General features: G+C 40.3%; 1 protein-coding gene across 3 annotated transcripts; it reads left to right on the top strand.

The window, feature by feature from the left end:
• Positions 1-52786: 52786 nt before the first annotated feature.
• IGF1 (insulin like growth factor 1) lies at positions 52787-123142 on the top strand. 3 transcript variants are annotated; one of them, XM_081956854.1, is made up of 5 exons: positions 52787-53007; positions 59273-59435; positions 104830-105011; positions 111729-111784; positions 121472-123142. In XM_081956854.1, exons 1-5 carry the CDS (start codon positions 52945-52947, stop codon positions 121509-121511), a joined length of 504 nt encoding a protein of 167 aa, XP_081812980.1. In that variant the 5' UTR covers positions 52787-52944; the 3' UTR covers positions 121512-123142. The 3 variants fall into 3 exon arrangements, with proteins under 3 accessions (XP_081812980.1, XP_081812979.1, XP_081812981.1); XM_081956853.1 differs by lacking the exon at positions 52787-53007 and adding an exon at positions 55415-55534; XM_081956855.1 differs by lacking the exon at positions 52787-53007 and adding an exon at positions 55961-56044.
• The last annotated feature ends 21037 nt before the right edge of the window (positions 123143-144179 follow it).

Below are 144179 nucleotides of genomic sequence, written 5' to 3'. Positions count from 1 at the left end.
CAGAAGGTTGCAAAAGGCGATCACATGACCCTGGGGCACCGCAACAGTCTTAAATGTGAGCCAGTTGCCAAGCACCTGAATTTTGATCACATGATCCTGGGGATGCTACAAAGGTCGCAACTGTGAAAAATGATCACTTTTTTTAGTGTCTTTGTAACTCTGAATGGTTACTAGATGTCCAAGACTACCTGTACTTCATTCATTCAGATTTAAGTAGAATAAAATGCAGTTAATGTGAATACTCTCTAGTCATATCATTAGCGGTTTTATCTTTGTTATATTTGTTTATTTATTTTTATTTAATTAGTTAGTTTGTCACTCATGTATAAAAAACAGGAATAGGAATAAACATAAGAACACAGGAAATGGGGACAAATAAATGGGGACAGTTGGACAGGGACGTTAGGCACGCTGGTGCACTTATGCACGCCCCTACTATATTAAAGTGCATCTCCGTATAGTTGACCTCTCAGCCCAGCCCTCACTTCTTGGGTTTCCTGGTAGCTTCTCCTTCAAAATAGCCAAAATTAAGCTTGTTTAGCTCCCACAAGAAACCTAAGACCAACCACCCTTGACTTCTGTTGACACTTATCTAGCACCAATTTGCCTTTGACAATTAGTGGATCAGACTTTTGTGTAGGGATAGCATGTAATAAACTTGAAGTGCTTTGAACTAAACTCCTGTTTCTGGCTATTTGTGCCTGATAGGAACAAATCTTCCTCCTTTTCAATAAAAATATAGTAGATTTTGTAAAGAAGGAGTGCTTCAGAAAATCCCAAATCAATGTTTTATAGAGATGTGGTTTAAACAGGTAACTCAAAAGATTAGTTGTATGGACAGGGATGGGATTGAAAAATGTTAGCGACTGGTTCTCTGCCTGGTTGCTGGGTGGGGGTGGCCATAGTGGGTGTGGTCTACTCAGCCTCCTACACTACAGTGGGAGGGGGGTGTTTTCACGATCCGGAGGCTTTCCTTGAGCCTCCAGGAGGGCGAAAATGGCCTCCTCCAGGTTCTGGAGGACCCGTTTGTGGACTTCCAGAACTTCTGGGAGTCTCATTTTTTTCCCTCCCAGAGCCTCTGCGTGGGCCCTGCACTTACCGGGCATGATGAACGGACTGTATAGACACTCCTGGGAGGGGAGAGGTGGGGTGGGAGGGGCCAGACAGTCCTTGCAACTACCGGTTCAGTGAACCAGATGTAAAATTAACATGCAATTCACCTGAACCAGTATGAACCAGCGGAATCCCACTCCAGGGTATGGATCCTGATTTATTCATTCTTCAGAGGTATCTCATCAGCATTTCATTTTATCAAACAAAGATTATGGGAAAATTCAGTACAGGCATTAATGGCTAAAACCAGAGTATTGTGTTGATCGGTAACTTTTAGAATTAACTACAGTTCTATTGATTTGGTCAAATGACTATATCAATAAAATTTCCATTCTATTCTAACTACAGATATATTTTTCAGCTCTCCAAATATTTGGATACCCTGTATTTGGGTAAATACAGAATAGTCTTCCGAAAAGCCAGATGAAATGTGTTGCCACCAAATATGCTATTTGGTAGAATTCAATAAATTGCCATCTCTCAAAGATTTTATCCCTGCAATGGCACGATCCCGAAACAGTGGATAATATTATATTGTATAGTGAATTTTACAAAAGTCTTTGGCAGGAAGTTACCCAGTATATTTTAAAATCTGAAGCATATGAAGAGATACTGACTATGTTACAGTTTTATTTACAAATGAAAATCCTACGATTATAGCGGCACAGCCAGATTTTGAACAATGGCTATGAAAACAAGGCTTCTATTAACAAATCAATGAGTAGACGTTTGAACTGTAGTATATTTATTATTTTAGAAATAGCAACAGCATTTAAGCTTATATACCACCCCATAGTGCTTTACAATACTCTCTGGGCAGTTTATAATGTAAGCATTATTTGCATATTGCCCCCAACAATTTGGATTCTCAGTTTACTGTCCTCAGAAGGATGGAAGGCTGAGTCAACCTTGGGCTCATCAGGATCGAATTCCAAGCTGTGGGCAGAGTTTGCCTTCAGTGCTGCATTTTAACCATTGTGCCACCAGGGCTCTTATTATTTATTATTCTGTTTGTTAATGCCAAGTTTAGATTATAATAAAAAATAATAATAAAATTTATTTCTTAGCCGCACCCTCTCCCGAAGGACTCGGGGCGGCCTACAATAAAACACATAAAAACAGTATGGACAATACACACACAAAATAAACGAATACGTGTACATGGAGGAGGTAGGAAGATGAATAAAGACAGTTAAAACACAATTTAAAATCCCCTAATAAAATTCCAAAAGTCACAAAATTAAAAAACCCGTCAGGAGCAGTGTGAACGAACTATAGGTGAGCCAGGCCAGCTACTTGAAATAGGTGGGTCTTGAGCTTTATCCGGAAGGCGCGGAGGTCAGAGGTAGTCCTAATATCCGGGGGAAGGTCATTCCACAGGGCTGGGCCCGCAACAGAGAAGGCTCTACTCCTAGACGCCGCCCCCCGACATTGTCTGGTGGACGGCACCTGGAGGAGTCCCTCTCTGTGCGAGCGAATTGGTCGCAGGGATGTATGGGGCAGGATACGATCCCGCAAGTAGCTAGGTCCTGAGCCATGGAGCGCTTTAAAGATCGTTATCAAGACCTTGAAACGCACCCGGTAGACCACAGGGAGCCAGTGCAGCTTGCGCAGGAAAGGTGTCACATGGGAGTACCTTGTACTCCCCATAATTACCCGCGCAGCCGCGTTCTGGACCAACTGTAGTCTACGAGTGCATTTCAAGGGAAGCCCCATGTAGATTATATTTGTAATTTTCTGTTGGGACTTTTGACTATAAATAAAATTGTTTGATTAACATCTTTCTATATTCAGTTAAGTATTGGGAAACTACCGTTTCCTTACAATAAATATATTTATAATGAAGGGGATGCCTTTTCAAGTTTTCCTTCAGGATCAGCTTAAGGGAAATACAATCTTACTTTAAAATCTTTATATGTTTAGAATTTATCTTAAGCATGGTATTTTAGTCTTTCCAGTTATCTACTCTGAATTGCTCTTAAAACTATTTTGTGATAAGACACCCAGAAGGAAGTTTCCATTACTTCAAAACCCCAATTGAAATATCCCTGTATTATGAAGTTGTCACAGAAACATATATAATTAATAATGTTGCCAAATTGGGCATTCTCCTCAGTCAGCTACTCTATGCTGTTTGCAGAGAATGCTGGAAAATGTAGTTTAACAGCAACATCTTGTGAATAAAAATTCCTTGCTAGTTATTTGTTCTAACTACAGTGGCTTCTACCAAGGTCCTCTGTTCCGGCGGGAACAGAGGTTTAATCCTATTGGTCGAAGGGTCTGACAGCTCCCTATAAAAGGGCTGCTGTCAGACACAACCTTCGCTGGATTGTTCTCACTTGTTGTACTTAATAAAGAGCTGTTGTTACCGTTAAGCCTGTGTGTGCCTATCCATTACCCAATCTAACATTCCTGACTAGGACTTAGACAATGAGTGAGGGTTAGGGCAACTGCAAAGCAACATAGTGTGGTGCGGGTGGTGAAGGACATAGAAGTACCATTGCTTTAGAGACACCAGCTGTGTTCTGAGCAAAATGTTCTTCGTCAAAGAACTATCTATTGGAATTCCTTAGATAAATAGCTCCAGAAGGAGCCACTAACTTAATGATTTTTATATTGGTTGGATTGCCAACTTTTTTGTTCAGGAATGCTGTTCCTTTGGACGCAGGCCAGGAAACAAAGGCTGGGTAGAAGCTTATAAATTAGGGCCAAAATCTGATGCTTTCAGGATGAAGAAGACAAGAAAGTTAGGAACAGAACCTGGAAATACCTTGAGTTTACTGATTTTTCTGATCCAAATGTATACCCCAGTAATAAATTGGTAATTTGCATTAAGTATATTAGGAAGTGAAAAAAAATGTGGATATTATGACTCACAAAATAGAGACTGCATAGTGCTTTTTGAACAATGGTTAAAAAATGTGTTACTTTCCAGGAAATAATGTCTTGTGAAATTGTTTGGACGATAGTCTCGGAATTTGTTTGTCCTATATGTCATTTATCTCTGCTCTTCCCAGAAAATTTCGCCAAATTTCCCAAACTAAATGGTGTTCTGCCACATTCAAAGTTAACTGATGTGGATAATTAAAAATCTATTATTGTTTGTCTGATACAGGCATGGATGTCATTATGCTAAAAAAAAAAAGCACTTTTCTTATTTAAACTTCAAATAGACATAGATAAGGATGACTGAATTATGCTCGTAGATCCGATTACTTTGGATATTTTTTTATAGCAAAGCCCTAGAGATGCCTACTCAAAAAAAAAAAAAAAAAGCCCAATTAAGACATAATTTGCCACCTCATTTTTTCAGCATTCCTTTTTAAACATTTGCCACAATGGGACAGTAAGATATGATCAACTGTTAGAGAATAATTAGATCAATTAAATTAAAAATATCATTCTCCATTCCAGTTCAATCAACAAATTCTATATCATCATCATCATCATCATCTGTATTTTTCAGGAACTGATGCTTCTTTTTTGCTTCTTTCTTTTTTATGTTGTCCTACTTAAAAGCAGGGGGTGCACATTCCAGTAGTTAATGAGGCTCTTTAGTTGTCAGCTGCAAAGCTGATAGCCCCGGGTTCGAAACTTGAGCACCACGTAATGGGGTGAGCTCCTGTCCTTGCTCGCATTCTTTCCCACCTGAAAGCATGGAAATGCTAGTAGATGAATAGGTACCACTCCGATGGAAAGGTAACAGCATTCTGTGTGCCTTTGGAATATAGCAATGCTGGCTACATGATTACAGAAAATGTCTTCAGACAACACTTGCTCCCTTGGCCTAGAAATGGAGATGAGCATACGCCTTTGACTCAGACATGATAGGACAAGGAAACCTTTTCCCTTTACCTACTTAACAGCACCTGCCAATGTTGCCAGCAAAACTCCTGGTGAATTTGACCAAGGAATGCTTGCAGAAAAATGTATGATAAATGTGGGATCTTGGTGTTCTCTGTGCTTGTTTCTCTTTTTCTCTGACATTTCAATTACAGGCTAAATCAGTGATGGCGAACCTTTTTGGCACCGGGTATCAAAAAGGAAGCCCATGTGTGCATGCCCATCGGGGCCGCAACCCCAGAAGAGGAGCTGCCCAGGTGTCACACAGATGCCGGAAAATGAACTTACTTTTTCCAGCACACGCATGGATACCAGCCAGCTAGTCTTCTAGTTACTGGTGCTGATGATCAGTTGACTGGCACTCATGCTCACACCTGAAAACAGAAGACCAGCTCTTCCAGGTTCCGGTGTAAGCATGCGCGCTGGCCAGCTGATCATCACATGTGCATGCACACCAAAAACCCAGAAGAGGAACAGGTGACACCGCACATGCCAGGCAACATGGCTCTCCGTGCCACTTTGGGCACATGTGGGCTCACCATCACAGAGCTAGGTAATTTACCAGTGCATTGGACAATGGAGTCTCTGCTGGTCTACATGTGATAAGTTGTCTTACTGGCCGGGATTGAGGCATTGTTTCTTCCTTGGTTTTTTTGGGTGGAGTATTATTTATTTCTTAATTATTATTATTTATCTGGTGCTGGTTTTTGCTTACCAGGGTATTAGAGGAATCCATAGCTGCTTTGGCCAGCCCTGTGAGAGAAAATAGACAACTGTGGCACTGAAAGTTTCCCATAAAATCAATTATATTCCAAACAGAAAACTTCCAGAATTGTTGCAAAATTTCCTTAGCAATCATGAAGAGAGCTTGTTAGGTGACTTTAGACTGGCCATCTGTCCAAAATCACCTAACTGGATGCAGAAACATTTTCAGGGTCAGTTCTAATGGCTGTTACACAACGAAGAAGTATAATTTAAAATAAGATGTCCAAATCAAACGAGGCCTTGTCTTGGTTCTCTTCCAACATCAGTCAATCATCTATAACCCAAAGAACAAGACAAAAAAAATTAAAGCATTAAGTCGGAAGAGATTCAGCAGCTGATTAACAGGGATGCTTATTTGCTCTTCTTCTGTAGCAGAATAATGCAAGCAAGGATGGGGCAATCATCTTTTAATGTTCCATGCCTTAAAAGGGCTTTTTTCCCCGTTTCTTGTTCTAAGACAAAAAAACTTGTTCTGCAATCCAGAAGGCTTCCAGTAGGCATTAGAAAACAATACGAAGTGGAAAGTGTTTGCACGCACGCTGATAGCTTAAAAATACATGGAAAAAAAATGGAATTAGAAGGTGAGGGAGAAAAAGTGAGAGCTACAATTCCAAGATATTTAGATGTATAACCCCAGAACTCCTCCAAATGATGTAATGAGATAGAAAGGGGGGGGGGGGGATGGGATTAATTATACTACTAGAATTTATTTAATAAAATAAAATAAAAAATAGTTATGCTTTGGTCCTGATGCAATGTTAGAAAATATTGTGCTAAGTGTATTTAGATTAATTTCTGGGAAGGGTAACTCCTTAACATTTTTCAACTCGACCCCAGTTCAGGCCTGCAGAATGTTAACTTTATAGGTTTCAAAACTGCAGGGGACACCTTCATGTAAAGAGAAATGTCCTTCCCTGTCAGGTGCTAAGATATGACCTCCAAATGACCAGCTGTGGTTATACTACTGCAGGCATCAGGTCATTTATTTATTAATATTGCTTATATTTCTTGGAATATTTTTTTTTAATTCTTATGTATATATAACTGCCTCTGTAATCAGTAGGCTCAAAACACAGAGAGAGGGGGGGAGACAGGGAGGGTGAGAAGATAGAGAGAGAGAGAGACAAACAGAGAGAGAGAGGGAGAGAGGGAGAGAGAAGAGAGAGAGAGAGAGAGAGAGAGGGAGGGAGGGAGGGAGGGAAGGAGGGAGGGAGGGAGGGAGAGGGAGAGAGGGGGAACAAATTCTGGCATTAAACTACACACTTGATGTTGCAGTGGCGCAGTGGTTAGAATACAGTATTGCAGGCTAACTCTGCTTACAGCCACGAGTTCAATCCTGATTGGCTCAAGATTGACTCAGCCTTCCATTCTTCTGAGGTTCGTAAAATAGTGACCCAGATTGTTGGGGTAATATGTTGACATTTGTAAACTGCTCAGAGAGTACTGTAAAACACTGTGGAGTAGTATATAAGTCTAAGTGCTATTCAAAATGGCTGCCAATGCCAACCAAGAGTCTGGTTTGTCAGTTGTCGTCGCTTGGCCATGGTCAAGATAGTTCAGGTCACATTTAGTTTTGGAGGCACATGTGTAACAAATAGTTTGTAATTCCTGTGGCATTCCTGCAAGATAATATGCTAAGTACAGGAACATAGGGGGGAAAATCATGATGTTCCTTAGACTGTTAGCTAATCCTGAGATACCTATTTTACTTAAGGTTCAGTGAAGGTGAACTGTTTTTACTGTTCAACTCTATAGATTCAATCTCTGATGATCTTCTGCTGTCAAAAGGAATCTCTTCAGCCATCATAGGCATGGCAATTCACTTTACAAATATACTGCAGGTATGTTGGCTTTGTAAATAAAACTGATAATCAGTAGGTAGAAGAAACACAATGAAATCTTGATTTAGTGGACATCCATGTCCACTAAATGACTGGATACGGTGATCCATATTTCATCAAAATAATTTGGACAAGGCAGTTAAATTTACATTAATTTTACATCATTCATAGACATTTACTTCATTTGCATAATTATATCATTCATGACCATGTATATCATTTGCAAAATGATATTATTATACATTTATATTATACATCACTGTGAATGATGTAATTTGGACACTTGGAAGCAACCCTTCCCTGCAAAATTAATGTTCCATAATATACTTAAATTTGCTCCTATTTTCCTATGAGATACTTTATATTTGCAGGAGGTCACAGATTTGACAAAGGTGAGTGCTTCAAATGTCATGGTACCGAGCCCTACACCAAAACCAGCATGACACTCAAATTAGCTTGCAATGCTGGTTGAACATAAGTGTTCTTATTGTCTGTGTGTTGCCATGGTGACCTGTCGATAAAAGAGTGATAGTGGTTTATTAGCGCTCTAAGAAAAAGATTCTCTTTTTCCAAGATGTCTCTTCTACCTCATAATATTGGTGTGTGTATATTGTACTGAAGTCGTACCCTTTATTGAGTCCCTCTTTGGATTGTCATTCTCAACATGAGCTATAAGAAAGGCCCCTCAGACCTCCAACCAATCTCTCTTCAAAGGCAAACAGCAAAAGAACAAGCTTTCTGTCTGAATGGGGACAGCAATCACATGAAACAATTTTCAGGAAATGATTTAAATAAAACATGACTCCGCCAGAAAAATATATTCACCTGAAAAAGCCTGCTTAGCTAGATGGTCTTACTGCATAATTCAATAATCATTAAATGTAAATGACTTAATTTTTAAGTTGTGGGTATTTCTTTACACAAATGGGACTTACTTACTTACTTACTTTATTGGATTTATTAACCGCTCCCTCTCCCCTAGGGGACTCGGGGCGGTGTACAGACAGAATAAAAACATTATAAAAAACAATATATACAGCAAATTACAAAACCCCATAAAAACAAATTAAACATAAGTCTGTACAATAATGCCTAGATTAATTAATGATTAAAACCAAATTAAAATACCCCAATTTAAAATAACCAGTCAGGAAGATCAAGGGATTAGATCATGATTGCGATTGGGTCAGGCCAGCTAATTGGAACAGGTGGGTCTTGAGTTCCTTACGGAAGGAGCAGAGGTCAGTAATGATTCTAATGTCAGGGGGGAGATCATTCCAGAGGGTCGGGCCCGTCACAGAGAAGGCCCTACTCCTGGGCGTCACCCGCTGGCATTGTTTGGCGGACGGCACCCGGAGGAGTCCCTCCCTGTGAGAGCGAATTGGTCGCAGGGATGTATGGGGTAGGATGCGATCCCGCAAATAACTAGGTCCTGAGCCATGGAGCGCTTTAAACGTGAGAATCAACACTGCAATATTTTGCACTCTAGAGCACCACTGTTTAGAGTTGCAGTCATCATATTTTTCAAACACGCCATTCCCCACCCCCAACCCAACTTTCTACTGGCAAGCAAAAAAAACTCCATGCATACATTGTAAATCTGATTCCCCCTGATTTAAAGAAAGTCTCCTCAAAAGTCATGAGATACTTCAAGAAGAGTCACTCTTCTTGAGAATATGATTATCAGGGAAGAGTAAAATTTCATTTGGGCTGTTCAAAAATACTCCAAATTGGGTTTTTAAATGGACACCTGCAAAAAGCTAGCAAAAGCTTTTGCTAGAACAAAAAAAAAGAGAGAGAGAGATAGAATAGTTTGTTTTATTGATTGATTAGTATTGCAATCAATAGTTCCAATATTTGAAGGGCTGCCACAAAGAACAGGGGGTGGTGTCAACTTATTTTCTAAAGCACCAGAAGGCAAGACAAGAAAACTAATCAAGGAGAAAAGCAACCTAGGACTCAGGAGAAATTTCCTGACAGTGAGAACAATTAACAATGGCTTAACTATAGTATTACCTTCTAATCCTCCTGGCAGTTATTTTAAACTATAGGGTAGTTTTTAATGTTTTATTATATTTTACCATTACTGGACTAATTTACTATTATTGGATTGATTTTAATGAATTGGTTTTATGAGTCCTAATGCCTCCTCTATATAAATGTAATTGTATATACTTTATGCAATGTCTATGTAATTATATATGCTTTTAACTTCCAATTGTACACCGCCCCAAGTCCCTTTGGGGAGAGGGAGCGGTTTAGAAATGCAATAAATCTAATCTAATCTAATCTAATCTAACCAATAAAATGACTTGCCTTCAGACATTGTGGGTGCTTCTGGAGGCTTTTAAGAAGAGACTGGACAACCACTTGTCTGGAATGATATAGGACACGGGTGTCAAACTCATGTTGTCACATTGTTGTCACGTGACGTACCGTGACTTTTTTCCTCTTCACTAAGATGGGGGTGGATGGGGCCAGTGCGTGACACCTGCCCTGCAGGCCGCTTATTTGACACCCCTGATATAGGTTCTCCTGCTTGACCAGGATGCTGGACTAGAAGACTTCCAAGGTCCCTTCCAATTCTATTATTCTATGGGTTTTTTTAATGAGATGCATATTGCATTTAGTCATTAAAAATGTTTGGATCAAGGAAAATAATCAGCTTCATGAAGAAAATTTCAAAATGTTAATTTATGTGAAAGATGTGTTGCTCAAATCGTTCCAGTTTCAGCATTTTGTTCCTTTGATGGTAGATTAAATCTCTGCGGAAGGTCCAGGAATATGGCTCATTACAATGATACTAATTCCCTATCTTGGAGGAAATATTATACAGCATGGGCAAAGGCTACAACTTGCAACTGCAGATCTGCCATTCCATTGAGCCATGGTGGCGCAGTGGTTAGAATGCAGTACTGCAGGATACGTCTGCTGACTGCTGGCTGCCTACAATTTCATCAAATCTCATCAGGCTCAAGGTTGACTCAGCCTTCCATCCTTCCGAGGTGGGTAAAAGGAGGATCCAGATTGTTGGGGGCAATAGGCTGACTCTGTCAACTGTTTAGAGAGGGCTGTAAAAGCACTGTAAAGTGATATATAAGTCTAAGTGCTATTGTTATTCCTGACCCCACACCCTGTGCATGTGCCCCCCTGCATGCGCTCTGCTCATGTGCGGCAGAAATGACTAGCTAGCCAGTGGGAGGTGCATGCGCATGCACGGCAGAACTGAACTGGGGCAATGGCTCACGTGCCCACAGAGAGGGCTCTGCCTGCCACCCGTGGCACCCGTGGCATAGATTCGCCATCATCGCCCTTTAGCCAGATAGCTCATATGCCTCAATTGTTAAAATTCCTTGAATGATGATTGTATCAAGCCAATGACTGGCAAATGCTGTATATTTTACTGCAATCAAGTCATTGCTGCAAGCTTTGCCTCATCTAGCATTTATCTTGGGTGTAGTACCTGAAGTAACTGCTTCATTTTGCCTACAAGTATAGCCAGATTGAAGCAGCCTCTGCTTTTGAATTTGTCAACTCCCTTATTTGGCAAGCATGGATCATCTAGAAACCCAATGCAATTCTGACTAGTGCCTTGATAATGGTGGTCAGCAGACTTCCGGTTCCAGCGGCTACGGCGACAGGCAAGCCTTTGCCTGCTCCCGCTCTCCCGGTGGGCTTCCCCCGCTTCTGGGGGGGCACAGGACGCCCCGGAGAGGTGTCCTGCCGAGGGAACGGCTCGCGGAGGGTCCTGGCGTCGGCGGCGGCTGGCGGGGGCTTCTCCGCTTCGTTCTAGGCACCGGGGAGCAGTCTCGGAGGGCGCCCGTGTGCGCGCGCCTCGCCCCATGCCGATCGGAGAACGCGCTATTGAATGAAGCAGCGGCAATGTGGTGAGAGGCTTCCCTTCTCCATTCCCTCTATCTTGAATTTATGGACCTTTCAGCATTTTTTTTTAAAAAAAAGTTAAACTTTCGGACTTCTGCTAGAGGTGCGGCTAGAGGGAGGGGGATTTCCCCCCCTCCCTTGGACAAGCGGCTTGAGAAGATTTTGCTTTCGCCCTCAGGGGAAGGAGGAGGGGGGAGAGCCAACTAATGATGCCTCACCCTCATAAAAGTGACTTTCATTGGACTTAGCTCCAGAACCTATGGGTGAACTGAGAACTTTCTGAACTTTTAAAACTTTATTATGCCTCTGAGCCCAAAGCTGGCAGGGCAAGATGGCACACTTCCGTTGTCTTCATGAACTGTGAAACCTGACTCCACCTTTAAAATTCAGGCTTCCGGTCTTTGTCTCCGAGTCACCCAGAGGAATCTCTTGTGGATTGTTCTTTTTTGAACTCTTTGGGGAAAAAATTTTCATCTATTGCTAGACTGACTAAAGAAATCCCCATCTGTTTGGATCCTCTGCCTTCTGGATTCGCCTGCCTGCTCTACTTCTCCAGCTGCCCAGTCTCTATTTTGACAGATTTCCTTGCTTTAAAAACCATGTCTCCAAAAAGACCACCTCCTGGAAAGCCTGGATTTGCTACTTCTGCCCCAACGTCTGCAACGTCTAGCCCAGCTACACAGTCAAAGATAACAGAACTGATGCAACCCAAGACTACAGAGATAGACTTTCAACAAATGCTTCAACAAATTCTACAGGGCCAGGAGGAAATTAAGAAACAGTTAAGGGAAATGAAAGATGAAATTAAACAGAACCAAGCCCAAATCTTTAAGAACTCACAGAGACTGGACCTTGTGGAGGGTGGGGTGGCGGAGGCGAGGGGGGGGTAGAGGCTTTACAGAAGGGGAACAAAGAACTTGACATCCAACAAATGAAAATAGAGTTTGAGAGAATGTCCTTTTATCTTAGATTTCAAAATGTAATAGAAGCAGATGGGGAAAACATAAGGGACATTATGACTAATATTTTAGCTGAATACATACACAAAGATAAACAGCAGATGGAATGGGAGATAGACCTAGCTTATAGAGTGAATTCAGCATATGCCAGAACACATAATGTACCCAGGGAGGTTCACATTAAATTCCTTAGGAAAACCACAAGAGATGAAATTCTGGGTGTGCAAAGGGGGCAAACATTGACATACTGTGACAGGGAGATAACCATTCTAAAGCAGATTCCCAAAAAAATTAGGGAAAAAAGGAAAAATTATTCGCAATTGGCGAATAAATTATACCAGAAGGGGGTGTGGTTTAGATGGTTGATGCCTGAAGGTATGCTGATATTCTGGGAGGAGACAAGAATCAGAATTAATACACCCATAGAGGCACAGGCCTTTATGGAAAAAAATAAAGCCAACCTAGAAAAAACAGAAGACACCACAACGGTCATACAGGACACGGGAGGGGCCGGAGCTCTGCCAGCGGGGGGTGAAGGGGCAACACCAAGAAAGCTCAGATCACAAAAATAAATAAGAAAATCACAATGTTATAAACAGACCGAAAGTAAAAATGAATTTATAACTAGACTATATATTATAATTATATAAATTGATTGAAAATTATTCTTTCTAGAATTAAGATGCTGACTTTTTATGATTATGTATTAAGATTTGATATTTTGATGTAATCTAGGAGTTTGGAGGGAGGGGGCGTCTGCCACATTTGCAACTGCCAAAATTTGTAATTCCACCTACCCTTTTCCACATAAATGTTTTTAAAAAAACCAATAAAACTTTTTGAAAAAAAAAAAAAGATAATGGTGGTCAGCTTTCTTACTCCTATATATTGTCTCCATCATGATGGACTTTCTCAAATTCACTCCCGTCTGGAATGTATTGGTGGGAAGTAGAATCCAAGTTTAGTCAAAATCCTTTTTATTACATAGTTTGGAAGGCAATCTTCCTTAGGGATTTTTCAAAGTCACACATGTTGGCTAATACCTGCCAATATACACAGCTCAGCAGGCGAGAAGTCTCTCTCCCTTTGGTGTAGGATTCAAAATTAAAGACACCAAATAAGCAATTCCTCTCTTAAGGTCATGCCACCCCACAGGGCATCTTGCTCTCCTCTGCTATCTTCCTCCCACCATCCCCAATTCTGACTTTCTCCTGTCCCTCCTCTTTCCTATCCCGTCTTCCACCCTTGTGTTGCTGGTGGTCCTTTGCACGCTGACCAGATGTTTTCCCCATGCGATCGTGCAATTATTTTTTTTAAAGTGGCTCCTTAGAACAGATGCTCCAGGATCTTTGCCTTGGCAAACTGCTTTGCTGTTGCTGTCTTTTTGATCTGAAGCAGGAGAAGGAAGTATTAGGGAGGATAAGGGGGAGAATGGGATAAGAAGGATTGGGGGGGGGGGGGTAATTCTGGCTTTCAGTACAGACTGTTTGGCAAGGCCGGGCGGGTGGGTTTTCTCCTGCTTCTCTTCACTGGTGCTGCTTGCAGATGTTACATTCTCAGCCTTTCTTCTGAAGTCTGCTGAACTCCCCTTCAGTGACCCAGTCTGATGCTCCCACTGCTTTTGTTTAAGATCATATTCAACGGCATGTCAGCATTGCAAGTTCCAAAGTATTTTCTGTCTGTTGCCAGGAGTTACCGCTTCATCACCTGTTTATTCTTAGCAGCCAGATTGAATTTGCTGGCTGGCTGTTTGTCACACATAAATATTCGGCTTTAAAACAAAACAATTAATTTAAATTAAATTAAATTAAACCTTTTGCCTTCCCCTAGCATCTATGTTTCAGGCAAATATATATGCATTTAGGATTCAGAACAGTAGACACCAGAACTAGCTTTCATGAACACTTTGGTTTGAGATATAAGATGCTTAAGTGCCTCTTACATCTCAAACAAGTGATATTAGGAAATGATGAGAAATTCCATTGTTCTAGCTGTGTTTATCACATTTGCACTTTTTAAATCTACAGGGAAATGAAAGTCTGCACTTTTCGTGTTTTTGTAGCGTGATTCACAACTTTAAAGTATACAGTATTCAGAAGTATACCTTTTTTCCTTAAATGATGCATTCTAGTTCCTTTACACATCAATAAAGCAATACCTCTCACAATTATCTTTGTTGAATCCATTTATTATTTATCTCATTCAGACTTTACTGCCAGATGTAACCAAAGTTTAACAATATCATGTTTGCTTGAACATATTCCTTTCAACAACATATATGTTGATGCTATTTATTATTACAATCTCTAAAAGAAATGCTATGCATGACAAAATATCAATTAAACATACGAAGAAGGAAGGAAGGAAGGAAGGAAGGAAGGAAGGAAGGAAGGAAGGAAGGAAGGAAGGAGGGAAGGGGCTTTAGACAGAGATATCTACATTTGATTATCCATTCCAATCCCAATCTCTCATTTATATAACATTGGAGAAGGAAAAGAGATTCTCAGAGTAAAACATTTTAATTTGGAGAGACACAGCTTAAGTTTCCAGGACAACAAAACATACAGACTTTAACAGACTTGCAAAAGTTGTCACCAAATTATTTAGACTGGAGAAAAAATACAGTTGTTATCTTAACTAGATTTGTTTTTTGTTTTTTGTTAAAAGCACATGTATGGAGATGAAAGCAAATGTAATTTTTGTCCTGGACATCTACAGATTTTTGGAATGCAACCCTCAGCATATGATACAAAAGGGTCCAGGGGTGGGTTCCTGAACCAGTGGCTACTCGCTTAGCTCATGCGCGTGCCTACATGCGCAGTTGACTAGAAATTATTCTGCACATTCACAGAAATGCTAAATCCTCGACTTGCGACCGGTCCTAAAGTCCTCGACTTACAACCAGCCGCAAGTCCTCGACTTGCGATTGATAGCCAGCAACAGCTCAGCTGTGCCTGATTGGCTAAGGCGCGGCTGGCTAAGCGCGGGCTGTCTACAGCACTCCTATTGGTCGCCCTTCTTGACAGCTCTAGTATAAATAGCTGTCAAGCAGGGGGAGGTGCTGAATTATGTACATAGTTGCTGTTTGCTAGTTCTGTTTAATAAATAGCTGTTCTACTTACCTCAGCTGCCTCACGCTCTTCATTCAGCTCGGAATCTAATACTGGTGGCGAGGATGGGATGCTGAAGGTTCCCAGCCTGAACAGCTACAAGAAAAGGAAATCCAATTAATTTCCTTTCGTCTACGGAAAAAGGATTTTTTTTAACCTCCATTTTGCTACCGCTATGGCCGCCTGGATGACCTGGAGGAAGACCAGGTTGACCGCCTCAGGGCTCAGCCCAGAAGGCTTCTGCCACCGGTGGCAAACCGGGCCGCGCCAGCCACCTGTTTGGGCTGTGGCGGCAACCACGCTTGCGCCATTTGCCCATTCAGGGCAGCCACTTGCCGTCGCTGCTCGAAAAAGGCCACCTGTCTCACGTTTGCCAGGCTACCCTGCCGCCAGCGCCATAAGCGGACTACTGTCTGCCACCGCAAGCTGCCTCCTGCCTGACTCCACCATGCCAACAATGCCGACAGCTGCCCCTGAGGGATGACTGCTACGCCATCACCAAAAGCCTTCCAGATGTCCCCACTGTCTCAGTCAGCAAGGCCTTGGCTGACTCAAAAAAAATTACTGTGTCCCTGCTCATTGAAGGTGCTCCGTGCGTTATGGAGGTGGACTTGGGATCCTCCCACTCCCTCCTTTCCTGGAGCGCCCTGTCCAAAATGTGCCCTGCCATCTCCCACGACCAGCTGACACCTCCTGACACGACTTTTAAAGGACTACCAGGGGATTCACATGCCCACCCTGGGCAGCTATGCCATTTGGGTTGACTACGGGAATTTCCATGGGAAACTCCCCGTCCTGGTGGTTGGGAAGCCCCTGCCTACCCTATTGGGGCTTGACTTGTTCACCTTGCTGGGCCTGTCACTCTTGGGGGTCCACTAGACGTCGGCCATTCTGCCTACCATGGAGGACGTCATCTCTGAGTTCGCTGACGTCTTCGTCGGGTCGGATTGCCAGATGGAAGCGAGTGGCGGCGCCATGTGGATCAACTGAGGCGCCGCCTTCCACCTGAGGCCTTCCCCCAGTCAGGCCTGTCCTACCCGGCTGCGGCCATCCAGCAGCCTGCACAAGTTCCACCTCCCTCTGACGCAACTGTTCTTCATATGTTTTAGCCTCCAGTTACCTGATCATCTTTGTTGCTCTTCTCTGCACTCTTTCTAATAAACTTCCTTTCAAAATCAAGATGAATTCCTGTGAAAGGAGTAAAAGCTGGTGTTCTCGGAAGAAAAGTGGAAATAGCCAGAGATATGCAATTGTGGTCTATAATGTTTGTTGCATGTTTGTCTTCCTTTCTTAAAAAATACCCAGCTTATGTTTGCAGCAAATGCAATACCATAGGAGTATTTGAAGAAAACACGGAAGAATCAGAGCAGCAAGTGGCGTATTTCTGTTGATGAGAACAGATGAGGCTTTTGAAACAGAAATAGAGAGTGGGAGAATTATTTTCTACAACAAAGACAGGCAAGCAAAGGAGCAAATCAGTGGTGAAATGTAAAAAAAATTGCTACCGGTTGTCTGGCTGTGGCTTGGTGGGCGTGGCTTGGTGGGTCATGGGACTGGGTGGGTGTGGCCAACTTTTTTTTAATTTTTAAAGCATTTTTACTACCTATTTGCCCGAACCAGTAGTACAAAATGCTTTAAGAAGTAGAAAAAAAGGTTCAGCTGTGCTGTGCGATTATGGGAACTTACACACACACACACACACACACACACACACACACACACACTTTTTAAAGCATCTTTTTCCTGCCAGTTCAGGCAAATAGGCAGGAGAAAAATGCTTTACAAAGTGTGTGTGTGTGGGGGAAAGCTTCAGACAATTGTGCAGCTCACAGCTGATCTATGCGATTGTTGGAACCTCCCCCCCTCCCCGCTTTTTAAAGCATTTTTTTCCTGCCTATTTGTCCGAACAGACAGGGGGAAAAATGCTTTAAAAAGTGGGGTGGGGAAGCTTCCGATGATTGCGCAGATCAGCTGTGAGCCACGTGATCGTGGAAAGCTTCCCCCCCACACACACACTTTTTAAAGCATTTTTTTTCCTGCCAGCATTTTTTTCCTGCCAGGCCAAGAGTATTCAGGGAGAGAAAAATAACATTGTAGAATGGTAAATAGGATGGTTAAAATGGCAGAGAGTGATTAGAACGGCAGTGATTAGAATGCACTATTGCAGACTGCCAGCAGTTCGATCTTGACCGGCTCAAGGTTGACTCAGCCTTCCATCTTTCCAAAGTCAGTAAAATGAGGACTCAGATTGTTGAGGACAATATGCTGACTCTGTAAACATCTTAGAAAGGGCTGTAAAGCACTGTGAAGTGCTGTTGCCATTGCTATATCCTCTAAGAAGACAAAGTGAATTTTTTAGCATTAGCAAACCTGAAACATGGATATATTAATCAAAGCCATCAAGCTGTGAAATATGTTGCCTCCAGGGTCAAGAACCAAGTATGAGACAAAACAGCTTATCCTGTCCAGCAACAATTATCCCTTTTTTGCTAATTCAACAGGGCGAATAATATTGCAGAGAACCAATATAACAGTAATATCAAAACATCAGAAGGCAGCACAGGGCTCTGACTGCACAAGTGATATTCTTATCCGTTCTTTTAGATGGCAGAAGAGAATCAGAAAGAGAAACAAGAATACTTTAAATCAATGCTGGTTTTAGAAATGGTTTCAATAAGACAAATTTAATTTTCTAAGCTCCTGGTCTGAGTCACTGAGATGGGCTGTGACATGATTTAATTGGCCTCCATAAGGGCTAATAAAAACGGATGTAGCTGAAGCATTGAGAAATTGATTAGTTGGGCTTTAAAATGAATCCTGCAACTGGACTTCAGATGAGGACTTTCTTATTGCTGAAATTTGGAATGTTTTGAAACACTGAAAGAAAAAAATACAGAAAGAACACTGAGTCATAAAATTCATGATCTTCTTAACATTGTCATCTTTAAGATGTTTCCTCAGCCAGCATATTCTGGGAGTTGAAGTGCACGCATCTTAAAGCTAACAAGGTTAGAAAACACTTATTTGCAATATAAGGAAATTAAGATAAAATTAAAGTTTTAGTAATGTATTATATATTTGCCCTTTTGAATCTATGCCAGACATTCTGGATGAATTTCACAGTTTGAAAAGAAATTATAGGAATTGGGTGATAGGATCAGAAACTAAACCTTATGAAAAAATATTGAAAGCACTGGATATGTTTAGCCTCTTTTATTGTTTTACAATAACGTATTCTATTTTTATGTTGTCTCTCTTACTGTAAAGCCACCCAGAGTTGGTTGAAATCAGGAATTGTCTAAACTGAACAATTTAAATTAAATTCAGAAAACGACTGAGAGGGGTTATTGATATTAGGATCTTGAACTATCTGACAGGATGTCACATAGAAGGTCAAGATTTGTTTTCATGCAATCCAGAAAACAGGACAGAGAACAATGATTTTTATTTATGGAAAGGCAGATTGCAATGCAATGCTTTTTTAAAAAATGACTTCTGAATAGAAAGGACAGTTTGAAGGAGACAAATTACCTGAAAAGATGATAGCTCCCTTTTATTGGGAGTTATATGTATTACTACAGGATGGAAAAAAGGAAGGTTTTTTTTAAAAATATGCATTAGGCGGAAGTAAGTAATAATTTGGCTGCAATATTTTAATTTGGATTTCTACATGAAACATAGATTGGCCTCAATGCCCACTTGCACTGCTGTGATTCTAGAAAATTAAATCATTGGGTGATTATTTAAGATAACTTTTTAATGCTGCTCCAGATTTAAACTGATTTAATCGTTGGGAATACCAATTTTTCAAACAATGACAAAAGCTTACTTTTATTACTCTTATATCTGAGTTAAGGGTTCTTGTCAGATTGGACTTGCACGTAGCTCTTCTGAATCCAAGAGACCACATGAATAATTGTCTTGCTCCTTGTAAGAACTCACCTTGGTATCCTATTACTTTCTTGAAGTATAACAGCAATAAACCTAAGTTGTTCTGGATCACCAAGGTTTATAGTAAGCAAGAATGGGATGAACAGCACTAGTTTTAATGTATGCTAAGGAAATCTAGTGATTGATTTGGTGGTTTAGGAGGAGAGATGCCACCAATTTCAGTTTTTGGATTACAGAGTAGTTCTGTGTTATATCAGCACTAGGCAAAAAAATAGCATGTGCTATAACAATACTCTAAATATTTTTTTTCTTTTTAAGCTTCTTGTCATAAATGGATGGGATTTTCCAACCCATATACACACACGAGCCAGGCAGCTTCCCATTTATATGGAAAGTCACATTCTCCCCACCTCAACTGAAACACAAGCCATAGTTTTTCCACTCTTCTAATGCAACTCTGGTTTATTTTTCCTTTAACTCTGAATCAACTACTTAATTAGAACAAAAAGGATGCCTCAGTCTTTGCCAACCTCAAGAGATTGTTGAATTTTTCTTACCCCAATTCCATCTGCTATCATGTCTTCTAGCTAAGGATGATAGCATTGGGGGCCCAAGGTTGTGAAAGCTTGAATAAACATACAAAATAGAACTTCCATTCTTAGATAATCCACATAGATATTCAATGATATTTTCCTCATCTCTGCTTACATGCTTAACAGTACAAGTCCAAGAGATGTTTGTCTCAAAGATGGAGTCTTTTGTTTCAAGAGTCATCTCCATTATAGTTGCACCTGTATGATAGTTATGAATTCTATATATTCCTTATCAAATGACATCCTTTGTTTTTAGCTTCCTTCAAATTACTTTCATTGCATGACCCTAAGTTTGGAATGAAATAAAGAATGATTTTAGTCTGTTATAAAACTCTATTTGTTTTTGGTTGTATTTCCTCCCTCTTTTACTTTCAACACTACTGATAGTGTTAGCTATCTTGTAGAATCATCCAACCACTGACTGTCCCAAAGGTGCTTTTTCAAAAGGCAACTGGACTTCCTTTGTTTTTCCTTGAAGATGTTTCACTTCTCATCCAATAAGCTTCTTCAGTTCCTGGATGAGAAGCGAAACATCTTCAAGGGAAAAAAGTCCAATTGCCTTTTGGAAAAGGACCTCTGGGACAACCATGACCTGGATGACTGAGAATCTCTCCATAGACATCCAACCACTATTGTGTCAGTGTAACAGTAATGTCTTTGGATCACTTGAATGATGCTATAAGTACACTTTAAGTTGCCAATGACAAAGTGACGTATGTTTTGAGTTGATTTCAATTCATTCTTCATGTTACCACTCTCTCCATTTGCTCTGGTAAGTGAAATAAACTGTATACTTCCAGAAAGGGGACGCAGTGACTCAGTGGCTAAGATGCTGAGCTTGCCGATCAGAAAGGTTGGCAGGTTGGCGGTTCGAATCTCTAGTGCCACGTAACGGAGTGATCTCCTGTCACTTGTCCCAGCTTCTGTCAACCTAGCAGTTCAAAAGCATGTAAAAATGCAAGTAGAAAAATAGAGACCACCTTGGTAGAAAGGTAATAGTGTTAAGTGCATCTTCGGCATTTAATTATGCCAGCCACATGACCATGGAGACATCTTAGGACAGTGCTGACTCTTTAGCTTTGAAACAGAAATGAGCACCGCAACCTAGAGTCGGGAACGACTAGCACATATGTACGAGGAGAACCTTTACCTTTTTATAATTCCAGAACATTTTGTTTAAAACCATGCTTTTCAGGAGATCCTAGCAAAGATAAATAATTGATAATATGAACACGTTGACATTTCAGTTTAAAGCTTAAGATCTTGTTCAGGCACACAAATATACAAATTCAAAAAACTGTTTATTTTTCCCCAACACAGAAGTAGGAGTGAGATGGACTATCCTTCATGTCAAGGTTTTGTGGCTTCAGCATTGTAGAAGAATGAGAGCAAGCTTATATGTACAGACATGATAAAAAAAATGGGCAAGGCTGGGCTTTTATATTTTATGGTATGTATGTGTATTCTGGAAGTCATGCCTTTGTCCAGCCACATGATAGCATAAATTTCCAAGGGCTAAAAAGAAAAACTTGATGACATCCAGCCCAGAGTTTCATACATTGTAATTGTAATGAAGGTTTATATACATACTGAATTACTGCAAATATGATGGAGCTACTGTGTTCTCTCTACAATTTTTCACTACTTACATTTTTCTGTAACTTCATGTCAAGGGGAAATCTTGAGTTTCTTTTTACTTCCTTCTCCTTCCTGTGGCTAAACTGATGGTTACTAATGGCTGTTGAATTCCTTCTTCAAGGCCATGTCTATATTCCTCTACACCTACGCTAAGTAATAACTCGTTCTGCTGTTGGCTTACTCTGAAGCAGACCATATGTGGACCACATAAATACTATATCTACTATCAAGGATCTGATACCTTCTGGTATAATTGACACTTATGTCAACTTATTGTTCCAACAATATTTAATCCTTACTCACCTGGCTTTAATTTTCTTTACCTTCCGTTTTCCAGATTTATTTAAAAATAGTTACATCTTCTAACCCTGTCCTTTCTTTTTTTATCACCTGCCTTTATTAATTTTCTTCAGAACATGATTTATTAGTATGGCATGAGCCGTTCTTTAGTTCCTGTCACATATCTAAGAAATATTTGATAGCTGGAGCAAATTTGAGAGATGACTCACATAGGAAATTTTCAAATTAGTCGAGCAGTGCCAAACATGGGAGTAGAGATGGTGATATGAGAATGTCCCCATGGTTGGCACAGATTATGTGGTTCAGTTGTGCAAAAGTCCAAGAGGCATATTTCCATCCACATGGAAGCAGTTGTAAATATCTGTATGAATTTTTCAATACATTTGTGGGAGAGAAAGAAAGAAAGCATGCAACGCAAGTAGGGTGTCATTATAATTTGTGCATGTGCTTAAGCTACTCTGACAAACCAGGGTATTTTTGTGGTATATCCTTTGTTGTTAAACTTTCCTGGTTGTATTCCACAAAAGAATCACAATTTAGAATTACAATCACAGTTGTAAGAGTGTCCTATAAAGAGTATTACTGGAATGTTGGAACATCCTTGGGGTGAAAATATGAAGAAATAAGTGCATTGGGCAAAGTTTATAAATCATTTGATTTTTACATTGTTGATATGCTGCTTTCATTTTTATCCCAAACATAATACAATATTTGTATTATTTCAATGTGATCAGTACAGATCCTGTTCTACCTATATATGGCTGGACCTGGAATTACATTTTTAATATATAATCTTTATTAAAGATTTTAAAGAAGGAGGATAAAAGCTAATATAGGTAAAGGTAAAGGTTCCCCTTGTACATGTGTGCTAGTCATTCCCAACTCTAGGAGGAGGTGCTCATCTCCATTTCAAAGCCAAAGAGCCAGCGCTGTCTGAAGACGTCTCTGTGGTCATGTGCCCAGCATGACTAAATGCCAAAGGTGCATGGGATGCTGTTACCTTCCCACCAAAGGTGGCTCCTATTTTTTCTACTTGCATTTTTACATTCTTTTGAACTGCTAGTTTGGCAGAAGCTAGGACAAGTAACAGGAGCTCACTCCGTTATGCAGCGCTAGGGATTCGAACTGCTAAACTGCCAACCTTTCTAATCAACAAGCTCAGTGTCTTAGCCACTGCGTCCCTATAAAGCTAATATAAACTTGTATAAAGTAAGAAAAAAAGAAAAAGAAAGAAATCAAAGAGAAAGTGAGAAGTACAGCAAAAGAAAAATAGAAAGGATGAAAAAAATACAAAGACATAGTTTTACAGCAGTTATAGGCACAATTATATATTTATGTTTTAGTCTATGGTTGTAACTTAGAGTTGACTTATATGATTAAAGTTGAAACAGATTTGTAGTTATTTCTGGTAATCCTTAATGGACTTTTACTGATAAGGACTGAATGACTAAGCTTTTGGATTTTGCTTATAATAAAGAGATGAGATATGGGATGAAGAGAACATTTGTTGTATTTTAAGAGCTGGGGATAAACACACACAGAGAAACATATTTTTTTATATTTCTTATGAGGAGGAAGTTGCTTCTTTATATGGTTTCTTCTTTTCTTTTCTTTTCTTCACTTTTACTTTTTATTCTTACTTTTTTAGTTTGAATTAGTTTAGTTTGTATTAGTTTTATGTTTTCTAATTGTAATCTTTAATTTCCCAATAGAAGAGTGAACATTAGAATGGCTTGGCTTCAGAAGTTCTTGGTACCCCATCGCTGGAGGCTTTTAAGAAGAGACTGAATAGCCACTTGTCTGAAAAAGTATAGGGTCCCCTGCTTGAGCAAGGGGTTGGACTAGAAGACCTCAAAAGGTCCCTTCCAACTCTGATGTTCAATGTTCTAAAAAGAATCTAAATGTTTCTAGAATCTAGGTTAGGGAAGGAAGATGCAGAGTATTCTAGATTAGTCCAATTCAGTAGAAAAGGAGTTCATTTAACATCAAAATATATTAATTTAAAGATGCATGTCTCAGAATCACTTACAGCTTTTTTTTTTTCATGTCAAAGCCTCCAGAATTCAACCCCTCTCCTTACCTCTATTTGAGTCGACTGGGGAATTTGTGCACATGCACGCAGGGTACACTGCTGAGCAGTGACGTGCGATGAGGTTTATGACTGGTGAGGCACTGACACAGTGCTGGGTTTCAAATATTTTTAGACTTGTTGACTTCAACTCCCAGAATTCCACAGCCAGGCATGCTCAGTTCCAATTTAAAGCGACAGCATTTGTTTTTCTCCTTTGCTCCTTCTTTCTTTTTCTTTTTCTTCTCCTTCCCCTCCTTCCTCCCTCTCTCCCTTCCACCCCCTCTGTCAAACACACACACACACACACACACACACACACACACACACACAGAAGTTGGATTGGACTATCTCTCCTACCCCTTCCCTCTCTCACTCACTCTCAAATAACCCTCCCACACACACACACAAAAGTTGGATTGGATATCTTTTCCAGTGGCTTGAAAGCAGCTCCTCTGCCATCCGCCCCCCTCCCCCCCATTCCCCTGCTGCCTTTCCCAAACACCTCCACCATTGCAAATGCAGCCTGCTGTCTGGGTGGGAAATGCCTGGAACACAATAAAGCCCACCCACCACCTCCTGCTGGCAGGCTGGGGTGAGAGGAGAGGCAGAGAAGCCGGAGGGGAGCCGAGCCGAGCCTTCCAAAAGAAAGAGGCTGGGGGGAAGTGTGTGTACTACAGCATGGCTCTTTGCCTGGCTTCCTGCCTCCTCCTGTGGTCTCCTCAGTGCTGGCTTGTGCTCTCCCTCCCCAAGTGTAGTTTGATTGCAGGTGGAGCCACGTTGCCTTTTCAAACTTGTAATCAGTGAAGCTGGGCTAGATTTTTATATAGTTTTATCCAGCTGTGTGTGTGAGAGAGAGAAATGAATGGGGGCCTGGGGAGGAAGTCACTACACTTGGGGAGGGAGAGCACCAGTGAGGTTAAGCAGAGTCATCCACGGTGAGGCAGCAACTAGCTCAGCTTTTTCCTTTTCCTTTTTTTTTCATGATGAGAGTGGTGAGGCTGTGCCTCACTTGCCTCACCTGACTGCACGTCACTGCTGCTGAGCAGCCAAAGCGTCACAGGGCAGTGGTGAGCATGCGTTTGCAGCATGCATGCAAGTGCTGGACTCCTTGCCCCGTCGCAGCATACCAGTTGTGACGGTGTCTGGAACCCACCAGTGGTATCAGGCTAGAGATGTCTGGCTTATAACAACTAGATTTATGCATCATACTAAGCTTTTGTTTATTATTTCAGCCATAGACAGCTAACTACACCACAATGGCTAGTTTTGCCCATAATGCTAAGCCATAAATAATGGGTTAGATCCACAATAGCTAGGTCACACATCATTCTAAGCCATTTAAAAGAAAACCCTGCATTTTTGCTCAGTGTGACATATGTCCAGCCAATGTTATAAAATCTGTTGATTAAAAAGTCTCATAGTCATATCTTTATGAAAAAAAATAGCATTCCATAACTTTGGTAACAGTTCATTACACCATAGAGGTGCAGTTTTTTGTATTGTACAATAAAGTTAACGAGAAGAAGAGAATACTTTGGAATTACTTATTTTTTTAAAAAATTAATATTTCCAGTATGCAAACTATGCATCTCTGTGTATACTGTAGATGTATGTACAAATCATAATCTGGTCATATTATAAAACACACATAGAGATAGCTGGGGTTTTGTAGTCAAAACAAAGTAGTTTCCCCTGAGATCCAAGGACATTCCCACAGGTGGCTGAAGAGAGGAGGGGTAAAGTTTCCAGGCAACCGGACAGCATCTTGATTGGACCATATGACTGATTGATTGGGAATGGGGGGGGGGGGGGCTTTTACTTTTAATTAAGTGAAAACCATGGGAACTTTTAGAGTCGGTTATCACCAGCCTGTGCCAATATGATATATCCAATAAATTTGTTCTTCAAGGAAATTGCTTGCCTCGGAGTTCTGTTTGCTATGGGTGTATTACTTGGAACCCTGACAATAATATTTCTTCAGCCATTGTGTAATGGGTGCTTTGTGCAAGCCACAAAATGAGCATCTTTCAAATGAATGCAAACATTTTACTTATGAATTTTGTCACCGCAACTCCAAACTTGCTCAGAAATGGTTGCTGCACATTTAATATCTTTACTCACACAACTCCTGAGACTGCTCCCAGATTTGAGTGGTATTGCGAAAGAAACCAGGATAAATCCTTTTGTTATAAAAGAACAAATTCTAGTATACATTCAACCACTCTGAAAAAGATTCAGACAACATTAAGAGGATAGCTTAAAGCCTGCAAAAGCTAGAAATTTATAGCTGAGGTTAGAAAAGATGTCCTTAACTCACCCTCACTGTCTGAAATAACTCTTTTTTTTTTTACATGAGCTACTATTCTTAAACCTGCTCTCGATGGAGTTCCCTTGCTGTTAGGTGTTGAGCAGATAATGAATGGGCAGTCTTCCATAGAGATCTTTGCTTGGATGCAGTTTGAGATGAACAATCACAACAAACTTCATTGAGGATTTCACTCCATTGAGCTTCGGAGAATGTTGCAGTTTTGTTTAATAGTATTGCTTTCAGAACTTTCTGCTTAATGGGGAATAACTACATGGTTGAGATTGGCAGATTTCAACATTTCCGGTTTCAGAAACGTTTTTATATTTCTAGATTTGCTGCTAAAGCTCCTACAATTGTGCAAAAGTTAATGGAATATATTCTAGCTGGATGAACATCCATGTCATACTACTCTCAGCGGAGAAATTCCCCTGAATTGCCTACCAATTTCCATTCATCTTGATGAAGAATAATTTGTTTTAGAATATTTTTTTCCAAAGGAAAAGAAAGTTTAGCAGGGTAGTGTTCTTCCTCTTGTTTAGATGTGGGGTAACCAAGGATGTGGTTATGGATATCCTTTTTTTTTTCATTCTACATTTGTATTTCTTGGTATTCATAACCTCACATTTCCATTAAATTTCCAAGAAAAACATTACGAGGGGTGGAATTTTTTCAGTAGTACTGCTGTGGGCAACAGAGGTGGGTTCCTACCAGTTCAGCCCAGTTTGGGCAAACTGGTAGTGGTATGGTGGCCTGGGTTTCTGGAACCGGCAACGACACATGCCTGCCACACCCCCAAACCAGTTCCCTGGTTGCCGCCGTTACCACCGCCATCTTGTTTTTGAGTTCTGCACCTGTACAGAACAATTTTAATTTAATTGTGCATGTGCGTGCAGTGCACATCCAGTGCACGCAAAGCACGGCGCATGAGCAAACCGGCTGTAAAGCTGGCCAGAACCCACCCCTGGTGGTTAACCATGTAACTGTGAATGGTCACTAAATGGACTGTGTAAGTCGAGGACTTTCTGTATTTAGACTTTCCTCCAATGAATTCAGAATAGTCTTTAGAGAACTAACTTATATTCTGTGGACTCGATAGGTGGACGAAAATGCCAAATCCAGTCTGAACATCTGTATGATTATGCGACAAATCACAACACACGTAGTCCTCAATTTACAACAGTTCATTTAATGACCATTTGAAGTTACAACGGCACTGAAAAATTTGATTTATGACCATTTTGACACTTACAACCATTGCTGCATCTCCATGGTCATGGGATTATGAATTCAGACGCTTGGCAACCGACTCATATTTATGACCGTTGCAGTGTCCCAGGGTCATGTGATCACCTTTTGCGACCTTCTGACAAGCAAAGACAATGGGGAAGCCAGATTCACTTAACAACGGTGTTACTAGCTTAACAACTGCAGTGATTCACTTAACACATGGGTGTCCAAACTTGGGAACTTTAAGACTTGTGGACTTCAACTCCCAGAATTCCCCAGCCAGCCATGCTGGCTGGGGAATTCTGGGAGTTGAAGTCCACAAGTCTTAAAGTTCTCAAGTTTGGACACCCCTGACTTAACATCTGTGGCAAGAAAGGTTATTAATCAATTATGGTTGTAATTATCTGCAATAATTTCAAGGAGACTCACTATCATTGTTAGTATTTATTGATTCCTCAGTCAACAATACTGAACACGTCAGGCCGTGGCTATCAAACATCATAAACATCTGCCAAGCTATTCCACCCCCTTTATATGAATACTCTGAAGCTGTATGGGAAAAATACATAGAATATGTGAAATAAAACCACTGTTCAACTCTATCTTTATATACAGCCAAGCTATTGCAATGGAGTTTGGATTGGACAAACAAGCCATCCTTATCATCAACAGGGGAAAAGAATGAAAACGGAAGGAATTAAAAGATTTCCTACAGAAATCACGTCAAGAATTTGGATGAAGAAGAATTGCATCCTTCAAGCTGACAAGACCAAGCATACTGAAGTCAAGAAGAAGGCTAGAGGTGAATCCATGATGTGAATGAAAACGTTCTGAAAATCCAAATTCAGTGGAGGAAATACCATCAAGCAACTAACAGTCATTAACACACTGCTGGAATAGTGGATTGGACTCAGGCAGAACTAAAAAACGTAGTTCTAAAAACTTAGTTCTTAATTCTGACCTAAGCGTAGTGCACAAAATTTTCTGCTACGATGTCCTACCTATCAATGACTATTTCAACTTCAATTGCAATAATACACAGGCAAACAATAGATGCAAACTCAAGGTAAACCGCTCCAAACTTGATTGCAGAAAATATGACTTCAGCAACAGAGTGGTCAATGCCTGGAATGCACTACCTGACTCTATTGTTACTTCCTCAAACCCCCCATAACTTTAACCTTAAACTGTGTAGCGTGGACCTCACCCCTTTCTTAAGAGGTCTGTAAGGGGTGTGCATAAGCGTACCAGTGTGTCTACCGTCCCTGTCCTATTGTCCCCATTTATTCGTACCAATTTCCTGTGTTCATGTCCGTGTTTATGCTTATATCTGTTATCTCGTACATGTTTGACTGACTGACTGACTGACTGACTGACTGACTGACTGAATGAATGAATGAATGAATGAATGGATGAATGAATGAATGAATGAATGAATGCCCTGGATAGGAAGACCATCAGTCAGTGGTAAAAAGAAGCTGTAACTGGAACAGCTTACATCCCACAACAATACCTTTAACACCATCAAACAGTAACATCTGCCTATCCCAGCTTCTGGGAAAGATTCAGTAGGTGGACAAAATGCCAAATTCAGTCTAACATCTAGCTGACTTTGCAACCAACCATAACAATCAAAGCATATATGAATATTCCTTGGTTCTGATGCAGCACATTGACATAGATAAAGAAACCCAAATATGTTTCCTCCCATTTGAACAGATTATGCCTTATTTGCTTGTCTTTCATCCATTGATAAATAATAGTTCCAAATGGAAATGGGCCTCATCTCCAGTTGGGATGAGTCTGCCTATAGGTGAGGTGGACTGGTTGTTTTCATGGTGGAGACAATAACTTGATCCTTAATACCAATAAAACCAAGGAGCTTATAGTGGACTATAGAAGGAATAGACACCCAGCCCTTGCTTATCAATGGAGACTGAGTAGAGCAAGTGGCCAGTTTTATGTTTCTCGGTGTTATCATAAAAGAAGACCTGACCTGAGGCACTCGCATTGCAGCACTGGTCAAAAGGGCCCAGTAGAGATTATCCTACATGAGACTTCTCAGGAAACAACAACTGAATGGAAAACTGCTGGTGACCTTCTATTGCTGCATCATAGAGCACATTTTAACTTACTGCACATGTGTATGGTTTGCCAATTGCACAGTGGCAGATAGGACAGCACTCCGGAGGGTCAACGTCATTGCCCAGAGGATCATTGGTTGCCCTCTGCCCTCTTTGGAAGACCTTTATAGCTACTGCTATAAACATTCAGAACATTCTTAAAGATCCATCTCATCCTGGGCATCTTTTTTTTTTGAACTATTACCATCTGGCAGATGGTACAGGATTATAAAAACTAGGACAAATAGTCTGAAAAACTGTTTCGATCCCAGGGCAGAAACTATATTAAATGCTATGGTATAGTGCAGTGGTGGGCAACCTTTTTTTTCAACTGAGCCAAATCTCGCCAAAACCACGATTGGAATTTATTTGGAGAGCCGCATTTTTAAAACCGAAAATACATAGGATGGTACACTGTTTTTAGTTTCAATAAGTTTTTATTGAGAATATTCCGCATGCAAGTATCCACATAGGTCGGGAGGATACAAATAACACAACTAATAAAACAAAAACTTTAGAACGATATTATTTATCGATAACGTTAAATTCTGTAAAATTTGCCTTACAATGTAGAGAAAATTACATCCTGACAATGACTGACAAAGTCACAACCACTAATGTGAACATTGGCCTTGCATTTCCTTGGATAGTTTGAGTAAGTCAGGTTTGTATGTTGTTGCTTTTAATTTCATCTCCCTCTCCCACTTTCTTTCTTTTTTTCTTTTTCTTTCTCTCTCTCTCTCTGGCTCTTTGTCTCTCTCTCCCTCCCTCCCTCTCTGTCTCCCTCTGTCATTTTCTCTGGGTGTCTATCTGTCTGTCTCTCTCTCTCTGTATCTCTGTCTCTCTCTCCTCCTTCCCCCATCTCTGTCACTCTGTGTGTGTGTGTGTGTGTCTCACTCACTCTGTGTGTGTGTGTGTCTGTCTCTGTCTCTCCCTCTGTCTCTCTCCCCTCCCTCTCTCTCTGTCACTCTGTGTATGTGGGTGTGTCTGTCTCTCACTCATTCACTTAATCACTCACTCTGTGTGTGTCTCTCTCTCTGTCTGTCTATCTTTCTCTCCATCCCTCCCCCTCTGTGTGTGTGTGTGTGTGTGTCAGTCTCTCTCTGATTCCCTCCCTCACTCCCTCTCTCTGTTCCTCTCTCTGTCTGTCTGTCTCATTCACACACACACACACACACACACACACACACAGTGGTCACCTTGTTGAGTGTTCCAATCACATTTGAAATGTGATTGGAACACTCAACAAGGTGACCACAGTGTGTGTGTGAGTGAGACAGACAGACAGAGAGAGGAACAGAGAGAGGGAGTGAGAGAGGGAATCAGAGAGAGACTGACAGAGACGAATCAGAGAGGTACTTTTAACTACCTGGCAGCGGCGTTTTGGCTTGGGGGGCTCCTCAGAACTTCCCAAGACTTCGGAGGGAAGTTTACAGCCCTCCCTCGGAACGCTTCGGAGGGAAGCTTCTTCAAAAGCCCTGGCGAGTGACAAGAAGTCTCCCAGGCTTTAATTTGCCGAGCTGTGCGCACGCGCCTGTTTTCCACGCCGTGGAGCAGCGGCAAGATTCTGCGCAGCAAGCGATGATTCCGGGGGCCATCCGGGAAGATGAGGAACGCGAGGGGGGACCCTGCCCCCCCACTGATGGCCCCCGGAATCATCGCTTGCCGCCCAGAATCTCGCCGCTGCTCCACGCCGTGGAAAACAGGCGCGCGCGTACAGCTCGGCAAATTACAGCCTGGGAGACTTGTCTCGCCGGGGTTTAGCAGAAGCTTCCCTCCGAAGCCCGAGAGGAGGGAGGGAAGCGGGCGCCCGGCACACAGAAGAGCCAGATTAAAATGTTTAAAGAGCCGCATTTGGCTCGCGAGCCGCGGCTTGCCGACCACTGGTATAGTGCAATATTAATGCAATATCGGGTTTTCAACTTCAATTATATAGCATGTGAAGGATATATGTTTGCGTTTTTATTTTTATAGTTATCAGGTACACTGAAGATGGCATTTAATGTACGATGTGCAATGACAATAAACTAAACTAAACTAAACTAAACTAAACAATAAGCCTATACAGTGCATTGTTTCTGTCTTGCACACACGAAAACTGCCAACCTTTCTTCCTCAAATTCGTAAGTCACCATTGGCATTTTAACAGCTAAAAGGGATGCTTGCCATTACAAGAGTCAATAGTTTTACAATTACTAGATGAAATAAGGTATGACTGTGTCATGGTTTTATAAGCTCTGCCCTTTAAAGCAATCAAAATAAAGAACTGCTGATGGAAACTAAACCAGAGGTAGATGAGAAGATCTGTTCCCATGAGCTCTTGCAGATCCATGAGGCTGGTCCAAACCACCAAAGGTATCTTAGCAACAAATAATGATTTACTCAGGTCATTTCAAATGGTTCTTATTAATGTTTGGAAAATGTTGTTTTACTGCAGCATGTTCTCTTTGTCTAAATAGAACAGAAGGAGCCAGCAACTCCTGAGTTCTAATCCTGGCTCTCACTTCAGATCTTTTGTGGCTTTGGACAAGAAAGAATTGTTCAGCAGTAAAATGCCTGCCTTAGTAGGAGAAATAATCTAGCACTGTTTTTTTCCATTTCTCATTTATTTGATTCCAGTTATAGAGATGCTCAACCCATACAGTCATTGCCTTTTCATACAGTCATTGCCTTTTCATTCTCCAAGGCACCTGAGGGTAGAACAAGAAGCAATGGGTGGAAACTAATCAAGGAGAGAAGCAACTTAGAACTGAGGAGAAACTTCCTGACCGTTAGAACAATTAATCAGTGGAACAGCTTGCCTCCAGAAGCTGTGAATACCCCAACACTGGAAGTCTTTAAGAAGATGTTGGATAGCCATCTGTCTGAAATGGTATAGGGTTTCCTGCCTAGGCAGGGGGTTGGACTAGAAGACCTCCAAGGTCCCTTCTAACTCTACTATTGTATTATTGTATTGTGTACATGGAAAGGGATGGAATTTGGTCTAGAAGAAAATATGGTCAGAGCTAGAAAGCAGCCCATTTTTTAAAAGCAATCTTATCAGAAGTATTAAAATTAAAATCTCTCATCCCAAAATTGCCATGGCGACTGCCTTCCTTCAGTAAGATTTAATTGGGTAACTGTACTCTCAAATTGAGTGTGACTGCTAACGACTGTATCGATACAATCATACTGTATCATTGTTTTGGCAAGAGTATGGAAGTTCTTTTGCTATTCTGTCTCCCAGAATACTCCCTCCACCACCACCACCCCATTTTTCCAGGCTAATCGATAGCCTTGAATTCCCTTGGTTCCAACTTGCTTTGCTTCAAAGCCCAGACAAGAACAACCAGCCATCTGAACCAGTAAAGATCATGTTGTCATTTGGATCTGAGAAAATTAAGAATGGTTCATATTTTGCCCCAGAATGATTCTTGAGTAGTTATGTTTAATGTGACTTTTAGACATATGATTTGAATATGCTTCCATACAGCCAATCGCCAGGTGAAACTGTCAATGTATTGAGAGTTCATGACTGGAAGAGACATGGCAACTGGGTCAGCCAATGAGGGCTATTTGGAAACTGAAGCAGTATTTGCTGTGTGCGCAACAAGGGGCCAGCAAGGAGCCTGGGCGTGGCTTATCTCAACTGGCTCCATAGCTCTGAGTCTGTGCTGAGCTCTAAACTAATCTGCTGCTCTAAACTGTTCTCTCCTCTGCCTGTGTTTGCTTGTGTTTTCTACTGCGTTGGAAAACCTGCTTTTGGTATTATATACTTATTTCATGTGTTATATTATACAGTATATAAAGAAAAGTTAATGAATCCTGCTGAATCAGTTACCTGGGAGTGCTTTCTGTATATGATTGCTGCAACAAACTCTGACAGAGACTTGTTACTTATTAAATTCAGCCTATCATTATCTGATGACATTCACCATGTTGGCTGAAGACGATAGGGGTTGTAGTCCGGCACATGCGCATGGCACTAAATTGGGAAACTGGAACAAATCCAAAAGATGCCACTTTGATATCAACTGCAGTCAACTAAGAAATTATAATACAAATATAATGAATTATTTTAAGAGAACGCTGCTTTCCCCACTTTCCTTCATAGCAGGCTTCAGTTTTTCATTTTACTATTCTCAAATTCATGCCAATGTATTTTGTGACCTGGATTGATGACCGCCAGTGCTTGGGGATGAATCTGTCTTTTGGGGTTATTTGGGAGAGTCTCAAGCAGAAGGCAAATGATAGGATCAGGGCCTCCTTTGGTGAGGCATTTGAGTACCATTTGATTTACTGCTGAGCATCAGCTGTAACAACTGCTTCGGGGAAAGAAGTTAAGAAAATCCAGTACATCTTGTCTAATTTTCCAGATCACAGAAACACATTTCTACACACAAGCACATATCCCCAAAGGTTAGGTTCTAAATGAAAAGGTTGCTGCTTTTTTTTAAAAAAAAAACCTTCTTTTCATTTGGTTTCAGTTCTGTCAAAGATAAACAGAAGTTTTCCAACAAAGTGTTGAAACTGAGTTGAACTATTTTTCTGCAGCCAAAGCTTCCCTCCTAAAGTACAGTATTGGCTTCAAGCCCCAGGCACCCTCGCCCTTTCCTAGCTCCTCTTTCTTAAGTTATAACAAGCAATTATTAAACCATACACTGGATTCAATCTGCTTCCAGTGGTGGGATTTAACTGGTGTAACAACTGGTTCACTTTGCGCGGGCGCGCGTGTTTCGCGCTCACGTTGCATTTGAAATCAGAACTAAATCTTACCTTTTCCTGCAGCCCCAGTGAGTAAAACAGCTGAGACATGGCAATCTCCTCTGCCACGCCAATCAGCTGGTATTCAAACAAAAGAAATATAGGACGGAATAAAGCAGGAGCGGGTGGGCGGGGCCACCTGATAGCCAGTCAGAACCGCCTGAATCCCACTCCTACCTGCTTCCCTGGACAATTATTCTGATTGCTCAATTGTATCCTTTTTTTCTGGTTTCAAATGGGGAAGAGGAGAGAAACACACAGCATCCAACACTTTTCTAAAGGCGCAATCATCCTAGACTGAGAAAACTGAGAACTGAGAAAAACAACGTATTTTTCTTGTTGTTCCTTCTTTACATTTGTTATGATGACTGAAAAAACCACAGGTTAAAAATATAGGCTAAATTCAACCACAGGAAGCTAGATTGGGGAAGGCTGTAAAAAAAATCCAAAGAAATATCTTAGATAATAGCTAATTTTAAATGCAATATGAAGGGAAAATATGCTTTGCTTGGTTTGGGTTTGCTTTACATCATATATGTAAGATAGGTGAGTATAGAATGAATGAATGAATGAATGAATGAATGAATGAGTATTCTTTAAGCCCAGCTATTATCATTTGATGTTTTAGTGTTATGTGTGGATTCTTCTCTTCTGACTTATTCAACAAACCATGATTAAGATAAACACAATTAGTCTTATGGCAATTTGCAAACCTAATCATTATAGGTAATAAGCCTACGGTATTTTTCAGAGTATAAGACACACGTTTTCCCCCCCAAAAGAGGGTGAAAATTGGGTGTGTCTTATACACTGAATGTAGCCCCACCCACTCCTTTGGCCTCTGCCTCCCAGCAATTTATCTCCTTGCAGCAAATGGAGAAAATGGAGGCTGGTGCTGAAATTGAAAGTGAAACTTGCTGTTTGTTGCAAGGGGCAAATTGTTGGGAGGCAGAGGCAGATTTTTTTTCTTCTAATCTGGCTAAACTGAAACAGGCTGTTTGCTGGTTGTTGCAAGGAGGTACCGTAAGTCAATAACTATAAATGCCTATAGAATGTTCAAATTATTAGACTTATTTTTAAAGACTGCTTTATTATTGTTCTAGACAACTTAACAAAATGAAGAAGCTTTTTAAATCAAATGCTTGATCAGAAGAGGCCCAGTGCTATTGTATCTTCTATTAAATAGCAGAGAATAGCAATACTTCCAGAAAGCCACAAGTATAGTCTGAAATGTAACACCACAAACAATGTATATCATCTGTACTGTTTGCTGTTTGGTGCAAGAAGGCAAATTGCTGGGAGGCAGAGGCAGATTTCCCCCCCCCCTATTTTTCTCCCCCAAAACTAGGTGCATTTTATACTTCAGAGTGTCAGGTACTCTGAAAAATATGGTAAGGGAGGATCTTATTTTTTAAAATAATCTCTCAAATATATTTTAGCGCTTATGGTACTGTGGCAAAATTTCATGGCAGTGAGTTTTAGCAGTTAAAACTAGAAGGGCCTGAGGTCGTCACAAGAGAGAGAGAGAGGAAGATCCCACCCCTGGGTAAAACCATTGTACAATTCTCTGCATTATTATTAGTATTTTAAAAAATTTGGCTGCTCAACTCCAATGGACTCTGGAGCATATATTGCTGTCTGAAAAATATATTGGACAATAATGGGGATTCTAAAGAGAGCCCAGAATTTCACAAATGGGAAAGTCCATGGAGAAGGACAGAATCTTTATTTCTGATTTCTAACTTGATCCCTATTTGTACACATTCTAAATAAAGGCTCCCATCCCAGCTTTCCCAGAAATAAATCAATGGGTATCTCCCATATGACATCAGGAATTTGACCATTGAATTGTGCTTGCAAAATTCTAATCATTCTCTCTATTCCTGCAGTGAAGATATAAATGCTATCATTGATTATGTAGTCAAAACAACACCAGAGGTGGGAGGTAGACCAGAGTTGGAGAAACTCCAAGTTATCCAATAGCCAAAAACTCTTCAGCAGAAAAATCCTAAGGGAATGGAAATTTCAACATGCCATATAATTCAAACGGAACAGGCTCAGTAGTCACTAAAAGCAGAAGAGTGGGTGGGAGGAGTAATAGAGTGAAGTTTTGTGGAGGAGAACATGAGTCATCAAGATTAATATGACCAGGCTAGAAAGTGGTCATATATTTCTAAACAAAATATGCCTAGTGCTCTGTTGGCTCTCAGAAGTTGAACATGAGGAGGTCTAATGTAGATAACTGAGTAGTATATTAACAACCCTTTCATTTTATATAGCTCAGAAAGAGTTGTGGTTGGAAAGCATCGCCATGCATGCAGACATCTGCGATACTCATTATAGGAAAATTGGACATCGATCAGACTTGCCATATGGCATCAATAAGGCATAAAACTTCCATACGCTCTAAATATCTACGTGTCAGTTGCTTCTGATCAAAATAACACTGTTATTCTTTGGCATAGTTTCTTTCCAATTAGCTACCTTTAAAAAACTGGCCAGATCTTCCTTGTTTGGCAGGCAAAAGTTACCTCCAAACTCTACAGGCTACAAAGGGAATTAGAAAGCTTTTGCGAAAATATTAATTTTCCTAGAATCTCTAATCTCCACTTCTTGCATGTTCATATGCCCTTTACTCATTCTGTTTATTAACTAGGCTTTTTGACAGCCAATAAAACCACCCTGGCACATAGGAAACAATAAAATAGGCCAGGGGTATCAAACTTGATTTCATTGAGGGCTGCATCAGGGTTGTGTTTGACCTCGGAAGGGGGCGTGGCCAGCTTGACATCTCTTGTGTTGGTGCACCTGTGGTGGCCCGAGTGCTCTGCCAGTGAAAATGAAGCTCGGGAGGGTCGAACGCAGCTCTCCTGAGCTCCGTTTTTTGCTGGCAGAGGTCACAGCAGGCCAGTCCTTTGCTGGTCTCAGGGCAGCCCAGTGGGCCAGATCTAAGCACCCTGTGGGCCAGATCCGGCCCGTGGGCCTTGAGTTTGACACCCCTGGAATGCAAGGAAACAAATAGCAATGATACACAATAGTTTATCTAGTATGGATGACTTTTTGGAAATAAGTCATGTTAACCCAATGTTTCTCAACCTTGGCAACTTTAAGTCCTGTTGACTTCAACTCCCAGAATCCCCTAGCCAGCACAGCTGGCTGGGGAATTCTGGGAGTTGAAGTCCACAGGACTTAAAGTCGCCAAAGTTGAGAAACACTGTACAGTTAACCATTCACAAATGCACCTTAAGTCTTGCATTGTAATGAGGCAAAGTGATTATTTAAAAAAAATCAAATAGTATAAAGTCAGAGTAAAACTAAGACAGAAAACGCTGCTTAATCAACAAGCGATCTTCATATAGGTTTTTTTTTACCTGTATACTTCTATAAAATGTTACAGTTGAGGAGCCTATATTTCTCGTGGATAGTTATTCTGAATGCCATTTGTGATGGAAAGACATATGATTTAATAAATCAATATAGGTAACACCATCTTTTTACTCATGAGCTTTGGTAGTCATAGCAACAGTCCAATTATCAATGAGTGACTGAAAGCAGGCCTTTTTTTTCCTTTCCCCCCAATGCCACACACACACACCCCTCCGCCCCAATTGTGATTTTGAGACATTAAACATTTCAGAACACAGAGTCAAAACAAGTATTGATTATAGGGCCATAGACAGGTACAAACAGTCAATTGTGCAGGCATTTGGAAGTTCAGCATCAAGTAGTTAGGTTGGCCATAAAATAAGAGATTAAATATGGAGCCAATTATTGCATCTTTTTTCTCTCTTAGGCAAGATATCACTACACAGGGGAAACATTTGTCAGTCTAACAGAGTTAAGACTACAAAAACAGACTCTTAAGAATCTCATAAGGCTCTGACATTCACTGATTTAAAACATGCCTGCTTTATGAATGGAGGAATCCGTATCTCAGCCTTTCTCTATGTAGTGGCTGTCTCAGATGAATTTGACCAGACATTTTGTAATTAGTGATTAGCTGTTTTGAGCAGAGGCTTCACAAATGGCTCAGAAATACTTAAGACACCTCATTGTTCACTACAGTGTCTTAATCAACCAAACTAAATTCCTCAGTGAGGAAGAAACTAAAGGGAAAAAAAGTATTCCTGTCTAAATTCCTGCACATAGCAGACATATTAATTGTGAGGAGTGGGAGTATTGCTGCGTCAAACAGACTCTCAAAGCAGATTCTTAGCCAAATATGAAGAGTTGTCTTAGGGCATCTAGTACCTTGCCAGAAGGAAAAACAACAACAATTAGCAATTTTTTTAAAAAAAAATCTTACCATGACCAAGTGGGTCATGACCACTCAGAAAATTTTCTTCAAGGATGAAAATTTTGCTGTCAACACATTATCTGGAACATCTGGTCCACTCAGTGCTATATCACACTGTTATTTTATAAACATCCAGCCACTATGGTATTTGGGGGTTTCTATAAAGCTGAGACATGAGAAATTGTGAAGGGGCACTGAGAGGGAAAAACGTGCCACAGACACTTACTGGGTGGGAGTTGGGATCAAAATGAGCTTCCTTGAGATGCTACAATTTAATTTGCCATCTTGTTGTGTGGGAAATGTTTAGCCTTCTAGATACTCTTGGTATGTGATTCTTAAGTTTCCTCATTATTTGTCCGGCCAGCTAGCCAACCCCTAGTAACTGGAGTTAATAGTTCATCCCTGGTGTAGAGTAGACATGCACAATTTGAGCAGATGTAAGAAGAGAGAGAAACACTGAACTGTTTAGTGATATGTCAGTGGCTACATCCCTTAAAACAGTTGAGTGCAGGACAAAGACTAAATCAGATTTAATATCATAGCATATTAATATCATGAAGATTAAATTAAGATCATTAAAAGTATATTTACTCTCCAGTTATTAACCATATCCTCTTCCGTAAATATCACTCTTTTTAAGAAACCACCTAAATGTTTACTATTCCTCTTGCCCTCCCCAAAATTGCTCTTATTCTATGTCTTCTTCGCATACATAAACTTCATTTGACTATAGTTTTTCAGTAGACTTTCTCATCCAAACGGAAAAGAGAAGTACAAAGTGCAATTAAACATTAAACAGTGAGAACAATTAATCAATGGAACAACTCCCTCCCCAGATGTTGTAGATGCTCCAAAACTGGAAGTTTTTAAGAAGAGATTGGACAACCATTTGTCTGAATGGTATAGGGTTTCTTGCCTGAGTAGGGGGGTAGATTAGAAGACCTCCAAGATCCCTTTCAACTTTCTTATTCTGTTATTCTGTTAAAGATATCAGGAGAACATAAACATTATATATAACTACAGAGAAACTTCCTTTTTGCTCATGAGAAATACTCTGTGAGCAACATCTGGAATACATGTAGCCCTCATTAAATTGTCTTATTTTAAACAAGATGTTGTGCATTTGCACAGAACTCAAGAAAGCATTAACATGGTTACATCATAAATGTCAGCTGGTTCATGTAATTCACAAATATATACTTCAGTTGATACGATTGCTAGTATCTTTCTTCTGGCTATTGAAGGGGTTTTCACTTATGTAGTACTACCTATCTAAATGTTGGATAAATCTGAAGGCTTCAGAAAGCCGCAAGATATAGTACACAAATCTTATGGAAAGATGAAAAACATAAACTGAGGGTCATAATATGTCCAATGAGTAGGGAATGTCTTTAATGGCCTGAGAACACTGGGCACCTTGTGAGAATGTTGTTATGGCTGTTAGTTGCAAAGCCATGTCCGACACATCGCAACCCCATGGACAATGTTCCTCCAGGCCTTCAAGTCCTCTATCATCCTCTGGAGCCCATTTAAGCTCATGCCTACTGCTTTGGTGACTCCATCCAGCCACCTCATTCTCTGTCGTCCTCTTCTTCTTTTGCTCTCAATCTTTCCCAGCATTAGGCTCTTCTCCAGTGAGTCCTTCCTTCTCATTAGGTGGCCAAAGTATTTGAGTTTCATCTTCAGGATCTGGCCTTCCAAAGGACTTGCAGGAGTCTTCTCCAGCACCATAGTTCAAAGGCCTCAATTCTTTGGCGCTCAGCCTTTCTTATGATCCAACTTTCACAGCCATACATTGCAACTGGAAAAACCATAGCCTTGACTATGCATACTTTTGTTGGCAGGTTGATGTCTCTGCTTTTTAGTATGTTGTCTAGATTTATATGAAAAACAGTTGGAAGGAATTTATGATGAAACTGGGAAAAATATTTTAATTACAATATTTTGTTGATGTCACTAAGTTAAGAAAATTATATATTAATTGGGGGGAAGCACAGCATCTCAGTGGTCTTAAATTTCATTTTTGGAACTACAGAAAGGGCAAGCTACCATACTCATAAAAATTAGGTGATATGAGAATAGTAAAAGCTGACTCATATACCATTGCTGTGTAACATTATATTCTAGAATGTATATTGCAAATTGCACTTCTAAGAACTATGCAATACACTACTATATGCAAGGGGGGGAATGATAAATGGGGGTGGGGTAGGGATAAGTTCCAGGTTCTAGCCAAGAATTTCACAAAAAGAAAAGGTTGTCAGTTGAAGCCAGTTATTTGTGGCAGAAAAAAGTGGAGCTCAGCAAGCAATCTGCCATATGTTCAGAGGGAATGTGGAAACCAGAATTGTTTGTGAAATAAGCATGAAGCGGTGCTGTGAATTTAAAGTAAAGCCTCAAGAAGGCAACAAGCCCAATTCTGAGAAAATTCAGCCAGGAGAAATGTCAGAGTAACTTCTTCAAACAACCTAGAAACAACACCTAGCAGAAACATCTAGTGTCAAATTAAGAGCAATCTACATTATTTGTGCTTTTCTGGGAGGGACTCGGTAAAGGTTAAGGAAATTCAGTCTCAAGAATAAGCTACTGAGAACGTATTAGTATTAATAGAAATGGTTCTTCGAAACGTTAGGAACAAGGACTAGCCCTCACTGATCAAAGAATGTGTTTATGGAGATTCTCAATCATCTAGGTCAGGTCTGTCCCAAAGGTGCTTTTCCAAAAGGCATCTGGACTTTGTTTTTGTTTTTTCCTTGAAGATGTTTCACTTCTCATCCAAGAAGCTTCTTCGGTTCTTTTGAAGTATTGAATTAAGAAGCTTCTTGGATAAGAAGCGAAATGTTTTCAAGGAAAAACCAAGAAAGTCCAGTTCCCCTTTTCACAGATGTGTCATTCTCCAACACTGAGGCCCAGAGGTGGGTTCCTACCGGTTTGTCTGAGTAGATAGTAACTTGGCCGGCTATGCCCCTGAATTGATTCTATCGGCGGCGGCATGGGTAGCACCGTAGGCAGCCCCATTTTGCTTTTTGCTTCTGTGCATGCGCAGAAGCAATTTTTTTTACTACCGTGCATGTTCGCATAGGGCACCTCAAGTGAACTGGCAGTAACAGAAGCCGGAATCCACCCCTGCTAAGGCCCATTGGGGAATTTAACTAACAACTTGCCAAGGATTCTATAGACCCCATTCTTTTGACATATTTATAGGTGCAATAGAAGAAATAAGACACGTCAGGGTAGAGTTTTCCCTAATATCTGCCAGAGATTCTGGCAGAACTTTGGAACAGATCAATTTAAAATGTTCCCAAATATGTTTTCAAATACATTTTAAAAACTTATCTGAATATAGAAAGTGCCGGTAGTAAAGTAGTAAAATCAAAGAAAAACTGTAGTGAAGTACTCTTTCTGATGCACAGGCTTATTCCAACCCTCTGGCCTGAATTAGAGCCAGGAGTGTCCAGGGCCAATGGTCAAAAAGTCAAGATGGAAGCCACAATGGTCCAGTTGAAACTCTGTTTTTTTTAAAAATGAACTTCACATATAAAAATGGATGGTGTTTCTATGACACCATCGCAGCCGCCATATTGACTATATTCTGAGTACAGACCTGAGTAGAAATAATCACTAGAAGACTGAGGTCCTTTCATATTATCTTCTCAATATGACCACTGCTACATCATGGCTTCTTCCCATGGAGGTAATACTGGAATCCTTTGAATGGTGAAGGATGAAGATTTTGCTTCCAGGAAAGCAATGCTGGCTTGGCCAGAAGTTGTAGGAAGAGGATATTCACATTTTCTGTTACATCTTCCTGTAATCTCTTCAACACTGGAGCCACCCTGAAAATACTAACACAATTAAGGGCTCCTTTTATGTTGTTAGTTGCGAAGTCATGTCCGACCCATCACGACCCCATGGACAACTTTCCTCCAAACCTTCGTGTCTTCTACCATCCTCTGGAGTCCATTTAAGCTCACGCCTACTGCTTCGGTGATCCATCCAGCCACCTTATTCTCTGTCGTCCTCTTCTTCTTTTGCCCTCAGTCTTCCCCAGCATTAGGCTCTTCTCCAGTGAGCCCTACCTTCTCATTAGGTGGCCAAAGTATTTGAGTTTCATCTTCAGGATCTGGCCTTCTAAAGAGCAGTCGAGATTGATCTCCTCTAGGACTGACTGGTTTGATTGTCTTGCAGTCCAAGGGACTCACAGAATTATTTTTCCCCCTCATATCAAACTTGAGTTACCTTGGCACATGGTTTCACATTTTTCCGTCAGGACAGAAAACTCAAGCACACACCTTATCAGAATTTTCCTTCCTGCAATTGGGTTCTCTAAAAGCAAGCTTACTTAGGGCAGAAAATCGAGGTTTGCAGAAGGACTTTTCAGGAAAGCAAATATCTAAGCAAAAACATTCTTCTCAAAACCTCTAGTGAGGTTTAAGAGCCACAGAACATGGAGTGTTGGTTGGAAAAAAAGAAACAAGGCAGTAAAACGATTGCTTGGAAGCAATGGCTGACTGGATCTCCAGATTGGATCACTTTTCTCAGGAGGGAAAAGAACACACCACTTAACTTCACGGCAGATCCTTGAATAATGTGAACCGGCTGTAACAAAATAAACAGCGTGACCACCAGAGGGCTCACTATTTATTTTATTTTATTTTTCGTGGACTTCATTTCTTCAACCATACTCCAAACATATAAGTACGTGGAAGCAAGAAGACATTAAAAAAAACAATAGAAAGCCACCATGCACAAACCTATTAAAAAGCAGTCTATGAAAAAAGTCAATTTCTATTTAAAAAAAAAATGTTACAGGAACAGGACTGTATTTTAAAGCCTATTTATAAACCTTTACAGCAAACACCATAAAGTCTTGCGGATTAAGCTGAAGCTTCTTTCTAAATAATCTGGTTGCAATTGTTTATATGGGTGTCATGTCCTACTGAGAAACAACCCAAGAATACTGGACACTGTGCATAAGAACATATGGAGGGTCCTACTGAATGAAGTTTTGCCTAATTCAATATCTAGTTTCTCACAGTAGTCAAACCGGATACTTCCAGGAACCATAAGAAGAATGTGATCCCAATAGCTTTCCCTCATTTTCTTCACACCTTATATGCAAGAATAGATATTAAATAGATATGGCAGTTATCAACATATATATCATGATATAATTTACTTGGCTCCAGTAAGGCGTTTGATAAAGTAGACCATAACTTACTATTAGATAAAGTAGAAAAATGTGGGTTAACATCATCACCAGATGGATTCATAACTGGCTGACCAACCTCACTCAATGTGTAGTCCTCAATGGAACTGCACCTACATGGAAGGAAGTATGCAGTGGAGTACTCCAAGGCTCTGTTTTAGGCCCAGTACTCTTCAACAACTTCATCAATGATTTGGACGAGGGGATAGATGGGGAACTCATCAAATTTGCAGATGACACCAAGCTGGCAGGAATAGTGAACACTCCAGAAGATAGACTTAAGATACAGAAGGATCTTGACACACTTGAACATTGGGCTCTACCTAACAAAATAAAATTCAATTGTGAAAAAAGTAAAGTTCTACAATTAGGCAAGAAAAACAAAATGCACAGGTACAGCATAGGTGGTACCTTGCTCAATAGTAGTAACTGTGAGAGGGATCTTGGAGTCCTAGTGGACAATCAATTAAATATGAGCCAGCAGTGTGCAGCAGCTGCTAAAAAAGCCAACACAGTTCTAGGCTGCTTAAACAGAGGGATAGAATCAAGATCACCTGAAGTGTTAATACCACTTTATAATGCCTTGGTAAGGCCACACTTGGAATACTGCATTCAGTTTTGGTCACCATGGTGTAAAAAAGATGTGGAGACTCTAGAAAGAGTGCAGAGAAGAGCAACAAAATGATTAGGGGACTGGAGACTAAAACATATGAAGAACGGTTGCAGGAACTGAGTATGTCTAGTTTAATGAAAATAAGGACCAGGGGAAGAAATGAGATCAGTGTTCCAAGATCTCAGGAGTTGCCACAAAGAGGGAATCAAGCTATTCTCCAAAGCACCTGAGGGTGGGGCAAGAAGCAATGGGTGAAAACTAATCAAGGAGAGAAGCAACTTAGAACTAAGGAGAAATTTCCTGACAGTTAGAACAATTAATCAGTGGAACAACTTGCTTCCAGAAGTTGTGAATGCTCCAACACTGGAGGTTTTTAAGAAGATGTTGGATAACCATTTATCTGAAGTGGCGTAGAGCTTCCTGCCTATGCAGGGGTTTGGACTAGAAGACTTCCAAGGTTCCTTCCAACTCTGTAATTCTATTATTCTACTGTATATTATTCTATCAGGGGAATGGAGATAAATATTCTTGGTATTTTATTGCAAGCATACCTACATCGTACTTCCTAAATTGTACATGATTCAAGGGAATGGAGGTAAACATTCTTGGTATTTTATTGCAAGAATACCTACATCGTACTTCCTAAATTGTACATGATTCAAACTGCAACTATTCTTCAATATTCAAGCTGTCCCGAATGTTGCAAAGCTATTTTCACAGATAAAAAGAATATATAGGGGAAAACACATGCACAGACACTGCATTAGCGAAAGTAACAGCTGGAATATTGCATGTCAAAACAACTGCATGCAACAATGTGCATGTTAGCAAAATATATACAGCATGCGTATATGGAAGCTGCGTGAAATGGTGTATACATTTTTGCATATACTTTTTTTAAAAGCCACAACTGATAGGAGTTTGCAGGTTCATAAATCCCTATATTGTATATATCCCACATGTATGTCCAAGGTTGCAATTTGAGGTACTGTATATCTTTTGAAGAATAAGCTGAGTTCAGTGGAATTTACAAGTGTATAAATGTAGAGTTGGGCTATAAACCATTTCTAGAGCCCACTAAATTAGAAGTTGCAGCCAATCGTTTATGGCAATAAATTCTTCATATTTATTATGAGAGAAAAGAGAAATTAACCCAATAAAAGGCAGAAACTCAAGTTTTACACTGATTTCTTCTACTGTAGTGTCATATAACAGGACAAGAGTTAGAGGTGGGTAAGCAACTTTTGGGGAGCTTCTCAGCCTAATTTACTGGAAGAAATTTCTATGAGGATTTTAAAAAATGAGGGAGTAGGAGAATTCGCTGCTCATGGTATTGCTCAGTAGAAACTGTAGCTTCTTTGATCTCCATTGCTTATATTTATTTCCATCAGCGGTCTGTTTTTGATATGCCACTCAACATAAGGACAGACTGAGAGTTGAGAGATAATGAAAAGAAATCACTCTGATTTGGCAGCAATTTTTTTTTAAAGCCAGGGGGCGCTCAAAATTGCCAACTAATAACTAGGACAGTGATGGCTAACCTTTCTGTCCTTGCATGCCAAAATCATGTGCGTGTGACAGCACATGGGTGTGTGTGTGTCCATAACCATAATGCAATGCTCCCAGACCCCCGCACACCCCCTGCCCCTCCACACAAAAATTTTAACAACCGGTTCTCTGCCTGGTTGCTAGGTGGGCATGGCTATGGTGGATGTGGCCTACTTGACCTCCTGCACCACTGCATTTTCACCCTCCCCAGGCTCTGTAGGCTCTCCTTGAGCCTCTGGGGGGGGGGTGAAAACGACCTTCCCCGGGCTCAAGATGCTCTCTGGAGACTGTAAACAGGCCTGTTTCCGGACATCCGGAACTTCTGGGGGGCCCATTTTTCGCCTGCCCAGAGCCTCCACGTGGGCCCAAAAATCAGCTGACCGGCGGAAGACGTATGCGCATGTGTGGTGGAACTGAGGTAAGTGATGGGTCATGTGCCTGCAGAGAGGGCTCCGTGTGCCACTGGTATCACATGTGCCATAGCTTCACTATCACGAAACTAAGGTATGTAAGAGTTGTAACATGGTTCAATATTAATGTTGAAAAATCAGACAACATTTTAGAACTTATCAGTATCGTAATGAAGAGTTTTGTCACAGCCCTGCACATTTGCTTGCTTTCTGATATCTTTGGTATGGGAGTTCCGCATAAAAGGAAGCACATTTTCTGGATGGCTAAGGTTCATTTTTCTTTCCACCAGATGATATGTAAGGAACAGAAAAGTCCTCTACTCTGCTTTACTCAATTGGTTTTGATTCCCTCTCATGAGCAGTACTGCAGAAATTTTGTGATACAACTAATGTTTTGCATACAGAAGGTGGTCTCACTCCAGGTAGGAGTAGGAAATATTCCTAACTCCTCGATAGCAACTACCAGATTGGCCTTAATTTGCCCCTGTTCAATCTTCTCCCTCTCTCTCCCTCTCTCCCTCTCTCTCTCCAGTCTGACAGCAGTTTCTAGGAAATATGCAGACATTCAAACATGTGTAAATAAATTTCTTATCAGGTCATTGTAAGATAAAAAGTGAGAAAACTTGCCAACTTGTGATGCTGTTACTGTGAAAATATGTAAACCATTCTTCCACAAAGTTAAAACATTTGCAGTTCTAAACCATTGCCCTTTCTTTCATTTTGGACAGAGTATATCCTGAGAAAATTCTTCCATTTAAAGGTTTGCATAGAAAGCATCATTCAACTGCCAACTGCCACTGGTGATGAAGACTGATGTTCTCCTGCTCCAAAAGGATGATCCCAACCAACACAAACACCTGGTTTAAGTTCATAAATATAAACATAACACATTCTCCATGACCTTTTTCCAACTGTTTGGAGATTACGTTTGCCCAATGCAGTTGGATCAAACAATGCCTGTCTCTTTCCAAGTGGCTGGTATCACTTCCAGCAGGACTATCTTCCAACTTGATCCTCCCTAACCAGAAACAGGTTATTTTGACCAGTATAGCTGGACAATAATTTGCGGAGTCAATAATAATAGAAATGTATACATGCTTTGCCATTCTTAACATCTTTCTGAACATGGAATCATAATTATTTAAATAAGATTCACTTTTTCTGCCAATATAATTCAATCACTTAAAAAACTAGATGGCCCAATACATCTGTAGTCCTGGTTCAACTTCATATAGAGCAGCAGCCTAAGACCAAGGCATCCAGCAATCTAACCATGTAGATCCAGAAGTAAGGCAAAAATAGAGCAGATTGGAGTGGAACAGAACAGAATAAAATAGAATAACAGAGTTGGAAGGGACCTTGGAGGTCCTCCAGTCCAATCCCCTGCACAGGTAGGAAACCCTATACCAGTTTTGGTTATTTTTTTTCGGCACTTGGTGCCAAAACGGGAGCATGTGCATGCATGCAGGGGAGCACCAAAAACTGGAAAAGCAGTTCTCCAGCGCGCATGTGCATGCCGGGAAGCTGAATGTCTGATTTCTGGCATGTGCATGCGTACTGGTCACATGGTCTTCCAGGTTCTGGCGCACATGCGCTCATGAAGACCATCTGGCCGGTGCATGCATGCACGTCGGGAGCTGCTCTTCCAGTTTCTGGAATCCGGAAGAGCAATGGGCAACAGCTGGCATGCCCAGAGAGATGGCTCTGTGTGCCACTTGCGGCACATGTGTCATAGATCCGGCATCACAGCCCTATACCATTTCAGAAAAATGGTTATCCAATCTCTTCTTTAAAATTTCCAGTGTTGGAACATTTACAATAGATGTGGGGCCCTGCCACAAACTGAAGGTTCTGCTTTTCCTGGAGCATCACACACAACATCTTCTTTTATTCTTCCCATTTGTCTGTCAATATGGAAATGTGTTCCTCAACATCACCATCTCCCCAAGGTCTATTCTCCCCCTCCCTCTCCCTCTCCCTCTCTTTCTCTCTCTCTCTCTCTCACACACACACCATGATATCCCCAAAGACCAGCCTATCAGGTCACCCAATCCTCCATGACAGACTTCAAAACAACATAGAGTGCCGAGCTCTGCTTACCCCTGAGTCCTCAGCAAGTTCTCTGCCGGTTGCTAAAGCAATTGGGAGAGAAATTACACAAGCACTTCTTTCCACTTGGCTGAAGCATGCTAGGGATCTGTTGGCCATGTTCCAGCCTGGGTAGAGGTGTCCGCAGGGGGAAGTGATATGCTATGGTGACACAACTGAAGCCCAGCCCAATTCCATATGTGTTCCATGTAAACAGGAAAGGGCCTTCAATTCTGCAGTGTACTCATCATCTTGGTTTTATGATTCCCCCTTGAGGATCTCCCTGTCTTGAAACTTTTTTTGTACCACTATCCTTTAGGATCAATGGTAGCAGAGGGATGCTATGCTTGGAGAAGGGCCAAACACATGTCATGAATTACTTTTTTTAAAGTGAATCCAACCCTAATATTCAGTATAAGGGTCTATGACTAGCAAAACAGTATTTAGCTTGTAGGCAATATAGAGTTTTTCCCACCACTACTTAACTTTTGGTGTGAACTGTTGGTGAAGCGAATTGTTCCCCACTTAAGAAATAGTGAGGTTTTCCCCGGTTTGCTGGAGCACTGCATATAGATTTGTTATATATACTACACATTTCATGAAGAAGTAAAATATAGGTCTTAGTGTTTAACCATTTCCCCTTTTTGCAATTCTCCAAGCCTGATAAAGGTCTGCAGTTGTGAAATCTCATGAAAGACTGTTTGCTGGGACTTTGCTGGAGAAGAATTCCCTTTAACCTAAATAAAAGGGGTTTTATCGGGACGAGGAGTTTGCTTCATGATCTTGGGAAGCCTAGGTCAGAACACTGTGAATGAAAAGGGCCCCAATCCATGAAGTTTGACTTAATGTGTGAACTTTGCATAGCTTTCCATAGCGTTGTATTTGACGGCAGTCATTCTTATATTCGACTATAATATACAATATGGGAAACATACAAACTCGGCTTTAGTTCTTGAGTCATCTGTAAATGGACTAAAACATGCCCTTTCCAGCATATCCATCTATTTGTGAAGAAGGAAAGGCTATCTCTTCAATCTCCCATTAAAAAAACAGGTTGGCAGCTTAATTTTATTTCTATGCTGACCACAGCATAGTAGGGCTGTGCATACTTCAAACATACTTGGATATATGCAGGAACATGAATGTAGCACCTCTTTAAAAAAACATCCCCTCCTATGGATCCATCTAGGACAGGAGTGTCAAGTGTGCGGCCCGCGGGCCAGAAGCATCACATGCTGGCCACGCCCACTCCCGGTTTATCAAGGGGGGGAGTCATGATACGTCATGTGATGATGATGTGACGACACAAGTTTGACACCCCTGACCTAAGCAACTACTGCCTTGGTAAATCACAAGCCTGAAGCTTATGACTGCTTTAATAAATTGCATTAAGAAATATTGCTACTTGCATGACAGCTTAAGATATGGGTGCTTTAATGAGGTCTGTGCTCATGTTACTGCAGTTTCTTCAGCTTTTCTGAAGCATTTTCAAGCAAACCCAGCCTCTATTGGACAGTACTGTTCACACACTTGAAGGAAACTGCCTTTTGAAATGAGATAGTACAGGCCTAGTGGAACATACAATTTTGTATTCCAACACTTCTCATGCTTCGGAATCTGTTTCATTCTTCCGATGATGGTAAAGTTTGCAAATATTTTGCAGAAAACATTTTTTCAGCTTTATAATTTCATCCAAATCACAGAGAAAGTAGCTCCCCTCCTCCCCTTTTTACAAAGTAAGACATTCCCAACAGCCTGCAAAGAAAAACACAACAATGTATTGCAAGAATGCATACTTTTGATTCTTGCACATGATAATTATCTTCGTCCTAAAGTATATATAATTTAAACAGATTATATCTATTGCTTTGGATTTTTTATATTTTCAACTTGATTTAACTGATCAATAACATCATATCCTCCTATATCTGGCCACGATGTGCTATTTATAAATCAGAAAAAATAAACTGAGAAAAGAATAAAGATGTAAAAGATGAACATCCAATAACTGACGAGATGTGACATATCAGGAGTTTTGATTATCTCCGTCCAAGGATGCTTACCATTTTAGGTACTTTTTCAAAGATATTTGAGGGCCAGCTTGATCTATAGATACGGGCAGATGATAAAAGTGTGTTGCCCTACCACAAACAGCTCCACGGCCGAATTTTTTTCTGCTGCCGATAGGAATTTGAGAAGTCTCACTATTTGAGATCTCTGTTATCTTATGTGAAGTCAAGCTATCCATCTAACGAGCTACTATCTTCTCATGATTGGGAGTAAGACCATCCACCTACACCTCAGTTTCTGTCTTAGAAAGGACTTTCTAAACTTGGGGTTACTGTTAGGGAATAACTTGGTATCTTCAAACTAAAGTCCCTTCCTGAAGACCTCTCCTAATAATTTAGTACAGAATTGTGCAGCTTCTTCCATTCTCAACTACCAAATTCAGTGGCAGTTTCCTGCCATTTTGAGTGAAATACATAGGTAAAGTAGAGGGTCCCCTGCACATACATGCTAGTGGTTTCCGGCTCTATGGGGCGGTGCTCATCTCTGTTTCTAAGCCAAAGAATGAGCGCTGTCCAAAGATGTCTCCGTGGTCATGTGGCCGGCATGACTAAACTCCGAGGGCACACTGAGCCCTGTTAGCTTCCCACCAAAGGTGGTTCCTATTTTTCTACTTGCATTTTTACATGCTTTCGAACTGTTATCTTGGCAGAAGTTGGGACAAGTAACAAGAGCTCACTCCGTTACACGGCGCTAGGGATCCAAACTGCTGAACTGATGACCTTCTGATCGACAAGCTCAGCATCTTAGCCACTGAGCCACCGCGTCTCCTGTGAAATACATACCAAAACATTTTTTGCAGATGAAGGATTTTTGCTTGTTCTTCAGGGATGTTATTACTCACTGTGTTATACGTGTTATACTTTAACATTTATGTTTTGTGAAATACATGCCAAAACATAAATGTTAAAGTATAACATGTATACCACAGTGAGGAATAACACCCCTGAAAAACAAGCTACAATCCTTCAACTTTAAAAAAAAAATCATGAATGAAGGCAAATACATGTGTCCAAGGATAACATTGCACGATCCAATCTGGGTTGGTCACTGGGACTAGAGGTTTAGTCTTCCAAACTTTCAGACAAGCTTTCAGACTCATGCTGGAGCCCATCCTCAGGAGACTTCCTTGAGGATGGGAGAGAAATTCCCTGAAGATGGGTTCCAGCATGAGTGCAAAAGCTCAGAAGACTAAATCTCTAGTTCTGGTGACTGATCCAGATTAGATCTTGAAAAAAATCAGACCACCTCGGCTGTATCCATCTTACATGATCACTCAACTCTTTGCCCATTCACACTGTCAAGCTTGCTTTAACAAAGCAAAACAAAAAGCAAAGTGTTGTGGAACATCAATGAATAGGTGTGGTAGAACAGGACTGTCAAACTGGTAGCCCGCGGGCCGGATGCATCGCACTCTGATCACACGCACGACCGGTTTAGCAGAGGAAAAAAGTTACGATATGTCCCCTGATGACGCCGTGACGATGTGAGTTTGACACCCAAGGATAGAAGGGGAAAAAAACCACAAATATTTCACTTCTGTCAAGATGCATTTATTCCAGCGGGTTTTATAAAAGGCACGAGGATGTGCATTGTATATGGATTAGCCATTCTGGTAGGAATCAGATGGCAAAAGGTGATTTTAGCACTGATGTTAAGAAGAGCTGGTTCTCACAATGGCCAACATGCAGAAATCCCAGCAGCTTCTTGGCCAACACAGCACAAAGGTATCTGAGTTAATCTCTGGGTATCTATTGCAGCCAGCTGAAACATGTCCATTTACATGTTTCATTTCTTATTGCAGCTTCGGCTTCTCGGAGTTCTTCAACTATATTTTCTTGTCTTCCATTCAGAAGCGTGCATTCTTTTAAAGAAGGAGGGGGATTGGGTGGAAAAAACCCAACGACACTTCAGTGCTCCAGTTTCAAAATGCAAAGGTATGATGTTATTTGTCATTGTGCCCAAAAATCCTTACTCAGTAACTCTGCCAGAAGAGGGAGAGAAAGAGAGAGAGAGAGAGGAGAGAGAGAGAGAAAGGAGAGAAGAGAGAGAGATCAAATGCTCCTCCAGCTGTTTCCTGTCTACAGTGTCTGTAATGTAGATAAATGTGAGGATTTTCTCTAAATCTTCTGTTTGCCTAAATCTCACTCTCAAATCAGAGCAGATCAAGCCTGCGCAATGGAATAAAACTCCTCAATATTGATATGTGAACATCTCCTGGATTTCTTTTTCTTTTTCTTTTTTATACCCCCCTCATTATTCTTCTGCTAACCAATTCATTTCCAGAGTTTGCACTTAAGAAGCAATGGGGGAAACCAACAGTCTTTCAACACTATTATTTAAGTGCTGCTTTTGTGATTTCTTGAAGGTAAATCTTTCTTCCTATTTGACTTCTTTTTGAAATATATATATATATATATATATATAATTGATAATTTTGCTCTATGTGTAATCAAATTTTGGCTTGAAGATTGCTATAGACACTTTCAGTGGCATTATTTCTGCACTGGGATTTTGTTTCTAAACTGCTGAACCATTTTAGCACAGTTGAGAAATGCCTGCATGGAATGAAAGCTTAGAAAACAGTGACGGTGAAGGTACTTAAGAATTCAATTTGGATTAGGAAAACTTTCTGCAAAGATTCTTGCTCTGTCATATTTAAAATTCCCACTTACATCATTTGCTGTGGTTAATAACTGCTGAGTTGGATACAAGCAGTTTTGAATTGCACTGCAGGTGCAAATGTTGACATTGTGATACCCACTAGACATCAAGTAGCTGATTCAGTTCTCTAGGATTATTATATACCAGAAGCACAGAAGTGACCCAGAGATTACAGTATATATTTCTTTATAGCAGCTGCTTATTGGCATCAATCTGCATTTAGAGTTTTTTTTTAATGGTTTCCTGTGAAAGTGCAGTTTGTTTTTCCTTTTCTGAAAGAAAAGCCATGCACAGCTTTCTGATCTTTCAGATTCCTGCTAAGTTTAAGCAAGTATGCAGTAAGAAAAGTGAACAAACTATTTTATGAAGTTTTATTTTACTTTCACAAAGCAGCTTTTGTTAAACGAAGTTTGATAGGTTTTTTTAAAAAAATAGTATCCTGTATTCACTGCTTCTTGGAAACATAACTCCTTTTAGCTAGATTTGACTTCAGTAGATCCACTGACCTCTGTTTTTGTCAGCTGGCCTCAAGTTTCCATTCTCAGCAAAATTATATCCTTCAAGAATAAAGTTTTGTTTTTCCATTTTGTAGGCAGAGTTGTGTGCAGCTGACAGTCTCCAAAGCTGTAGGTGCCAATTTAGCTTTGTTTTTTACTTTTTAAAAAAAAACTACCTTGCCTGAGTATGATTTATCCATTTTACTTTACTTGAGAGAAATGATTTTATAACATGTTTAGAGTAAGAATAAACAGTGTCATGCAAATATTGCTGAAATCAATAGCTATTGGAGGGTCATGGTTATAACTGCAGAACTATGGACAGCATCCAATGCTCAGTTTATTGGAAAGAGGAAGGTATTTTTTATTATTATTATTATAAGCTTCCCAACATAATGTAGATACCAAATCACAATTAATTAGCAGAGTGTAGCAAAATTGAATTTATAAAAGTCAGTGCTAAACCACTAAACATGTTAGCTGAAAACCAAATCCTATTAAGTTTAGAAGGATTTGTAGCTGGATCCTATGCATGTATGTCAGGAAGAAAAACCAACAAGTTAAATGTGGATTATTACCATGTAAATGTTCATAAGGTTGCAAATTCCAAATATTATTTTTCTTCAATTCCTAAGGCTATCCTTGAGATAAGGATATTCTTGAGCTTAGTGCCATGAGAACTTTCCTCAACTTCTTTCTGGGTAACCCTAGCTGCGCTGATCCTGCTAGACTTCTCCCATAGCTTCTAGAAGGAATTGGTTCTTCAGTATTGTTTGTGTATGCTGATAGGTAGAAAAAGAATACCTGGTACACAAAGGCATGGCAAGATACAGCATTTGCATCTCTCTGTTCTGAGATTTGAAGGAAAGGTGATTCTAATGGATGCTATATATTACTTTCTCTACCTACTGAGTGCCAGGACTTGGATAGCTCCTAAAGTTCATGTACTGCATATAACCTTTTAAAGTGCAAAGGTCCATGAGTTCATGGTGAGGATTTGAACCCCATAGAATAACATCTGGCTACCTAGGTATAATGAGTCCCAAACAGGGCAGAACCACTCACTTTGTCCTAATGGTCAGGGTACTTACAGTATGTTTGATTTCTTGTTCAATGCCTTCCTTGGTATCGTTGCCTACATTGCCTTATTTACCTAATGATAATGTTTGACAGCTTACATATGTATTTCCTTAGCACAGATTGAGACTTCTGTGTACAATATTCCAGCTGTTGGGTCTCTGAAAAGTGCTCTCAGTAACCCCGAAGCGTTGCTATTTTAGATAGCCACCAAACCGACGCGCGCCCAAATTTCGCTCAAGCGGGTTTTTTTGTACGCACTGCTTGATTTGAAGCTTGCCGAAGGGGAGGAGTTGGGGGAGGGCAAAAGAAGGTGTTAAAGCCAAGGAGCAATCCATCTGCTGGCTACTTTAAGAGCCACTGTTTTGGACTGCTGCTCTCCAGAGGCAGAAGATCCTGGGTCTTCTCTGAAGGAGAAGATCTGTCGAAATTGCAGCTATGAAACACAATTGGTCATTCATTACCACATTGTTTAGCCAGTCCTGCACAGTACAGAGCTGGACTCAGAGTCCAAATTTAATCAGACACTCTGATAAACCCCACCCACTTTCCAGGACTTGCTTTTAAAGGCCTCTGCCTCCAATTCAAATGGGACAGACAATAAATTGGGGACACTCTGTTCTATTGAAAAGACCAGCAGTCAAATTGTTAATTACCGTAAGTATTCCTTTAATGACTCGAGTCTTCCCATCTAAAGGAAGAAGAAATATTAAGGTACCTCAGATAATTTTTCTGACAGATAAATCTTCAAAAAACACTATTATGTGATTGATGGGATGCGATTTTTGGTCCATTTGACCATTATTTCCTCTTTCCAAACTTGGTAAAGAGATTATGATTTTGCAATCTAGGATAAAAGATTGAACTTCTAGGCAAGTGTATGGTGTCACATTCTTGGCTCATATAAAGGAGTGGGAATAACACAGAGTCCCATTCTCTTGTCCTAGATCTGATATTTCTTTTTTTACAGTGTGCAAAGTCTGCTGCAGTCTCAGAAAAAAAAATAACATTGTTAAATGAAGTTTATGTCTGAGGCAAAGCCAACTGGGATCAAAGAACACTGTTGAATACACAGTGTTCTTCAGCAGGTACGCAATGCCATTTCATTGGGACAATGCTGGGATAACGTTTTGAATTGCACCCTTGAGAGCAAGCCTGTGAAAGCAAGTAACTTATCTCTGCCTTAAACACCTTTGAGGTATCATTAAATAGAGGGAAATGGCATTATGAAAACTGGGACTATTCTTAGTTTTCATGATTGAATATAGTGAATCTTGATTCTCCTTCTGAAGTCACACTCATATTTGCTTTTCTACTATTCTGGACTGTCATGTTTTGCAAATGCTAAATAGTTATTTCATCTTCATTGAGTCTTTCAAATATCTTTATATCTTTATATTGGTTGTTTACATAAATGAAGCTCTTCGATATTACTCTCATCTGTTGGCTAGTTGACTGTTCTCTGCTAGGTTGGCTAATCATTATAGATGGGCTTTTGTAGAAAAGTGTTTTACATTTAATGTGAAGGTCAAGCTAGGCATTGCTAAGGACTTGTTTCTGTCTGTGATTCTGATTGCATCTCCCCCCCCCTCAATAAATAGTATGCGCTGTCTGTCTGTCTGTCTGTCTGTCTGTCTGTCTGTCTGTCTGAAAAGGAATGCTCTTGAGGAAAAAGCTTCATAGAGGGAAAACCTGCTTTTCAAAGATATTAAGACAAGCAACCTAGGTAATCCTTTCAGCCACTGCCAAGGAAGTGTCTGGCAATCAAATCTTTTTCTACTTACTGGGCAATGTTGTAATTTTCAATAATCCTATAATGTGACAAAATTTCGGGAGGCTGAGAAAAAGGGATGATCATGATGCTAATGCTGATACAGCTCATTTAGCAACTGATCTTGGAGATAAATTAAGAGCCGTGGTGGCGCAGTGGTTAGAATGCAGCACTGCAGGTCTAGCTCCCTGCTCACTCCAGGAGTTCGATTCTGAGCAGCTTAAGGTTGACTCAGCCTTCCATCCTTCTGAGATCAGTAATATGAGGACCCAGATTGTTGGGGGCAATATGTTGACTCTGTAAACCGCTTAGAAAGTACTGTGAAGCGGTATATAAATCTAAATGCTATTGCTATTGCTTAATTACTTGGAGAAAACTCCATGTACTATTAGCACAGTTTCTGAGTTATCACAAGTATACAGGAAATATTTGGGGAAGTAGAGTCACACATCCATACCTTAAGTCTAAATCAAGGTCACTTGATTGTGAGATGGGCAGCATACCAGTGTGATGAATAAATAAATAAGCCTAATCCAATCAGGATTGCTATATAGTAGTCCTGGAATACTTCATATCAATATGTAGCATGGACAGGGAAATGGAATGGAGCATCCTAGAAGAAAGCACAGCTGCCTGGGTTAAGCATAGAACTGAAAGATTCCTTACAATATTTTGTTACAAGTGTGAGAATTTCTATGCTGCTGTTGTTGAGGTACTCCCAATTCCTAGTGAATTCATCTAGGCATGCTATACTTTCCAGAATTTGATGGTGCTTGTGTTTGTAATTCCTACCCATTTCTCCCGGTAGTTGTCTCAGATGTCTGAAAAAGATTAGCAAACTGCAGCTGCCTTATGCTGCTCCAGTAACACAACACAGCTGCTGATCCTAATTTAAACATCAGTTAGATAGGGTTTTAAAACTGCTTTGGTAGCTGGATCACACCCAATCTATTTGGCCTTGCCCTTCAAAGTTGAACCTCACTATATCTGTTGAGTTAAGCCTCTGAAAACTTAAAAATAAGTTGTCTGATTCAATATGCATTTGGGTGGGGAAACCCCCTCTGCTTTTAATAATTTGGACAAAGCATTTAAAAGGAAAATAGATCCATTTTTAATGTCACCATTTTCTTGTAATAGTTGGAAAAGTTGGGTAAAGTTTAAAAGACACAGAAGTTTTGCTTGAACTGAAGTGAAGTAATCTCAACTCTTTCATGGAGTTGAGTTTATCAAAATCCTGCAGATGTCTTCATAGTACTGGTTCACATGAATTTAAGGCATGGGAGATGGCTCTGGATGCCAAGGCAATCACCCATGGATTTCTTTAAGAAAAAGAAAGAATGCAGGATAGAAATCAACTGCCACACCAACATACAAACTACACTAAGGTACATCCTGTATGTATCTGATTTTTAGAAATGCACAAAAAGCAAAAGATTTAAATGAAAACGAGAAGTTTTCTTTCTCTGTTTTGCTCAAAATGCTCGTATCTTCCTGGGTGTGCTTCAGATTTTACTTCAATCAAATTTGGAGCGGATGAGGGTACACCTCAGAGAAAAGGCATGAAATGAAACAACAAACAATTCTCAGAGGTCAGAAAGAAATAGAAAACTGGGTTTCCCACCTGGGAATAGCCCTGTATTTAGGGGTTCCAACTTTTCGGACCTCAGGGACCACTAAATTCATAATTTTAAATCCTGTGGACCACTAATATGATCTGCCTAATGACCAGCTGGGTGGGCATGGCTAACTGGTCATATGACTGTTAAGGAGTGGCCAACTCGATGTCACTCACATCGAAGGCTGCCTCACCAGCCTCTACTCGCCCCTCCCCTCCCAGTCACTCATCACCTTCCTGCCCGGGCTTTTTAGGGCCCCAACAGGAAGCAGTTGTTGGATCTGACTGAGAAGGAGGCTTAGTAGAAGCACCTCACTGAGGACTATGAGTATAGGCTTTCCAAGCAGAGGGAAGACCTGCGGGAGTGCAAGGCAAGGTCAGATACCAGTGCGGGCTGAGATGGTCAACCCGTTCCAAGCCATAATGCTGTCCCACTGGAACAAGGCCCTCTGCCACCAGCAGCATTTTCCTCCCGCCTTTGCCCAAAGCCCCGCACCAGGAAGCTGAAGCAGACCCCAAGTTGAAATTTATGCCCCCCCAACCTGCATAAAAAGACCCCAAAGTGGGAGACTCTCTGCAGCAACACAAATGTTTGTTGCATGTATCCAGCCCAGGGGGTGTAGTTTGAGGACCCCTGATTTAGTGCAATATAAAAAATGCAAATAATTTTTCTGCGGACCACCAAAGTTGGTGACCACTAGTTTACAGAGTTGTCCAGGATCTATTTGAATGAAGTTTCTGATCTGTATAAATGGCTGTCCAGTCAAATCTATTTAAAAATAAAGAACTATCAAAAGTAGAAATTTGAAATTGCACATAGACATTAGCTGCTAGGCAGACAAGGTTCAGGGTCATTTCATCAGAATTTTCCTCAATATGTAATAATCCTTTCTGAATGGGCCTCTGTGCTAATAATGCAATCAATGTAGATTCTACATAAATGAGCACCTTATTTATTGGGATTATCTGAAAAAACACTGACACGGTTTTGTTTTTATTTCATTCACAGGTAAAAATGCTCACTGCAACATCCATTAATTTCTTCTACTTTGGCCTGTGTTTGCTCACATTAACCACCTCTTCTGTTGCTGCTGCCGGCCAAGAAACACTTTGTGGTGCTGAGTTGGTTGATGCTCTTCAATTTGTCTGTGGAGAAAGAGGCTTTTATTTCAGTAAGTTTAACCATCCATTGATCCTTTTCGTGCTGAAAAGTTGGGTCAGTTTTTCCAGCTGTTTTTCTGGGGAATGTAAATTTTGGGGTCACACACAGCAACTACCAATTCCTTTGCTTTTTCAGTGTTTCCACACCCATGTGTATGTGGAAGAGGGTGTGTGCATATCTGCATGGTATTTATCAAATAATAGTATATGTAAGTAATAATATACTGTATTTTGCGGAGTATAAGACGCACCGGAGTATAAGACACACCAAGATTTTGAAGAGGCAAATTTAAAACAAACGTTTTTGCGCTCTGCAGACCTCCCCAAAACGTCCCGTTTTCACGAAAACGGGCCTGTTTTTTTTCCAAAAAGGGGGCATGAATAACCTTTAGGAGGCTTGTAGAATGGGGTGGGGGCAAAAAAGAGCAAAAAATGGCCCATTTTTTGCGAAGGCCCATTTTTTTAAAAAAAATGGCATGCAGCCCTTAGGCTTATAGAGTGCTCCTGAGGGATAGGGGAGCAAAATGGGGCAAAAAATGGCCCCAGGAGCACTCTGAAAGCCTCCTAAAGACTATGCACTGCCATTTTGGTGAAGGGGTGGGATTTTGGGGGGCAAAAAATGCAGTATTCAGTGTATAAGACGCACCCAGATTTTCACCCTCTTTTTTGAGGGAAAAAGGTGCATCTTATACTCTGAAAAATACGGTAATAGACTTCTCTCAAATCCTAGTTTATAGATCAAAGATATACATTGTGTGGGTTTAACATCTTCTACTCACTCCACACTTTAAAAAATTGTGTTTTGAAGACTATTATACTTTCTAACTATTCTTTTTCTTTTCCTCTTGCTATACTTACCAATTTCACCTCTCTTCCACCCTAAGAATTTCTTCTGCATCTGGAAATGGTTTAGTCCTACACAATTTCTCTTTTTAGCAAATTAAAAACTGGGTGTTCTATCATTATTACAACTCTCTTCCAACATTCTATGTGGTTATGTGAATTATCATTAAAGTGGGATGTGCATGAGGTAGGAAATGGTAATATAAAGCAACTATCAAGAGGTGCATACTGCTTTGAACGATCTTTGCTATTGCTTTGGCTTCAAGATATTTTGAAAACAAGGCTGGAGAAATTTCTGCTTGAACAGTTTTGTATGAATGTGACTTCGTGAATTAAGAAGGATTGTCATGTAATGGAATGTTTTGTGCTTGTTTATAAGAAATCTTGATTTTAATATCCAACTGTTTGGTAAAAAAATATTTAATTGAAATTATGAATGAAGAGCTTAAAATGCACACTGAGATAATGTCAGGTGCAGAGATACTGACTAGTTTACAGGAATAACATTTTACTAAACTAGCTTCTCACACAATTTGTCTTGTGAATGGTTACAAAAACCTTATAAACCAGCCCCTTGGCATAGTTGTGCTATGGCAAGAACAGAACATGTATACCTGATACAGGGAACATGTTTACTCCTGTAAGTATTTACAGCACCTTAATAAAACTTGTGATGATCACATTGAATTTCAGCTCCTCTTTATTGGACATCTGTGATGGATATTGCCCCTTGGAGGATGTTTACATTTACTTTAAGCTCCTTATTATATAGGATATCTTAGGGGATGTTTATCTCTTCCTTTCATCACTTTGTTTAACAGCTATATTAACCTGTTGTCATCCATCAACTTGGCATTGGACCATCAATAACCTGATGATACCCAGTAATATATCGCCACTTAGTTTTGATGCTGATGCTATGGGTGCCTTTTTTGTTTTGGTGTGTCTGTGTGTGTGTGTGTGTGTGTGTGTGTGTGTGTGAGTGTGTGTGAGTGTGTAGGCTGTAAAAACTTGGCATAATAAAACAGTCTGCAATTAAGTCTTAAGACAACAGAATTTATTTATTTTTATTTATATCATACTCCCCCATACAGAGCAACTCTGGGTGGTATTCAAATAACGCATACAAGCTTTAAAAACTATACATAAATATTACACTAAAACAATTACAATGAAAAATAAAAAATTTCAAAGTTTAAAAAGAGGGGAAGGGCCTTCATGTTGCCATTTCCTCCTAAAGCATGGGTGTCGAACTGGGCGTGCCCATAGTCCAGATGTGACACCCACCTCTGATTTAGCGAAGGGGGGGAAGTTGCAATATGTCATGTGTCGTCGCGAGTTTGACACCCCTGTCCTAAAGATTCTCATTTCATTCCAATGTGCCTCTTGACTGGGTGGCCCTCTTGTTGAAGAAGTAGCTATGTGACCTGGAAGTCCTACTTGACTCATAGCTAATCCTAAATAAACTATAATTCATTGAAAATGTGAGTGAAAGATTCTGAAATCCTCCTGGTTTCAATATACTAGGAAAGGAGAGGAGAAAGCTCAGTGTGACTCATGCCTTCACATTCTGCACAAGTAAGATCTCCATGTCTTCAAGGACTTGATGATGATATGCGTATGTTGAGTCAATATAGCATTCATAATGATCCCCCAAAACAGTTGATTCTGCATCAGGGCCTTATGCTGTTTCCTCATAGACAATCTGTGGTGCTCTATATCACTTTTTGTGACCTGCAAGGAGTGGGTTTCAAAAATTTTAACAAGGGGATCTCTGCCCGGTTGCTGGCCATGGTGGGAATGGCCTAGTTGTCCTCCTGCATCATGGGGGGGGGGGGATTTTTGCCCTCCCTGGGCTCTTTCCTTGAGGCTCCAGGAGGGCAAAAATGGCTCTGGATACCCTCTGGAGGCTGGAAACAGGCCCATTCCAAATTTCTGGTAGACCCATTTTTCACCCTCCCTGACTGTATCCAAAATGGGCTGCGTGAGGACTCCTGGGAAGGGCGGACAGGGCCAGCCAGGAGTGGGATTTTGGGGTTCTCCGAACTGCACAGAATCTCATCTAGAGGTTCTCCTGGACCCCTGAACCCTCAGCAGCTCCTCCCTGCCTGCAACAATATGTAGAAGAGAACTAAGGCTTGCAGGTCACGAATCTCTCAGCTGATGAAAGAAGGTGGCACTCTCTGTCATCTCAATTAGTTCATCCAAGAAAGTGTAAAGGAACACCAGTAGACAAGATCAAAGAGAACACTGATGGAAAAAAGGAGATAGGAAAAGGAGAAGCTGACCTGCCCCAATTAAGAACAATAGAAAGTGCCTTACATCCTGCACACACTGCAGGACAGAGATGATTAGATAATATTAGAAGAACAGTGATGGCGGCAGCAGTTTGCTAGTTTCAGTCAGTTTCTGTTACTCCTGGGCCATAGCTGAGCAGTGAACAGTTGGTGGAAAGATACAATCACAGAATCAGTTTCAGGCTCAGAAGGAAGGATTATCCTGTACCCAGGAAGAGATCACTAGCACACCATCATGACTAAGCTAGCACCTGTTCTGCTACCACTGCAACAACATCACCTTGGTCTGGTCCCATGTCCTCTTCTAGTGCCTTAGGCCTTAGTTTTGGGTGGCAGGTTACATGAACTTAAAGTAGGATGATAGCCCAAATGTTGAGTGTATGCGTGTTGATACATCACTCTGTCTTTGCTTCCAACAGAGTTCCTGGAGTCTCTTCCACAGAGCCAGAGGTTATATCCATGATTCTCAAACTTGGGAATTTTAAGATATATAGATTTCAACTCCCAGAATTCCCCACCTTTCAACTCCCAAAATTCCCCACCTTTCAACTCCTAGAATTCCTAAACCTTCAACTCCCAGAATTCCCAAAACTTCAACTCCCAGAATTCCTAACCCAGCAAAACCAAACAAATACATTATAGCTACTATAATTCAGCATATGAACTTTGTCCATATAAAGCAACTTCTTATGGTCCTTTATTCCAACAGCTGAGCCAGGGACCTTCAATTGCACAGATCAACCTATTATCTGCAGTGCCACGGTAGATCTTGAATTGTATACTATATAAACCAACAGACCCAAAGAAAAAGCAATGTGTTTTCCCATTGCTTGGGGGGGGAAAGAATTCACATACAAAATAAGCTGTAGGAAGCAAAGATACGTAGATGTAAAAAACAGAAGAAAGAACTGGCCAGGAACAGCTAGGTGATAAAGACTAAGTCATATTTCACTGAGTCAAGTAATCTTGAACTGGTTGCCAAATAGCATAAAATGTTTCCAGGTTGTCTCTCTTTGTAGAGCATTCTATCATCTGCTGTTAAAGCAAGCTGCTTAGTAGCCTAAATTCCATGGCAGGGGGGAAATTGTGGCTTTCCAAGTTCACAATGAGATGCTTGGCAACCAAGAGAAATCTCTGTGAAGAGCGTAATGGTCCTTTGGATCCAAACAGCTGGAAAATCACGTGAAAACCTATGTCTCGGTTAAAAAGGAATTGCAGGTATTTAAGACAAGACTTTGGCATTTCATTTTTGTAAAAGGAGAAAAAAACCCTTCCGCAATAATAATGCTGTCAACCTTTAATTTATGCATTACACTTGACCCAGGAATTGTACAATGCTAGCAAACAGCCAAAGAATTCATTTTTTCTACTTTTTCTAAAGAAAACAGCATTCAAAGGAAGTTAGGTAACAAGAAACCTGAAACAAATGAGGGGAAAGGGTATTCTTATCACTTCTACCTCATAATGCTACTTACTATTAAAGGATGTACAACATCTTTTTCTGAAAAACTCCAACAGGCAGGAAAATTAGTTTCCTTCCCTCTGATTCTCCCTATTCTCCATGCCCTCTCATAGATCTATATGCTCCAGATAAACCTTCTTCCCTCTTTGCATGTAAAATATTGGGAACAATAATTGGATAATAAAGAAAACAGAGGAGTGCTATTTTTTCCTCTTCCCTTTTATTTATTTTTGTATGATTATACCTCAATTTCAATAGGTCTTAGAAGAATTTCATTTCCTATGTATATCTGAGCTTTCTATGCAACATTTAATGGACTACCCATTAAATGAAGAACGGTTGCAGGAACTGGGTATGTCTAGTTTAATGAAAATAAGGACTAGGGGGAGACATGATAGCAGTGTTCCAATATCTCAGGGGCTGCTGCAATGAAGAGAGAGTCAAACTATTCTCCAAAGCAGCTGAGGGCACGACAAGAAGCAATGGGTGGAAACTAATCCAGGAGAGAAGCAACTTAGAACTGAGGAGAAATTTCCTGACTGTTAGAACAATTATTCAGTGGAACAACTTGCCTCCAGAAGTTGTGAATGCCCCAACACTGGACATTTTTAAGAAGATGTTGGATATCAATTTGTCTGAAGTGGTATAGGGTTTCCTGCCTAAGCTAGGGGTTGGATTAGAAGACCTCCAAGGTCCCTTCCAACTCTGTTATTCTATTCTATTCTATTCTATTCATATGTTCAATTCCAACTTTGTGGAACTAGACTGGTTTTATTCCTTGTACAACCTCTGTTTACTCAGCAGGAATCAATTACCCAACAGCCCACAATGGACAATCAAGAGATCTCAACACACATCCATTGCTATCAGCAGTTGTTAGGAACATGGCTTTTTTAATCCCTCTAGTTCAGGAGTGTCAAACCTCCTGCCTAAGCAGGAGGTTGGACTAGAAGACCTTCAAGGTACCTTCCAACTCTGTCATTCTATTCTACCCTAGGTTGTGAAAAGACTGTAAAGAAGTGAACTCTCGAAATCCTCTTCATATGGATTATTACTTATCAAAGATGGGGGTAGACAGAATCTGGGTGGGGCAGGAAGGACTGGCTGATACATGAGAAATCAGAAATTCTTCAGCTCACATTTTGACCTTAGCTAGAGAGAAATGTGAGGTTTGAAAAGTTCACTACTCATTAGAGAACAATACAATTCTGTGCTACCTTAAAGGGTAAAATACTATTATGTCATAAGCTTCCATGAATCATAGTTCTCTTTATTTATAAATCCTCAAAGTCTTCTCTGAGCCCAGATTGGAGAACTTTTTTTGGGGGGGGGGAATTGTGCCACTCGTTCAGGAAAAAAGCAGTAGCAGATTCTCTGTTCCTAGCATCCTTCTTATGATTAAAATGTTACACTTATAAGTTTTAGGAGTCAATTGGATTCTTGTAGTAGATCTCTAGATGATTTTAAGGTAAAAAAAGAAAAGAAAAGAAAGGTGGTTGGTTTCATGGGCTAACAAAAACATTAGGAAAATGTTCTAACTAAAGTGAAAGATACTGAAATGAAATAGCTTTAAATACTACTAAGATCATTTGGCCACAACACCTAGAAACCTTAGCTGATTAGGACTAAGCAGGGCCACACCTGCCTAGTACTTGGATGAAGCATCATCAGGAACTCACAGTGTTGTAAAACTGAAACCAAACAATCACAGAAGAACCACTTCTTGTCCTCCAGAAAATTTCATAGATGTATCCAGTGGTGGGTTCCTACTGGTTCGGACCGGTTCGGCTGAACCAGTAGCAGTTTGGCGGCCTAAGTCACTGGAACTGGCAGTGACCCAGGCCTGCCACACCCCCAAAACAGTTCTCCCGCAATATGGATTTTTTGCTTCTGCGCAGAGCAATTTTTATTGCATTTATGGTCAAATGCACATGCGAGCGAAGCAAGCATGCATGCACAAAATTGCACGCACACCGAACCGGCAGTAATGCCAGCAGCAACCCACCCTTGAATGTATCCATACTTTCACTAGAACAGTGGTCCCCAGCCTTTCTGGCTTGGTGTCTCGTGGGGAGGAGGGGATAGTTCCCTGTGAGTGGTAGGCTGGCAGATGCAAGCATGTGCGGCTCCATTTGTGTGAGCAGCAGGAACATACGTGCTGCTCGCGCTAAGAGAGCGTGAGTGGCCACCTTTAATGGGTCACAGCCTGGGGATTATGGACCTCTGCACTAGGAGTTAATCTTAGCTTGAGGAAGAATTACTTTATGTAAGACAATGTAACTTGGCTTGATATTTTATCTAATATACTTCACAGACTTCAAGGATATAGGATTATGATGCTACTCAATGATAATGAGGAGCAGGAGACAGATTGAAAGTTTTTGTGTTTTCAGACTGCAGACAGCAACTGCAGCCATGAAATTAAAAGACCCCTGCTCCTTGGGTGAAAGCTATGGCAAAACTAGACAGTATATTAAAAAGCAGAGACATTGCCAACAAAGGACCATGTAGTCAAAGCTATGCCCACTGGTAATATATGTGTCAGGCAGGGGTGGGTTGCTGCCAGGCATTACTACCAGTTCAGTGCCCACAAAAATTTATGTGCGCATTTGCATATAAATAGGTCTGCGCAGGTGAAAGAACTGAAAATCAAGATGGCAGTACTGTAGGAGAAAAGGTTTCGGGGTGTGGCAGGCCTGGGTCTGCCGGTTCGAGTGACCCATGCTGCTAAACCACTACCGGTTCAGCTGAATCGGTCCAAACTGGTAGGAACCCACCACTGGTGTCAGGGTTACAAGAAACACCCCCAATGAAAGAAGACTCCGAGATTTGAAGTTCCTCAAAGTTCCATTTTATTAGAGATGTCATATTGGCACATCTGGGGAAACCTGAATCTGAAAGCTTCCAGGCTTACCCCACTCAGTTGAAAGTTCACAGCCCTTGCCCCCACCCACCCACCCAACTTCATCATATGGTCCAATCCAATGCTCAAATGGGAAACAATCTCCAACCACTCCCATCCAGGTGCAGGCAAGTGTCTTTTGTTCCCAGAAGAAAGAATGTTGTTATGGCTAAATTATACTGCTTGAAGCTAAAAGAAAAACCCTCCCGAATTCCCAAGCTAACATATGTGACAGTCAGGAAGCTACAAAAAGGGGGGAAATGGCTTCCACACTGACAATATGGCTGTGAGAGTTAAACTGAGCATCAAAGTATTGTTGCTTTTGAATTGTGGTGCTGTAAAAGACTCTTGAGAGTCTGTTAGACTACAGGGAGATCAACTCAGTCGATCTTAATTCAAATCAACCCTGGCTGTTCTTTGGAAGAACAGACACTGAAGCTAAAGTTCAAATACTTTGGCCACCAAATGATTGCAAAAGACCATGATGTTGGAAAAGATTGAAGGGAAAAGGAGAAGGGTTCAGTAGAGGATGAAATGGTTAGATATTGTCATTGATGAAATGGATATGGATTTGGGCAGACTCCAAGAGACAATGGAGGACAGGGAGGCCTGGTGTGCTGTGATACATAGGGTCATAAGGAGTCACACATAACTTAGAGATTGAACTTTTTTTTGTTCTTCAATGCGTACGTTGACATTTATGAACATTTATCCTTCCTACATTGAGACTACAGTTCTTTAGATTGTCTTTGAACTGCAGACCTTATCTGCCCTAGTTTTTTTTTATTTCTTTCATTTTTTCCCATGCTAGTTTTTTTCTAAGAGCTTGCCTTGCAAGATATTCTGGAAAACCTGAATCTCTGTTCACCCTCTTATGACATTTTAGTTGATTCTAATAACAGTGTGACCAGCTATATATTTTGGACTTTCTAAAGGTAATATCTTTCCATCCATTTTCCAGAAAAAACAGTATTTGAAATTATAAAGGAAACACTTAATTCATGTCATTAATTCAAAGAAAATTTATGACACTGACCCTGTCTGTGAGGACTTCCTCCATCTAAGAAAACTGATGGAAAATGTTCAACCTAATCCATGCTTGCTAATAAAAAACAGAACAATGGTCCTTTGGGAAATGAGTCACAGCCAAATTATTGAATACTTGGGTTATTCACTCAACATCCATAAATCTAAAAACTACCTAGAGTTTTTGACTGCCACAAAATGGAATGTATTTTTCCACTAACAATAGTCAACTGTTATGTTTAAAGCAAATCTTCTGAGGCATTGCTTGCATTAAAAATGAAAAACCACAAGACTTGGCACTGGGTGAAAAGAATGATCTAACACACATATGCTTTAGAAATTTCATAAAAGAATTGGATAGGTTTTTTTTCTTCTTTGATATTCAGCACTAGGCGCTGTTTGTGTTTACCCATGATGTCATTTGACTGCTGCTTTTCTTGTCACTAATTCTTTTGTGATATCCACATATTTATAAAGGTATCTGGCCCTGGCTCTTCAAGATCAAAAAAGTATTAATATGAAGCTATTAGATTCTATCCTTCTATGTATTTCTTCAAAGGCTACACATGAAACTCCTCTTTGATTTTATTCTTGCTTTGCCACCCAGAATCTTTCTCAATTCCATTTTTAATTAATTAAGTGTAGACTCCAATATTTTAGAAGCAGATACTTTCGTTGGTTTGGTTCACACAGCACACTAAGCCAGGGTGAATTGTTTTGAAGCAATTTTTATGGCTTAGTATTATGAAAAACATAGTTATTGAAAACATTATGGCTTAGTATTGCATGTGAACTTAGCCACTGCCTTGTTGGTAGCAAATTTATATGGAAACATTTGAGGATTTACTTAAAATAAAAATGAAAAATCATTACTTTATATTAAACAGAATGTTATCATGTATAATATTTCAAAAGAGTATATGCCTATTTCCAAAATAATGGATGCATTTCACAAATTTTTCACAGACCAGCAATAGGCAACTTTGCAGGCCTTAATATTTTACAATTAACTAAGATAAATTAACTAAAACTGTTTCTTATTTAATGGAGCCTAATACTAGAAATATTAGTGGGATTTATCAATATGAAGACATTAAGTTTTAAGAGTAAAGGGAAACGTTAGGCAAGCAAGTCTGAGAATTGTTAATAAAGCACCAGAGGCAAATTATTAAAAACATGGAAACTGATCTTCTAAAATATAAATTAAATTGCATATTCAATTAAATAAAATTTTGGTTTTATTTATTTATAGTCTAAATTTATAAAGCCATCTAACTCACAACAACAAAAAAACCTTATAATAAAAAGACATGACCAGGGAAGCAACATACACCAATATAAACACAATGGTATTTAGGACAGATATTCTATGGAGATTTTCAGTCATCCAGATCATGGTGGTCCCAAAGGTGTTTTTTTTAAGGAGGCAACATGTTTTGCGTAACACGGGGCCCAGGTTAAAAATCCAGGGCTTCAAGTCTGTTTAGAAGACAGCATGGAGGGATCTATTCAAACTTATCAGAAATGCTGTGCCATTCTGAGCCAACTACAGCTTTAACAACATCCACATGTAAAGTCCATTATAATCAGAGGGTTTGGCCCAGATTGGGGGAACCGATAGTAGCAGTGATGGGAGGCTCCGCCCACCCACCTGGACTTCTCCCACCCGCCAGGGCTGTGGCCACTTAAGTGTGCATGAGCGAACCGGTAGTAAAAAAAAATGGAAATCCACCATTGATTATAACTCTTACACAAAAGGTAACTAAGTTATGAGTGAGTGTGAAAAGAGACATCTGGTTCAGGAAAGGAGACATTGGTATACTAAATGAATATGAGGTAAGACTCTCTTGGCCACAAGGGAGCAGAACCTTGAGGAGCCCTCAATTGTGCACTCGTATTTTTCTGGGGACATGCCATGGTACAACAAGAACCAGGAACACAAAGCAATTTGGTCATTTGGGGTTGAGTTTAAGCATGCTTGTTTCTTTCAGATCCTGGGGCCAGAGCTTGACAGCACACTTGGTCAATAAGGGCTTGAGCTCTAGAATTGGGTATCATCAGCCTGATGATATATGACCCAATGCCAGCAGATAGCCTCACCTAGTGGCTTCATTCACATATTAAACAGGAAAGGCTAAAGTGCCAGTGTTTGATACACCACATGTCATGGCCCTCGACCTTCCTCCCTTCTGTCAAAATGAACTGGAACTGGTCACAAAACAAGGAGGACAGGCCTCCCATTCTTAATTCCCACAATAAGTCCAGGAGAATAACTTGATTGATGCTTTCAATGGTATTAAGAGCCAATGAGAGACCAAGAAAAACCAGGACAGTTACATCACCTCCATCCTGGCTGTGCCACAGGTCATTGACAAGTGTAAACAAAGTTATCTGTACTATGTCCTGGTGTGAAACCGGACTATTAAGCATCCAGATAATCTGCTTCCTTTGTCCTATGAAACTCCAACAATTCTCTCAATAACTTTCTTCAGAAAGGAAAGATTGGACAAAATTGGGCAGAACTGCTTGCCCCAGTGATGATTGCTTCAAGAGGTGTTACACCATCCTTCAAGGCAAGCAAAATCGTCTCCACACTCAAAGAAGCATTTACCAAAGGTCCAACATCAGGTCATCTACCAGTCTTATCTAAATAGACAGGGAATAAGGCTGGATCAACAAGACCAAGAATTCTATCTCTTTCTTCAAGGATCAAACACTTTCAAAATATAATAGGGCATGGTGATACCTCTGTCAATTTGTGGGAACTTTCCCCTATCAGAATGCAACTCTGGGAAGATTTCCTCTATCAAGTGCCTAGAATAATCCCTACAATACCACTGCCTCTGTCTGTTTCTCTGTTATGAGCATAGCTAATTTTAGGAATAGAGCCTCCAGCATAACATTCAAAGGATAAAGGTTCTCGGTGTTCTGAACCTGACACCTTCCAAATGTGTTTGACTTTGGCTCCATTAAGCTTAAACCGCCATGACCAACACCCATTGTTAGTGGGCTACGGGAGATGAAATCCAACATATCTGAAAGTTATCAGGTTGGAGAAGATTGTTGCAAACCAAAGCAGATCACACAATTGGAATCACTTAATCTTATCCAGATTTTATTTTCCTGGGCTCCAAGATCACCGCAGATGGAGACTGCAGCCAAGAAATTAAAATACACTTGCTCCTGGGGAGAAAAGCTATGGCAAATCTAAACAGCATACTAAAAGACAGAGACATCACCCTTCCAACTAAAGTGTGTATAGTCAAGGCTATGGTTTTCCCAGTTGTAATGCATGGCTGTGAAAGTTGGACCATAAGAAAGGCAGAGTGCCAAAGAATTGAGGCCTTTGAACTATGGTGCTGGAGAAGACTCCTGCGGGTCCCTTTGACTGCAAGGCGATCAAAGTGGTCAGTCCTAGAGGAGATCAACCCTGACTGCTCTTTAGTAGGCCAGATTCTGAAGATGAAACTCAAATACTTTGGCCATCAAATGAGAAGGAAGGACTCACTGGAGAAGAGCCTTATGCTGGGAAAGATCGAGGGCAAAAGAAGAAGGGGAAAAAGAGAGAATGAGATGGAGTCACCAAAGCAGTAGGCGTGAGCTTAAAAGGACTCCAGAGGATGGTAGAAGGCAGGAAGACCTGGATGAACGTTGTCCATAGAGTCATGATGGGTTGGACATGACTTCGCGACTAACAGCAACAATCTTTTCCACCAACAGGAGCAAAATGCATGAAGCACAATCCCAAAAAGAATGCTAAAGCTAAAAGCAAATATCTGGCTGCTCAAATTCCATGAGACATTTTGTTTTTAGGTATGGCAATCCTACTGTGAATAAGTATATAATAGCCCCAGAAGACTATGGGCATGAAAGTGTCAAACTTCACGCAGAAGACAAGACTGTAACCAATTAGGCAAACTTGTAAGAATAAATCATTTAATACTGAAGAAAGGCTAAGTCCTAATCCAAGGATTCTGGTAAAATAGTCTTTCTGGAGCAAACTCTCTATAGGAAACTATTGTGTAATATTTCTGGTTATTGTTATTCCTATATATATAATTCCTATATGCTCAGTTGCTTAAACATATGCATAAGAGAAGCATTGATAGCTCATTTCTTTTTTATTCTCATAAATAGCCAGTTGTCTAGATCACACAAGATACTAAACAATGTAGTTGATTTGGTTTTGATTTAATATATTGTGTGAGCCTAGCAATCATGGCTTAGAACTAAAAGTACATTTACAATTAGTAAGAACTAGCATGCTATGCCTATACTATATGTATGAATGAATATGTATCCTTCAACCATTCATACCTATATACCATCTAAATGGTGTCCATTCAGCCAATTACTTAAAATGACTTTCTGGCAATCTGGTTCAATTTCCCCCAACCTGGCACGATCCAGAAATATTTGATGGCATCTCTCATAGTCTCCAATCAGCATGACCAAATATCTGGAAGTCACTAGCTTTCAGAGAATGCGGAAGGCTCATTTAATTCTCACCAGCTGGCCACAGCAGAAGACAACATCTGAAGGAGATAAAACTGAACTCAGCCACATCTCCTTTTGACAAGAATTATGGTTTTCATTTAGTCACATCACCACTGCCACAACAGAGGTAATGACTTACCAAAAATGGCTTGAACTGGAGCCTTGGTCCCAAGTGACATTTCAGACAAATAAATCTTCACGTTCTGCCTTTGTGAGGGAATGAAAATTAGAAGTTTTACAGCCAAAATTCATTTGCCCTTTATTTTAGACAAGTCATTGCAATAGCTTCTGGTATTTTATCAGTGTTTTAGTGAAAAGAAAGGGAATAGGAAGAATTATTTAACACTGGCATGCTTAACTATATTCTCTGTCTCTCTTGCTCTCTGCCTCTGTGTGTGTGTGTGTGTGTGTGTGTGTGTGTGTGTGTGTTTGTGTGCGCACACATGTTCTCTATCCATTGTTTAATGTCATGTTGGCAAATGTTAGTTTAAAAAGCACTTGGCAAGCCCAGTATCAGTTCTTGGCATTACTGCCCCAATTTATTTTTTCATGAAACCTTAAATACCAAGAAATCCTTCACTTGTTTTATTTCTGGCATATTCCATTATGCAATCATCCAAAATGTTTGCACATGATTGCCTTTATTTGCCCTAATATTATTAATGGCTTTGCAATATTTGAGCATGGATAGCAAGAATCATTTGGGCAAATCATACAGTCAACTAAGACCACACAGTTTCTTAATCAAAACCTTTTCCCAAAACATGGAAGGCAACCTATATAGTAACTGTAGTCTGACACTAGTTAGGTAGTCTTGAATGCCTGTGGAAGTCAAGAAACAAGTGAATGGCAATGGTATGACTAACACAGTAACTTTGGCCTTTGACAAAGGTCTTAAGTATAGATCCTTTCATAGATTGGCATCTTATTAAAAATGCACTAGGCTGGTAGTAATGACAGAGTTTTTATAAAGCTGTACCAAGCCTTTATACTAGGACTAATATTTTATAACTTGGCTATGAATGATCAAACAATGGGGTTGCAAAGTGGTGTAGCTAAAATTGTTAGTTATATTAAATTATTTAACATTATAAAACTAAACAAGGAACATGGAAGAGGACCAAAATGAGCCATCCAAATTGGGTGAGTGGGGCAGTAAATGCAGTACAAGCAAAACAAGTGATAAAAACTGGAACCCCACATCAAACCCTTTGAAATATATTAAAGGCATTGGACTGGGAGCCATGGACTGGGGAAGAAATATTGCAATGATGATGAGAAGCTTAATGAAAATATCCATCGGCTCTGTGCCAGCCACTCAAAGGCCAATTTATGCTAGAATGCACAAAGGACAAAATTCAGTATCCATTTTGCCAGTTCATCCCTGTTTCTATGTCTAGGAACCAGGAGAACCGTGACCTGGATGACTGAGAATCTCTACAGACTTATGACAAGTAGAAATTATGAGCAGAGAAAAAGGAGAAATGATGTGATCTTTAGGGGGTCAGCAGATGAGCACCAATTGGCTGGAATATTGTAGACTCACCCAAAAAAAATGCTTATCCCTCTGCCAACCTGGGCAGTTCAACAGTCAGAACAACCTGTTCGAGCTTTGCCCCATTTCGACAGTAAAAGGCTTGACCAATGGAAGGTCTTGTGCCTTTAGAATCTGCTACAATTCTTGTGCCTGTAGTCAAAAAGAATGTTGTACAGTTGCTAAAAGTTCAGTAAACATTGATCAAAGCTATCAGAAACAACAACAGTTTTTCATGGAAAGAAAGAGAAAAGTTAAAAAAAATTTGGCTTAGAAAAATCATGAGTTAAAGAGATACCTACACTAATACGGACTATTGGAAAAACAAATTTTCTTTTCTCACTGTACACTATTAAAACATGAGCTTGTCTGTTGAAGATAGGGGAATTAGAAGAATGTCTTTACACACCATATAGGTGTGTAACGAATCCATTTGGAATTGCCTTTCCTCGAATAAAGAAAAAAATATTTAATATTTAAAATGTACTTCTCCCAGGTGCAATCATAGGGGACAATGATGCATTTTAATCAACGTCATATTTTTCAGGAGACAATGAAAAACAAATTATTAGGGAAGTGTAATAATTTCCTCATGAGAAGAAATCATAAATGTTTGGGACTACAGCATTCAGTGTAGAAGGAAAACCAATGGAGAGATGACATAACAGAGCTTTCCATAAAATGGAAAAGTAGAGTTGTGTGTCTCATTTCCCTATAATGAAGGATTCAGGATAGTCAAAGGGAAGTCCTTCCTCACAAAATCAAATTAGGAGATTCATTTCCAAAACATATGCAATTGTCTTCAAGTAAAAAGAGTTTAAAGAAGGGCTGAACAACAAAACCTTCAGTGATCATTGGTGATTATAAAACCCTTCAAAATTAGAGGCATGGCACACTGATCTAATTTTAAGCATTATTTGGAGGATTTTGCAGTGGCTCAGTGGCAAAGACTCTAAGCTTGTCGATCAGAAGGTCGACAGTTCAGCGGTTCAAATCCCTAGTGCTGCGTAACGGAGTGAGCTCCCGTTACTTGTCCCAGCTTCTGCCAACCTTGCAGTTCAAAAGCATGTAAAAATGCAAGTAGAAAAATAGGAACCACCTTTGGTGGGAAGGTAACAGTGTTCCCTGCACCGTTGGCATTTAGTCATGCCAGCCACATGACCACTGAGATGTCTTCGGACAGCGCTGGCTCTTCAGCTTTGAAACGGAGATGAGCACCGCCTCCTAAAGTCGGGAACAACTAGCACATATGTGCAAGGGGAACCTTTTCCTTTATCACATGTATATATCATACCAAAATACTGATTGCATTATCCACGATTTGGTCTTTGTTCTGTTCATGTAGAAGCTTTCTTGATTTGGTATGGTTTGGATGGTTATGTTTGGCTTGGCTTAGTTTAGCTTAGCTGTCTGATGATAAGGCACCTGTATATATCACTTCACGCCTTGCATCTATTTTTTTTTCAATTTAACAAATTCAGAGTTATTATTATCATTCTCATAGTTCTTTATATTGAAATATATCTCATTTCTGCATCCTTTGCATTGCTAAATTATGCTTGAACATGGTAGAACTTGCTTCCTTTGCTGTTCAACTCCCCTGCCCCAAGGCACACACATATTGCAAGTGTTATGTTTCTTTCCATTAATGTTTCCAACCTTGCTCAGACATATTTAGTTTGGCAAAAGCACTAGCAGTGACTCACAGAAAAGATTTGAGAATGAGCTACTGAAAATGTATCTAATTTCTCTTTGTGTAACTGAGAAGCACCAATCAGGGTGGGTAAAGTCAAAAAGTAACAAGTGAAATTATAAAAGCCACTGCTGCTGTTGCTTAAATTTTGCCTGGATCTATTTCTTGCAATATCTAATATGATCTTATCATGCTGCTAAATATGAAGAAGAGCTTTTCATATGCTTTGCTAAAATGGTGAATTCATAGTGGCAATTTCCATTAAATTTTAATTTAAAATAAATTAAATTAAATTTTAATAGCTTTTAATTAGCTATTGAAAGACTTATGGGGGGAGGTGTCTTAAATTACCTTGCTGAAATAAGAGCCATCATTAACATTTGGGGAATGCAAATAAAAATTGAGGAAATAAGCTATTCCACCATCTTAACGATACCCAATGAATTTCCAATATCTAGCAAAATGTTGTTTTACATTTGCATGGAAATTACAGAGAACAAAAACAGATTACTATTTCCTTCTTGAGTAACTTATAATGCATGTGTTGTAAGGTTTTTTTTCAATCAAATTATTTTGTCTGCTTAATATGGACATCTTAAGCTTCTGTATGCAATTTGTACTTGAACAATGGCCATGAAAGTATTTTCATTGTAATTTAAGAAAAGTGCTTACGACTGGGAAATAGTATGTAATTTTTGTATATTTTACATTTTGTACAGAAAGGATATTGTTAAAGATTCCATTTTACATATAACGCTTAGTACGAAGTATGGCACCAGCTCAATATTTCATCTGTAGTTATGAGTAAAAAAATAATTCAAACTTAGTGCACGAAGATTTTATTATAGTAGTGCTGACCAGAGAGATTTTTAAAGCATTTTTACATTTTTATTACTGAATTTTAGCCTCCCTTTCTGTTCTTATATAGGTACAATAAAGATACAAAGTAAAAAGCAAGACAAAGTTATTACAATTAAAATAAAAACCAACATTAAAATTGGTCTTTAAAATAGGTTACAAACGCTTAGAAAAGCATGTATTTTTATCATATCCCTTAATATTGGGAAATGCCTAAAGCCTTTAAACCAGGGGTGTCCAAACTTGGGAACTTTAAGACTTGTGGACTTCAACTCCCAGAATTCCCCAGCCAGCCATGCTGGCTGGGGAATTCTGGGAGTTGAAGTCCACAAGTCTTAAAGTTCCCAGGTTTGGACACCCCTGCTTTAAACAGTCTCCCTCCCTCCCTCCCCAATTATCTACTTATTTAATTGGGGAAAATAAATTCCGTATATGACATATGTATGTGTGTGTGTGTGTATGTATGTGTATGTATATGTGTATGTATCAGTGGGGGGTTGCAGGCAGTATGCCCTGGTACGGGCGTACCGGTGCCTGCCAGCAGCACTGGGTACCATTCTGATACAGTGCTCTGGAGGGCCTACCCACCCGCCCGCCATCCTTACTGGTATTTGAGCTCTTCGGCACAGCTGGAGTGTCACGGAGCATCGCAGGAGGTAAGGATGCATGCACCACTGGTGTGTGTGTGTGTGTGTGTGTGTGTGTGTGTGTGACCTCGTCAAAACGTCACCAAGATACTCTCAATCTTACATGGGAAAAGACCTGAATACGCCAAAACCTGCATTATATATATGCATATATTATATATATGTACATATGTTAGGGGATATATATTAGAATATTAGAAAGAAAACACATTCAGAACTTTTTAGATTATCTGTTTGCAATTTGAGGGAGATCAATGTACTTGTATTTATTAGTTTGTCAAACATGTACAAGATAGCAGGTATAAATATAAACATGGATATAAACCAAAGAAATGAATGCAAATAGATGGGGACAGTACGACAGGGAAGTTAGGCATGCTGGTGCAATTATTCACTCCCCCTTTACGGACCTCTTAGGAATGGGGTAAGGTCCACAGAGGACACTTTAAGGTTGAAGCTATGTACTCATGTAGATTCTGGTTTTGCCTTGAATATCATCGTTTCATATTCAGGGTTAATGCAATTCAGAAAGTAACTGAGAGCACAATCCCTTGTATTTGTACTCAGAAGGAAGTCCTACTGAGATTGCACTCCACCCACTGTGTATAACCATGTGGTGGCATTACGCATTTCCACAACGATAGGGGATTGGGAGAAAAGATAGAATAGAATAGAATAGAATAGAATAGAATAGAATAGAATAGAATAGAATAGAATAGAATAGAATTCTTTATTGGTCAAGTGTGATTGGACACACAAGGAATTTGTCTTCAGTGCATATGCTCTCAGTGTACATAAGGAGAATAAAATACATTCATCAAGAATCATAAGACACACTTAGTGATAGTCATAATAAGCAATCAAATAAGCAGTCAAATCATACTAGGAAACAAATAAAACAATATAGATCATAGAGATATAAGCAACATGGTTATAGTCATAAGTGGGAGGAGATAGGTAATAGGAAGGGTGAGAAGAACAACAGTAAATAGTTTTTAGTAAAGTTTAGTAAAGTTTTAGTCTTTAGTAAATAGTTTGACAGAGTTGTTTAGCGGAGTGATGGCATTCGGGGGGGGGGGGAACTGTCCTTGTGTATAGTTGTTCTGGGGTGCCCTATAGCGTCATTTTTGAGAGTAGAAGTTGAAACAATTTATGTCTAGGATGTGATGGGTCCTGGACCTTTAACAAAATGAAAAAGATGTTCATTTAATAAAGAATGACCAATACTTGTTTTCCCAAGTTTGCTAAACCTTAAAATCTGGTTTTGGTTAGTAACATTAAATATGACTCATAGAACAATAATAAGTATAACAAAATGAGAGGCAGGGGCAACTTTGACCATGCTTGTGCAGAAGACAGAAAGCTGATTGATGTGAGCAAAAAGGAGAAGAACTAATGAAGGAAGCTTTGTCGGTGCTTATTTCAAGACAAGTATGAAATGTCTTTTTTGCTTGCTCCTGTCCATTTTTCATTTTCCTTTGAGGTAACATATACAGTACTTCTGCTCCAAGAATAATCTTATTTCCTGACCTCTTGTGAACTGGAAATTGGAAAAGCTAATTGCTGTGGTTGCAATTTCAAAACTGGCGGCATTAAGCCTTACTTAATGTGGATTTTGCCAAGTTTGGGTAGTGATGTGTTTCAAGAATGACAATAGAAGAAAAAAAAAAATAAAGGCAGAGATTTATGTCTGCAATGAATAGATGAGTATGCAAGGGGTTTTGTTCTACTACTTTTCGTTGAAGGTGCCATGTATCTCATATTCCTAGCCATATACTTTTTTTTTTCAAATAAATTGTGGAAATTGTTGTGACCCATCTACTGTTACAGCAATATAATCAGAAGTTCTCCTAATAGAAGCATTTTCCACTGTGGTGCCATTCAGCTGCATTGGACTTTAATTTCCATATACCCCAGCCAGACTTTTGTGCTGAAGTGCAGTACATCTGAAGGGCACCAAGATGGATACGATTGTTCTGCTGAACTTCTCCATTATCCAAACTCATACCCTCCGTTTTTAGGGATTTTGCCAAGTTTTGCCCTCCCTTTTTAGAACTAGGCCCAACCTATGAAATGGGACAGGAACCTAAGGAGTCCAAGGAAAGGTACAGTTATGGGAAGAAATTATTCCTAATTCAAACTACATTCTTAAGGCAATGCATAGTTCTTTCCATAGTGTTTCGTTTTTGGAACGCTCAGTTTCAAAATCACATTGGATAGGATAGCTATGTAATTGTTGTATTGCAAGATTCTAATATGACCCAGGAGCTCAGTTAGGTTATTAGCCACAAGCTTACATTCTCAAATATGCTTCATATCTGATAAATTTCAATCTCATTTTAAATCAAGCAAACTAACCAGTGGTAGGTTCCTACTGGTTCGGACCGGTTCAACCGAACCAGCATGCCTGCCACACCCCTGAACTGGTTCCCCAGTCGGCGCCGTTGGTGCTGCCATCTTGTTTTTCAGTTCTGCGCATGCGCACATGAGCGAACCGGCAGTAGTCCCAGCCAGAACCCACCTCTGAAAGCAAGATACTGTACAGAGAAGTGAAGATTCACATGAAGTGTCAGATATTGGAGGTGATCCGTTGTACACCAGATGTTTGGGCCATTCAGGCTTGGCATTATTTGGATGGGAGTTCAGAACATGTGGACAACATTGACTTGCTTTACTCTGCCATACACAAAGTCTCCCACCATATTGCTTCTAGAACCTGTTGAGAAATTTACAGAAATTTGCAAACCATATTCAGCTCCCCAGCCTATTTTAATTGGTCCTTGGAATTCCTGGAGATCGTGCAGCTGAAGGGATTTGTCTATTTTCAAAGAGAACATTTCCATTTCCATTATTCCTGAGGCATTCGGTTATGTTGCAATATTTATCAGATTTTAACTGATCATAAAAGGGGAAAAAAGGAAGATAGATCTTGGTTAGTATTTGGATGGCAGATTACTGCAAAATCTCAAATCAGTAGACTGGGCTGGTAAGCTGAAACAAGACTACTTCCATATTGCAACCAAGAAAACTACAGGGACATATCTGTGTAGTCATACAAAATAATGTTTGACTCTAAGGCAGGGGTGTCAAACTCAAGGCCCGGGCCCTGGATCCTACCCATGGGTTGCTTAGATCTGGCCCACCATGCTGCCTGGGAAACAGCGAAGGACCGTCCCACAGTGCCTCTCTCAATGAAATTGGAGCTCATGAGGGGCGCATTCAGCTCTCTCGAGCTCCGTTTTCACTGGCAGAGTGCTCGGGTCACTACAGGTGCCCCCAACATGACTGTTGGGCTGGTCATGCTCACCCTGGCAATGCCCCCTGGCCTGGCAAGATCAAAAACAACCCTGATGTGGCCCTCAATGAAATTGAGTTTGATACCCCTGCTCTAAGGAATCAAATGTATTACATTACAAGATCCCCTCTGCTAAATTCACATAAGTTTCTACCCATGCACAAAAACTACTATTTAGATATGTGTTTATTTGCTACAGTCTATCAACTTCATAGGAACTTCTATGCATTCATGAAATACACTCATTCCGCCTTTGGATTATTAGAGTACTAAACATTATAACAAATCATATTTGATGTATTGTCCCCCTACAATAGTCTTGAAGGCACTTGGGACATGAACAGTTACAAATTATTTAGGCAATAATCATATCGTAAACAGAATCATGAAAAAGCAGTGCAATCAACAATATTAATGTACCTGGCTATTTTAAACAGTATTCTGGATTAAAAGACAGTACTGTATTTGATAGTGCACATATGGCAACCTATCTTGATTTCTGAAAGCTGTAGTTGTTGTTGATACCATGAAAACCATTGGATCTGTTACTAAGGTCTTGATGAACAAATGTTGGCAGTACTACACAGCTTTACGTGATTGATTTCAATGGAAGCCTTCCCAAAGATCATCTCTGATTAAAAACAGATGAAATCTAAACATGTCAAAAAGGTTGTAAATTTTAAATAAATCCAATATGCTGGAACTAGATTAACTATTAAGTAATAGACAACAGATTTTGAGTTCACATGGTATTTTTTTTAAAAAAAAATAGGACATTGTCAGAAGGCAAGATATAAAAAAAATGTAACTATAATACTTGCTTTGAATCAATGTTATCAAGAAGTTAGAATGGTACCGTTCGGAGGTGGTATTCAGCTGGTTTGGACCGGTTCTCCCAAACAGGTAGTAACGATTATGCGCAGTTCAGCGAACTAGCAAATGTCACCGCTGGCTGGCCCTGCCCCTCCCACTCACTCCTTTTTGCACCTCACCTGCCTAGAGTCATGCCTGCAGCATAGCTACTGCTGCTCTCTGTTTCCCTTGCTTACCTCAACCATGCTACCCAGCTGATCTCTGTGTGGTGAGTCTTCCTTCGCTCCCCCATGGGCCAGTAATGCTTGCCTGCCTTCACCACGGCCTTCCTGGCAATCCCCGTTGCCAGGCCCGCTTGCCTGCCTTCCCTACTCCCTTCCATGTAGTCTGCAACTCAGCCATTAATATAGAAATGCACAGAACTATTATATTACTGTTATTTGGGGGGTCCACAACCCAGATGGAGTAACACCATTCTGATACTCAGGTATTTATAAGGGGGAGGAGGGACAGACATTCACCTTTCCTCAGCCATATCTCTGCTTATAGAGGCATGCTTAAGGCATGTTGCTTTATTGCTCCTTGGAAGATATATTGTTCAGACTTTTTGTTTTACACAATTATGTTTTAATTGTAATTTTATTAAAAATTGTAACTAAAATTAAAATCTAATACAAACTAAAAAATAGAAAAATGAAAGGTTCAGTAAAGAAAAAGAATACAGAAAATAAAAAGTATAAAAAAATAAAAATTGACCTTCCCCTTCATCACAAGTAAACTTAAAGTCTCTAAAGTACCACAAATGTTCTCTTCTTCCCAGGTCCTTCTTCAATTCTGAACTAAATTGAATGGAAGAAGGTTCTTGGATCAGAAGCCCCCCCCCCCAAAAAAAGCACCTTTGGGACAAGCATGACTTGGATCAGGGGTGTCAAACTCAATTGGGTCACTGGCCAGATTGTTACATACCACAATGTTTTTTGCCTTTGTGGAGCTGGAGTGGGTGTGGCCTAAACTGGCCATATTCGGCCCCTGGGCCGCCATTTTAACAGGCCTGACTTGATTAATTGAGACTCTCCATAAAACATACAGTTTATACACTCTCCCAAATGAGATGCAATCTTTAGTGGGTCCCATAGAAAATAAAATGTTAGGAACTATCACTACAAAACTGTTTCTATAATAATACTATTATTATATTATATGCTATTAGTATATTTTAACTATTTCTGCAAAATTAGAAACTATTACTATAAAAGGTCTCCTTTCATTTGGATGTTTTTTTAATCAGGAATATATCAGGCAGTATTGCCAAAATGACAAGGCACACAGTGGCTCAATAGCTAAGATGATGAGTTTGTCAATCAGAAAGGTCGGCAAGTCAGCGGTTCGAATCCATAGCACCGCGTAACAGAGTGAGCTCCCGTTACTTGTCCCAGCTACCGCCAACCTAGCAGTTTGAAAGCATGTAAAAATGCAAGTAGAAAAATAGGGACCAGCTTTGGTGGGAAGGTAACAGCGTTCCGTGTGCCTTCGGTGTTTAGTCATGCCGGCCACATGACCATGGAGACGTCTTCGGACAGCGCTGGCTCCTCGGCTTTGAAATGGAGATGAGCACCACCTTCTAGAGTCAGGAACAACTAGCACATATGTGCGAGGGGAACTTTTACCTTTACCTTTATTGCCAAAGTGATGTCTATGCACAAATTATACTTCCCTTTCTGGAGAGAGTTTGTGTTGCTGGGTTTATTTTGTTTTGTTAATTTTGAATGTATTAAATATGGATGTTTATAGATGGCATGACAGCTTATAATATTTTAAATAAATGCAAATAAGTTATAACATATCAGATGAAAATACTGAAATCCCTGCTATATGCTCAGAAAACAGATGCAGATTGCATTGTGCAAACATGGCTGCATTTTTTTCAAGCATTATAATCCGGAAAGCAAGACGGCATCATATATTTCCAGCTTTAATATTGCATATTGTATGTAACATTCGTCCCTTTTATCCAAGCTTATAAAGTTTACAGAAAGGTTTTGTTTATATGCGTAGTTTCTATAATATAAAACTGCTATTGTACATACAATTGTCAATGCAAAATTCACCTCTCAGCACATTAGTACCGTGTTTCCCCGAAAATACGACCTTTCCTGAAACTAAAGCCTTGCCACATTTTTCGCATGAGCAAAAATATAAGCCCATCCCTGAAAATAAAACCCCTGGACAACCCCCCCTCCGGCCAAGTAGCGCACCACTCACCGACATAGTGGTATCCTGAAGGCACCAAGCCGCAGGAGCCGGGGGGGGGGGAAGAAAGGCACTCACATTGCTTGGCGCCTTTGGGATACCGCTAGGTTGGGGAGTGGTGTTCTGCCTGGCCGGAGCAGGAGTTGCTGGGCAGCTGCTCCCTTGCGAACTGGCTCCCGAAGAGCCGGGCACAGCCTCAGGGACGAAGCAGCCATGAGGTGACCATGCTCACGAGCAACCGCTCAGCAAACCCCCTCTCCAGCCGGGCAGAGCATCATTCACTAACCTAGGCGGTATCACTAAGGCGCCAAGCCATGTGGCACTCTGCCTGCTCCTCAGCTCCCACGGCTTGGCACATTAGGGATACCCCCTAGGTCAGTGCATGGAGCTCTGCCCGGCTGGAAAAGGGGGTTGCGTGAGCGCCTGTTCCGCCCCCAGCAGGCATGCCTCCTAGCCTCAACATGTGTAGGCCCAGCTCTCCCTGCAGCAGCAGCAGCAGCAGCCGCCACCGCGCTCCACGCATAACGTCTTCTCCGGTTCCAAACTCCAAAACTCGGCTGCCGAGTCTTCCAATAGCGGCCACTCTAGGAGTGCACTCTACGGTTGTGGGCTGACTGTTGGAAGACTCTCTTACAGAGAGAGAGTGTTGTTGGCTTTTTTGCAACATCTTGAAAGTCACAATCTTTCCAGCTATGTTAAACCAAGACAGATGGTCTTGCGCAATAAGTGTAAGAAATATCTTTTATGAAACTTAATAATTTTAATGCCACCTTCTGGGAGAGCAGTTGAATGTCCAGTACAACCAATAAGAAAGTTATTCAGTGACCTGAAGTTCACTAAAAATTCTGGAAAATAACAGGCCAGATTTGGAAAGTCCTTGCCTTAACATCAGGGGAGGAGGAAACTAATGCTTTACGGATACAAAATTCCTAGAACTGTTTCGGCAGTTCTCGTGTGTGAACTTTCTTATCCAAATTGAACTTTAATTGCTCAATAGTACAATACTCATCAAGAGGCTGACATCAAACCATTATGTAACTCCCGTCAGGTTTGCAAATATATTCTGTATTTTAAAATCACATCAGTGTTCAAGGTAGTAAGTTTCTGAATAAACTCACTAGATTTTTATTCCCCTAATGTGTCACCAAGATTATCAAGATTTGTTAGTGGCAGGAATGCTAATGGTGAATTTGGAAACCTCCTCTTTAAATATAAAAAATAAATAATAGTGTAGTAAGTATCAGGGGATAATATCTGTCTATCTATCATCTATCTACTTACCCCCTATCTACCAATCTACCTACCTACCTACTACTTACCTATCCATCCATTCATCTAATCACACAATATATTCCTGAAAAATAACAATACAAAAATAAAAGCAAAATGAAACACCGTTAATAGTATAAAGTTACAACACTGAAATAATCTAATCCACCGAGCCAACATTACTCACTTTCCTCGTTTCCTCAAAACTATCCAGAATAATTCAGATTTTTACCTGCTTCTGGAAAACATTATAGTAGGCATCTGACTGGGTAGTATTCATTAGTATGAATTATTTCTCAAAACACTCCCACCCAACCCCTAAAAATAGGGTGTTTGTAGTTAAAAAAGAAAATAGTAAAGGTGAAGGTTTTCCTCACACATATGTGCTAGTCGTTCCTGACTCTAAGAGCCAGCACTGTCCGAAGAGTCTCTGTGGTCATATGGCCGGCATGACTAAATGCCAAAGGCAGACGGAGCACTGTTACCTTCCCAACAAATGTGGTTCCTATTTTTCTACTTGCATTTTTACATGGTTTCGAACTACTAGGTTGGCAGAAACTGGGACAAGTAATGGAAGCTCACTCTGTTTCGCAGCGCTAGGGATTCAAACCGTCGAACTGCCAACCTTTCTGATCGACAAGCTTAGCCACTGAGCCACCACATCCCTTAAAAAAAGAAAATAGAAACTGCTAAAATAGGTACACTGGCCAATCATAAATTGTCTTGGAAATGGGTATCCATCATTGTGTGTAAAGTAAATAGGGGCAAAGGTTCAATTGTACAATTGTAGACTCTATCTTGATTACCCTGTAGATGTCCATGGTCTTTGTTTGTGAAATGAACATCTCTCCCTTACCTAAGAAATGTGAAAACTGAACATGGACGAGAAGTTAATTGCATAAAAGATTACTCAAACCTTAACATACCGATGAACAACTTTTGAGGGGCCGGGTGCTTACCAATGGGTCTGAAAGAGACAACCATACATCATAATCATCAAACTGCTTCTATTTCCATTTTTTAAATGACCCAATAGATTTCTGGGGACCATATGCAGCCACTATGCAGCTATAGGTAGCTACTCCTATTCTAGTCTGCCAGGACCAAAAGAAAGAGAGAGGTGAGATGTGTTATGGAAGGAAGGATGTCTTGAGTATGAGGCAAAGAGAAGTTTCCCTTGCTAAAAACTGTATTATGCTAGGGATTCTCCAGAAATCTGGCAGAGAATGAGAATCTAGACAATGAAAATTAATCTACCAATATGTTGCTGCTATGAATCATTCTCTTAACTCCGTTTGTATATTTGAGTAAGCAGAAACACAATTAGTGGTGTCTCTCCAAGGGAAACTAGTTGTATGTGAGCACTGGCATCTCAATTCAGCAGAGCATGTGTATATGAGTTACTAAAGAATAGCCAGAATACTTGCTTGGATGTAGCATCTGGATTTGCCAAACAGATGAAGAGACCATTGGTGATTTTGCAAGGGAATGTCATTTCCTTTTTCCCATACGGTCAGCTAAATCAACTTAAATGGTTCTTCTGCTTTTTTAGAGCAGATTTGTTGCAAAAGGAAGGAGAAAGCATCTAAAAATAACCATGTGCATTCTTCTATAACCTGTTAGTTAGGAAATGTATACATATAAAATTGAGAAAAGCAAAGATTGGGAGGGAGGGAGAGAGGGAGTGGGAGGGAGAAGAAAGAAAGAGAGAGAGAAAAAGAGAAAGGAAGGAAGGAAAGAAGGAAGGAGGAGGGAGGGAGGGAAGGAACGATGAATGGATGGAGGGAGGGAGGGGAGGGAGGTGGGAAGGAAGGAAAGAATTGTTGCTATTCCCAAGTATTTTAGAATTTTAGAAAATATACACTATATTGCCAAAAGTGTTCTCTCACCTGCCTTTACTCGCATATGAACTTACTGTGACATCCCATTCCTAATCCATAGGATTCAATATGACGTTGGTCCACCCTTTGCAGCTATAACAGCTTCAACTCTTCTGGGAAGGCTGACCACAAGGTTTAGGAATGTGTTTATGCTAATTTTTGACCATTCTTCCAGAAGCGCATTTATGAGGTCACACACTGATGTTAGACGAGAAGGCCTGGCTCTCAGTCTCTGCTCTAATTCATCCCAAAGGTGGTCTATCAGATTGAGGTCAGGACTCTGTGCAGGCCAGTCAAGGATCCTCCACACCAGACTCTGTCATCCATGTCTTTATAGACAAGGTCCATAAAGACCTTGCTTTGTACACTGGTGCACAGTCATGTTGGAAGAGGAAGGGGACAGCTCCAAACTGTTCCCACAAAGTTGGGAGCATGGAATTGTCCAAAATGTCTTGGTATGCTGAAGCATTCAGAGTTCCTTTCACTGGAACTAAGGGGCCAAGCCCAGCTCCCGAAAAACAACCCCACACCATACTCTCCCCTCCACCAAACTTTACACTTGGCACAATGCAGTCAGACAAGTACCGTTCTCCTGGCACCCGCCAAATCCAGACTCGTCCATCAGATTGCCAGATGGAGAAGTGCGATTCGTCACTCCAGAGAACGCGTCTCCACTGCTCTAGAGTCCAGTGGCGGCATGCTTTACACCACTGCATCTGATGCTTTGCATTGCACTTGGTGATGTATGGCTTGGATGCAGCTGCTTGGCCATGGAAACCCATTGCATGAAGCTCTCTGTGCACTGTTCTTGAGCTAATCTGAAGGCCACATGAAGTTTGGAGATCTGTAGAGATTGACTCTGCAGAAAGTTGGCGACCTCTTTGCACTATGCGCCTCAGCATCCGCTGAACCCGCTCCGTCAGTTTACATGGCCTACCACTTCGTGGCTGAGGTGCTATCATTCCCAAACACTTCCATGTTCTTATAATACAGCTGACAGTTGACTGTGGAATATTTAGGAGCGAGGAAATTTCACGACTGGATTTGTTGCACAGGTGGCATCCTATCACAGTTCCACTCTGGAATTCACTGAGCTCCTGAGAGCGACCCATTCTTTCACAAATGTTTGTAAAAACAGTCTGCTTGCCTAGGTACTTGATTGTATACACCTGTGGCCATGGAAGTGATTGGAACACCTGATTCTGATTATTTGGATGGGTGAGCGAATACTTTTGGCAGTATGTATCTAAGAATCTAGACTAGAATCTAAATCTAATATCTAAGAATCCAATTATTATTGTCCAGTCTGGGCAGACATGGCTTGCAAAATGCTGAGTTTTGGAGACAGAGTCAGTATAGGCTAGAAACAGATTTTAAGCAGTACTTGCGAGCAATAAGATGCAAAGAGAAAGATGGCTTGAATATTTTCTTTCTTTCTCAATATAAAGTACACTTCTGATTTCAAAACAAGGGTATTTTTTGAAGAAATGCAAAGCCTCCCCCACAGCCAAATCAGAATGGTCAGAATGCCAAACAGGTGGCCCTGAGACTTTGGCTCAGAAATCAGGCATCAATTACTGAACATGAAGTGAATTGGGTTAGGTTAAACCGCTTACACCAAGGTGCTTGCTAATGACAATAAGAAGACTATGGGGAACTGGGCAACACACGAGGGTTTCTTCAGGAAAGTACAGGTTGTACTATGCACATGTCTCATAGTCTGCTACATCAAGACAAAAGTTCACAAAAGTACTTTTAGATGACTACTAAATAACAGCCTGACACTTAGAAATCTTCTACATACTTGGGTGTAGTAAAGGAAGGGGATTAAATCATCGCTTGGGACCATGTCTGACATGAGAAAATGATGTTTGAAAGCTGAAATAAAGAATGTTAATAATGAATGGCTGTGTAATTATTGCCAGCTTTAGCACTCAGATGCTAGCAATCTGTTGAACTCCCGAATGTTGCACTTTATAACATATCAGCTTGAATAATATTCGAGAACTTGGCCAGATGTGACAAAGAAAAGCAAGAAACTCTGCAGCACAAAGCTTGCTTATCCTTAGATCACCCTTTTATTTCTCTCCCCTTTCCCCCTCCCAAAGTCAAGAGAGGAAAGATTTATCTATTGCACTTCAAAATAAATATTGATTTTAAAACCAGTATTAATTTGTAAAGATCTAGTGGCTCTTATTACAACAGCAAATGCATTAGAGTTGGAAATGCTGCGGGCTCACAACATAAAAGCGTTCCTCATTTTTGATCGGTTTGTCATCATGAAAAAAGACTGGAATTATCTCTCATAACAAAGAATATTAAATAAATAATACACACACACACACACACACACACACACACACACACACACACACACACACGCAGGTTAAATTACAATTGACCTGGGAGTTTATGTGACATAAGGAACAAATTACAATTTTTATAACTTGTCTCCCCTATTTCAGGGCCCTATCATCCAACAACACTTTCCAAGCATTATTTTAATATTCAGTAAGACTCCAATGGTAAAACTCTTCCAAAATCAGATGTCAGTTTTAAAAGTTTCTACAGGGAAAAAAAAAAAAGAATGGTCAAATATCCAAAACACTGCTGAGACTAACATAATAAACACTAAGGTAATGGATTTATTGAACTGCAGCATCTTGTATATAGCTATTCTTAGGGGGGTGTCAAACTCACGGCCCGCAGGCCAGATATGTAAGACGCTGGCCATGCCCACTCCCAGTTTAGTGAAGGAGAAGAAGTCTCAATACATGACATGACAACAACGTGACAACATGCGTTTGACACCCCTACTGTACTTCTTATAGTTAAAGCAGGGGTGAAATCCAGCAGGTTCTGACAGGTTCTGGAGAACCGGTTGTGTAAATTTTGAGTAGTGTGAAGAACAGACAAATGCCACCTCTGGCTGGCCCCAGAGTGGGGGAGTGGGAATGAGGATTTTGCAGTATCCTTCCCGTGCCATGCCCACCAAGCTGCACCCACCAAGGCACGCCCACAGAACCTGTAGTAAACAAATTTGAATTTCACCACTGACTTAAAGAGTAAAACCAATCACTTGTTCAAATCAACTTGAGAAAGATTCAAAAATTTTAGGCCCCAATCTGATAGTCCTGCCTGTAGGTCTCAAGAGTTGAGTGTCTGAAGTTTTTACAAAAGAGGTTCAACCATATAGACTATTAGGAAATGAAGGCACATGTAGCTCACCGAATGAAAACGTGTGTGTCTTTTTATCGAACATTTGATCATTCATTTTTTTGTATTGTCAGAAATTTGGTAGTAAAGGAAAAGGGTACAATATGAAATGACAGGCATAACAAGCCATGGTGTATTAACCATTAAGCAGACTAAGCACCTGCTTAGGGCACCAGGACAAAGGGGGCACCACAAAGTTGAGAAAAAAAGAAAAACCAATGAAGATTTGTACAGTACGTACAAAGGAGGGGGGGCACCAAGATTTGTCAGTGCTTAGGGCACCTGTGAGCCTTAATCCGCCACTGATGACAAGAAGGGCTGCAGATTTGGACTGCAAAAATGTTATGAACTACTAGATGCAGCACAGAGACTCAGAATACTCTAATTCATGGCCGTCAAACTCGATCACGTCACGTGACGTATCGTGATGTTTCACGTTTTTTTGCCTTTGCGGACCTGGGGTGGGTGTGGCCTACACATGGTGCATCCAGCCCATGGGCCATCAGTTTGACAGGCCTGTTTAATTCTTTGCTTCAATCCATGGTTGTTATACTTGTGCTACCTGCAGCCCAAAACCTGCAGCACTTTGCAAGTAGTAGAGAAGCAAAATAACTAATTTAAGAAAATAATAACAAAAGATTCAACCTCTGGCCTCTCTAAGTAGAGGTTAGGGATGACTCTTCTCTGGAATAATGGAGAATTGTTGCCAATCAGTGTATCCCATGAGTCCTTGCACTACTAATTTATAGTGGCTTTACTGATAGTTCTATCAAATGCAATGATGCAGTCTTTCTCCCTAACTTTCAGCAGCGGACTATCATTCTTATCAGGGGTGGGATTCAAAAATTGTTGCTACTGGTTTGGTTGGCGTGGCTATGTGGGGGGGGCATGTGACTGAGTAGGTGTGGCATGCCCAATCAGTCACATTCCCCCCCACCTAGCCACACACACAGGAAAAGGTAGAAAATTTTTTAGGATTTTTTTTCCTATCTACCCCTACCTTCCCTTCATTAGTTCCTCCATTTCCCTGCTTCCTCCCCCACCACCAATGTCTCTTTGGTTGCTTACCTTCTGTGGTGGCTGGTCTAGTCCAGAAGGCAAGCTGACCGGAGTTTTCAGTGGCCCCCAGCCAGCCGCCACTACTGGGAAGCGACTGGCTGGCAAAGAAGCCTCCTAGCCACCTCCTTGCATACTGGCTCTCAAAGAGGCAAGCAGACTTGTAAGGCAATGGGATGTGCATGCACAAAGATGAGGGCGGCAACGGCAGATGCTTTTTTGCTGACTGGAGGAGTTTCTAGTGGCCTGCGGCAAGCCGCCGGCCTCTTTGAGAGCCAGTATGCAAAGAGGCAGTGCAAGCAAGCAGTGATCAGATGGGCGGGGTGAGCAACCAGTGACAGGGGGACCAGTATGGGGGCATGGCCAGCTGGCCATCGCTACTGGCTCTCCAAACTGGGCAAAATTTATGCCACCGGTTTGGGCAAACCGGTGCGAACCGGCTGAATACCACCTCTGATTCTCATGTCTTTTAAGACTTACTTCTCCTTTTTAATTATGCTTTAAAGGTAGTTTAAGGTAGCATATCTCAAAATTTGGAGTGTGACTCCTAAGAACTTGCAAAATATGAAATGTCACCTGGTAGCATTTTCGTCACACTCTTATTTTATCACTTTGATACAAAAGTATCTGAATGCAAAACAAAGGTTTAAGAATCTTGAATTAAACTTGAGTCTTGTTCGTCTTCCTTTTTCATCTTCTTCTTCATTTGCCTTTTAAAGAAGGAATAATCAACCCTGGAGGGCACAAGGCTTCTATGCAAAGCCATCTGGATGAACCCTTACTCTACAAGAGGGGGCATGATTTTACAATCATCAAGATGGAAATGAAATAAATCAAAGTTATTATTTTTATGAGTGCATGGAACATCAAAAGGAGTTTAGAGACTGCCGGAATTTTACAAGCTATATTTTCACAGCAGTTTAAGAGGCACTGAGTTAAGACAAGGAAAATAACTTTTTTTCCTGATAAAATGAAATACAACTAAGCTATTATTATACACAGTGATGAATGCATACACATACACATAGCTGGGGGGGATATATATATGTATTTGTGTTACAACCCCTGGTATGCCCAAATATGGGAGGGAGCTCACTACTCCCCCTTTCTGTCCTTCGGGTCATTACAGAGGACCATCCAGGCAGAAAACCATATTTTTATTTTTAATGTTGCCTTTGCTATGTTTGTGTATTTGTGCTGATAAATAAATAAAGGGAGACTAGTATAGATCTATTTCAAGCTATTTAGCTCTCATCAGCTAAGTAAGGGTATGGCTAGCTGATGAGAGCTAAATAGCTTGAAATAGATCTATACTAGTCTCCCTTTATTTATTTATCAGCACAAATACAACACACACACATATGTATACTATATACTATACTAATATATAGTATTATTCTACCACTTCCTAAAGTGAAAAAGGCATTAATACTTTTTGAAGAGTTCTCAAAACTTGCAAGACTGGTGTACATATATGTTCAAAATAAAAGCTCTGTTACATTAATCTTTTATTACAGCATTACACTCAGAATACATTATAATAAATATAAATATACAGATATATATACCCAACTGAAACATATAATTAAAAAGTCACTATAAAATATAATGTGTATAAGAATGTTACTCCCCTCCTTACAATGAATTTATTTTATCCAAGTTAGCCTTGACTCCTGGTGACTACATAAATATCAAAGCAATTTCCCGTTGCTATTTTCTGAGTGCTGACAAGAGAATGACTGGCCCAAAATCACCCATTGGGCTCTCATGTCTAAAGCAGCATCTCCATCTCCTGGCTTCTACACCTAATTGGCTCGCCTGTTCTGTAATGTTAATTTAGTATTACTAGAAAGAAAGCAGGTAGAAAAGACCCATTGTTCTTGCCCGTAAAGAGAACAGTAGAGAAATCTGTGATATGTGAATGTAAGTCTGAACATACTGAATTTAACAGGAGTATACTTATACCTGTTCCATACAGAGCAGTAGATTCAAACTTTATTCAAGAAAACTTATCTTGATCTTTAACTTTTTTGGAAGAGGTATATCTGATCAACTCCATATATTCTGCAACCTTGTTTTATTGTGCAATAAAACTCAAAATATTCTGCAACCTTTGAATTGTTGTTTTGTTGTTTTTGAACAACAAAACTACACATAAAAAAAATTTCCCAGGAAAATTTTAACCTGGAAATTTGCATCATGAACAAAAGAACCCCAGAAAAATTAAGCAGATTAGTAGAATGCTCTCTTTCTTGACCTTCTGTTAGAGAAAAAAAAAGTTTATTTCAGAGGTTTATTTCCAATAACACTTACCAGCAATCCACTGCTACACATAAGGTATAGCGTTAGCCTTCCAATGTTGTACAATAAATAATTCTTTTGGCCACCCTCATGCACAAAGGACCCATTGTTCTTGATGCTTTGATAAATTCCAAGTGCTAGAGATAGAGCCAAGAAGAACATGTTGCACCCTTGGGCCTTTCCCCATTGCTGAATTAAAGTGCTATCCACCCATGCTTGAGTCAGCAGTAAACTATAGCGGCATGACATCTGTTGCCCCCATTGCCAATCCCTATCCTGTCTCAGTTGCATCTGTTGTGATTCACTGCAAATGGTGCAATGTACCCCCACAACACATCCTCTGAATTGGCTATCCTCCCCACTCCACACATTATCTGTTGGCAAGAAAACATCCACCAGTAATTGCAGTAAAAGGAATGAGAACTAACATCTTTGACCGCTTGATCCCTTCTCTAGGTAAAAGAAAGCTAAACATTGAGAAGAACCCAGGACCATAAAAAGAGCTGAATTACATACAGTTGGTCCTTGACCTACCACCACAACTGAGTCCAAAATTTCCATTTTCCAGTTACTGAGTTTTGCCCTATTTCATAATCTGTTTTTTTAAAGTAAATTATTACAGTTGTTAGTCTCAATCATCCAGGTCATGGTTGTCCCAAAGGTGCTTTTTTTCGGGAGGCAACTGGACTTTCTTGTTTTTTCTTTTAAATTTCACTTCTCGTCCAATAAGCTTCTTCAGCTCTGACTGGATGGTGGGAAATGGAAGGATTTATATTCCTTGCAGACAGCTGGTCATTTGCATCCTTTTAGAGAATCGTTGAGGCCACTTGAAGGTTTCTCTGTGTCCTCAAGGTCACTACTCAACCCTAAATGAACTGTTATGTTGAGGGTTACCAGTATTACTTCTTCTTCCAATAACTGTTTTAACTAATATCTACATGGATAAGAAATGTGAAAGTATAAATTACTTCAGTTCATACTTTCTAGAAATGGTTTTTGCAGGCAATGGCAATGGAAACAATATATTAGGGAAACAATAGAAGAATAAATTAGTAATGGAGTAATAACGGCAAAATGATATTGTGCAATATGAATATCTTTAGGATTATGGTTTTCCCAGTTGTAATGTATGGCTGTGAAGTTTGGACCATAAGAAAGAATTGAGGCTTTTGAACTATGGTGCTGGAGAAGACTCCTGCAAGTCCCTTGGACTGCAAGGCGATCAAACCAGTCAGTCCTAGAGATCAACCCTGACTGCTCTTTAGAAGGCCAGATCCTGAAGATGAAACTCGGATACTTTGGCCACCTAATGAGAAGGAAGGACTCAATGGAGAAGAGCCTAATGCTGGGAACGATTGAGGACAAAAGAAGAAGGGAACGACAGAGAATGAGGTGGATGGAGTCACTGAAGCAATAGGTGTGAGCTTCAATGGACTCCAGAGGATGGTAGAAGACAGGAAGGCCTGGAGGAATATTGTCCATAGGGTTGTGATGGATCAGACATGACTTCGCAACTAACAACAACATTTCTATAGGAATTGTGTTTTTCTACAAACTGAAAAAATATACATTACATTAACGTGGTTGATAAGTTCTAAAAATCATTGAGCAATTTTAATATAGGTACATTGACTGAGAAAATAAGATCAGTCATAAAACAATTATTAAGTGAAAACTGTTCTTCTGGATCAGGCTTTGGCTTGATCCATCTATTCCATAATTTATTATGTTTGTTTAATCCAGAGATGGAATCCAGCAAGAGAAAAGGATAGCTGCCAGTTAAAAATAATAATCACAAATATCTGTGAGAAACATTTTTCAATATTCTTGGGATTCATGTTAAACTCTCTCTCTCAAAAAAAACCCTTGGACTAGAAACAATGCAACAAGGAGGAAGTGTTATGATGACTTTTAAGATACCAAAGTATAGAGAGAAAATGAACTCCACTGAATGCCTAACACAGAAGAAGTTATAAAAATCTCATTTTTTCTCAGTGTGTGTGTATGGGCATATATGTATATTCTTTTCAGAGAAGGCATCAGAATTTCATTTTTAATGTGCGCCAATGTGTACACAGAAAAAGTGTCAATAAAGGGCATCTTATTATTGAGAAGGTAAGAATTCTTTTTTCTATAACCCTCTAACCGTGGTGGTGCAATGGTTAGAGTGCAATACTGCAGGCTAACTCGCTAACTCACTGCTCACTCCAGAAGTTCGATTCTCACTGGCTCAAAGTTGACTCACCCTTCCATCCTTCCAAGATTGATAAAATGAGGACCCAGATTGTTGGGGGCAATATGCTGACTCTATCAACCACTTAGAGAGGGCTGTAAAGCAATGTATAAATCTAAGTGCTATTGCTATAAATATTTATTAACTTATCACAGAGGTGGTATTCAGCAGGTTCTGACCAGTTCTGGAGAACTGGTAGCGAAAATTTTGAATAGTTCAGAGGACCAGTAAATACCATCTCTAACTGGCCCCACTCCAGTCTATTCTCTGCCTCCCGAGTCCCAGCTGATTGGGAGAAAATGGGGATTTTACAATATCCTTCCCCTGGAGCGGGGAGGGGATGGAGATTTTGCAGTATCCTTGCCCTGGAGTGGGGAGAGAATGGAGATTTTACAGTATCCTTCTCCTGGAGTGAGGAGGGAATGGGGATTTTACAGTATCCTTCTCCTGGAGTGAGGAGGGAATGGAGATTTTACAGTATCCTTCCCCTAGAGTGGGGAGATAATGGATATTTTACAGTATCCTTGCTCTGGAGTGGGGAAGGAATGGAGATTTTACACGATCCTTGCCCTGGAGTGGGGAGGGAATGGAGATTTTACAGTATCCTTCCCCTGCCACACCCATCAAGCCACGCCCACTGAACCAGTAGTAAAAAAAATTGAATCCCACCACTGACTTATTGGAGAAAATATCAATATACCTCCTTTTACACATGAGATTAAAAGAAACAGTCTGGTCCAGACTGTTCTAAGTGGTCTTCTACTTTCTGATGTTGAGGATAACATCTTTAAAAATAAATTACTTGATTTTTTAAAAAATATGAATAGAAATTGAAGTGTCCAGCTGTGAATTTCTACTGTGTTTTAAGTTAACATAAGTTGTTTCCTCCAGGCTTTTTCCATCACCGAGGAAAGGTTGAGAACACACACTTCCTTTTATCCAATAAGTTGAGTCTGATCCCCACCCAAATATGGAGATTTGACTGAAAGATTATTTTCTTCCTGGTAGAGTCTCTTCGTCAATATCCCTCCATTGAAATTGCTCTAGATTTTTTCAGAACTTACCAAGCCGGTTAATGTATTAAACATTATTTTGTCTGCAGAAGAAGCCTGGCTAATTATGATAATTCCATAGAATTACACAACAGTAATCCTAAAGCAGACATTGCAGTGATATAATTCTTATGTAAAAGTAGGCCAGGTTCCAAAGGACCATAGTTAATTCCAACATAAACTACAAGGTTTCCTCTGGGAGACCACATTCCTTAAACAGTGAGAACTTTTAACATCACTGGGAAATCTTCTTTCACCAACTTCTTCAAGTTGGAACCCTGAACATCCAACTTCAAAACTGCTACATTCAAGCAATGTATACCTATATTTTTTACCCTCCTAGACATAGATGATTGATAGTTAGATAGTTAGACAGACAGACAGATAAAGATCAGTGATAGCTAACCTTTTTGTCCTCGTGTGCCGAAGGCGTATGCGTAATTGATAGCGCATGCGTGCATGACAGTGCATATGTGCATGACAGCGCATGTGTGCATGCCCACACCCATAATACAATGCGCACACACTCCCGCACCTCTTGCTGTGCATGTGCATGCGACACCCCCCCTGCATCCCATTTTGGGCCTAGCAGGCCGCCCTGAAGCCTCCTGGGACCAAAAAAGGGGCGCAGGGAGGGCGCTCCCCACCACGCTCCCCCCTGTGCATGCCTACACAGTTACAGGAGTTACGTCGGCCTTGTGTGCAGCTTTGTTCCTCTCTAGCATTTGTCTCAATTGTTTAGTGATGCATTTCCTGCCTCTCTAGGATTTACCTCTATCTGCTCCAGTGAGGCACTTCCTGTTCCTATTGGATGTATATCGATGGCTGTATAGTGCTTTGCAGGGACCCAAAAATCAGCTGGCCAGCGGCTATGCTTGGTGGAGCTCAGCTGAGGCTTGCATGCTGGCAGAGAGGCCTCTGCATGCCACCTGTGGCACTGTAGGTTCACCATCATGGATATAGATGATAGATGGAAATGTTAAAAGGCTGTGTAACACAGCCAGATTGCCACGGTTTTGTCACATGTTAGAATGTCCAGTTTCCGTACTTTCAAATAAAATGTCTATTCGTCTCCCTGTTTTTCTGACTATCTGTCTAATGGCAGATCTAGGTTGCAATTGTCTGGATGACCATTAGACTGCAACAACAAAAATGGACATAACAAGTTGCATTTTGCTGCCATGGTGGTCAAGATTTGCAGCTCAGATCGTGTAACCCTTTCTATCTTGGCACTAATACCCGCCATTCTTTGAATGCACAAAGGCCTTGTTTAATCCATGATAAAAGGTTAACAATCTGTGGTCTTTGTGGCCATCTCTCCATTCTAACCATTAGCTGTAATGTCTCACAAGGTTGGAGTCAAATAATAATTTAAAGACTGTAGACTGAAGTCACCATAAAGTATAAACAACATTTTATGTGTTCTGGAAATGTAGAGTTCCAGCTTCCAGAATCTTTTGCCACTGGTCTTGCTGCTTGGAGCTGAGGAGAGCAGAAATCCAAAACATCTGGAAAGTACAAAGTTGCCTTCCCTTAAAATCCTTGCTCCTCTAATCGCAGGCTTTGCCATCATTTCCCTTCTCAAATAAATTTCCCTGAAGTTTGCCCTTTGCCTCAGGCATCAAAATAACCATTTCTAGGAAAAACGGGAAGGAAAAATATTCTCAGAAACACTTCAGAGTATAGTTCAACTGAAAATGCAGTAAAAGTGTGCAGTAAATGTTAGTATTTCTTTTCAAATGATGAGATGACCATTATTATGATATTGATGACAGACTCATTTTTAAATAATACTCAGATTACTCATTTTCACTCAACTCTATGTACTATTGGATTGACCTACGTACTTGTGTATATACAGTCTATAATCCACTAAATCAAGGATTGCTAAATAGTTTAATATATTAAAATTATACAGCAAACTAACCCTATCAAAAATTCCTATGAAAAAAGCTTGCCTGAAATGTATTTTCAAAACTTTCTTAATGGCCAGCAATGGTATTCATTCCTGTTTCCAGAGTAGCTACGGAAAAGATATCATTTTGAGTCATCCCCATAAAGACTACCAGAACTGCACTGCAAAATTCCATGGGATAACAGCACGGAGATATGAAAAACTTTCACATTTTGCTGACATAAAGTGACTTTTTGGATTTTTGTGGTCCAGTTCTGATAGGACTCAAAAGGCAGGTTTCTTTTTCTGATTTTAATGAATGGTAAAGTCATGGCAACATTTGCACTCTCATAGGTGATGTAGATAGAAGCCAAAAATAGATTTGGGGTGGGTGGGATTGATATCTGAAATCTATAAAAGTTACTCTCCAGAGCAGTGTTTCTCAACCTTGGCAAATTTAAGATGTGTGGACAGAAGAATGAACCTGCTGTTTAAATGTCTTTTATGGAAACAACTTCGGCTCTCGTATATCTGACAGAAAAATGAGCTGATGACAATAGTGAAGAGGATATTTCAAGCAAGGGAAAGCACTTCTGAATTACATCATTGCTCCTGCCCTATTTAAAGTGAAGCCCCTTTGCTACAGAAGCCAGCTACAGAATGAGTCAAATATTAAGCCTGACTCTTTTTTTCCAAAAGCTACTGAAATTGTATGATTCAATCTTATGAATCTGTCCAAATGTAGTCCAGAGAGTTGACTACCAATAGATTAAACTGGGAGCTAACTTGACTTACATAACAGGACACCTCATGGGAGATGACCAAGGGAATTCCTCTATTCCCCAGCCCCATCCTGGAAATAATTTCTCTGAAGATATATGCAGAGGGATTCATGTGTCAGGCAAAGTCAACTTAGACATACAGATACCATGATTGACAGTGAATGCCAACAGGGATCTTCTGAACTTCCATTATTTTGGTATCCTAAGAAATGGCAACTGCTTCTTAGAAGCTTCCAGAAGGGTGTGCAACAAATTGAAATGTTGTCAGAATGACAAAAACTACTCCACCTTTACATACTTGCCTGCAAGGTTTTTATCATTTGGCCTCCATCCATGAGTGTCCACAACACCTTGATCAAGCTGACCAAAGCATCAGCTCTTCTGATCACTCAGGAAGACCTTTTGGCAGGGGGATAGAGTGGGCAGATGCATGTTCCATGAAATATTTAGCACTGATGGTGTTACCTAGTTTGGGTAATGAAACTTCAAGAAAACAAGCAAGCTCAGAGAGCACCAAGGACCCCTCAAAATTTTCATAGATGTAGACATCCATTGGTCCTTCAGATTACTTCAGATTTTCCCATTCCAAGATGAGTTTGAAGAACCTCAAGAATATCTATTATTTTCATCCTTTACTCAAAGGAGATTTTACCTTCTATTTTAAATAAGAATTATTCCAAAGGATCAGTTTCCCATGGGAATAGGAATCAGAATTTAGATTTCCTACCAAACACTGATAATTATTTTAAGATATCTAAGTGGAATTAACATAGATGCCTCTCTTAATATAAATTCCAATCTTGAGGTAATATTCATTTTAACAAGATTTTTCTTCTCTATAGGTATTAAAATTGTCACCATTAATCCATGTTATACAAACAGAAAGGCTCAAATTCATCATGAAATTTATTTTTCCAGAAATAAATAATGAAATCTGAACAAAAAACAAGTTTAGTTTAATGTATTTTCATGAACACCATATTGTTGTTCGCAAAATATTATTTGTATTACAATTTTATAACCAGAATATCTATCCCATTGTATAATCTCCCCAAATCCAGGTCTAAAACTTTAATTATACACATATAATATCTTATATTGAGTTCCCATTGCCTGAATACCTTGAACAATAAAACTGGTCTATCATTCAAAACTACATCTTGCAAGCAGTTTTTCCATGTGCCTGATCTCGATATAAAAATGTTGATCTCTCCAGATGTTAGAGGAATCATATAAACATTAAACCAACATGCTTCTATCTCAGATTTAATTTTCAGTTGCATTGATTGGTTCTAGGCACAGAGACAGTGATGTCCTAAACAAGTTGGCCCTTCCCAGCAAATCCAGTTTCAAGATAAATGATTTGAATAACAAACATTAACTCAGACAAAGGCCATTGATCTTGATCCTGGACACAAAATTCGGCAAAGTAGAATTGTTTTAATAGGAATTAGATTTGCAAGGTTTGATTCAGTAGGTTAATATTATTAACCCAATGGAAGTTCAATGAAATTTATGAAATTTGAATATACACAATGACCACAGAATGCTTAGGGATTTGTTGAACAAGAAAGATTTGAATTGAATTGGAAGGGACATAGAATAGAGCAGTGATGGCAAATCTTTTCAACACCAAGTGCCCAAACTGGAATGCGGGTGCATGCGTGGGTGTCAGAGCACTGGAAACCCAAAGACCAGCTGGCTGGCACGCGCATGCCTGGTTTGGGGGCATTTTTGGCCATTTTTGGGGCCAAAAACAACCTGGAAAATGGCCTGAAAACAGCCTGAAAAAAAGCTGAAAAACCTGAAAACAGCCTGAAAACAGCCTGAAAACAGCCAGAAAAATGGCCTGAAAACGGCCCCCAAAGGGCTGTTTGGGGGGCATTTTGGGGGCTGCTTTCAGGCCATTTTCCAGCACTCCAGTGCCCGTGAAGACCAGCTGGCCAGCGGGCATGTGCGCACCAGAAACTAGAAGAGCAGCTGGCGACGGTGCGCATGCCCACAGAGAAGGCTCTGCGTGCCATCATGGGAAGAGAGTATCCTGGAATAGGACATAATTAAGTGGAACAGTAAACAGCAAGATTTGTCACAGCAAGATTCTACTACAATTTACTGGATGGAAATAATTTTGCATGCTACTTTTTTTGTTCATGTGGAAAAGCATGCTGAATGGACATATAGTTTTCTCTGGAGACATATAGCAGCTTCCAGAAAGAGGGGAGGGACAAAGAAGAAGACAAAGAAAATTTGGAAGTAAAAATGTGGCTCCTAACAGACCTTCCAATTTGATTTAGTCCCACACTAATATTGCTTTAAAAACAAATCTAGTGAAATATTTCCAAGTGTCTTGTGTTGTTTGGCTCTTAGCTAAGGTGACTAATTTGATACCATTTTTTGTTCTTATAATCATGGCACATATCCTAACAGCAGAGCATGGCTTTGCTCTAAGTTATGTTATATACTACTAGAGGAATTCACTGACTTGTGAAATTCAAAACAAATATCTTTTTTATACGTATATCCTGGGGAAAACCTTTTTTCAAATCTATTGGAATTTATCAAGCAAATAGTTTGAAGGGCCCCGCTGACTAAATGGTCATGTTTATTTTATTACTAGAAAGACTATGATCTATTAAACAGATATTCTTGGAATATTTATTTGTATTTCATATTTCTTAACCATCCATCTCCCTCTTTACATATTATTGGTTCACATATTATGTGAACAAATGAATCAACAAGAGTGCAAACTCTAACAAAGTTCAGGCAACAGCAACAAATTTCCCCGATTCAGTGGGGTTTACAGTTTACATAATGTGTGTGTCTGTGTGTGTCTGTGTGTGTGTGTGTGTGTGTGTGTACATGTGTATATATGTATGTATGTAGGGGGGGTCTGAGTAGGTACAAAGATATGCATGTACAGGTAATCCTCAACTTAGTATCTGTTCAAACTTTCTGGCCGCCAGCACCCCTTCCAGTTGTCACATGATTGTATTTGGGCGGTCATATTTACGACCACTTGCAGAATCCCATAGTCATGTGACTGCAATTTATGACATTTTTGCCAGAAACCATTGTATAATACTGGTTTCCAGCAAAAAATGCCCACTGCAAATGGGTTTGCTTATCAACTGCTATTCACCCTAACCTCCACCGCATTAATTTAACAAAACCCACAAAATAATGTCATAGAAACTGAGTTGGTCACAGAGGTGCCTTGACTTTCAACCATCATGACATACAATGGGTCATGATGTACAATAACTTGAGGGCTACACACATACACTTACACATGCATACACACCTAACATACACATACATATATACGTACATATGCATATGATTACAGCTCAGTTTGTTGACTCATGGTCCAGCCTTTTCATTAGCAACAATAAAACTGTTAAACGTTGCTGTTCTAGCTCATTTGAAGTCTTATGAAAGCATAACATTTACTTGATCATACTTTCACTGCCAAGGGAAGGGATATGAGGGATTTTCATTCTCAGAGGCCAAAACCACTTCACTTACCGTATTTTTCAGAATATAAGGCGCACCTTTTTCCCTCAAAAAAGAGGCTGAAAATCTGGGTGCATCTTATACACTGAATGCAGCAATTCTTTTTGCCTCCAGAACCCCCCCCCTCCCCTTCACCAAAATGGCTGTGCATAGCTTTTATGAGGCTTTCAGAGTGCTTCTGGGGGCTGGGGACAGAAATGACTGCAAAAAGGCCGTTTTTTGCTCAATTTTCCCCCTCCCCCCCCCCCCACAGCCCCCAGGAGCACTCTACAAGCCTCCTAAAGGCTATGCATGCTCTTTTATTGAAAAAACAGGCCCATTTTCACGACAAACAGGCCATTTTTGGGAAGTCTGCAGAGTGCAAAAACTTTTTTTTAAAATTTGCCTCTTCATAATCGTCTTATACTCCGGTGCGTCTTATACTCCACAAAATACAATATCTTGGGTACTCTGGCAGTGCACTTGCTGAGGAGTGTTGTTTTTCATTTAAGCAAAAACATGTTTTATATCCACCCTTTCAGCGAGATGGCTTTATGGCAGTTTAATCCACTATGTGGATACCTGAGACAAAATGATAAAAAAATGTGTTTTCACGCTGTTAGGAAAAAGTGTCCTAATCAAACCCAAAGTAAGAATTATTTCACTTTGGATTTTCTAAAACAGATTAACAGGGGTTTAGTACATACTATATTAAAAGTGGGAGCACAATCGGGCACAACAAAAGCTGTCCTACAAGTGTTGGATCCAGTAGGAGCCCAACGTACTCCCAAAAATTAGATTTAGAATTCTGAATACCCACATTTTCCCTCACAAATACCACTTCAGTCTGAATACTCCAAGGCCCTGTTTTTTCTTCTTATAAGTATAATCTTTATTGTCATTGTACTTAAATACAACGAAATTGGTTTCTTTTAAATCTTTAAGCAGGTTACCATTGAACTCTTCAACAAAGAATCATTCCTTTTAATATAAAGTCACCATCCACTGGTTACCTCCAAATTAGGTTAACTTGATGCAATGAATCTTCCAAGACCTACCCTTGGACATATAGTGAATTCAAAATGTAGCAGCGGGACTTTTGCTCAATGTTTCTCAGCAATATGTGATACCTACTCACTACCCTCTGTAGTTTTCTAAGTTAAATTCAAGGTGCCGGTGTAAAAATACAAATCCATATAAAACCCTTGGAATCTAGCTACTCGAAGGAATAACTTTCCCCTATGTGGTGAATTATTGATTGTCTGATTGTTCTCTTTTTATGGGTGATGGCCAAGAGACAAATGATTGTCAAGAATCAACCAGGGGAAAAATGGTACCATTTTTTGTAAAAATTCTCTCCCTCTTATAATTAGGATGGGTCCCTCTCCAGTTTGCTTGAAGACAACATTAAATACTTATTCTTTATACTCAGAATCTGTTATTTTAGACAAGGGCTGTCAAACTCAAGGCCTGCGGGCCACATCAGGCCCACAAGATGCTTAGATCTGGCCCACGGGGCCACCCTGGAAACAGTAAAAGACTGGCCCATGGCACCTCTGCCAACAAAAACGGAGCTCAGCACGGCAGGGCATGCCCCTCGCAAGCTCCAATTTCACTGGTAGAGGGTTTCAGAAGGCCGCCACAGCAGAAACAGAGCTCAGGAGCCCGTTTTCACTGACAGAGTGCTCACCACAGTTACCATAGACACACGATGTGTTGAGCTGGCCACACCTTCTGCCCCGCACCCCAGAAGGTCCAACACAATCCTGATGCAGCCCTCAATGAAATCAAGTTTGACATCCCTGTTTTATATTGTAATTTGGATACTTTATTATGGCCGTGAGTTTAGTGATGTTGCTCTGGCTATTAACAGCTATGGGTTTTGCTAGCCAGGGTGAATGGAAGAGAAATATGTGAATAAATTAAGATACCTGGCTACTCCTGTAGGTCTGTAAGATATTGCTAGCACATTGATCCAGTAAAGGATACAATAGAATTTGCTCTGTGTGTCTTATTCTGTGGTGTAATGCGCCTAATTATATTGTAATATTAGCAGAATGTGAAAGATTTTGTTATGTTCCTTTATAATGACCACTTTTGTCCCCTTTAGGTAAACCAGCAGGTTATGGAGGCAGTAGACGTTCCTCTTCTACTAGGGGAATAGTGGATGAATGCTGTTTCCAGAGCTGTGACCTGATACGGCTGGAGATGTACTGTGCTCCTGTCAAGCCACCTAAATCTGCACGATCTCTACGTGCTCAGCGACACACTGATATGCCTAAAGCACAAAAGGTAGCTGAAGTATGATGACATTTAATCTGATTATTTGTTACATATGAGGATTTTCAGCATTGCTCCAAGCGTGGGATGGGCATATGTTTGCCCAGTACCAGAAATCCAAATTTGATATCTATGGGCAGCCTTCATTTCCAAAATACTGTAGTCTTCCAATATTAAATAGAAATGGAACAGAAGACACTAGAGGAAGAGAGCCATAGATATAACTGTATATTCCACATCTCTTTATCTCATCTTTGTCTTTGCCTTCTTTTTTTATTTCTCTATTAGTAGCTGCTGATAAATGACCAATTTTATTTTGAAACATCCTGGTTGATTGCAGCAGTTCCCCACTTTTTTAAAATTAGCCACATTATTTCCACATTCCTATCTAGCTTTCTTTCTTCTATCCCAAAAGACTTGATACTCTTGCTGAGAAATAAGTCATTGGGTACTTCAGATTTGTTGCCCTCTGCTTATGATTTACTCTCTAAGGTAGGGGTGTCAAACAGATGTGCCCCCCTGGGGTTCTCAGATCTGGCCACAGGGCTGCCCTGGAAACAGCAATAGACCGGCTCGCGGTGTCTCTGCCAGCAAAAATGGAGCTCGGAAGGGCCATGGACAGCAGCCAAGCTGAACACACCCACTCTGCCCCCCCCCGAGGTCAAATACAACACCGATGTGGCCCTCAATGAAATCGAGTTTGAAACCCCTGATCTAAGGATGGTTTATATCAGGGATGGGTTCCGGCTTCTTTTACTGCCACTTCACTCAGGGCTGCGCTTCGGGTAGGCACGCTTGATGCATGCTACGCACGCATGCGCAGAAGTAAAAAGTTCTGCATGCGCAGAAGCAAAACACAAGATGGCGGCACTTATGGCGGTGCCGATAGAACTGGTTCGGGTGCATGGCCATCCGAATTACGACCTACTCGGCCAAACCATTCCGAACCGGTAGGAACCCACCTCTGGTTTATATGTGTGTTGGTGTCATATTTTGTGTATACGTGATGCTGCTTTAGCTACTTAATGGCTTGTACTCATCCTTAAACTTTGCAAAGGATAGTTTACTAAAAGTCTCTAGTCCCAACTAACTTTCATGAACTTTGTTGTCCATTTTTGTATGTCCACCACCCTTTTCTCCATGTTTATGAATGCCTGTGGTTGACCAATGTGTGACACTGAATGCTGGACTAGAAGGGACATAGGCTGATCCAACTCCTAGTACTCTCTGTTCTTATGTTCTTTTCTTGGGCTTCTCTCCAATGTAGTCATCTCAAACTTAGTCTCAGTAAAATCAGTGGGATTTACTTCTGCTGCCTACACTTGGGGGGGTTAAGCATTGATCTTACAACTGATTTTTATCTGAACATTTTAGAGTCAGTTTTACTTTTTAACTTTTTCCCAGGTTTTAGAGTGGCCCAGAATTTAAATTAGTAAAATAATAAATTGGCTTCTTTTAGCATTCTTTCAAATTCATGAGGCTTCAGATTTGGCCTTTAGGGCTGTTTGGCTACCCTTATAATAAGGCTTTGCTTATTAGTTGGGGTGCAAGGAGATCTTATTATGGAAATCAACTGATGGCATAAAACCAAGGTCAGAAGGGACTGTGGTCTGTTAATACTATTAGCAGATAGTCTGATCAGAATAATGCCAGAAAACAAGCCAGATGCAAACCGTCTCAGGTATTCATGTTAGTCAGAAACAGGCTTAATTAGACCAAAGTCACTTTTTTATTTTGCTTCTTTCTTCATTCTAATTACTCGTTGCTTTCTATTCCAGAGAGCGCTCAAACTGACTCACCAATTTAATAAAAGGCAATAACATTTCTTTAAAAGGGGGAAAGTTAAAATATTAATTGAAATGATTGATAAATTGTTTAAAAATTAAAAAGGTGACAAAACAGCTGCCACTGTACAATATTTTTAATCACTGAAAGAGTGAAGATAAAACACCTAAAGGACTTCATTCCATTAAGTGGGAGTGATTTATTTATTAAACTTATATGCCCCCCATTTTGTCAAAAGCAACTAATATAGGTGAAAATTCTCTCCTAAGTGCTAAAAAGAAATAATTTAATTTGTATAATCAGATTTTAAGCAGTGCTCTAAAAGTTAATATCAACACCTTAATGTGCCTAGTAAGCATATGGTAAAAAGTGAAGATATTTCAGTTCAGAGTTAACATGATGTCTGTATTTTCTTCGCCTTCTGCAAACTAGGTGCTATATTATGTACCAATTTAAACTTCTGCATGTTTTGAAGGACAGCCCCAGATGAATCATGTTGCAGTGTCAAAACTGAAGATAACCAAGGCAAAGATCAAATAAAGCACTGGATAAAATAAAGCACATTTGCTAAATTTATATTAAACCTTTCCATCAGGAATATAGTGATACGTAGCATTCTCTCTTTCTTTTTTTCCCCACAACAAGACTCTGGGGTAGGTTGGGGTGAGAGAACATTGCCCAGTGAACTTCTATAGTTGAGGTAGGCTTCAACTTAGATCTCTTTAATTCTGGCCCAGCACCTTAACTATTATATTACACTGACTTTTACGTTATTAGTGGCTAACACATAATGCTTTGTCAGGTTAAGATTAGATTCTCCAAAGAATACCATTCAAACTCAATACAGTGTTATTGCTGGACTCACGTTGGTCAGATCATTTCACAAATTAAACTTGTTATAACTTTGTCAGAAAGTTTGTTGTACAAGATTTTCCATTGCAGACCAAAATAGCTGCAGCTAAACAACCAGGAGATTGGCATAGTTTCAAAGGAACCATTTTTCTACACATTTTCAACTAATCCTCAACTATCTATCCAGAAATGGGAGAATCATATCTAATAGTATTGATTTTGGAGCATAGCAGCTTGAAATCTTTCACGTACTGTAAGTGGTTTTTAAATGCAACTCTAACAAACAACTCCCAGTCTATGGTCAAGGAATATTGGTGGGTAAGATTAGAAGAAAATTCAAGGTGAACTGGACTTAGATCTCTTGTGGGAACACAGGGACATATGACTGATGATGAGATTGACCCATCTAGTCATCTCCTACATATACTAGATTCATGTTGGAAGCATGATCCACCTACCAAGGTGCTTCCAGGTAGAAAGGATTAGCCAGAGATATCACCATTGCCTATGGGACACCTGAAGGGATACCTTTAATGTCCCTATTATTTTCCCACTGAAATGGTACCTATCTATCTATTTTGCATTTTCATGCTTTTAAACTGCTAGATAGCCAGGAGCTGGGATAAATTGATGGGGGTTTATTCCATCACGTGGCTCACGCTCTTGAGTTTTGAACTGCTGAGCTGTTGACCTTTCAATGGTCTTCTGACTCAGCATCCTAACCATGTGAGCCACCGCAGCCTCCACTTCCTAGTCTCATTCCTTAGGACAAGAGTAGGAAGTTCTCTTTCACATTGTTGGCAATATCTGGTAGCCCCCCATCCCCACCCCCAGGGCTTTATTTCTGTTCTATGGCCTTCTACAGTCTTAGATTGCAATCTGGGAGTCAGAATAGGACTGAACCTCTCCTACGGCAGCGACTCACCCGAGCTCCTTGGTATACCGAGGAGTTGAGGGTGATGAAGCGCCATAGGAGACGTCTAGAGAGCAGGTGGAGATCCTCACGCTCCGAGTCTGATCGAACACAGGTAAGAGCCTATTTACGGACTTACCTTGTGGCATTGAGAGCGGCCAAACGTAGACATTGTGCCGCTCTTATTGCGTCCGCGGATAACCGCCCTGCCGCCCTGTTCAGGGTGACCCGCTCCCTCTTGTCACAGAGGACGCGGGAGGCACCCTTGCAGGGAAGAGCAGAGGAGTTTGGGGAATATCTGCAGGACAAAGTCGCTCAGATCCGGAGCGGATGGGCCCCCTCCAGTGGACCAGACGAGCCGTTAACAGTGAGTCTTGTGAGACCATTCTGGGAGGAGTTTGACTCTGTTGCCCCCGAGGATTTGGACAGGTTGCGTGGACGGTTGCGACCCACCACATGTTCAATGGACCCGTGTCCCTCCTGGCTGGTACTGGCATCCTGGGAGGTGACATGAGGCTGGCTTCTGGGCCTGGTGAACGCCTCATTGGGTGAGGGATCCTTACCAACTGCCTTGAAAGAGGCGGTGGTGAGGCCCTTACTCAAGAGGCCTTCACTTGACCCAACGGAGCTAGCTAATTACCGTCCAGTCTCCAACCTTCCCTTTCTAGCGAAGGTTGTTGAGAATGTGGTGGCACAGCAATTTCCGCGACACCTTGACGAATCCGAATATCTAGACCCATGCCAGTCCGGCTTCCGACCCGGGCACAGCACAGAGACAGCCTTGGTCGCGTTGGTTGATGATCTCTGGAGGGCCAGAGATAGAGGTTGTTCCTCTATCCTGGTCCTATTAGACCTCTCGGCGGCTTTTGATACCATCGACCATGGTATCCTATTGCGCCGGTTGGAGGGGATGGGAGTCGGAGGCACCGTTTTGCGGTGGTTCGGCTCCTACCTCTCCGACCGGACGCAATGTGTGTTGACAGGGGGGCAGAGGTCGACCCTGAGGCCACTCACTTGATGATACTCAGCTGTACATCTCAACCCCAAACCACCCCAACGAGGCTGTCGAAGTGATGTCCCGGTGTTTGGAAGCCGTCGGGGTCTGGATGGGGGACAACAGACTCAAACTCAACCCCTCCAAGACTGAGTGGCTGTGGCTACCGGCACCTCGGTTCAGCCAGCTGACCCCATCGCTGGCCAGAGGGGGCGAACAATTGCCCCCTGTGGAACGGGCGCGCAATTTGGGCGTCCTCCTAGATGCCCGGCTGTCAATGGATGACCATGTGGCAGCCGTGGCAAGGGGGGCGTTCCGCCAGGTTCGCCTGGTGCGCCAATTGCGCCCCCTTCTGGACCGGGATGCCCTACGCACGGTCACTCATGCACTGGTGACGTCTCGCCTGGACTACTGCAACGCTCTCTACATGGGGCTTCCCTTGGGACGCGTCCGAAGACTGCAGCTAGTCCAGAACGCAGCCGCGCGGGCTGTCATGGGGAGTACTAAGTACTCCCACGTAACACCACTCCTGCGCGAGCTGCACTGGCTGCCTGTGGTTTTTCGGGTGCGTTTCAAGGTTTTGATCACCATCTTTAAAGCGCTCCATGGCACAGGACCTAGCTACCTGCGGGATCGCATCTCTCCACACACATCCCTGCGGCCAATCCGCTCTCACAGGGAGGGACTTCTCCTGGTGCCGTCCACTAGGCAATGCCAACGGGCGGCGCCAAGGAGTAGGGCCTTCTCTGTGATGGGCCCAACCCTCTGGAATGATCTCCCCCCCGACATTAGAACTACCACCGACCTCCGCTCCTTCCGACAAAAATTGAAGACACACCTGTTCCGATTGGCTGGCCTGGCATAATCATAACTGCTACCTCCTGGCAAACATATTTTAATCTGGTATTGTAGGGAATTGTTTTTTAAAATTTAATTTTATGGGATATTTGTTGGGGTTTTAAATTATTTACTCAGCTGTACAGTTCTTTAAACCTTTTATCCTCCTTCGTATCTATTTATCTATTTATCTATATAATAATTTTAATTGCTTAATTTTACAATTATTTAGATGTTGTATTTCTAATATGAACTGTACACCGCCCCGAGTCCCTTTCGGGAGAGGGGGCGGTCTATAAGCGCTCAGTAAATAAATAAATAAATAAATAAATAAATAAATAAATAAATAAATAAATAAATAAATAATGAAACTGGCATTCCGGAACGTGTCCTTCTTTGCAAATTCTGATTTAAATCTTGATGTGTTTCCAAATACAATAAATTACCTTTGAAAAATTGGGAGTTGACACAGTTTAGCCATACAGCCAAATAATGGGAAAAGATCTATATAGTCAAACTCTACCAAGGAAGCTGCTTCCAGTTAGTATATATTTATGTATGTATGTATGTATGTATGTATGTATGTATGTATGTATGTATGTATGTATGTATGCATGCATGCATGTATTTATTTATTCTCATATTTATACAGCCATTCATCTCACAAAAGCAACTCTGCATGGCAAACAACAATAAAATGAAAAGTGGGGGGGGACCTAAATATAAAAATTAACATTAAAAGAAAAATGTTATAAAAACAAAATGTTGTACAGCACAATTCCCAAACTTGAAGCAATGCAGTTCCACTACATCTTCCATAGATCCAAGCCCATAACTGAAAAGCAAAATTTCTACAATAGATAAACTTACGGTTTCACGATTAAGGCTTTCTGTTTAGCATGAAATATCCTACTCAACCAATGCAAAATTTGTCATAGTATCAATGATAGTAAGGAATTTTAATGCAAATGAGTATATTTTTGAAACTTCAGACAAAAAGCTGTCTATTGTGAAATGTTATACACCGAAAGGTGTACATAAAGGGCAATTTTATTCAATAGAGACTGTATCTAGAAAAGCCATATGTATTCTAGGGAAAATACCCATGAAAGGAAACAGAATGGTTTGTTCTAAATCTTTGTTTTATTAACTTGCAGGAAAATGATGGAAGAGAATTTTAAGTATTTAAATATGGACTGGATTTCAATTGGGCCACATACCCCTACTTGATATAAACTAGCTTCTCATCGTTCCATTCAAAAAATAGGAAGAGAACTATTGCAGCATTCAGTGAGACGAAGATTGTCAACCACTCTCACTTACACAATAATATGTCTTTTATTTTCAGGAAGGGCACTTGAAGAACACAAGTAGAGGAAACACAGGAAACAAGAACTACAGAATGTAAGAAAATTCCGTCCATAAGAGTGAAGAATGAATGTGCCACCTGCAGAATACTTTGCTGTAAATAGTCAGACATTGGACAAAGCTACAGTTCAATAAGTTTAATGAATTCTCCACTAATGGGCATTCTCTCTAGGAACAATGCAAGTAAACATTCCAACAAAAAAAGCCAACTCAGTGCTCAGATGTTTCTGAAACTGGTAGATTGCTACTGTAATTGTTCACTTCCTGCAATAAAATGTGCCACACACCAGTATGTACAAAAACTGTACATGCTTCACATAGACCCAATCCCACACCTCTTAAAAGCCTTCTGCCCTCAAAGGCAGCAGCCAATGCAAAAACCTTTAGTGGACTCAATTGCACTAAATTAATTTATGAACCCTGCTGTGGGAGTCACTCGCCAGCCTTATCTAAGTGGAGTTTATTTTTTTATTTTTTACTTTTTTAAAATATTTGTACTTCTAGATAAGCAACAGATTGTTTGCCTTGCAGTGTCTGATAACACTGTTTGATTTCCCCTCCATATTTGCACAGTTTGGAATTCCCAGTAGCGACAGCAGTAAAGTTAACACGTTCATTTCACTACTGTTGTGGCTTTTTAACAGCACACGTGTGTCAGTGGTGGGTCTCAAAATTTTTTAGAACCTCTTCTGTAGGTTGTGGCCTGCTTTGTGGGAGTGGCTTGCCAGCCATGTGACTTGTAAAATGTGGTGAAACTCACTTAACAACGCTCTTGCTTAGCAACCAAAATGTTGGCTCAGAAACTCTGGCATTTGAAGCACGCAAGTCTTAAAGCTGTCAAGTTACAAGACCCTTGCTTTAAGACTTGTGGACTTCAACTCCCAGAATTCCTCCTCCAGTCATGTTGGCTCAGGAACTCTGGCATTGAAGTGTGCAAGTCTTAAAGCTGTCAAGTTACAAGACCCTTGAACCCCTAACCCTTCAGAAAAAACCCCCAGGAGTGTTCAAACTTGACAGCTTTAAGACTTGTGGACTTCAACTCTCAGAATTCCTCCTCTCACTCTTCATCTTGATGATGGGCGGGGAGAGGGAACTGGAACCGGTTCTAAACGGCACTGTAGATTTGTAGAACCTCTTCTATAGAAGAGGTTAGAACTGGCAGGAACCCACCCCTGACATGTGTTCATCTCACTCAGAGATCCTTATATGTTCCAGGATCCACAGAGAGTTCTTACATAGGTGCAAAACATAATTTTATTCCATTGAGGATGTTACTATTCATATTTCATCCTTATGCCAAGCTGTCTTTGGCCACTGAAATTAATAGAACAACTTGCATATATTGGAACTCCCTGTGCAAACTCCCACATCTAAAGCAAGCTTCTGGGTCTAGGTTTTAAGATAGCCATTCCCCTGCATAACAGATGAAAATAGACATACCCATATTTTTCGGAGTATAAAACGCACCTTTTTCCCACAAAAAAGAGGCTGAAAATCTGGGTGCGTCTTATACACTGAATACAGCATTTTTTGCCTCCCAAAACCCCGCTCCCTTCTACCAAAATGGCCATGCATTGTCTTTAGGAGGCTTCCAAAGTGCTCCTGGGGGCTGGGGAGGGTAGGAATGAGAGAATGAATGGGCCGGTTTTTGCTCAATTGTGCCCCCCCAGACCCCAGGACCACTCTATAAGCCTCCTAAAGGCTATGCATGCCCCCCCTTTTTTTTTTTACAAAAAAGCAGGCCCATTTTTGCAAAAAAAATGGGCCGTTTTTGCTCATTTCTGAGGGGGCCACCCCCGAGGAGCACTCTACAAGCCTCCTAGAGGCTATTCGTGTCCTTTTTTTTGGAAAAAATGGGCCTGTTTTCGTTGAAAAACAGGGCCATTTTTGGGAGGTCTGCAGAGTGCAAAAACTTTTTTTTTTAAAATTCGTCTCTTTAAAATCTTGGCACGTGTTATACTCCGGAAAATATGGTATATGCAATTTGAAGAATATAATAATTTTTATCGAGATAAGCTGAGAGCTCATATGAGCTCTCTTAAATTCTCAGTGACTCTTTCAGATAACTTATTAACAATATAAACAAATGTCTTTTTCTTCCCTATAAGGCAATATGTAGAAATTTAGCCTGTTAATCATACACATATAATCAACAGTATGTAAAAAAAAAAATCTCTTTAATGGTACAATGGTGCTATTCTGTAGCTTGCTTTATGAAAGGTCTTACCAAAACAGTAAGAGGTACAAGCAAAGTAGCACATTTGAAATGAGTTGGAAAAAATGGCAAAGATGAGATAGAAGCGTTTGTTAAAAGATGCACGATTGATTTAAGGTTTCTAATTCATTAAAACATTAATATCAAAGAGTAATACCGGTACTCGGCTTACAACCGTTTATTTAGTGACTGTTCAAAGTTACAATGGCACTGGAAAAAGTGACTTGTGACCAATGGTGAAATTCAATTTTTTTTTTACTACCGGTTCTGTGGGTGTGGCTTGGTGGGAGTGGCAGGGGAAGGATACTGCAAAATCTCCATCCCCATCCCACTCTGGGACCAGCCAAAGGTCGTATACGCTGGTTCTCCGAACTACTCTAAATTTCCACTATTGGTTCTCCAGAACCTGTCGGAACCTGCTGGATTTCACCCCCGCTTGTGACCCTTATGACTATTGCAGCCGCCCTGTGGTCACATGATCAATATCCAGACACTTGGCAACTTGCATGTATTGATGACAGTTGCAGTCTCCCTGAGTCATGTGATCACCTTTTGCAACCTTCTGACAAGGAAAGTCAATGCCCGGTTCACTTAACAACTTTGGCAAGAAAGGTTGTAAAATGGGGCAAACCTTACTTAACAACTGTCTCACTTAACAATAGAAATTATGGGCTCAGTTGTGGTTGATAGTCAATTACCTGTACTAATAGCTAATAGAAGGGACATCTACGATTCATGGTACCGTGAAAAAGCTAAGATTTTATCTTTAAAAGCACCTTTGAAAAGATTGGTCCTTTTCAGCAACAAGGAGGAAAAGCAGAAGTGAATTCCCAAAACTCTTAAAACTAGCGTGGTTGTGATAGAAAAAAAGAAGACTGCAGTATACTGTAGCTTGACTTCCTTTGTCATAAGAAAACAGCCCTCCACTATTCTCCCTAAGATAGCAGCATTCAACCTAGTGCATTTATATGGCAATACACTCAGGAATTTTAGTTTAGGGCAAGTCAGAATCAAATATTAGCCACTGAATTTAACTTAATTTCAACCAACGATATTTTAAAACCTTAGAACCGAAAAGAAATTTGGAGAGACTACGGTCTTCCGCAGGGATCTCCAACCTGCAAAGCAAAGCTGGCTGAGGAATTCTGGGAGCTGAAATCCTCCAGGCTTAAAGTTGCTAAGGTTGGAAACCCCCGGTGTACGGAGTCCTCAATTCAGGATGCAGCCCTAGAAAGTGATCATGAAGTTGATGCCTAAATGCACAGAGGGCAAAAGTGAAATAGGTGGCAAATTTTGCTTTACTTGTTACTGTTTTTGGTTAACAATGCAAAGTGGTGCTATTGTTCTGCTTGAGAAAGTACTTGAATAACAAAGACATAGAACAAAACATAAATATGTTTTTTTTAATAAGCCAATTGCACATATAGAGATTGTACGTAAAATTGAAATATGTTTTTAGCCATAACTTTTCAACTTTTTATGATTATAAAAAGGAAAGATTTTATGAACTGAGAGGCTAGCCTAATTTGAAACAAGAAAATTAAATTAAATTTGGAATGAATACTACCGCTACGTATATTGACTCTTAGGAGATAAAGGATGATATTAAGCAAATTCTTAACTTCCATTTGTTGCAATGGACATGGTATAGATCTGACTTATCTGGGATAATTAGATATTGCACTGCAAAAAATACTGCTTTAGGTCCCAAACCAGCACATAAAGTGTGAGTAGAGCTTCAAGTATGGAATTTCTTCTCTGGAAGATAGCAGAAGGACTTGAATCTACTCTTTATTGTCCTTGAGCAGGGGGCTGGACTAGAAGACCTCCAAGATACTTTCCAACTCTGTTATTATGTTATTCTGATCACACTTACATAGGCCTATGAATTATCAAGATGATTTCACAATGAAATGTTTTCGGCTGACACCACATCTATGCGTCTCTCAGTCCTGAAAAAGATTATATGGAAATCCACTTCAAGCAGGGACACATAAGGAAAGAAAGGGACAGCTCTATGAGAAAAAGTTGAAAATGTATGGCTAATATTTTATGGGACCTAAGTTATGTATGCTTGTGTGTTTGTGTGAGTGCAAATGCCTGTATATTGATCCATGTATATGATTTAAAATGGTAATTTCCATAAACTTTATCTCGTGGGGAAAAAATAATATTTTAATTTCCAGGGTTGTTCTTTTTTGAATGAAAGTTAACCCAATTAGAGATTATTTGAGTCTAAGCAGGGAAATGCTTTTGTATAAAATATAAGCATTTATTCATTTTGAAAACTACTTTTAAAGCAGAAGTCCCATCCCACTGATTTGGGACCAAGACCTTTTATATGAAATGTGACTATACATTTATATAGGACTGCTCTCTTCATCTGGAAATAAATTGAAAAACTCATTAAACAAACAAGTAAATGAACCAACAAACTGACTCCTCTTTTAAAAATAGCACTACTTCTATGCAAAACTATGCCATATATATTTTAAAGATTATTTAAACAGACATTCTATTGTTTTGGTTGCAAATAGGCACTCTAATGTAAATGCCTGTGGGTTTAGGGATTATTTTTAAAAAGGGGATCAGGTATTTTTTATTTTTGTCAAAATGTTTTAGTTATATAATAAGTCACAAATCCCCCTTTGTGAATTTTTTGCAGAAATAACTTACTTCAGTTAAATCATATTCAGTAAATCATACACATCACATTTTGCTCTTGAAAGACAAGCAACTCTGTCTTCAGACCATGTTCATTTTTATTTTATCACATTTTTGCTCATCACCACACTACAAGCTTTACCTTTGTTCAAATACAGCATCTTATGGTCATTTTAATTCGATTTTGTACATGAAGGAAGTTATAAGATTACCTGAAACTTGGCTACAAATAATACAATAGAGAGATACTACTCTGTAAAATAGTGATGGCGAACCTATGGCACGCGTGCCACAGGTGGCACGCGGAGCCATTTGTCAGGGCACGCAAGGCGCTGCCCTGTCAGCTGGCCAACACGCATGCGCGCGCTGGCCAGCTGAGTTCACCCTTTTTTAAAGCCATTTTTTGCCCTCCCCAGGCTCCAGAGGCTTTATAGGAGCCTGGGGAGGGCGAAAAGAGCCTCCCCGCCACCCCCGGAGGCCCTCCGGAGGCTTCAGGGACTGTCCGGAGGCTTCCCTGAAGCCTTCCGAATGATTAAAATGACCATCCGAGCAAACCAGAAGTCACTTCCAGTTTGCTCGGAGGGTGTTTTTGAGCGCTCCGAAGGCGTCAGGGAAGCCTCCGGACGGTCCCTGAAGCCTTCGAAACGCTTAAAACGACCCTCCGAGCAAACCGGAAGTCACTTCCGGTTTGCTCTGAGGGTCGATTTGAGCGTTCCGAAGGCTTCAGGGAAGCCTCCGGACAATCCCTGAAGCCTCCGGAGGGCCTCCAGGGGGTGGGGGAGGCTCTTTTCGCCCTCCCCAGGCTCCTATAAAGCCTCTGAAGCCTGGAGAGGGTGAAAAAAGCATGCAAAATGGGGGGGGGGTCGAGCGTTGTGCACGCATGCACACTGGGGGGTCACGCATTGCATTATGGGTGCGGCAGCCTGCACACGACCCCCCTGCACTCCTCTCACTTGTGGCACGTGAGCCAAAAAAGGTTCGCCATCGCTGATATAAAACAACAGTGGACAATCTTCTCATTTGGCTGGAAGATCTAAGGGTAGATATGGATAGATCATCTCTCCTGATTCCTTTCTATTCAAGTAAATTGCAGCTAAGAACTAGTAGCTACCTCTTACTGAACGTGGATTTCAATTTAGTTGCAATTAAATTTAGCTGACTTGGGACCGTAGCAATAGCGATAGACTTATATACTGCTTCATAGTGATTTTACAGCCCTCTCTAAGCTGTTTACAGAGTCAGCATATTTCCCCCAACAATCTGGGTCCTCATTTTACCCACCTTGGAAGGATGGAAAGCTGAGTCAACCCTGGGATTGATTCAGTGAGATTTGAACTGCCGAACTGCAGCTAGGAGTCAGCTGAAATAGCCTGCAGTACGGCACTCTAACCCCTGCACCATCTTGGATAGATTTTCATAGGTGTGAAGATAGGATTATGGAAGTGACATTGCCCATAAGAAAACACATTTTTTAATGCTACAAGTTGTCCTTACTACTGACCTTAATTGGGGCCTGACTTCCACCACTAAGTGAAGCAATCATTGTACAAAACATCTTATGACCATGCTACTTAGTGATTACAGTTCCAGTTGGGGTTATTAGGTAAGGACTGAATTGTCCTTTTCCTAAATTGTACTTAAGCAAAGACCTCATGACTCTCCTGCTCCGCCACACTCATTTCTGCTTTAGTTTCCCCCATCTGCCTTTCTCTTCCCCATCCCTGCCCTTTTGCACTCTGCTCACCACTGGAAGATCTCATGAAGGGGCAGCAGCGCCTCGGCCCCAACTGTAGGAGGAGAAAGATATTGAAGGTCAGCTGTGTGTGGCAGGAGTAGGTGACAGCGGGGGAGAAAAGGGGCAGAGGTAGGCAAGTTGAGGGATTTGTTTGTTAAGCGTAGGCAGGCTGCAAGTGCTCAGATTTTGATCATATGATCATGGGGTTAATGTGTTGCAATAGCCGTACCTTTGAGGACCAGTCAGAACTACCACTTGTTCAGCTTTATCATAAGTTTGCACGCTTGCTGAAGAAATGGTTGTTAAGTGAGGACTACCAGCATTGCTTATTATTCCCCTTTAGCTTTCATTCTTTTTCTGGGCCCGTGATGGCGAACCTATGGCACGAGTGCCAGAGGGGGCACGTAGAGCCTTCTCTGCTGGCATGCAAGCCATCACCCTAAGTCAGATCTCCGTGGTGTTTCTCTCTGAGCTTCTGTTTCCCTGCAAATGATGAAACAGAAGCTCCCGAAAGAAATAGATCTTACCTCTTGCCGTGCTGCCAGTGTTGGGATGGCCCTCCTCCCACCAGCCAACTGGCCTTTGGGTCTCTGCTGCGCATGCGTGCATGTCCGTACATACACCCATGCATGTCTGTGCATGCCTGCGCATGTGCACATTTGCACATGTCTGTCCGTGCATATGCATGCAGAAACATGTTCACACACAGAGACACCTTTCAGTTTGGGCATGTGGACGCAGTTTGGGCACTCGGTGTCTAAAAGGTTCTCCATCACTGTCCTGGGCCAAGGACAGATATTTCCAAAACACCATCCTACAGATGCTAATATAATTTTCTAAGAAAATGTATTTGGCATGTCAGTTTCACACTTTTACAGAATTACTTCTTAGATATAAAAAGTTTGTTGAAAAATGAAACAGGGCTCTGTGAGGACTACATTTGTTGGAAATAAAGAATTCATCCCCTTATAGGAGAGAAGCAGATATCACGTGGTCACACTACAGGTTAAAAGTTACAAGAGGACAAGACAGCAAAATATACACTGGCAGAGCTCACTTAACAACTGCACTGTTTAGCAATTGCTTCAGGTTACTACAGCATTAAAACGGTCGTTTTATCATCAGTCCTAGTATTTACAAACATTACAGTTTCTTCTCTGCCCATTTTTATGTCTGCATATTGAATTCCCTACCATTTTAAATTACTCTTCTTTTTTCCAAAAAGGGGTTTGTTCATTGTCTCTTTTATTGGGTGTCTAGCTTGCCACACAGGACACCTCCAACATGTATTTTAAAATTTGCCATAGTTAACTGTCTATGGAGAGTCTCAGTCATTCGGGTCATGGTTGTCCCAAAGGTGCTTTTTCAAGAGACAACTGAACTTTCTGGTTTTTCTTCGAAGATGTTTCGCTTCTCATCCAAGAAGCTTTTTCAGCTCTTCCAGAAGAAGAAGAAGAAGAAGCTTCTTGGATGAGAAGCGAAACGTCTTCAAAGAAAAACAAGAAATTCCAGTTGCCTCTTGAAAAAGCACCTTTGGGACTGCCATAGTTAACATACATAACCCTTGAGCCGTAATATGAAGAGTAGAAAATCCTTAGCATTCAAAACACTATATGATTGTAGCACCTATTGTTGTTGACCATTAGCCAGGATAATGTTTTACCCTTAGTCTGGATGCAGAGAATGACATAACAAGGAGTGGAACTATAATTTCAGTGCTTACCTATTTATACAGAAATCAACTACACAGCCATGCAAAATTTAGGAAAAGTGCCTGACTGCAGTGACATCTTGTTAGAAACGAAGAGGACAATTTGTCTTAAGCTTCTAGTGTAATGTGATCTCATATCAATCAGTAATACTAAATCCATATATTGATGAAGCCATTAGAAGCTGTATAAGTGGCTACCTTGGCTATAGCAACCCTTTTGCATGTGTATTTTCCCAGCAAAATTACTACTGTACTTGTGCAGTTTGCTCATGCTTAGAGATCAGTACAATAAACTGCCATGAACCCTTGTTTAAATAGAAAAAAGAGGGGGAAAGATCTATAAATAAATAATGATTGTTGTGTCTAACTACAAATCCCACTGAATTCAGAAATATTTAATTGTGACTATCCACCTATAATATATCCAATCCCCTATTTATTTACTTTACCGTACGGCACCAATATCATATTCACTATTTTCCTGCAATAGTGTCATTAACTTGGGCTAAATTCCAATACGAACAATATAGAATATTTTTTTCACAGAATATTTTTGCTACTCTGCTATATTTGCCACTTATTTTCTGCTGTACTGCATAGTGGAGTGTTGATACTGCGCAACTAAACATCAGTATCAATGAACTTTCTAAATAGACTTATTTAATGAGTGTTTGCCTATTACAGGACATCTAAAGATGAAACTAAAAAAATTAATAGAAAAAAACACTGAGGAAATAACTGAAATATATGAAAGAAGGGTGGGTGCTTTCTTAAATGAACTGATGGAAGTATCTACTTTAGTCTTTTTTGGATAAAATTTCATTTACTAAAACAATCTAGTGAAATATTATTCAAAAGAGGCTGAGTCTCTTAAGTCAATTAAATAAATGTATTTAGTGTAAAAGCTGATCCATATCAGCACTAAATGACAATTTGGCAACTTCAGTATATTAATCTCTTTGTGTGTCAATACCTTGCAAATTACGGGGCATTCCCTAGATGGGGGGGGGGGCAGGGGGAAAGAGGGAGTTGTATAGTATTTAAGTATTTTCTGCATCCCAGGAAATTCCATCCAGAAAAGTGGTTTGTGCATTGCAATCTATGCCTCTGTTGGTTAATTATTTTTTGTTCAAAACTTGAGAAGGAAAAAAAGCAACACATCAATGCTGTTTGTTTACAATGTTTTGCTCTGCAAGTATAACAATAGCGTTTAGTTATTATACCAATTGGAAGATTTCTCTGCTAGGCTTTGGGTTTGGAAGAAAAACTCCCTTCATGTCCCTGGTTTTGTGTGCCTGATCTTAAGAACTGTTGCTTTTTTTTCCCTTGTAATCATTCCATTAACTTAAACACCTGTTTCTGGACTATGTTGTAATTTAGGTTTATTTCCCCTTGCAGCCCCAACCCCAAAGCGCTCCACCGACACAAGCCACATTGAGGACCAGAGCCTTAAGCAAGGAACTTGCCTGCGTCAAACTAACCCAGGGGCAAGTTTCCTGACAATAGAGAGTCAACTTTTACTTTGAGGTATGACAGAGTGACTCTTGACACATTTCTCACCAATTCAATTGCATCCCAAGAAGAATATCAAAACTACCAGCTGGTGTCTTACGGCATTTTTTTAAAAAATTAGTATTGCTACCTAAAAGAAAGATTCTTCAGTGCAAGATGTGTATTTCTTTTATTTTTTTTGAAAAAAGCAGAATGTTATGGGGTATGTTTTACATACTTTGGAAAAAGTTCGAAGTGAGGCATTTTTAATGCATCCCAAGAGGTTTCGGTACAAAACTTGATACATATTTGCAATGTCAGTTGCCTCTAACCACTTGCATAAGTTCTGCATAATCTTCTCTGCAAGCTAACATGACTGAGGATGGGCTAACACCTACATGGGTGACCTCTTACAAATCTAGCATATCATAAGTAGCCCTCCGATTTATGAACATTCTTATTTTCTTAACTGCCAAGGTGCTAAATGTTGAGATTAATGTTGATGTATTTCCCTTGTGATCATATATTTCCCTTGTGGTCAAGGAGAGAAGCTACCTAGAACTAAGGAGAAATTTCCTGACAGGGAGGACAATAAAGCAGTGGAACGACTTGTCTTCAGAAGTTGTAGGGTGCTCCATCACTAGAGGTTTTCAAGAAGATATTGGACAGCCATTTGTCCAGAATGGTGTAGGTCTCCTGCCGGAGCAGGAGGTTGGACTAGAAGACCTCCAAGGTCCCTTCCAACTCTGTTATTCTATTATTCTTTTAATAGTAAAAAGGTCTTAGTTTTCTCCCCTAAATCCACTTCACTTCAGATCGTGCAAGTGGTCTTCCTAAGTGAATGCAAAATGCATGAGCATAAACGTTTGTGCAAAAGGGTGTTCATTTTTGGATTTTTCTAGTTTACCATTTTCTCCCTTGTGTTCCATCAGAATACAAAACTGTCATGACTACATGACAAGTAAATAATATTTCATACTATGTATGTAACATTAGTATGTTGCAGAATTTCCTATTCCATGACTCTTATCAAATACTACTCATCAGTTATTCTCTCTATTTAGCACTCATTAGTTGCACACAGACACATAGGAATTCCCAACGACCAAAGTTTTATGGCTTTGTTCAAAGAAGAAGAAAAAGAAAAATCTCATCCTTTCATAGGTCACTCAGAATCATTTAGCCCATGTGCCAACTCTGTCCAAAATGTTTAGCTCGGTAAACATTGTTCCATAAACAAATAGCATACTCATGCTTCTTAAATGCTTTTTAACGTTTATCATGATAGGTCCAAACATTCTCAAAAGCTAGCTGTCTGATTTCCATTTTTTTTTTTGCATTGTATCTCTACATTTTAATTGACTGCAGTTTCTTTTTTTAGAAAAATGGACTCAGTCACACTGTATTGAATGAAAGCAAAAGCAATCTTCAGTTTGTAGAATGTATGGAAATATTTGCAACCCTCTTGGAACAAAGTCAAAATGTGAAACATTGCTGTAAGAGGGTACCTTTCTAATGTATTTGTATGTATAGTTTACACCTCTGTGAGGTTGAATAAATAATAATGGTTAATAAATATTTCTGTCTCAACATCTTCTGTTCCCTATCACTCTTGATCTCTTTACTTGTAACTTGGTTGCTTTAAAACATACTTGGGGTATTTCTGGCTTCCCATCAGGCTGAGCCAAAACTATGATTTTATTGCAAATCAGCCTTCCCTAATCCGGTATTCTCCAGATCTGTTGGACAACAATTCTTAGAAATCCTTCATTCAAGATGATGGAAAAGCACAGGGTCATGGGAAATGTGACATAATTTAGATCTCATAGCTTTTGACTATTGGTGAGAGGAAGGACAGCATCTGGGACACACCAAACCTGTGATTGTTGAGTATGATGCTTCCTATCCTTTTTAATCAAAAGTTGCAGGTAAACATAATAATGTATGGTTTTTATAACAGGAATAGAAATAGCAATAGCACTTAGACTTATATTCTGCTTCACAGTGCTTTACAGCCCTCGCTAAGCAGTTTACAGAATCAGCATATTGCCCCCAAGAATTTGGGTCCTCGTTTTACCGACCTCAAAAGGCTGAGTCAACCTTGAGCTGGGTGAGATTTGAACTACCAAATGGCAGGCAGCCGGCAGGCAGCAGAAGTAGCCTGCAGTACTGCACTCTAACCACTGTGCCACCGCAGCTCATATAAACTCTAAATTAGCACAGAATTCTTCTTAAACACTATTGTTCCAATGACACCACCTTAATCTGCTCAGTTTTACCATTTCTGGAAGCAATAACTGATGGCATGCAAGTGTTATTATGTCAGCACAATTTTATCTTCCACTAAGGTTGTATTTATACTCACTGGGGGTTGGAATTTAGAAAAAGTTAGTTGTGCAGTTGAAGCAGTGACCAGCAGTGACTTGAAATTAATTCAAACAAGGCCTAATCTGAGGCCAATTTCTCCTAAGGGTCAGAACGCATTATTCTTTGTAAAAGCAGATTCAAATGGTTGGATGCCAACAGAATTTAAGCCAAAACAGAGGCCCTCAGAAGTATCATCATGCTTTAGGAAAATCCAAGGTTTGCAGAAATACAACACATTTTCAAAAAAAGCCTAATGTGATTTTAAAAATTAAAATATATTCCCAATTTTTTAAGATCAAATTTTTAAAATTGTAAAACATATAAAAAGATAAAGGTTTCCCCTGTACAGCCGTGTCCGACTCTGGGGAGCAGTTACCTTCCCACTGAAGTGATATCTATTAATCTACTTGCATTTACATGCTTTTGAACTGCTAGGTTGGCAGGAGCTGGGACAATAACAGGAGCTCATTCCATCATGCAACGCTCAGGTCTTGAACTTGGGCTGTCAGCTTTCCATTTGACAAGCTCAGCCACTGAGCCATTGCACTCCCATTTACTATTAGTTCTGTGGGCGTGGCTTGGTGGGCGTGGCAGAGGACGGATACCGCAAAATCTCCATTCCCACCCCACTCTGGGGCCAGCCAGAGGTGGTTCTCCAAACTACTGTATTTTTCAAGTATAAGACACACCGGAGTATAAGACACACCAAGAGGCAAATTAAAAAGTTTTGCACTCTGCAGACCTCCCAAAAACGACCAGTTTTTTTGCAAAAATGGGCCCGTTTTGTGTCAAAAAAAGGGCATGCATAGCCTTTAGGAGGCTTATAGAGTGCTCCTGGGGGTTGGGGAGGGCCAAAAACGAGCAAAACATGGTCCATTTTTGCAAAAAGGGGTCCGTTTTTTGTCAAAAAAGGGGGGCTTTTTTGTTTAAAAAAGTGCATGGATAGGTGTTAGGAGGCTTGTAGAGTGCTCCTGGGGGCTGGGGGAGGGCAAAAATGGTGCCCGTTTTTCACTCATTTCCGCCCTCCCCAGGAGCACTATGCACGGCCATTTTGGTGAAGGGGCGGAGTTTCAGGAGGCCAAAAATGCTGTATTTAGTGTATAAGATGCACCCAGATTTTCACCCTCTTTTTTGAGGGAAAAAAGTACATCTTATACTCCAAAAAATACGGTACTCAAAATTTCCAGTACTGGTTCTCCAGAACCTGTCAAAACCTGCTGAATTTGACCCCTGGAATTATCTCAATTCCTGTTTTGTTCTTTACTAAAATTTGGCTAGGAGCTCCTAATTTACTAATCATTATGGTTAATGAAGAATTGGTGAATCTTCTCTTAAAATTCATTTTTTCTAATATAAACCATATCAGCAAAGCAGGAGGGCTTTATGAGTTTCACAAGTGGGTTAGCTGTGGTCCACATTTTTAATTCAGCAGAACAGATGTTCAGGGTGATAGCTTACAAGAGCAGTCTGACTCAATCCATGCTGAGATGTACAAAATCATGTATGAGAAACAAACAGAATTAAATATCCTTAGTATACTGAGGGTACATACTTCAACTCTTTGGAAAACTGCCTCTATATGCAATCTAGGACTTTGAAGAGGTGGAGGAACAATAAAGCATCACGAGATCAAATAAAAGTCACAAATGAAGGTAAATATACTTGTCTCAGGATAATATTGCAAGAATGCAACATTCCAAATAGAACTTTTCTACTTCTGAAGATGATGCTTGTAGATGGGAATGGAACCACCGCATATCATGCCCTATTCCTACTTCAGAGACGTATTCTAGCAATATTGCATGGTGATCAATGGTATACAAGCATGAACATCTGGGGTATGAACCTATTTATACATCTTCAGAGTTGTACCCAGGCCACTTGTTGCAGTACTATATTAGCTCCTTTGTGAAGGTAAGTAAAAGGGAGGTAAATTGACTGGAATTTGCTTCCAAGAAAAGGCATTCACCACATTTCTCACCAGTAAAGATAATTAATTCGGACAAACAAGGCTATTATATCTGCAACAATATCCAGGACTTTAGTGTTATATTCAGCATAAAGATGACCAGCTTTTTGCAGCTCTACTTTCTCTTTTCCGTAGAAATATTTGCAACCTTTAATTGGTTGCCCAGAAGCCCAGAATCTTCTAAGGCAGGGGTGTCAAACTCGATTTCATTGAGAACCGCATCAGGGTTGTGTTTGACCTCTGGAAGCCAGGGTGGGCGTGGCCAGGTGGGTGTGGCCTGCTCAACATCACTCATGTCAGGGGCACCTGTGAAGGCCTGAGCCATCTTCAGACAGCTCAGGGTAGTATCTTCAGATAGCTCAGGGGTGGGTGTGGCCAGGTGGGTGTGGCCTACTCGATGTCACTCGTGTCAGGAGCACCTGTGGTGGCTCGAGCACTCTGCCAGTGAAAACGGGCTCCTGAGCTCCGTTTTCAGCTGCGACGACTTCCTAAAACTCTGCCAGTGAAGACGGAGCTAGGGAGGGCCACACGCAGCCATCCCAAGCTCAATTTTTCACTGGAAGACTCACTGCAAGCTGGTTCTTCACTGTTTCTAGGGCAGCCCCGCAGCCAGATCCAGCCTCCGGGCCTTGAGTTTGACATCCCTGTTCTAAGGTGTTTGTTTCTTTCTTTTCAAGAGTGGTCATATCGTCATCACTTTCAAACTGATTGACATAATTCTTTCACCTAAGTAAGTATGGCAGTCCTCCAAAACATATCCAATTACACACTGATTGCTTAACAACAAGCCTGGGTAAAGGTCTAGAAAAGAGATAATTCATTTAATCCCCACATTCAACATGTCTACTTCCTTGGGTGGCAACTCTGAAAATGATCCTACTAGAATCCCCTAAATTGAATAGATTTTCCAGCAATTGTGATGACTAACTTGGAGTAGAAGTGAGCAACTTCATTCTCAAAGTATCTTATAATTGTATTATACAACTCCCAAGAAAGCCTTGCTGGAGAGTTCACTTGGGTTCAGTAATATCAGAAAAGTAAGCCCTCGTCATCATCACCATGTAAATAAAGTTGTAAGTTCTGCTTCATGTTTGGTCATATTGGCTGCATGATTTGAGCTCCCCTTGTCCAGCTTCTTTGCCCAGAATTCTTTGACAAATGGAAAAGCATTTCACGTTTTACATAATTGTAGAAAACACCCAGAAGCAAAAGTGTTAGTGACCCTACTCATCTTGGTGTACCACAATGATTAATCATATTCTCCAAACAGTTTTCCATAGGGAAAATTATTATATGAATGGGTAGAAATTACATTATCTGTTTTAAATACATTTTATGCATTTAATTTTTGTCTTTGTTATTCTCTCTTGTTATAAAATCTATTTAGTGGATTACAATTTTGCCTAACTGATCAAATCATTGGTGCATTGGGTGGATAGATGAAGATAGATAGATAGATAGATAGATAGATAGATAGATAGATAGATAGATAGATAGATAGATAGATAGATAGATAGATGACAGACAGACAGACAGACAGACAGACAGACAGACAGATGATAGATAGCAGATAGATAGATAGATAGATAGATAGATAGATAGATAGATAGATAGATAGATAGATGATAGATGATAGGTAGGTAGGTAGGTAGGTAGGTAGGTAGGTAGGTAGGTAGGTAGGTAGATAGATAGATAGATAGATAGATAGATAGATAGATAGATACATAGATACATAGATATAGAGTGATATAGAGAGTTATAGATAGATAGATAGATAGATAGATAGATAGATAGGTAGGTAGGTAGGTAGGTAGGTAGGTAGGTAGGTAGGTAGGTAGGTAGGTAGGCAGGCAGGCAGGCAGGCAGGCAGGCAGGCAGGCAGGCAGGCAGGCAGGCAGGCAGGCAGGCAGGCAGGCAGGCAGGCAGAGGCAGAGGCAGAGACAGAGACAGAGACAGAGACAGAGACAGAGATAGAGGTAGGTAGGTAGATAGATAAATAGAGAGAGAGATAGACAGATAGATAGACAGAGTATAGATATAGATAAACAGAGAAAGAGGGAGGGAGGGAGGGAGGGAGGGAAGGAGGGAGAGAGAGAGAGAGAGAGAGAGGGAGGGAGGGAGGGAGGGAGAGAGAGAGAGAGAGAGAGAGAGAGAGAGAGAGAGAGAGAGAGAGAGAGAGAGAGAGAATATGCATAATTAAAAGTGGCATTCTAGCCCAACTCTGTCATGATTTAAATTTTCTCAACATATGTAACCTAATTTCTCTAATGTCATGTAGCCATTAGCTAGCAAGATTTCAGGGCCCAGGTTCTGGATTGAAAAAGTACTTTTTAAGCACTATCAATTCCCCTCCAAGATAGAGTGTCAGGACCTGATGCCTTAAAGAGGAACTTGTGGGTGCGCCATCACTGGAGGCTTTCAAAAAGAGAGAGGACAGCCACTTGTCAGAAATGGTAGAGGGTCTCCTGCTTGAGCAGGGGGTTGGACTAAATGACCTACTCTGTTATTAGCTCTTTTATTAGCTCTTCTGTTTAATTTCCCCTGAGTTCACACAGACATTCAAGCCTGACATGTTCACTTTGCAGACAAACTGCTGAATCGTCTTTAGAATGACTTTGATGCTTATTTGTAGAGGAATGGGAACAACCAGCTGTCATTGAACAATTGCAGAATAAGCCAGAAACAATTGGTGCTGATTGTAATGATAGCATTTGCAGCCTGCTTGGAAATCAAAGCCTTCTGCTTTGAGATTAGGGAGCCTTGCAATTTAGTAGAAAGTCCAAATATTCCCTTAGCCTTATATATATATATATAAGGTTCAAATCCCAGTAAGGGTATGGCTAGCTGATGAGAGCTAATTAGCTCGAAATAGATCTATACTAGTCTCCCTTTATTTATTTACCAGTACAAATACAACATATATATATATATATATATATATATATATATATATATATATATATATATATATATATATATATATATATATATATATATATATATATATATATATATATATATATATATATATATATATATATATATATATATATATATATATATATATATATATATATATATATAGACCTCCTTCTATTATGTCTTCTGCCATAATGCCTCAGGCTACGAGTAGATGAAATTCCTAGTCTTCCAGCAAAACTTTGCTGTTCTAGATGAAGCTCTTCCAATCTTTTTATCACTTTCTCTCCACCACCAGTGGTGTTTTGCAGCTCAACAATTTGATCATTTGAACAGATTCATTGATGGGCTACTGCAGCATCTCCATACACACTTGTGGGTTCAGTTCACCGCCAGCCAATCAATGGGACCCTACCTCTTTAGTCCCAGGTCCTTCCTCACGGGCTTTTGGGAGATACACTGTTCACCCTGGGCTCAGGTTACAGTTCACCGCCAGCCAATCAGAGGAAGGGAAGGGAAAAAGAGAGAGAGAGAGAGGGAGAAAGTGTTCCGTGTGGAGTTCCCTCTCCGGGGGTTTATTTCTCCGCCCAGTTGCCTGGGGTCTGAGCTAGAAAATCCTTTGCATCCTCCCCCCAAATACACACTGATACACACACTTGAGGAGGAGACTCAGCATTTTGTTGTACATAAATGTCTCCATCTTGCCTGTTTCTGCAACAATCCTAGCTTGATCATCAAAAACACAAAAGAAGGTGGCAATTAAAATAGCTTCTCAAAGCTAATTAGAAAATGGCATACCTAAATTAAAACATGCTATCCTCTTTCATACCTAAATATCTTATTCCCGTCATCTCATTGTCAATGGATTTCTTTGCACTCAATATTTCTACAGCTGAATGCTTATAAGGTTGCTTTTCTGACCCAGCTCCCAAAAAATGACAAACCCTCTATAGTTAAATCAATGATTACTTTATTAGAAGCACCAGCAGTCCCAGCAAAAAGGTTCTTCCTCATCGCAGGCTAAGAAGTCTGTCCGGCAGTGAGATGAATAGTTGTCTGCCACATCTATTCATCTCCGCCCCTGCCTTTTATCCCCAGAGCTAGGGTGGGGCTTCTCTAGTAGCACTGGCTCTTCCATCCCAAGGATCGGCCCACAGATTTCCACTGCTCTCCTCTCCTCTGCCTTCTGTGCATCTGCACATCAGGCACTGGACCCAGCTGTTCCCCATCTTCCTCATCAGCTACCTCCAGACCTGGGGGGCTGTTGACTCTCCATCTGAGGGCTGATGGACGGCCCAGGCTCTGCCTCTGTCTCTGACAGCTCCATTCCCTCTTCTCCCTCAGAGCTTTCAGGTTGCCTTGATGCTGACTCTAACTCCTACGCCTCCTCCTCATATGATTCGGCTGCTGGGGGTGGGCAGCAGCCGACAGGCCACAACAGTTGCACAGAGGGTTTTCAGCTTTCCTCTCCCTCGTCTATTTTTCCAGAAAATATTCTGCATCCCAAGAAAGTCAAGCCTTCCCCTAATGAGCCAGTGTTGCTTTCTTCTACATGAGTTGGCCACTGAGGGACGACTGTTTCCTCTGAACTTTGGAAACTGCCTATGTGACATCAACCATCATTATTTGGCGAGTAAGAGATTTTTATAAACTCTAAAATTATTTTAGCTATCCTACTTTTCCCCTCCATTTCTCTCCTTTGGATGGAGTTTATAAGAAGTTGTCACGGTAATAAGAATGCTTTTAACAATTTGGTGTGCGGCCAAAGTCAGACTGACCTGGCTATAAGTTCAGAGAAGTTGTTCTCACAAAGCATTATGACCATATATTATTTTCTGCAACTGGAGCCAAACTGAGCCAGTTCCAGATTAACTAGAGAGGAGGTTGAAAGAATGGTTGTCAAGAGAGCCACAGCAACAAGCATTGACGTCCTTAAATATCTGCTAAGAAATCTTGATTTAACTTTCCACAAGGAAAACTGGTCAGGCATTCTGGGAGAGGGAGTTCATCACAATTGGGGAACACAAAGTAGAGAAAAGTTGCCACAATTAAATCAAACTGAAATCAAATTAAAGCTGCTCACTGGCCATGATAACCATTGATAACTATTGTTCTGAATCATTGGTTTATCCACTTTTTCTTTCCTGCCTAGTATTTACCTTGAATAGAAGGAGAACATCTCCCAGGTCCCTAAGTGTTTTGCAGATGATCTCAGATGGCTACAGGGAATCAGGATTCATAGGCCACACATTGAGTCAAACTCTTATTTGATTAGCTAAGGTTTACTGAATCAATCTTCTTTTTTAACGTATTGCATTTTTAAAAAAATTACAGCTCAGACAGTTCAAAGCTACAATCCATACTGGGCAATGACATTGAACTTTCTTGAGCATTGAGAGGCAGGCAAATATTGCATCAAAACAAACTGAAGCAAATTCACAAAAGCAACAAACAGGGGTGGGCTTCAAAATTTTAGCAAGGAGTTCTCTGCCTGGTTGCTGGGTGGGCGTGGCCACGGTGGGCATGGCCTAGTCAGCCTCCTGCACATGGTGGGGGAGACTTTTTTCACCCTCCGCAGGCTCCGGAGGCTTTCCTCGAGCCTCCGTGAGGATGAAAACAGCCTCCCCAAGCTCCAGAGGCCCTCTGGAGGCCGGAAATGGGCCTGTTTTCAGCCTTCCCAAACTTCCGGTAGGTCTGTTTTTTGCCCTCCCTGAGCCTCCGCACACACCCTGCACTTACCTGCATCCGAAATGGGCCGCTTGGGGACTCCAGGGAGGGATGGGCGGGGCCAGCCAGGAGTGGATTTGGAGGTTCTCCGAACTGCACAGAATCTTAGCTAGAGATTCTCCCGAACCCCTCCGAACCCTCAGCAGCCCACCCCTGGCAACAAGCAGCAACAGGTTAATGATACCAACATGGGGACTGGAGTAAGCAACAAGCCCAGATCACTACTTTGCCCCATATCTATACCAACAGCACCATCACAGGCCCCAACAAATGCTCACACAAGATTAGAGGAACCTTCAACATACCATCATCTGCCATCTATGTCCCTCTGAGTTCTGCATAGAACAAATGGGATGAACTTTGCACCAAAGAATTAAAGGATGAACATTTGAAATCAGCCTCCAAAACAAGGACATCTGAATATCAGGACATTTCAACCTTCCAGGAGATTCCATAGCAGGTTTCAAAGTGACTGTTTTGGAAAAGCGGGACTTTAATAGCACCATCAAGTGATAAAAGATTAAACTCACATAATTTTAGGCAGTCGCAGAAGGTCTCCGCCACCACAATGGATCTTTAATGCATTATAATTGTTAATTAAGAAGGTACTTCTAATCTGTCTCACCTGCATCTGTATAATCAATTTATATCACCCAATTTATATCCTACATCAATCTTGCCAAGCTACACATCTGATGAAGTGAGCTAAACTCACAAAATTGTATGTCTTTCAATAAGACTCCTAATTTTGTGCCACCATAGCGGTCCTGCTGCAATGTCAGGAATACTATACAAGCATGACAAAGCTCAAATGATAAGGCACATATCCAGTGTAAAATCCATATGACAGTCTTTTGCCAGTAAATAATATGGCAGACTGTTCAATTTGGTAAGGGGTTGGTGGTCATCCATGCATCAGATGATCTGGGAATACTGCAGTTGTTGCAAGCAGACAGAATGCTAATTCCGTTACACTGAGGTAATCTGCCATATCATGAATCTGGCCTGTGAAATAGAATTTGGAAATAAGCTTTTTAAAAAAATGTACATGAACATAGACAAGCATGTCAATTTTCAACTGAGTTACGGCTAATAATAGCTGAATCTCTCTAACTGTCTCCTATGACCTGGATAAAATTAGAAGGTGGATATTTGCTATTTGTTGCTCTTAAAAGCTGGTTTAGGTCCTTGGCTGAACTTTAAACACGAAGGTAAAAGTTCACTGGAGAATTCTAACCAAATGGCATCTTGGCAAAGAAAGCCTTTATCTGGGGCACATAGCATATGTTCTGAACATAAACACAATAAATGGAGTTTGAACCAGTTGCAGCTATCTTTTTTTTAAGCCTAAAGAAAGTTAACCAGCAAATGCCCTCTGCCCTTTATGTTTTTTTCAATCGCACAGAATGAAGAGAAGCCAGGTTTTTATTATTATCTATAAAAGGATAAAAATTTCAAGAACATACACTAAAACATTTGTGGAGCTTTGAAATCTGCCCCAAATAGAAAAAGATATGTCAGGCAATTTATCACGTGCATTTAAAAAAAAAAGCATATAAGTAGAATGGAGTGTTAAAGCAATTTTTTTTCTCCAACCTCCAAACTGACATGTAGAATCAATGGCACCAGTTTTTAGAGGCTCTTCTTCTCCTTCGTTGAGAAGGCGATCATTACTTTTGTGCCAGCAATTTTACCATGGTTTACCTCAAACTGCAATTTGTAACTCTGATTAAAATGGATTTATAAACTGTAGATTAATATAAGTAGAGTTAGAAAACAATGTCCCTAGACAAAAATTGGGAAGAAACCATTGTGGGGGTGGAAACTCCACCAGATGCTTCTCTCATGCTTTTGACTTCCCAACAAGGTTACAGCAGATGGGTCCTCAGAAACTCATTTGCATCATGTAGACTGCTGATGAGATGCTCCAAGGGAATAATAGTGTTCAAAATTCCTGTTTTTTATGGTGCCAATTGCCACTTCTATTTCACTTTAGAATCCACTGCTGCTAGAAAAGTGCTGACTGAGAACTCTGGCATCACTGTGTTCTGCATTCACCAAACAGGAAACACATCTTGGTCCTGCCAAATATAATTTAAATTAGGGCCATTGTCCAGAAATGTTGTTGTGCAATAGCACATCTGTATGTTCTCCCTTCCTCAAATGGCTGGTCATCTGAGTCACCTAGGGAAAGAAAAGCAAACTTTTAAATGAGATTTCTTTGCTGCGATTAAAGAATAAACCAAGCTCTATGTTCCTGTTGTTTAATTGCCTTACTTTCAAAACTAAACAACCGTATTATCTGGCTACACTTTGTTAAAGTGTACATTTATAATTTTAAAAAACCCTTCAGTTCAAGATTATAGGATTATTCTCATTGCATTTCAACTCATGAGTCAAAAAAACCAAGATAAAGTGTTTTACCTGCGCAACTTTAGCTGTAAAGTCTTTGCAGATCCTCTTCAGCCTGTTTGTATTGTTATTTCAGGTCAAGCTTGGACTGAGCAGAAATGTGTCTAGACACATATTAGAGAGATTCAGCTACCCCAGTAAATTCATTGTGGTTTCCCTGATTAAATTATACTTGCAAAATTATAAAATTGCACCTTTTGTTGAAGGTGAAAGCATCCAGCATGTGTGTGTTATTAGAGAATATATGCGTTGTCCGGGCAGGAGGAATCTAACCTGAACAATTTGCAAAGCATTTTTCTTTATAACTAGAATAAAAGGGAAATAATACATTATAGACATAAACGACAGCTGTTATGGATGTATAATTAGGTTGGATGTATACAGTACCCAGGACAGTGATGGCGAACTTTTTTGGGACCGAATGCCCAAACTGGAACATACATGCACACATGTGCATGTGTGTGTGCCCGAGCACCAGAAACTCGAAGACCAGCTGACCGGTGCGCATGCAAGGTGGTCTTTGGTTTCCGGCATGTACATAAGCGCAGCCAGCTAGTCTTCATGCACATGAGAGCAATGGAAATCCAAAGGCCAGCTAGTCGGTGCATGCATGCCTGTTTTGGGGGCATTTTCAGGCCATTTTCTGAGCCGTTTTTGGCTATTTTGGGGGTGTTTTCAGGCCATTTCAGGCTGGTTTTGGCCTCAAAAAGGGCCATTTTCAGGTGATCTGGAAGACCAGCTGGCCAAAAAACCAGAAGAGCAGCTGGCGACGGCGCAAGTGTCCACAGAAAGGACTCTGTGCCATCTCGGGCACGTGTGCCATAGGTTTGCCATCACGGACTTAGGATGTAGATATATAGCTAGGAATTAATTGAAAGCTTTGATGGTTATCTTTGGTGGTAAAATTTTAATTTTTTTGATATGTAAGCCTTCATTTGTTTAACTTCAGTGTAACTGGCAGTGTGCCCAACTTTCTAAGCATAAACTGTGATCAATCAATCACAATGCCTGTATACAGGACACACACACACACACACACATGTTGCATTTGTGATGATAAATAAATAAATAAATAAATATTTATCAGCACAAATGTAACAAAGGCAACATAAAAAAATGGTTTTCTGCCTGGATGGCTCCTAGGGTGAGCTGAAAGACAGAAAAAGGGAAGCAGTATGCTCCCTCCCATATTTGGGCATACCAGGAGTTGTGACACAATACATACATACATACATACATACATACATACATACATACATACATATGCCATAAAGAAGCAAACTGCCTCATGATTTAATGTAACATGTGAACTTATATTAGCATCATCTGACACTGAAGTCATAATCAGCAATGCATCTATGGGGCTCAAGAGGCAGTGTGCCATGTAAAAATTGTGAACAGTAGGTTTTCCGTTGGTTCCACATTATTATTTTTTTGCTGTTAATGGCAGAAGAGGAGATGAAAGCTGAAGGTAGTGCCATTGATCTCAGTTTGAGCTGAACATGATCAAACAACAGCTTCTTTAATTTTATCTTGAGCAGAAACAAAAATTCTTGCATAGAAGAGTTGCTAAGAATATACAGGCCCTTGGTTCCCAGAAACTTTCCAGTATTGGTTGTCAGGTGGAATTTGTGCATAGTTTAGGAGTCCTTCTGGATTCTTACTGAACGTTGAAGTACAACTTTGGCCAGGTGTGCCTTCACACAAATACACCTGGTTCATTGATTTTGGACTTAGAGGTCCTTTTTGCAGTCACTCATGTCTTAATCACTTTTCATTTAGATTTACTGCAACATGCTCTACCTGGGGTTGCCTTTTTTTTTTTTTTCAAAAAGTTTTATTGGTTTTTTTTTAAAACATTTATGTGGAAAAGGGTAAGTGGAATTACAAATTTTGGCAGTTGCAAGTGTGGCAGACGCCCCCTCCCTCCAAACTCCTAGGTTACATCAAAATATCAAATCTTAATACATGATCATAAAAAATCAGCATATTAATTCTAGAAAGAATAATTTTCAATCAATTTATATAGTTATAATATATAGTCTAGTTATAAATTCATTTTTACTTTCGGTCTGTTTATAACATTGTGATTTTCTTATTTATTTTTGTGACCTGAGCTTTCTTGGTGTTGACCCTTCACCCCCCGCTGGCAGAGCTCCGGCCCCTCCCGTGTCCTGTATGACCGTTGTAGTGTCTTCTGTTTTTTCTAGGTTGGCTTTATTTTTTTCCATAAAGGCCTGTGCCTCTATGGGTGTATTAATTCTGATTCTTGTCTCCTCCCAGAATATCAGCATACCTTCAGGCATCAACCATCTAAACCACACCCCCTTCTGGTATAATTTATTCGCCAATTGCGAATAGCTTTTCCTTTTTTCCCTAATTTTTTTGGGAATCTGCTTTAGAATGGTTATCTCCCTGTCACAGTATGTCAATGTTTGCCCCCTTTGTACACCCAGAATTTCATCTCTTGTGGTTTTCCTAAGGAATTTGATGTGAACCTCCCTGGGTACATTATGTGTTCTGGCATATGCTGAATTCACTCTATAAGCTAGGTCTATCTCCCATTCCATCTGCTGTTTATCTTTGTGTATGTATTCAGCTAAAATATTAGTCATAATGTCCCTTATGTTTTCCCCATCTGCTTCTATTACATTTTGAAATCTAAGATAAAAGGACATTCTCTCAAACTCTATTTTCATTTGTTGGATGTCAAGTTCTTTGTTCCCCTTCTGTAAAGCCTCTACCCCCCCCCCTCGCCTCCTCCACCCCACCCTCCACAAGGTCCAGTCTCTGTGAGTTCTTAAAGATTTGGGCTTGGTTCTGTTTAATTTCATCTTTCATTTCCCTTAACTGTTTCTTAATTTCCTCCTGGCCCTGTAGAATTTGTTGAAGCATTTGTTGAAGGTCTATCTCTGTAGTCTTGGGTTGCATCAGTTCTGTTATCTTTGACTGTGTAGCTGGGCTAGACGTTGCAGACGTTGGGGCAGAAGTAGCAAATCCAGGCTTTCCAGGAGGTGGTCTTTTTGGAGACATGGTTTTCAAAGCAAGGAAATCAGTCAAAGTAGAGACTGGGCAGCTGGAGAAGTAGAGCAGGCAGGCGAATCCAGAAGGCAGAGGATCCAAACAGATGGGGATTTCTTTAGTCAGTCTAGCAATAGATGAAAGTTTTTTCCCCAAAGAGTTCAGAAAAGAACAATCCACAAGAGATTCCTCTGGGTGACTCGGAGACAAAGACCGGAAGCCTGAATTTTAAAGGTGGAGTCAGGTTTCACAGTTCATGAAGACAACGGAAGTGTGCCATCTTGCCCTGCCAGCTTTGGGCTCAGAGGCATAATAAAATTTTAAAAGTTCAGAAAGTTCTCAGTTCACCCATAAGTTCTGGAGCTAAGTCCAGTGAAAGTCACTTTTATGAGGGTGAGGCATCATTAGTTGGCTCTCCCCCCTCCTCCTTCCCCTGAGGGCGAAAGCAAAATCTTCTCAAGCCGCTTGTCCAAGGGAGGGGGAGAAATCCCCCTCCCTCTAGCCGCACCTCTAGCAGAAATCCGAAAGTTTAACTTTTTTTTTTGAAAAATGCTGAAAGGTCCATAAGTTCAAGATAGAGGGAATGGAGAAGGGAAGCCTCTCACCACATTGCCGCTGCTTCGTTCAAGAGCGCGTTCTCCGATCGGCATGGGGCGAGGCGCGCGCACACGGGCGCCCTCCGAGACTGCTCCCCGGTGCCTAGAACGAAGCGGAGAAGCCCCCGCCAGCCGCCGCCGGCGACAGGACCCTCCGCGAGCCGTTCCCTTGGCAGGACACCTCTCCGGGGCGTCCTGTGCCCCCCCAGAGACGGGGGAAGCCCACCGGGAGAGCGGGAGCAGGCAAAGGCTTGCCTGTCGCCGTAGCCGCCGGAACCGGAAGTGTTCTACCTGGGGTTGCCTTGAAGACTACTTTGAAGCTTCAGATGAATCAGAATTCAGTAGTTCACATTTATGGTTGGTTTACTGATGTGACACCTCTACTTCTCAAGTTTCTTTAGTTCCTGGTTGGCTTCTGAATGCAGTTCAAGGTGTTGCTTATCATTTGTAAGTCTTTCACAGCTTTGATCTGGAACTACTTTCTCTGGTTGTTTCCGCCCAGTTCTGCTCTATCTTAACATCCAAAAACTTCATATTGCACTATTAGAGCAAAATTATTTGGGGAATCTCAGAGACATTTATTCCTCTATGGCCTGTCATGACTTATGAAATTATATCTCCTCTGAAATCCATATCATTTCAAGCCTTTTGCCCTAGAGAAAAGCCCCAAATTCCTGATTTTTTTCATAACTCCTGAAACAGGATTATTTATGATCCCACATGACTCAAGTTCCTTTGTACTGTTTTCCTATTATAGGTGAATTACTTTATTATTATTATTATTATTATTATTATTATTATTATTATTATTATTATTATTATCATTATCATTATTATCATTATTATTATCATTATTATTATTATACGATTGTATCACAGCGGCCAGTTGATTCGCCGGATTTGGCATTAATTACTAGTCGGGCCCCACCCAGGGGCCTAGGATGTTGTAACGTATTTTCGTAATATGTGTGCGGATCCAAGCAGTGCGGCCTTTTGCATTTGACTGATGGTAATTTTGTCAATTTTTAACTGTTTTAAATATAATTCCAGTGCTTTTGGAATAGCACCCAGTGTGCCGATTACCACTGGAATTACCACTGCTGGTTTGTGCCATAATAGTTGGATTTCGATTTTTAAGTCCTGGTATTTCGCGATTTTTTCATATTCCTTCTCGGCAACCCTGCTATCACCTGGTATTGCGATGTCTATGATTGTGACCTTATTTTTCTCAACCAGTGTGATGTCTGGTGTATTATGCGCCAGTATTTTATCCGTTTGTATGCGAAAATCCCACAAGATCTTGACCATCTGACCCTCGACGACTTTTTCAGGCTTATGTTCCCACCAGTTTGTTGCTGTTTTAATATTATAATTTTTGCAGAAATTCCAGTGGATCATTTGTGCCACTGAATTGTGCCGCATTTTATAGTCAGTCTGTGTGATTTTTTTACAGCAGCTGAGTATGTAGTCAACAGTTTCATCAGCCTATTATTATTGTTGTTGTTGTTGTTTGTTGTTGTTATCATCTATGTGACACATCATTAACCTTGTTGATTTTGTTCATACAACAATTAGTTACCTTTACACAGAATTATTATCCTTGTGTAGCCAAACATTGGTTTATCCAATTAAAGCCAATTTTCTGTATTCATTAACACACTGAACCTAACTGCCAAAGGTTGAGTCTACAAAGTAGACTAGGCTAAAATGTGATTAGCTGGTTTATAGTTCAGTGTAAATATAGCTATTCAGACTCAAAATAGCCAAAGTTTAAACACACTAGGATTCCATGAGGATTTGAATGAACTCTTTGTGAGTAAATGGGGGGGGGGGGGGGAACCAAACCTCTCTAGAAAGGACCTTTTGTTTTTGTTTGTTTTTAACTCTTAAATTACAGTGGAAAAGGCATAGCTTGCCATCTAATATTCAGAAATCCACCCCCTTGATCAGGGATTCTCATATATATTTTTTCCTAAGCATTCTGTGGCTTAAAAAGAATTGGGGGAAAAAAACCCTGGTCTAGAGTGAATCTCTTTGAAAATTGAGAGGGGCAGGAACTTTGCAGTAAAACAGTCAGCAGACACAATGATACCTATAGGAGTTAAGCAAAACCAAAAGATTCCAGGGATGGCTTTAATTGTGATTTTGTTACCTGAGAATGAAACTATGAAGACTTTGTTTAAATGAAGACAATAGCATTCAGTAGACTTCTTCCAAAACACAATTATTTATTAGCGTATCTCTATGAAAAGCTATGGATATTTAAAGATAACAAAAAGATCCTTCAGCATTATCTTTAAGTGAAAACCAAGATACTAAGTCAGTACATATAACATGACATACTGGGATAGGTAAGTTATCTGGCAACCCTATTAAAAAAACATATTAGAAATAAAATGCTTTTGCACGTACATAAATGTAACTGTATAAAGAAAACATTAAACAAGTGAAAAATGAACATTACAAATGCATGTTTATATGTAACTTACTATCCTGCTGGTGGTATCTTGTTCTTCATGATAGATCCAACAATTTCGAGAAACTTATCTCTATCTATGGGCTTTCTTTGCTCATTGAATGTGAAGCAGGCTAAGTACAACTAAAATGAGAATTTTGCAATTTATTATTCTACCTAAATCATAACTGGAATGGCAGATATTCAAGCTCAACCATCCTTATACTATTCCATTGCAAAATGTGTGCTATTGCTTCTTATTTATTTAAATTTGAAGGCCACCCAAGTCTCAGACAACTCTGGGCAAATTATATAATGCCACTGCTTCTTTCTGTTGTCTATTCCTATTCTCGTAGACAGAAGCTACTGTTTCTTGCCATTTAAATCTACACCAATAGAAAATATGTCCCAAACTGCTGAACAATACGAGGCTGTTCCAAAATGTTAGAAATGAGCTGTCAGCTACAATTTTACATAGTCGCTTATGAAATGCTGATTTTATTGTATAAAATGTGGTGTGAAAAAAGTAGCAAGCCTTTACATTAAAATCGCTCCCCTATGTTCTGAATAAATTAAGTATGTAAAATGTTGAAAAGCCCAACTCATCAGCTACTAAAATCAGAGTGTTGCTTTTAGGACAAAGGACTCTTCATAGTAATGCTGAATTTTCAAATAAATTGTGTTTGGAAGCTGGACTGTTCACCTATTCCCAGCTGCCCTTTGCTGTTTGCAATGCTCAACACAATTTCAAATCATCTGTAAAAAATCAACTGTAGTCTTTAGAGTTTTTGGTAGAAAAATGAAATACTCCTGCCAGGTCTTTCTTTTCTTTCTTTTCTTTTTGGCTTATAGAGAAGCTTTGACTGCCAGCCAGATTAACATTACCAGACCTTCTTCTTCTTCTTTTTTTAAAAAAACAGCTTATATTTTCATGAAATTATTAAACATTTATCTCCTTTCTTTAATTATATAAAAAGTAGTAGATGGCCTTGTAGAGGAAAAAGAAAATTCAGCTGGAAAAGAGCCAGGTTTTTTCTATTTGTTCTGTTTCTGCACATGGAATTACTTTAGTTACCTTTAGTTACATTAATTAGTACACTAATTACATTCAGTGAACAACTAAAATCTGAAACAAATGTTTGAAATCTACAATATATGTATTTGTATTTGTATGAGTTGAGTTTTCTTAGGTGATGGGTCTATCATCTAATAACACTGAAGTTTGTTCACTACACAGATCAAGATGTAAACAGCTGCTCGGTACAATAAAAATACAACAAGAATTGCAAGTATGAAGATCTTAAAAAAAGAGTATTCAAGGTAACATATAAGATAACGTGAGGTAGTTTGTGAACATGAATATTCAGTTGAGAACGTGTCTGTCCAAGGAAGCTGCAGGTTGAAGGAAAGAGAGAACAGTTAAGAAGAACATTATGCAAGTCCATAAGCATCCGATCAGTTTGCAATGCTCATGCAAATGCATAAACATGACCTGGAAGCATATCATGTAACCCAACAGGAACTTGCAGCGTGGGCAGCTATGAGGAGGGCCCAGCAAAGTACTATCAGTTGCCCCTTGCTCATAGATTCACATGAGAAAGCAATGTTGGTTTGCATGATGGTGAGGAGGAGGAGGAGTTATTAAATGTGCATGTCACTCAACTCTTAACAATTCTGGGTGGCTCACAATAATCAAAGAAATTATAATAAAAACATAATAACAAATAAAGAAAAAAAAGACGGAAAATTGAATGGTGAAGGGTGTCACTCTCCCCCACTGGAGGCCTGGGTGAAGAGCTTGGTCTTCAGGGCTCTGCTAAACAATAGTAGAGTTTGTTCTTTTTATGTTGTCTTTTTATGTACACTGAGAACATTTGCACCAAAGACAAATTCCTTGTGTGTCCAGTCACACTTGGCCAATAAAGAATTCTATTCTATTCAGATTCCATTTGAATCTCATTTCAGAGGGCAGAGAAGACATGCTTCCAGGGTTCTAAGAAATGACACTGTTTAACTGAAGGAACCTGAAGTGAGCCAAGCTTGCAGATTATCAAATCAGCTGGAATCATGTTATGGGAGACAAGTAGTCCCTTAGCTGTACCTGAAGCATAACTTTATTTCCAGCTGGAGCTTTGATCCAACTTAGTTGTCACATTTTTAAGGCCACTCATTTCACACAAAGTGTCTGGGAGGCATAAAATAAAATCTACTATTACATTATATGTAGTACTCCAAATTATAGCCTGAACCTTTTTCCCAATAGGTGTTTTTTGCTGGAAACTGGAAGCAAACACCAGGAACCGGCAAACCCCCCCCCAAAAAAAACCCCAAATCATGGTCATGTGACCGCAGGGCACTGCAAATGGCTATCAAGGTTGGTGAGTTGTCAAGCAATCAAAATGCAATCACATGACCGCAGCAAGGGGAACAGCCATTGTAATGGTGTCATAAGGGGTTGGTGGCCCGGCAGGGGAGGGAGAGGGAATGGTTTTGCATGTGTGCACAGCTTCATTGGGGTAAGTGGCAGATGGGCAAGTGGAAGTGCAAGAGCAACTGTCCCCCATTCACACGAGAGACGCTGCAAGTGCAAGTGCCCGTCACTCGGTCAACTGGGGCTGCACGCACACGCATGTTCACCCACCTCTTGCATGGCCTGGTTCTGAATACGCCCTGGCCCATTAGTCAACCGTAGCCTGGATGCTGGGGACCCCCGTCATAGGCAGCTTTGAAAGGAGGGATCCAATTTAACTTTGGTCATTAATTAGAAGGCTGCCTGTGTCTTCTTCTACAAATTATTTTCTTGTCTCTCTAGTCAGTCAGTCCCCCTGTTCTAGAACTAATATGGTCAGGATTCAGACCTGGTTGCTCTTACTTGATGCTTTTTCTCAGGACCAGGACGGAGTGTGACTGATCTAGTTTTGCTGGACCTCTTGATACCATCAGCCAAAGTATTGTCCTGGATGAAATGCGAGTGTTAGATAAGTGTATGTATCGGGTGGGAGAGTGCACTCTGGTTCTCTTCATTTTTGAATGGGCAATTCCAGTTGTTTTTGGTGAGTGAAAAAAAAATCAAGACCTTGGATTATATTACAAAGTGCTACAAGGGAAACTCTATGCTGCTGTTTAACATCTACATGAGCCCTCTGAAGGAAGTCATCCATTGGCAAGATAAAAAATACAGCAAAGATTCAGTATCCCAAGTAAAGCAGAAGGTGTAACTTGGTGCCTTCATCTTGAGGTCTAGATATGAAGAATCAAGCAAAATCTTCTAAATCTATAGATTCTGAAACTATACATATCCAGAGATAATTCTTCTTTGATTCTGGATGGGTAGTGTCTTCTCATATGGAGCTTGAGATGTTCATAATACTGTACTGACTGTTCTGAAAATAGAGTGGTGCGTAAATTGTATAAGCTCCTAAATTAGTTATAATTGCATTCAGAAATGTACCTTAGTTTAGGTACTAAGCCTAGATTAACCTGGATACATTTGCTAGTCTATAGTACCAGGATATGTATCCATTTCTCCTATTTTCTGAAGATTTAGTGCTATAGGTTCATTCTTCAACACAATAAAATACAAAAATAGTCTTTCCAAGAATGAAGCCTTTCATACTTACCTATTAAGTTGCAGTATTATTCAGAACTCTTTTGACCATTATAAAAGGAAATATCTTCTCTGGGAAATTATTTTTGCTTAGCATTTATTTTAAAATCTTTATAAAGATCCAATAGAAAAAAATTGGATCAAAGGAAAGAAACTTTGCCACATATTTTGCTGCTGGATCTGCTGAATGAAATATACAACTAGCACTATAAATTTTCCCATGTTGTTTTTTCTATAATAGCTTTAGAACTTTGTTTTACTTGCCAATCATTACTTAAGCACCGTTTGAGAGTAAAGCCACACAATTCTCTAGGTTAAATATCCTGAATCGGAGAAAAATATGTTTTAGAATTTGAATTCCCATCATTGATTCCTGAGAAGTCAATGGAACATATTTCACCAAAGATATGTGCCTTTCTTTTTCTCAATATCTTTATAAATCCTACATCCTCTGAAGATTATGAAGAATTCCGTGACGTGTCATGTTTCTGTTTTGGCATAATAGAACAATAAGATTTTGAAAATACTGTAAAATTGGATAT

The sequence above is a fragment of the Natrix helvetica genome, assembly GCF_964273705.1.
Source record: "Natrix helvetica genome assembly, chromosome: 6".
NCBI classification, from domain to species: Eukaryota; Metazoa; Chordata; class Lepidosauria; order Squamata; family Natricidae; genus Natrix; species Natrix helvetica.
The sequence above is the reverse complement of the archived record's forward strand: the minus strand, read 5'-3'. Positions and strand labels throughout refer to the sequence as shown.

Coding starts and splice junctions, on each gene's coding strand:
- IGF1 (XM_081956853.1), top strand. CDS start 55,466: ATGGGACAGACAATAAATTGGGGACACTCTGTTCTATTGAAAAGACCA. Junction 55,535..59,272: donor CAGTCAAATTGTTAATTACC/GTAAGTATTCCT, acceptor TTTCATTCACAG/GTAAAAATGCTCACTGCAAC. Junction 111,785..121,471: donor GGAAACAAGAACTACAGAAT/GTAAGAAAATTC, acceptor TTCCCCTTGCAG/CCCCAACCCCAAAGCGCTCC.